General features: G+C 45.8%; 5 protein-coding genes across 12 annotated transcripts; 4 read left to right on the top strand and 1 right to left on the bottom strand.

The window, feature by feature from the left end:
* Window positions 1-19182: 19182 nt before the first annotated feature.
* On the bottom strand, window positions 19183-27160 carry TYW3 (tRNA-yW synthesizing protein 3 homolog). The gene is made up of 6 exons (XM_069738291.1): window positions 26585-27160; window positions 24821-24901; window positions 24328-24426; window positions 23711-23782; window positions 22094-22227; window positions 19183-19731 (listed from the first exon to the last, which is right to left on the bottom strand). The coding sequence occupies exons 1-6, from the start codon at window positions 26804-26806 to the stop codon at window positions 19530-19532; spliced, it is 810 nt and encodes a 269-aa protein (XP_069594392.1). The 5' UTR covers window positions 26807-27160; the 3' UTR covers window positions 19183-19529.
* A 119-nt stretch (window positions 27161-27279) lies between these two features.
* Window positions 27280-37588, top strand: LOC138648477 (quinone oxidoreductase-like). 2 transcript variants are annotated; one of them, XM_069738288.1, is made up of 9 exons: window positions 27280-27369; window positions 31808-31924; window positions 32470-32622; window positions 33022-33185; window positions 33304-33355; window positions 34711-34860; window positions 34977-35078; window positions 35492-35587; window positions 36797-37588. In XM_069738288.1, exons 2-9 carry the CDS (start codon window positions 31814-31816, stop codon window positions 36956-36958), a joined length of 990 nt encoding a protein of 329 aa, XP_069594389.1. In that variant the 5' UTR covers window positions 27280-27369; window positions 31808-31813; the 3' UTR covers window positions 36959-37588. The 2 variants fall into 2 exon arrangements, with proteins under 2 accessions (XP_069594389.1, XP_069594391.1); XM_069738290.1 differs by having other exon boundaries at window positions 27291-27369; window positions 31795-31924.
* A 2732-nt stretch (window positions 37589-40320) lies between these two features.
* LOC138648476 (quinone oxidoreductase-like) lies at window positions 40321-59417 on the top strand. Of its 2 annotated transcripts, XM_069738287.1 has the most exons (9): window positions 40322-42563; window positions 43128-43280; window positions 46190-46353; window positions 48430-48481; window positions 49769-49918; window positions 50034-50135; window positions 52415-52510; window positions 56858-56920; window positions 59100-59417. In XM_069738287.1, the coding sequence occupies exons 1-8, from the start codon at window positions 42456-42458 to the stop codon at window positions 56876-56878; spliced, it is 846 nt and encodes a 281-aa protein (XP_069594388.1). In that variant the 5' UTR covers window positions 40322-42455; the 3' UTR covers window positions 56879-56920; window positions 59100-59417. The 2 variants fall into 2 exon arrangements, with proteins under 2 accessions (XP_069594387.1, XP_069594388.1); XM_069738286.1 differs by lacking the exons at window positions 56858-56920; window positions 59100-59417 and having other exon boundaries at window positions 40321-42563; window positions 52415-52628.
* Window positions 59418-78789: 19372 nt separating this feature from the next.
* Window positions 78790-82527, top strand: LOC138648148 (nascent polypeptide-associated complex subunit alpha, muscle-specific form-like). The gene has a single exon (XM_069737653.1). It carries the CDS (start codon window positions 78790-78792, stop codon window positions 82525-82527), a length of 3738 nt encoding a protein of 1245 aa, XP_069593754.1.
* On the top strand, window positions 82520-143451 carry ERICH3 (glutamate rich 3). 6 transcript variants are annotated; one of them, XM_069738284.1, is made up of 16 exons: window positions 82520-82681; window positions 104525-104618; window positions 106256-106381; window positions 108208-108279; window positions 110683-110808; window positions 115378-115539; window positions 116649-116852; window positions 117425-117605; window positions 119331-119517; window positions 119647-119942; window positions 125306-125527; window positions 128031-128462; window positions 135988-136110; window positions 136448-137305; window positions 137456-139957; window positions 143149-143451. In XM_069738284.1, exons 1-15 carry the CDS (start codon window positions 82662-82664, stop codon window positions 139918-139920), a joined length of 5568 nt encoding a protein of 1855 aa, XP_069594385.1. In that variant the 5' UTR covers window positions 82520-82661; the 3' UTR covers window positions 139921-139957; window positions 143149-143451. The 6 variants fall into 6 exon arrangements, with proteins under 6 accessions (XP_069594385.1, XP_069594381.1, XP_069594382.1 ...); XM_069738280.1 differs by adding an exon at window positions 127100-127204 and having other exon boundaries at window positions 136448-139957; XM_069738281.1 differs by adding an exon at window positions 127100-127204 and having other exon boundaries at window positions 136448-139965; window positions 143149-143286.
* Window positions 143452-144179: the final 728 nt, after the last annotated feature.

The raw sequence follows: 144179 nt of genomic DNA, 5'->3' as shown, positions 1-144179 counted from the left end.
ACTGGACCAAGGTCCCGCAAATCGATCCACTCATCTTTAAACGCTATTTCTTTAATATCTGACCTACGAAAACATCAAATTAAGGCTTCTTTCTCACTTCAGTTGTTTGGCGTCAGTCTGCTCCGACATAGTGACGGATCCGTCACAATTGTTGAGAAAATTCTTCTAACGGATCCGTTTTTTCTAACGGATCCATTACTTGGGGGTTGTCTGGGAAAAGTATCTACTTTTTGGAGCATGCACAATTGAAAAAGCGGATTGGGGCGACGGATCCGCCAAATGACGGTCGCGACGGATCCGTCGCCCATAGGCGGCCATTCTATGGAATGGCAGACGTGACGGATCCGTCGCGAACCGCCATTTCGGCGCAGACAAAAAACGTTATAATGTCCGTCAATGTCTAGATGAAGTCCGCCAAATCTCGACAGATCCGTCACATGGCGGATGGAACGGACGACCATCCGCCACAATCCGTCGCTAATGTATGTCTATGGGAAAATAGCGGATCCGCCCCCAAAAAATGGCGGATCCGCTATTTGAGGAAAATGGCGGTTTCAGACAGACGCCAAAAGACTGAAGTGTGAAAGAGGCCTAACCCGTAAAGAAACGCAGCAAGATAAAAATAAATGAAAAGCATGAAGCATTGTTTTTTTTAATTAAAAATTAAATAAAAAGTCATCAAAATGTTATATCTACACCAAAATGGTTGTAATGAAAATACCAGGTCACTGCTCAAAACACAACCCCCCCACTGAGGTCCTTTGACGGAAAATAAATAAGTTACGGATCTCAGAAGATGGCGACAAACCCCCACCTCCCCCCCCCCTACATTTTTTAACCACTAAAATAAAAAAAACCTTATAAATTTGGTATCACCGTAATCGTACGGACCAGAAGAATCACGTGACCACATCATCCTTACCGCACAACGAACGCTGTAAAAAAACAAAACCCAAAGGACAATAGCGGAATTGTAATTATTTTTACCATTTCACCCCACTTGGAATTTTTTTTTTTTCAGTACATTAAATGGTAAAATGTCAAAGTAAAATAACTCATTCCGCACAAAAAAAAAAAAAATCAAAACACAAACCTTCAATATGTCAAAATAAAAAAAGTGACTCTTGCAAAAAGAGGAGGAGAAAAAAGTCAATATTTGAAGGAGAGAATTAATAATTCGCTCAAATTAATAATGTAAGAAATAATATATAAATGTAAGAAAATTATATATATATATATATACACACACACAGTAGATTTAATTTACATTTTAGATTTATATATATTTATATTCACACCCTATATACCACATACAGACATACATAGTTATATATTATAATCATTAGTTACATTTCAATTATTGTTATACAATGATAAAAGAATGATAAATATAATTATATATTAATGCAACTATTGAGAATACTGTATACATGATATGCATTATTATATGATGTCATATATGATTACTATTATATGAATATTGATACAATAAACACGATTAGAATTAAATTAAGCTGCGATAGTTTAGATATTTCAATCAAATTAGATATGTGACCGTATTAAGGTGATGAATTCCCTAAACGAGGTTACTATGTATCAGAGCAAACAAATGAAAAGAGCACAGACCTCCCTCCCAAAGATCGGCCGGAGCTCTGCGTGAAAGCAATTACTTAGCCGATATCTACGTTACATTCGTTAACTCATCAATATTCCGCGTGGTGAATTTTAACGTTTCATCGCTCGATAAAGAAAACAAAAGGCCGCATTTTAAAAATGTATTTAATGATGGGAGATGAAAGGTGGCAGCTGCAAAAACTAAGTAGTGGACTCTAAATCGTTAAGTAGGAGAAATAGTGAGGAAATCACTGATTGCTTGGAATACAGTAGTGAATATGTTCTTTCGACTGCAAATCAAGCCCCCCGGCTGAAAAAAAAAAGAAAAAAAGAAAAAAAAAAAAAAAAAAAAAAAGGACACAATCAAGACTATAATGGCCTCCACTTCACAATCAGACAAGTGATTCTTACTTTAAAAATCCTACCATTGAAGGCTGATTGCTAACCCCGGCCCCATTTCTAATCTGAAGGGCGAGTAATAATTTGGAGAAGGAATTATAACAACTTCCCAACAATTTAGCAAATGGTTATTATTTTATGGGGCAGAGAGAGAGATAGAGAAGCCGTTTCTGCTTGGGAGGCATTTCTCGCTTTATTCCTTTACATACTTAATACCTTCATTTTTTTAGATCATGGCATATTAATGAAAAATTCAGGTAAGTGCTAAAAAAATAAAATAAATAGGAGAAAGATCTTGACTTGACGGATACAATCCACAAATAAGTAGCGTGTAAATGTCATTTTCAGATCAGACAATATTTAGCAATTAAATAGTTTGTCTTTTTTTTTTTTAAAAAAAAAACAAAACATTGCATCTTATTTTCAAAAATGTTGTAATTTATTGTACTATTGCTTTTTTGCCTTTTTGCTTTTGTTTTTTTTCTTTAAATTTGCATTGTTCTGATTCATGTAGCTGGAAATTAAAAAAAAAAATAATAATTCCAAAATGTTAAATATTTAATTGTAGCTTTATATAAAAGGATGTTGTCTTTTGGAGGAAATGGGTCATATTAGAAGATGATTTCAGGACATGATTAATTTTTAAAATGTTACTTAAAATCAACAGAAATATATATCTATCCACTGGCTAACACGGTACCAAGATATATTTCTTTCCTGTATCAGAAATATATATTAACTTTATAGCGCTGATTAAGACCCTGATCTATGGTATCTATTTTTTTATTTTTTTTATCAGTAACGTAATCATTTTTTAATTTTTGATTTGGAGGATTTTTTTTTTAAATTGTCAATTTAGTAATTTCTAAAAAAAAATTCTTGAAAAAAAAAGTGTTAGTAAATGTACATAATAAAAATCTATATTGTGTTTATGCTCATGTAAAATTAATTGCAGAAAAAAAAAAGAAGAAAAAAGTATTTTCTTTTTTTAATTCATTTCATTTTGTGTTGTGATACGATTGCTTCAAGATTGTTTTTAGCTTTTGGCTTTCTGGGGTTAAGAAAAGGAAGCCATGGAAATTAGAGGATTATTAGGAAGCCTTGTGTGACCTTGTTCATGTGTTTCGGCCTCTGACCTTCCTCCAATCCCTCTATATATTTGTGCCAGGAGTACTTAGGTGGAACATTTAGTAAGAAAAAAAAAAAGGAAAAGTAAAGAAAACTCATATAAAATTATCAAATCGTTTAATACTTTTTAAGTGCCTTTTTTTTTCCGTTTGTCTATAGATAGAAAGCTGCATTTCGAAAATAAGGCCTGAATGGTGACTTTTTGTAAAAGTGTTAGAAAAGGGAAAAAAAAAAAGCAGCTGAAAAACGTGAAATAATAAAAACTTTAAAATAATAATAAATAGAAGTTGTTGGGAAATCGATTGAGTGTCATAGATCAGAGATCTGTCTCCTGTAACCTCTGGCGATCCTCTGTTATCAGCAGGGGCCGCCATGTCTGGCCATACACAGACAGAAATGGATGGCCGATGATGATGATGATGAACTATGGACCACTCTTGCATGCGAGGCTTCCAGTTTAGAAGCATAGAGGGGGGTTCCCAAAGGAGGCGCAAAACTTCAGAACTTAGGACCGCTGCAAACCTTGTGATCCACTACAGCCAATGATTTGCTGCGGCAGCCACGTGTCCGGACGTCATAGCAGGAGCAGGAAGAAGAGCGCGGTGGTGAACCAGGAAAAACAGTGTAGCCAAAATGGAGAGGGATCACTAAGGTGAGTTTGGCTTTTTGGGGTATTTTTAAACAACCCAAGCTGTTCTCTAAAAAAAAAAAAAACTTTAAAAAGGCCAGTATCAATAAAGGGATTTAGAAGAAGATACAAACTTTCTTTTTTTCTTCACAGTTCACCTCTGATTTTCCTGCAGATTTGCACCGGTTTTGGGAATTACACATGTTCTTCAATCATCTCAGCTCAAATCCTTGATATATGGAGGCGGCGGAGGCATTCTGGCAAAGACACATTTCTGAAACCATCCGGAGACTCCTGGGATAAAGGTAGAGCTCCTGGACTCTTGGAAAAGTCATCAAATCTTCTGTTACTAGCAAAACCTGCCCAAAACCTTCTGGAAACCAGGGATTTGGGGCGGGGGGTCTCCATTCAGGAAGGCAGGGGATGGGCGAGGAGGTGACATGACTTCAGAAAGGGCATAGATATTGCCGAAAACTAATGATAATGAAGCCTCCTCCTGGACACTTGCAAAAGTAGACAAGTAGGAGTTAAGGTGATGGTGTTAGAGAGGAGTCCCTTCTAAAAAGAACATCCCCTCGTCTGCCGAACTGGGCTCGCCCATCCATGACACAGACAGACCACTGAGTCTCATGGGAAGAGGATTTTAACCTCTTTACAACCTTGGACCTATAGGTACGTCCAATGTCATCTACTCCCCTTTGATGCGGGCTCTGACACTGAGGACACATCTTTCCCGGCACATGACAACTGATTAAATCACCTGTCATGTGTCACTAACAGCCACAGGTGGAATCATGATCCACCCGCGGCTGATAACATCTATATATATAATTGTCTAAGGGTTTTTCCGTCTGTCTGTCTTTCTGTCTGTCTGTCTGTCTGTCTTTCTGTCTGTCCTGGAAATCCCACGTCCCTGATTGGTCGATGCCGCCAGGCCTCGACCAATCAGCGACGGGCACAGCGACGATGATGTCATAAAGGACGTAGACATCCCGCGTCTCTGATTGGTCGAGGCCGCCAGGCCTCGACCAATCAGCAATGGGCACAGAGACGATGATGTCATAATGGTTGCCATGGCGACGATGATGTCATAAAGGTTGCCTCGATCAATCAGGGACGGACACAGTCTGCCGCGAATTCTGGAATCATCATTGTCCATATACTACGGGGACATGCATATTCTAGAATACCCGATGCGTTAGAATCGGGCCACAATCTAGTGTTAAATAATCACTGACAGTGGCATTTCACACAAGCGCAGTGGAAAGGCATCATAAAACCTGCCCATCGGTACCTCTGTCATGTGATGGGTTGGCATCACAGCGGTACCCCCATGACTGTCATTGCAGAGCTCATATAATGATTTTTGATACACATAGCAGGGCTGAATGCAGATCGGGGGTGGTGCACTACTGATGATTGACAGTTCAGGCCACTGACATAGTCAAGCCGCCAGCTGAATTCTGTGCCGTCCGATGCAACCAGCAGGCAGATTTGCTTCTGCAGCATCGGAGCAGTGATCCGGCCAACTTCAGAGTAGTGATGAAAAACTGGACAGCAAACATCCTGCAAGATCATGCTTCAGATTTAAAAATCCCCCCCGTTCTTGACAAATTTTAATAGGAGATAAATTGCGAAATTGTTTGTTTTTACAAGACCTTTACAATTTTGCTCATCCTTAATGACTGCCAATAAAACTTTTTACTGACATGAGTGACCATGCGCTCTGATGTGCATCGTTTTCGGGCATATATGCCTGCTGGAGGCGGACACTCAGACATAGCAGACTGGATCTGGGTGTCAATCTCCAGTAGGCGTAAATGCCCGAAAACGATGCACATCAGAGCACACGTTCACTCTGTCGCCACCATTATAGTCTATGGCAACATCGGCGCATACGCCTGAATCCCATTTTGCAGGGGGGTCCGGACCTAAGCCCCGGAGGGGCCATCGAGCACGTGACAAAATGCAATATGAAAGCTCCATAAGAAACATAAAAGTACGTTTGAAAATGAGGTCGTAGTGAAATGTTATTTGTTAACTTTTGTATCTGGGGCGACGCTCATCAGGGAACAAACATCCAAAGTTTAAAATGTGCAAATGTTTTTAATTTGGCAAATTTCCAATATTCCATAAACAAACTCGAAACATATCAACTTACATTTTACAGGAGCATAAAGTGCAATGTGTCACAAAAAATAGTCTCAGGATCAGTGAAATATGTAGAAGATTGTGTAGAGTTATTACCACATAAAGTGACAACTGCCAGATTGTAAAAATGGGGCTAGTCACTAAGGGGTTAATACGATGAGCCGACCCCCAGAATTTCAACAGCAAATCTGCATTTATTTTCCTTAGAACACCCCATAAGAAGGGCAGCTCTGCCTGTCTGCTGGTGATTTCTGTGCCTCCCAGCTATGTTCCCCCATGTGATCTCTGTGCCCCCAGCTATGTTCCCCCGTGATCTCTCTGCCCCCTGTGATCTCTGTTCCCTCCAGCTATATGCCCCCCAGCTATGTGCACCCATGTGATTTTTTGCAGAAGGGTAGTGTGTGTATGTATGTTTTACAGAGGGACTGTGTGCGTGTGTGTGTCTGTGTGTATAAGGGGGGGTATTTTGCAAGTCTTCTGTGATGTGATGTTAAATTGCCATTTTGGCATTTTCTGATAAGTGGGTTTTGGGTTGCCGTTTCGGCACTTGGCCTCTAAAATGTTCGCCATCACTGTTCTAGATCATGGAGCAGCCACACCCCAGTGTTCTAGATCATCGAGTCGTCGCTCCCCAGTGTACTAGATCATCGAGTCGTTGCTCCCCAGTGTCCTAGATCATCGAGTTGCCGCACCCCAGTGTCCTAGAACATCGAGTGTCTGCACCCGTGTTCTTAAACATAGGGTAGCCACACCCCAGTATTCTAGATCATCGAGTCGTCGCACCCCAGTGTTCTAGATCATCGAGTCGTTGCTCCCCAGTGTCCTAGATCATCGAGTCGTTGCTCCCCAGTGTCCTAGATCATCGAGTTGCCGCACCCCAGTGTCCTAGAACATCGAGTAGTCGCACCCCAGTGTTCTAGAATATCGAGTGTCTGCACCCGTGTTCTTAAACATAGAGTAGCCATACCCCAGTGTTCTAGATCATCGAGTTGCCGCACCCCAGTGTTCTAGAACAGAGTAGCCGCAACCCAGTGTCCTAGAACATCGAGTCGCCGCAGCGGCCGCACCCTAGTGTCCTAGAACTTTGAGTAGTAGCCGCACCCCAGTGTTCTAGAACATCGAGTAGACACAACCACAGTGTCCTAGAACATCGAGTCGCCGCACCCCAGTGTTCTAGAACATCGAGTAGACACAACCACAGTGTCCTAGAACATCGAGTCACCGCACCATAGTGTCCTAGAACATCGAGTAGTAGACACAACCCCAGTGTCCTAGAACATCGAGTCGCCGCACCCTAGTGTCCTAGAACATCGAGTAGTAGCCGCACCCCAGTGTTCTAGAACATCGAGTGTCTGCACCCCAATGTTCTAGAAAATCAACCACCAACATCACTTTGTGACTTAAATTTTATTTTTCCTTCTTGCTCTAGGACCTTACGTTTCGTTCCCACAGGACCACAACCTTAATGTGATACATGCAGAAATATACTTCTCTGTTCAGAACAGCTAGTGGCTCAAATGACTGATCATACACATCACTCAACATAGGCAACTTTCAGTTGATTAAAGGGGGTCGTCCGACTTTCGAAAATTCCATTTTGTCATAAAAAGTTAATATTGAGTGAAGCTTCATCTGTAACTTTTATCCATTACCCTAAGCAACAGACAGATACAAAGAGCGCCTCTCACTGGAGGACCAGAGATGTCTGCGCATTGCAATGCTTCATTTACCCTGGGGAGGCGCTGTAGGGAAACTGATCACTTGTCACTGGGTTCTCCTACAGATTACAACTGATTGCTGAGGGTCTCACCAGGATAGCCAGAAATCATCCTATTTTCTGGGGGGGCCGTTATACCCAAATTGATTGTCCCCGGCTTCCATAAAACACACGCCCACTTGATTAAATGAATGAAGGGTCTTTCTGAGCACGAGAAGAGGCAGTGTTCCCAGACCGGTCGGATGTGAATAAAAATAATCACTAACCCTAAGAAAACCTCTTAATCCTATTATTAGAGTCTCAGAAATATCTACGACCTCGAATGCCAGGATACATTGCAGACAGCCAGGTCACAGAGGACGCCAGTGCGATCCCTTATGGAGGAAACCTCCGGGACTTGGCCGCATCGGAGTAAGGAAACGACGGCAGCTTCCCCCAAAATGGATATAGAGCTTATGGGAATAAATCTTCATAATGGGAATAGGACAAGTGCCCGAAACTAAGAGCTTAAGTGTCAGAAAGAAACCGCCGCGACTATACGAAGGGTCATTAAAGGGGCGGGCGACCTCTACAGGTCGCCGCACCTGCGATCAGATGATTTGGGGTATATGGTCATCACAGAGAAGGGTCCTCTGCTCGAGAAGCCCCCCTCTATGAGCCAGAAATCGCTCTGTACAAATGGCTCCTATTCCGGAAGCCTCGATTCGCCCTCACATTACATCTGATTGGCCGCCATGTGATGCTACATTGTATACACGGAGAATGCCCCGGACGGCCACTGCTTTCTGTAGCATATTCAGCCACTTAAAAGACATGGTTTAAGGTTTATCTAGAATATTTTTTTCCCTTTCTTTTTTAAGAAAAGACTTCTATCTTGTAAACACCTAAACACGACACTTTTACATTATTTTTTTGCAACAATTTAAGGAGTCAGGTGATGATCTTGACCTCCTTATCCTATTGATTTGCCCAATTACAGGTCAAATTGGAGAAAATCTAAACATTCAGAAAGTCAGTTCCTGGGAAATTAGGATCATAATGTATTTATAATGGCCTCGCCAAAAAAAAAAACAAAAAAAAACTGAAACTACCGGAAAGTTTTAACAGATCACAATTCGGTACAAAAAAAAATATTTTATGGTTCTGAAATTAGCAAAGAAGCACAAAAAAAATATTTTTTTTTGCACAATTTTTTTTTTTTTTTGCTGATCGGAAATGTAAATTAAATTGCTGGGAGATCACAGCAAACTTCTAGGAGGAATGTTTGTTTTCTGCTCTATTATTGGGTTATCCCCCTGTGTTTTGTCATCATGTGTATTTTTTACTTTCAGCTGCAAATTGGATGAGACAAAATAGCAGCAAAGTAACCGCACTAAATGCAGGCGGCGTGCGGAGCGAGAGCGCAGACTGCCACTAATCAGACCAGACTGGAATTAAGGGCAGCAGTTAAACGCTGGTGACAAATAAATTGTGTAAACAGCGACGGCTCATCTGCTCGCACCGGAACTGACAAACGCCGCCGAGCAGTTAGCCTAAATGCCTTAAATTGCTTGTAATAACTCAATGTGCCGGCAATATGCTGGCGGAGAAGAGCCGAACAAGCCAGGAAGAAGGGTATGAATAGCAAGAAAAGATAGAAAAAAAGAAATGATAGAAAATATCTGGCAGAATAAACTGCAAGTTCAATCACGTCTGACACATGGGGCAACCTGTAGACTTCAAGCCTCGGGGAAACAGAGTGCTCAGAGTCACAGAGAGGCTGATAAAGCACGTCGTGACGTCCTACTGCAGTGCGAGACAGAGGGGGCCTACTTTTAATTTCTCTTTCTTTTTGTTCTTTTGTTGCTTTAGTGAAAACTATTTAACTTTTTTAATTATATATATATATATATATATATATATATATATATATATTTAAAAAGTTAAATGTCACCAAAGCTACAAAAAAATAAATTAATTAATTTAAAAAAAAAATTATTATATATATATATATTATCATGATTAAATTATAATATATATATAATTATGATATATACAATTATGGTTATACTTATATCATTGTATATAAAATTATACATATATATATTTTTTAACACATGATGTATATATGTGTACATAAAAAGTATAATAGTTATATATAACTATGATTATAATAATTCTGTATAATTATTTAAGTATACATTTAAAAAATATACACATATGTTGAAAAATATCAAATATATATATATATATATACACATATATCATAAAATAGGCCAATATTCAGTTATGTTTTTAATGTAGTAATAATTTGCTATGATCTATGATGTGTGCATATACACACACACACACACACACACACACAGGCATCTTATGTCAAAGTATCAATACATATGGAATAAATATAGAAAAAAAGGATGTAATATACAAGGTGCTTTTTACACACAGACACACACACATATATATATATATATATATATATATTTTTTTTTTACTGAATATCAGTCTATTTCCACTACTTTAATATTACTGGCACAGATAATATTCAATATTAAATTCTCAAATGTATCCAGAAACTGAAATAAATTGCAGGTAAAACAACAAGCAGTAAAAAAAAAAAAAAAAAAGAAAGAAAAATTAAAAAAATTCTTGCACAAAAGCATCTCACATTGAACCGGTGATTTCTGTTATTTAACGCAGGCAGAAACTAATTTGCAAATACAAGTGTTTTGCATGTGGAAGGAAAAGAAAAAAATCATCATGAATTAATTAAATTAATTTGCATAAATCACGGCGCCTTTTTAGTTTCTTGGAATTAAACATTTAAACGCCGAGCGTGGGTTTCTATAATTGAATTTTAGGATTATGTTTCTTGAGATGATAATATTTAACAATTTATAAAAAACTTTTTTGAAAAAGTCTGCAAAAAAAAAAAAAAAGTTACACCTACCTGAGGATCTATTGGGTAGATGACAGAATGGTAAAAACCGAAAAATGGTAAAATTAAGCAAAACTCTAAAATAAATAAATAAATAAATAAATAAAAAAAGTTGCAGTAAATCCAAGTGGTTAATAACGTGCGTTTGTTCTCCCTTGGGCTGTTGCGGGAGTTCAGCTCATTGTGTGGTTTTCAGTGAGATAAATACTTTTTCCCGTCGCTCGCCTTTTATACATATACCGTAGCTTTATATTTAAAATGCTTCCCAATTCAAGGACCTGCTTAAAATCCCAGCGCTCAGCTGGAGACCGGCTCACAGATAACTCAATTTCAATTTTCATATTTTTTATTTTTTTTGCATATTCCTTTTTTTTTTTTTTTTTTTTTTACTTTGACATTTTAGCAGATCTTATGGTTAACCCTTGAAAGCTCAGGAAAAAAAAAAGTATATACAATAAATCAGATTGTATAAATCCAAAAGACATTTTTTTGGGTTCATTTATTTTAGATTCAAAATATTTGTCATATAGGAGTAATTTTAAGGAGCGTCTTACCTGTGATTAACCCTGTAGGGTAAAAATGTCACCTAACACATGTAGAAGATTAACATAATGGCAGCATGGGGGTGACGGTGTAACTAAACTTACCAGGAAAGAAGGAGTCAATCGTCTATGGATCATAGACTTAAGCAATATATGAGAGGTGTTAATAATTATAATAAATATATATGTTTGTTTGGTTTTTTTTTAAATGCATATATTTGGGGTTAAAAAATATTTTTTGCAAAAAGGATTACTTAAAAATCTTGCACGGTTTGTCCTTTACAGGCTCTTTGTTTCTCTGCACAATCAACTTTGATGCGGTCTGTGAGGCGCTCAGAAAAAGACAGATAAGAGAGATACAAGTGTTCTATTAAAGATCATCAGAACAAACTCTCTGATGGTTTCTCAGTTAACTCATTCTGCAACCAGCAGTAAACTGTGCAACAAAGAAGGGAATCAATGAAAACATTTTAATGAAAAACAATTGCAAAAGTGATTTTACATGGATTTAAGTAAAAAAAAGAAATAATTGTCCCCAAAGGTGGACAGCCCCTTGGGGGGGGGGGGCAAGAGTGACATCATTTTGAAAAGAAAACAATAAGGCCTGAAAAAAATAAATAAAATAATAATGATTGAATATTTGAGCTTACATTCCCATATAAATGTATACAGTACATTTAAACTTTTTTTTTTATTTTATAACAATGCAAAAACTAAAATTACCAAAAATTTCAACTAAAAATCAGTTTTAAAAATGTCACCTTGTGACGATAATGATCCTAAAAAACCAAAACAATGCGGTGCTCAGCCTTTCGCCTGTCCCCGTGTCTTTCCTCCTTCCAGTTAGGAGGTGATATATTTTGTCTGATCGTTTATATTCTGATTTTTATTTTTAGGGAAAAATTAGGTAAATTTAGAGGCATTTTTTTAAGCTAATGGGATAATTCTTGATAATAATTTTAGGTTAAGGAATTAATAAGCGCTATAAGAGAAAAATTAAATATTAATAAGGGCGATACAATAGTAAATGCGATGTGATACATATTATTGATCAGCTTCAATTTTAACAAATGAAAAACATAAAATAATTTTTTTTTTACATTGTAGCAGGAAGAAATCTGACAAAGTCGTCAGCTACTGTTTCCTACAGAACAACCCAGGACACCTCTCCTCCCCCCGGCCCAGACCGCCACTTCTCGGCCAACGCACTTTTTGCTTGGTTTCATCTTTATGTATTATTTTTACTTAATGGCCCTTATCTAATCTTCCCGATCTTGAGTCAGGACGAAAATGTATCAAGCAAAAAAAAAGAAAAAAAAAGAAAAGTCTACGTTAACCAGGGAGCCCTTAACTAAACGGAGAAAGACGAAGCCAAATAAACAAGTGGAACAGACCACGAACGTAATCTGCAAACACTAAATAAATGTTTGTGTTCTGGGAATTTATTGTACAAAAACGGCTGCTAAACAAGAAAAATAGAAATATACACAATCTATACGGCCGGGCTTTAGTGGTTCCAGATCCCGCCGCCGAGGAGGAGGAAATCTACTGGCGCATATTTCGGGACGTCGAACGCCCGAGTATCCAAACACACATGCAACTTATTACATGGTCTTAAAGTAACCGTCGTCTTCTGTACTCCGACAGCAGATTACGGCCAACGCTAATTGAACATGTTAATCAAATGTTGAGTTATTAGATTTCATAAGTTCCACTTCAGAAGGGTCAGGACGTTCCCGCTCCCTCCGCAGACATCCACAGCGGAGCGCACGTGATCTATATTATTAGCTCCATACATACATATGGCGCTTGCATTCCTGGCCTATCATTTAGATCCTCAAAAAAAAGAAAAAAACATGCCGGCTATATTTAAGTTAAACACTTTCCCTCTGTAAGGCGACACCGCGGGCTTGTATAGGCATCCGCAATCTTTAATTTCATCAGTATACGCCATAAGACAAACAAGGCCGCCATTAAACGTTTATTACGGGCAGCAAATGAACACGATGGCAACGGTTAATTGTGCCGGAGGCTGAAAACATGTTACAGTGTGCCACCTGGTGGTGGACTACGAGACTGCGGATTAGGAACTTTTTGTACTATATCAATAGTTCCTAAAGTTTGCTTTTGGGGGGTTTGTTTGTTTTATAAGTGGGGAATTTATTTAAACGTCAGTGTATGCAACTTTCACTAGCATGCACAGTGCAAAAAAAACAAACAAAAAAAACCACTTCTATTGTGTTCTCCCCGACCGGTGGCAGCTGGTCTCCAGTGATCTCTTATCTGTCGTTTGAGTTCACTTTTGTGGTCTAACATTAAAGTTAAAAAATTAAAAATTAAATTAAAATTTAATTAAAATTAAAGGGAAAATTAAGTTGATGAAAAGTTAATGAGCACTACTGACGCATTGGTTCCATGGGTGCTGAGAGGTGCGTGGCTTATATAAAGGGATGGGGAAGATCAAGAAAAATGTGTTTTCGGTTTTAGTGACTTGTAATCTGTTTTTGTGGCACAGTGGCAGATACGGCTGGCACCGGCACCTATCCAGCCCCACTCTGCAATTTGCAACATCCGCCATTCATGCATGACATATATGCACAGCGCAGCATGGGTGCCGGCCGTGTTATACAGAAGGCACCGGAGCCCAATTGCAGCAGTGCAACCTCTGTCTATTGTAGAATTTAAGAAGTTGTTAATGGGGTCAAGTGACCCTTCCGATGACCAACGGCTCCTCGCCACAATATGATTGCAGGGTGCCAATGCCATGGTAGTTGATGGGTTACTGAAGGCCCCCGTTTCTGCCATGTTTATGCATCTATAATATAGGAGTTAGTAAAGTAATTGTAGGCTCAACTCCTCTAGGGAAAACAATTAAAAAAAAAAAAAGTACAATATTTTGAAAAATTTACAAAAAAGATCCCATAAATAGATCTAACCATAAACCTAACAATTATTTTACTTTTTTATTTTTTTTTTTTTATTTACCATGATTGCTATTTCTGCATGCATAATATCAATCTCGTTTGGTAAATGCCAAAGCAAAATCTAAATGACAGAATTGCTGTTTTTTGCTCCCTTTCCTTTCTAAAAAAAATTGGATAAAGAGAGATCAGAAAGTCATATGGACCCCAAAAGGGTAATACTAAAATCTACAGGTCATGCTATAAAAAACAAGCCCTGATACAACGTTATTGACTGAAAAGTAGAACAGTTATACTCTTGGAACCAGAGGAGGAAAATCTAAAGCGAGAAGGTGCCCACTGGGACTGTGTCGCCCAAGGACCCGTCCAACCCTGGAGCTGGCAGAGGTACTGTGTAATGACCCCGATCACCGCATGTGCAAATACTTTACACCAAAAATGGCGCACGCCTTTCACAGTCCCCCCATGGAGACCCAAGTACACTTCAGGCGGTGGCTCTGGGTGTTACCTGTGTGTCCGAGCTGTAAAATGAGGCCATATTATGGACGGGCAGCAATTACACAGCAGGCGGTGGCAGCGGATCGCGTCTCCATAGGACTCCATGTTCTCTCGGCTCTCCGTGGGCAGTAATCGCTGCGGATACCTTTTACTTTTAACTCCAGAGAACTTTTGATATATATAACACCTCACAAAGTCATTAACTCCACACGGCCCAGGTCAGCAATTTATGTTCTTTAATCCCTTCATTTATAAAACCGTAACTTTGCTGAATTTCCTTTCGATGTCGCCGTGAGAATTACTTATTTTTGGGGGATTGTATTTTTTTTTCTTTTAATCGGCAGAGTTTTGGGGTTGATATATTGTATTGTTTTTTTTTTTTTTACTGATGTTTATGTTTTAGTCATTTTACAGAATAAAAACTATTTTCTAAAATAATATATGTATATATATATATTTTTTTTTTTCCGCCGCCATAGTCCAAGACAAGGAACATTGTTTCATTTTTACAATGAAATCTCTGTGCCAGGGCTAGTTTTTTTTGTGAGAAAAGCTGTAATTTGCTGTTTGAAAACTTTTTATTCCCTTTTTAATTGGGGAAGAGAGAAGAGCAAAAAAAACAGCAATTCTGGTGGATTTAAGATTTTTCTTTTCAGCAATTCTAGCGGATTTAAGATTTTTCTTTTTATGGTGTTCACCATGGAGGATAAATATCAGGGTCATATTACGGCTTCGGTCTTTACATGTGCGGCCATACAACATTTAATAAAACACTTTGTATGGGGGGGAATGTTTTGGTTCCGATTTTTTTATTTATTTTTTTTAAGTCCTATTGGGGGAGTCGACTATGTGATCGTTTCTATAACATATTGCAGGATCAGTGTACAAGGGGCCTCACAGACTCGCCCATGCTGACTTGGGGGCTTCCCTGAGGCTGCCATGGTAAACCACACGGGCGGGCATGAAATTGGGGGACCAATATGACTAACCACAGATCCCCGTGTATTCTGGTGTGGGGCCGGAAGGGGTGAAACCATAGTTGCCACGGATTTCCCAGGACTCCTGGACCAACAGGAGGCCGTACGTATGTAAATCCCACCTAAAAGTGGGCATTATGTAAACCATGCACGAGTGGCCCTTATGTAAACCCTGCCTAAAAGTGGGCATTGCTGGGGGGCAAGTACGGGTTAACCCAAGGCCGGGCTGCTCTACCCTCCGCTCATCACTTCTTCCTTTTCCAGTTAGGTCTAGGAAGTACCTCAGGAGCGGCCATTTTGAACAGCAATGTCTTATTTGTCAGCCAGGCTTCCTAGAAATGCACAGGCCGAGGGTCTACAGAAATCTTTTACGACCAGTAGGACAATTCTTCACAGATTATCGCTGCAATTACCCAGCATTCCCTGCTCATCTAACGGCCGCGGTCAGTGTCTGACTACACGTCTGTTTCCATCAGTAACTAGAAAAATGTCGGGTTTCTGGATTAGGATGTAGTGTAAGACTGATTTACTGGGAAGCTGTTAAGCTGAAGAGGGCGAGTGTTTACACAAACGTCGCCCCATAGTCGGCGTCTCCCCTTGGTTTATGGACTGGGGCAGCGGGGCTGTAGTATTGCAGCCACATTACTGCCATCTGGATGAGGCCTTCAGCTTCTGTCTCCATGGTAACAGAGCACAGACATGGCCGCTGTCTCTGAGCCTCCATTTTTTCTCCCTTTGTCTTATTAACCTTTAAATTTTACCTCAGCAAAACATTGGAGACAGAAAGTACGGACCCGGCCGAATCCTATGAGACGGCTGCCGGCCTACAAAAACCGCGTGGAGTGGTTGTTAGGCCTCAGTATCTGCCCAAAGCTGTCGCCATAGAAACCAAGATGGCAGCTGCTTCCTCCATGTAAAGCCTCATTCAGATGTTGGTTTATGACAGACCGAGAGCTGACTCTAATTTCCGGACCTGAATTCAGCAGTCCGATAGGTACACGGGAGACTTTTGTGTTCGGTCAGTCCTAAAGTTATGGCTCGTGATATACTGAGGTCTGAATGACGCCATACACTGCAGGATTAGACTACACACAAGTACTGTTTGTAGCCTGTAACCATGGAGACGCATAGGCCTGCACAGGAGCTGCGTACACAGAACGGTAGAAGAAATTTAATGAGGACTACGAACATTTTTTTAATTTAATGAAAATATTCTGTAAGTCGGTGCTGGATCTCGAAGTGCCGCTTCAGGCTAGTAACGGCACAGATCGTGATCCTGTCCACATCCAGGCGGGAGCCGCTACAGGGTGAATGTCGCTCCTAATGGGTTCAGCTGTGGCGATACGTGATCCTCGTCTCTGTGCAATCAGTGGATGAAGGTGACCGAATCTCCCGGACACAGAGCACAGCCTGCAATTATTTATTTTGCAGAAGTGGAATTAGCTCGGCCTGAAAAAGTAAGTGACCCCCCCCTCCCCAACATTATCATCTAACCTGAATAAGAGTTACATCAGGTGCCGCAAAACAGGTGGAAATGATCAAGAAATCATCCGAGATTATAGAAAGGACGTGGACGAACATGACAAAGAGGAGTAAACTACAGTCCGCGCTTCACAATGTCACCGCCAAGATCAACAGGCGGGCGCCCACCGAAAGAAAAGGCCCAGCGATGCCCCCAGGAGGGGGCACAAGGTAATCAAACTCCCCAGTAATATAATCTACACTATATATATATATATATATTATATATTATATATATTATATATATATATATATACATACACACACATTCTGGATTATCGGACAGTATGGAACATTTGCATTTAAGGTTTCATCATTGGTTGTTTTATATTTTTTGCAGTAATAGGATCAATATACATTCCATGTAGAAAACTATGTGCTCCCTCCACAATCCCCCAGGAGTTTTGCTGACCCCCCCATCCATAGACATTAATATATCTGCAGATATAACGGCTCTCGCTCTCCTAAGAAGGATTTCTACAAGATTTTGGAGGCATATGTGGGAATGTGTGCCCCTTCATCCAGAGCATTTGTGGGGTCAGACCCTGATGATGGGGGGGTCCGGGTTCACAATCTCCATTATAGGATGGGGCTGAGGTCCATGTTCTGTGCGGCCGCTCATGTTCCCCCTCCAAGTCTGTACGGAACTTGTGCGCTGGGCTCAGTCATGGGGGGCAGATAATGGTCTTTCCCAAACCTGAAGCTACAACTATCCACAATGGCTTGTGCTGAAGATTAAGATTTCCCATCACTAGAGCCGAGGGCCCGAGGCCGCCCCCTAATAACGGCCCCTAGCATTATCCTCCTCCGCCATCTGTACAGGGGGCACAATGCAGTCGGGGGGTAACGTCCTCCTGGAATCACCAAACCCAGACTCCTCCACCAGACGCAGATAGAGAAGTGCGATCCATCATTGCACAGAACACGTCTGCTCCAGAGTCCAGCAGTGGCGGTTTTACACCACTCCGTCCGACGCTCGGCATTGTGCTTGGTGATGTTGAAGGCACTGGTATCAATGAGGTCTGCACCACCAGACGTTCTGTCACATGGTAATAAAGGCAGAAGGCATGGGTGGGGAAGAGTGGAGGTTATACACTGGGGTGGGGTGGTGTGGGGTGTAAGCAAATTTCTGCAATCAGTTCCATGAAGGCAGCGGGTTCTTCCTGCAACATGGATGTCTACAAACTCTCTACAAATTAGGCAAATGCAAATTGCAGAAATTTGAGCACCAAACTTTCCAAATGTGAATGCTGCAAGACTTTTACCAGACAGTATGTGTGAACTGCAGCCAAAGTGTGCTCACAAGAATCAAGTAGGAGGGGTGAAGTGAACGGGTGTAATGAAAATCTCTATGGTGCTGCTCCGACAGATCAGGCAAAGGCTTTAGTGTGCACAATGGCCAAAGCAGGACAGAAATTAAAGGGATTTCCAGGTAATAATGAATAATGTCAATATATGCAAATGATTTAGATAAAAACTGTAATGCCGAGGTCACTCAAGCATATGTTCTCATGCGACTTTGTGTCAAATTTATCAAGCAATCGTGCACCATTTTAATGCAATTAGTGCAAAATGTGACAGCGCACAGGGCAAGACGAGGACGGCTTAAAGGGACACTGTCACCTGAATTTGGAGGGAACAATCTTCAGCCATAGAGGCGGGGTTTTCGGGTGTTTGATTCACCCTTTCCTTACCCGCTGGCTGCATGCTGGCTGCAATATTGGATTGAAGTTCATTCTCTGTCCTCCGTAGTACACGCCTGTACAAGGTGCAATCTTGCCTTGTGCAGGCATGTACTACGGAGGACAGAGAATGAACTTCAATCCAATATTGCAGCCAGCATGCAGCCAGCGGGTAAGGAAAGGATGAATCAAAAACCCCGCCTCCATGGCTGAAGATTGTTCCCTCCAAATTCAGGTGACAGTGTCCCTTTAAAGATTGCAAATGAAGAATCAGGGATCATGAACAATACGTGGAGCAACGCCACCTAGTGGCCACAGAAAGAGCATGTCAGTAAAATCCGTGGCTGGATCTGGCCACAGACTGCAGCACGCGCCTGAAACTAAATGTGCCGACAGTTCTAAGAAGAGATGGGGATACGCGACCTCCACACACATTTAGGAGCCAGTTACCACTGAAGAAACAAAGGACTGGATAACTAAAAAAAGATTCAGTCTTGTTATAGAAATTTATATGAATAAAAACAAAACAAAAAAAAAAAAAAAGATTTAGATTTTCCTTTTTCCCTTAGAAGAGGCGACCGTCCGGCTGCTGGCCGTATCACACACACATTTCCTGACAACAGGAGATAAAGTTTAGGTTCACCAGATTTGCACCCCAATGGCGAGCTCAGCTCTGCTACATCTGTGCCCACAGCAGCAATGTCACCTGCCTTGTATTGTCCTGTGGACAGCGCCACCTGCTGGGGATGGGATGCATTACTGATAGAGCAGCCCTGCACAACGGATCCTGGATCGCTCAGTTCTTTGCTCAGTTTATGACTTGTTCCCATGTTATCACAAATCCTGCAGCGTCAGGTCATGAAATACCGAGACACTGCTCCCCTCATCATCCGCAGACTCCTCACACTGGCTGCTGGTCTTGCTTATGTCCCGTCTCCTCCGGCGATTATACACCGGCCGCTCAGACTTCTGGTCACCGTCTGTGCCCCTTACATGGTTCCTCTGGTGTAAAGCCTTCTGGAGGCAGCGGTAAAATCTGCAGAAATAGAGAACAGATCAGGGCTGTTTGTGGGATACAGCACATTGCTGATTCATTCTAACTCATCGCAACTGCGATTTGTCCTTTTTGCTCTTTTGATTTTTTTCCTCCCCTTTTTCCAAAAGCAAGAACTTTTTTCTTTTCTCGTCCGCAGCGCAACATGGAGACTTGTACTTTCTAGGACGAGTTGAAGTGTTAAATAAGACCATTCATTTTACCATATAATGTACTGATTGATGGTTTAAACAATTACAAATGCAGAAAATGCAAAAAAAAAAAAAAAAAAAAATCCTATAAAGTCTCATCCCCGCCTCTTTCATAGTGTACGAGGAAACAAATGCCCCAAAATTATCTTACCCCATGATCAGTTCCTTGCAGTGAATGGACTCCTTATTAGTGATGAGCGATTTGCTCGGGTTTTCCTGAGCACGCTCGGGTTCTCCGAGTATTTATGACTGCTCAGAGATTTAGTTTTCATCGCGGGAGCTGCATGATTTACAGCTACTAGCCAGCCTGAGTACATGTGGGGGTTGACTGGTTGCTAGGAAATCCCCACATGTATTCAAGCTGTCTAGTAGCCACAAATCATGCAGCCACGGCAAGGAAAACAAAATCTCCGAGCAGTCATAAATACTCGGAGATCACCCGAGCGTGCTCAGGAAAACCCGAGCAACGAGTACACTCACTCATCACTACTCCTTATATAATAATATCAACAAGGTCACCAGGACACGAATACTGCAGCTCCCTATGATTATCGTGCTTTGGCCCGACGCTTGAAACCAAAAATAGGATTATTTACATCTCATTTAGCAAATGCCTCGTTGTATGATCAGTGGGATCCAACATCCCAGACCCCATCAATCCTCAGAATCAGAATGAGATGGTTGCAGCTGGGCCCATTAATGAAGTTGTCCACTACTTGATCAATGTCTGATCGGCCAGGTTTTGACACCCGGCACCCCCGCCGTTACTGCCGCTGGCTGGAATTACTCCCTTACAGAGATGCTCTGTCTACTTGTAGTGGATGCCACAGAGTACTGCACATCCACCTCCTATGCATAACAATATGAGGTGGATGTGTAATACCAAGCCCCAGGCCAATACAAGTAAACAGTACAGGTCTATAAGGCTTCTTTTACACTTGCCAGGTTTTTTGCGGCCCGTTTTTTGTGGGCTGTATTGCCGTAATTTTTACGATCTGCTGCAAAAACAGGCAGCAAAAATATTGCTGATTGCCGTTTTTCTGGTTTCGAATAGTAGGAAAAAAAAAACAGGCGATCAGCAAATACGGTCATCACTGTGCACCGCATAAACAAGCTTCCATTGTTTTTGCGGCCCCATTGATTTTCAATGGGGGCTATATCCGTAAAAAATATTGAGCAGGCTCAATATTTTTTTCACGACCGTAAATATGGCCCTCCCGGCCATACGGTGTACGGCACTCCAACTAATTTTTGCCAAGTAAATAAGGCAGCACAATGCAACGCTAAAATATGCAAACATGAGACACGAAAATTGAACTGCATTACTGCACTAGAAATATGAAAAATGAGAGCGTTTAGCGCATAAAAATGGCCAATTTTATGTGTGCATGGTAGCCACTGACCGTCACATCCAAAACATCAGTTTTTTTAAATGTATTCTTTAGCCTTCTGACCGAGCACTCTGCCTCCTAGCCACAGGTGTTTTATCGCAGCAGGTCCATTACCCCTCCAAAGTAAGAGAGAAATTTAGTCTAAGAAGAGGTTTCACAGGCACCCATTCAGATGGAGACGTTTATTCTCAGCGAGGAAAGGAAAGTGTAGGACCTGGTATAAGAGAGATGCCGTAAAGAGGCTACCAGGTACACATAAAATTGGCCATTTTTATGCGCTAAACGCTCTCATTTTTCATATTTCTAGTGCAGTAATGCAGTTCAATTTCCGACTAATTTTTGCGGCCCAATAAACGGGCTGCAAAAACACGGCAAGTGTAAAAGAAGCCTAAGGGAGTACTTCCAGCCAGCGGCAGTAACAGCTGATTGGCGGCAGTGCTAGGTGTCAGACCCTGGCCGATCAGACATTGATCGCCTATCCTAAGGATAGACCATCAATGTAAAAGTAGTGGACAACCTCTTTAACTTGAGTAGAGCTGCGCTGCAGTTGACTCTGCGCAGCAGGTGGTTGAGGTACTGCTGTCCAGTGAAGACAAAGGGGGCCGAGTGCTGACCACCATGGCGACTCACACTCCATCCCAATGACCACCCCGGCGACTCACTATATCCCACTGACCACCAAGGCAACTCACACTCCATCCCATAGTCACTCAGCCCCCATATACGACGATGCATAGATCCCACATCCACATGGAGCAGCACCTGACAATCCTCTTCTTGTTCTCTTCCAACTTCTGATTTGCGGTTTGCACTAACAAGTCGATGTATTCCTCGCTCACCAGACACTTCGCCTTGTGACTTAAGGGCACCTCCAGACAATGTGTGCTCCGCACGGCCTGCAATACAGGAAGAGATCTCAGCCAAATTGGATTGAAAGGCAAAATAAAAGACTACAGCAGCGACAACAAACCTCTACACACTTGCAATGCGCAGGGTGAAAACTGGAGATTTTCTCCATCACATGTGAACCCATCTCGGCCTCACTAGATCCTGGGAGATTCAGCTGCCCTGCGGTAACTCACCCACTATAGAGAGAGGGCTCTTCCATGATGCTGCCGGGGTCCCCTTTGGTCTTTTGACTAAAGGTACCTTCACACTCAGCGACGCTGCAGCGATACCGACAACGATGTCGATCGCTGCAGCGTCGCTGTTTGGTCGCTGGAGAGCTGTCACACAGACAGCTCTCCAGCGACCAACGATCCCGAAGTCCCCTGGTAACCAGGGTAAATATCGGGTTACTAAGCGCAGGGCCGTGCTTAGTAACCCGATGTTTACCCTGGTTACCAGCGTAAACGTAAAAAAAACAAACACTACATACTTACCTTCTGCTGTCTGTCCCCGGCGCTGTGCTTTCCTGCACTGACTGTGAGCACAGCGGCCGGAAAGCACAGCGGTGACGTCACCGCTCTGCTTTCCAGCTGGCCGGCGCTCACAGCCAGTGCAGGAAAGCACAGCGCCGGGGACAGACAGCAGAAGGTAAGTATGTAGTGTTTGTTTTTTTTACGTTTACGCTGGTAACCAGGGTAAACATCGGGTTACTAAGTGCGGCCCTGCGCTTAGTAACCCGATGTTTACCCTGGTTACCAGTGAAGACATCGCTGAATTGGCGTCACACACGCCGATTCAGCGATGTCTGCAGGGAGTCCAGCGACGAAATAAAGTTCTGGACTTTCTGCAGCGACATTACAGCAGGATCCTGATCGCTGCTGCGTGTCAAACTGAACGATATCGCTAGCCAGGACGCTGCAACGTCACGGATCGCTAGCGATATCGTTCAGTGTGAAGGTACCTTTACAGTGGAGGGCGTCAGGTGATCTCTGTGACCAAACATCCAGGGCCAAAAGAAGGTTTATCTGGTCAGTCAGATCATAACCTCAGTAGTCGACACCCCCACGACCGGAAGAGGAAGCCAGGAAAACAACAGGGATCACACCAGCAGCAGTACGGTGACGAGGCGGGGGCTGGGTGGGCTTGCTTTATTAACACCGCCATGTTCCCATCTCTACAAGTTATTTTGCTAGTGGACAACCCTTTGAAAGGAAAGATCTGAGAAAAAACTGATGCTAGTGCTATGTGTTCAGCTGCTGCAACCACGTCATACAGATATCAAAAAACATACAAACCCACTGGGTTTTATGCAAGTTGCTGGTGACAAAGGGACGACATTAACCTACATCATGCTGTGATTTAGGAGGGCAGAGCCTGATGATTGGTGTTACCAAATAGCAGCCCCAGCCTAAAGGTGAGGTTTTCATTCCCCATCTGATGCTGGTTTTCTCCATTCTTGTCCAATACATTACTGCAGAGACAGATACTCACCATTATAATTTTACCTTTCTTGCCGACCGTTATTCCCGAATTCCTGAACCCCGAATCAATGGCGACCCCGTGCTGGAGGAAGTGCGAGACACAACGTTAATATCAGAAAAGATTTCTGCCATAATTTGCATTGGTTGCTGCCTGTAGTGGAGTTTCTCTACCTCTTACACAAACCCACAGGTTTATATAACGTAAATTACAGATGTAGCAGAGCTGTGCTAGTCATAGAAACACTGTCTTTTCAGTAAGTTAAAGGGATCGTCAAGGAGAAGGGCCAGTTCACATGACTGTAGTGGACATATTTTCCTGTCTAGTCTGACCATAGATCTCCTCCCCCAAACTACCAGCCAATATATGCGATTGTGTGAATTAGCTTTTAGAAAGGTACGGCTGCTTGCTTTTAGTCACAGATGCAGACCGGTCCACGGAGCTCCATTAACATGAGTAGACCTGTCCTGTAACACCACTTATAACCCGAGGACAGGTTTGTTTCTCTGCAGGGAAGAATGTTATTTTTTAAATCTTGTAAATTCAATAATAGAAACGGAGGTTACTAGATCATAACAGCGTTAAAGTGTAAACTCGGCTCTGCTACATCTGACCATGTGCACAATTACCAGTAACTGTGCATCCTGCAGCTCACGACACTGTACGTGGAGGACGAAGGGTTCAAATTTCAGCACCGCATCTCCTGTCGCCTTCTGAAGACCTGAAATCTGAGCACAAACAGGGATTAGGTTTATGAAAGTATTCCTATCTCTTTGGCCCGATTCCAGGACACCTGTCGATCAGCAGGATGCAGCTGTGATCTACCCAGGCTCAGAACCAATCCTCTAACAATCAGTGTGCGTACCAGGGGCCAATATAACAGACACTGAAGAGACCTGCAACACAGTCCCATTAATGTGAATGGAGCAGAGCTGCAGTGCCCTGCAGAGTGAGTATACGAGAGCGCTGCTCCGCAGGGAATCCCGTGATTGAGCTGTAGCACTTACATTAGGATGGTGAAGGCTATGGTAGTTGAACTCCCAGAATCCATTATCACATATTGGTAGAATGGTCACCAGGACATATACACTCCCTGCCCCGTACCCCACGGCGCACACTCACCACATCTTCTCTCATGCAGAAATCATGAGTTACAAAGAGCCACGAGCAGTTCTGCTTCTGAACTGAGGACACGTCAGGATTCTGTGGGGATTTAATAGAAAAATGTACAATCAGCAAAATGTAAAGAAAATTGAAAGACATAAACAGGAGCTCAATATATGAACCAATAAAACATGCACGTCACACAACAGCCAGTCCCGCAAGAGCAGCCGTCACACACCGGCCGGTCACACAAGAGCAGCTGTCACACGCCAGCCGGTCCCGGAAGAGCAGCCGTCACACACCGGCCGATCCCTCCAGAGCAGCCGTCACACGACAGCCGATCCCTCCAGAGCAGCCGTCACACGACAGCCGATCCCTCAAGAGCAGCCGTCACACGACAGCCGATCCCTCAAGAGCAGCCGTCACACGACAGCCGATCCCTCAAGAGCAGCCGTCACACGACAGCCGATCCCTCAAGAGCAGCCGTCACACGACAGCCAGTCCTGCAAGAGCAGCCGTCACACGACAGCCGATCCCTCAAGAGCAGCCGTCACACGACAGCCGATCCCTCAAGAGCAGCCGTCACACGACAGCCGATCCCTCAAGAGCAGCCGTCACACGACAGCCGATCCCTCAAGAGCAGCCGTCACACGACAGCCGATCCCTCAAGAGCAGCCGTCACACGACAGCCGATCCCTCAAGAGCAGCCGTCACACGACAGCCGATCCCTCAAGAGCAGCCGTCACACGACAGCCGATCCCTCAAGAGCAGCCGTCACACGACAGCCGATCCCTCAAGAGCAGCCGTCACACGACAGCCGATCCCTCAAGAGCAGCCGTCACACGACAGCCGATCCCTCAAGAGCAGCCGTCACACGACAGCCGATCCCTCAAGAGCAGCCGTCACACGACAGCCGATCCCTCAAGAGCAGCCGTCACACGACAGCCGATCCCTCAAGAGCAGCCGTCACACGACAGCCGATCCCTCAAGAGCAGCCGTCACACGACAGCCGATCCCTCAAGAGCAGCCGTCACACGACAGCCGATCCCTCAAGAGCAGCAGTCACACGCCGGCCGGTCCCTCAAGAGCAGCCGATCCCTCAAGAGCAGCCGTCACACGCCGGCCAGTTCTATCATACAGCTGCTGTCAGATTCTAGCTGCTCTATTCATTCCTTCAGGAACCACGATTATTGCCTGATGGAAACTTTCTATCTGTAGAACAGAGTGAGGGCAAATCAAACGACCATAAGAATGATCACTGGACTGCATCACTCTAGGAAACATCCAGAGATCAGAGTCATCGGAAAAGTTTACATTTAGACAAACAGATCACTGGGTGCACAAATTTTCTAGAACAGTCTATTCCGTGGGTCTGCAACCTATCAATTGCCAATAGCTGCAGTGGAGTGCGGTCTCATTACTGTGGAATAAAGTGGATTCTGTAGCACTGACTGAACCCGGGCAGCTCGCCCCCCAGCGGGCACAGGTCACTGCCCTCGAGGCCGCAGCATGTGCAGGTCGGGGCGGAAAGTGATAACACCAAGAAAATGTAGATGGAAGATGCCAGCAACAAAGTGACGGCAGCAGATGGGTAAGTGCCATCGCCCCTTCTCTGCAGGGCAGCTGCTCAGTTTCACCTCCGATGTCTGCACTGTGTATATAGTGAGGACACATCTGTAAGGAGACGGTACTCCTCCACACAGCTGACAGTACAGATAATGTGTCGGACCTTGGTCATCCTCCTCGGATGCCGCCGGGGTTATAAGATGTCGGCCCCTTCACCTCGTCTCTGAGGAGGATCCTCCCGGAGCAGGAGCTGGTGGTGAAGTAGCAGTTCTGCAGGTTGAGGTCCCGCACCATCTCCTCTATGTCCGCGTCCACACTGCCCTTCTTACTGAGGTCGGCCTTCCGCGAGGCCTGCTGCTTCCAGTGTGTGAACAGTCCCCAGGACGCTGCGGACGGAGGCTGCGGATCCTCCTGGTTACCTGTCGTCACCTCCTCCATACTGTGGGATCCCTGCAGATCAGGCGGAATCTCCACGACAGATTATTGGGGGCTGACGAGGACCCCGCGGCCGGCCCCGGTCCTGAGTGGGGTCCTATACGTCCCCCTACAGCGGTGTCTGCCACTGTCTACTGTGGTCCCTGTAAGAACCGACCAGGGTGACATGAGACGACGGTCACCGGATCCCTCACAGCAGGTCTTCATCCAGAGTCCATTGATCGGGGGCTTCTATCCCCATATAGGGGGTCGCACACGTTTATCCCCCGCTCAGCACATTTCAGGTTTCTATCTTCTTTAGAACTGCAAGATCAATCACGTGACACCCTGGGGGCCGCCATGTTGGCTACGGAAGCCTCAGGTGGGTCAAAATTTCTCCATTCCGCGTATCATTGAGGGCGTACGTGGGCCACGTGACGGCAGCACGCTGAGACTACGTTTCCCTTAAGAAATATGGAGACGCGTCTGTGCGTGCGGTCACCTGACACCAGAGGACACGCCCCCCGGGCAGAGTATAGTGACAGGACCCTGACGGGGACCAGGAGTCCGGGAGGTGACGGCTGGAGGTGAGCGGCGGAGCAGAGACTGAGGGGAAGGCTGAGCTGCTGGGACTTGTGGTGCTATACACAGCACGCATGGAGCCTTATACTGATAGGACATAGTGTGGACGTGTATGTGTAGAACTACAAGTCTCAGCAGTGATTTCGTTGCAGACTGCACATACAGGGCTATATCTCAGCTGAGGGCAAGGAGGAAACTCCTGAGATTCTTCTTCCCAGGTCCTGAGAGAAATGGCGGAGAGACGGGGCGACCGGGTGCGGAGTAAAGGTCGTGTGTGCGAGCGAGTAACTGATTAGTGGACGTAGCAGAGCCGAGCGCCCCGTGCGCCCTGGGACGTAGCAGAGCCGAGCGCCCCGTGTGCCCTGGGACGTAGCAGAGCCGAGCGCCCCGTGTGCCCTGGGACGTAGCAGAGCCGAGCGCCCCGTGCGCCCTGGGACGTAGCAGAGCCGAGCGCCCCGTGTGCCCTGGGACGTAGCAGAGCCGAGCCGAGCGCCCCGCGTGCCCTGGGACGTAGCAGAGCCGAGCCGAGCGCCCCGCGTGCCCTGGGACGTAGCAGAGCCGAGCCGAGCGCCCCGCGTGCCCTGGGACGTAGCAGAGCCGAGCGCCCCGTGTGCCCTGGGACGTAGCAGAGCCGAGCGCCCCGTGTGCCCTGGGACGTAGCAGAGCCGAGCGCCCCGTGTGCCCTGGGACGTAGCAGAGCCGAGCGCCCCGTGTGCCCTGGGACGTAGCAGAGCCGAGCGCCCCGTGTGCCCTGGGACGTAGCAGAGCCGAGCGCCCCGTGCGCCCTGGGACGTAGCAGAGCCGTGCGCCCTGGGACGTAGCAGAGCCGAGCGCCCCGTGCGCCCTGGGACGTAGCAGAGCCGAGCGCCCCGTGTGCCCTGGGACGTAGCAGAGCCGAGCGCCCCGTGTGCCCTGGGACGTAGCAGAGCCGAGCGCCCCGTGTGCCCTGGGACGTAGCAGAGCCGAGCGCCCCGCGTGCCCTGGGACGTAGCAGAGCCGAGCGCCCCGCGTGCCCTGGGACGTAGCAGAGCCGAGCGCCCCGTGCGCCCTGGGACGTAGCAGAGCCGAGCGCCCCGTGTGCCCTGGGACGTAGCAGAGCCGAGCGCCCCGCGTGCCCTGGGACGTAGCAGAGCCGAGCGCCCCGCGTGCCCTGGGACGTAGCAGAGCCGAGCGCCCCGTGTGCCCTGGGACGTAGCAGAGCCGAGCGCCCCGTGTGCCCTGGGACGTAGCAGAGCCGAGCGCCCCGTGTGCCCTGGGACGTAGCAGAGCCGAGCGCCCCGTGTGCCCTGGGACGTAGCAGAGCCGAGCGCCCCGTGTGCCCTGGGACGTAGCAGAGCCGAGCGCCCCGTGTGCCCTGGGACGTAGCAGAGCCGAGCGCCCCGTGTGCCCTGGGACGTAGCAGAGCCGAGCGCCCCGTGTGCCCTGGGACGTAGCAGAGCCGAGCGCCCCGTGCGCCCTGGGACGTAGCAGAGCCGAGCGCCCCGTGCGCCCTAGGACGTAGCAGAGCCGAGCGCCCCGTGTGCCCTGGGACGTAGCAGAGCCGAGCGCCCCGTGTGCCCTGGGACGTAGCAGAGCCGAGCGCCCCGTGTGCCCTGGGACGTAGCAGAGCCGAGCGCCCCGTGTGCCCTGGGACGTAGCAGAGCCGAGCGCCCCGTGTGCCCTGGGACGTAGCAGAGCCGAGCGCCCCGTGTGCCCTGGGACGTAGCAGAGCCGAGCGCCCCGTGTGCCCTGGGACGTAGCAGAGCCGAGCGCCCCGTGTGCCCTGGGACGTAGCAGAGCCGAGCGCCCCGTGTGCCCTGGGACGTAGCAGAGCCGAGCGCCCCGTGTGCCCTGGGACGTAGCAGAGCCGAGCGCCCCGTGTGCCCTGGGACGTAGCAGAGCCGAGCGCCCCGTGTGCCCTGGGACGTAGCAGAGCCGAGCGCCCCGTGTGCCCTGGGACGTAGCAGAGCCGAGCCGAGCGCCCCGCGTGCCCTGGGACGTAGCAGAGCCGAGCCGAGCGCCCCGCGTGCCCTGGGACGTAGCAGAGCCGAGCGCCCCGCGTGCCCTGGGACGTAGCAGAGCCGAGCGCCCCGCGTGCCCTGGGACGTAGCAGAGCCGAGCGCCCCGCGTGCCCTGGGACGTAGCAGAGCCGAGCGCCCCGCGTGCCCTGGGACGTAGCAGAGCCGAGCGCCCCGCGTGCCCTGGGACGTAGCAGAGCCGAGCGCCCCGCGTGCCCTGGGACGTAGCAGAGCCGAGCGCCCCGCGTGCCCTGGGACGTAGCAGAGCCGAGCGCCCCGTGTGCCCTGGGACGTAGCAGAGCCGAGCGCCAAGGACAGCACCCTGTGTGCCCTGGGACGTAGCAGAGCCGAGCGCCCCGTGTGCCCTGGGACGTAGCAGAGCCGAGCGCCCCGTGTGCCCTGGGACGTAGCAGAGCTGAGCGCCAAGGACAGCACCCCGTGTGCCCTGGGACGTAGCAGAGCCGAGCGCCCCGTGTGCCCTGGGACGTAGCAGAGCCGAGCGCCCCGTGTGCCCTGGGACGTAGCAGAGCCGAGCGCCCCGTGTGCCCTGGGACGTAGCAGAGCCGAGCGCCCCGTGTGCACCCCTGCTCCAAGTTAGCTTCCTCTTAGAAGGACTTGTACAGACCGGGGACTCTCTGGTTCTGGTGCGGTGACAAACAAACAGCCACATGTATGACAGAGGTGAGTGCAGGCTCAGGGGACGCTCCTGCTGGCTCTTCTGATGCTTCACTTGTTGTGGATTCTGCAGCAATAGCCTCATAAGGCTAGGTTCACATTGTGTTAGGCAGTCCGTCTAGCGCATACGCTAACGGACTGCGTTAACGCAATGGCCAAAAAGGGATCGCGTTTAGCGATCGCGCTAGCACAGACGCTCCATCTGCGCTAGCGGGAACGGACAAAAAAACGCTGCAGACAGCGTTCGAGGTCCGTCACAAAATAACGGCACATCACTAACGCATGCCAATAATGGCATGCGTTAGGGATGCGCTACATACATTGCGGTCAATGGGTGCGCTAACGGATCCGTTACATTGCGTTAGTGCCGGATTCCGTCAGCGGACAGCCACTAACGCAATGTGAACCTAAGTCATTCAGATCTGCTTGTAACAAACGTTCCCTTTCTTTAAATGAGGGGGGGGGGGGAGGGGGTTAATGCGTCTGTAGCGCAAATGTTTTTTGCAGCAGAAATCTGCCTCATGAAAAGTGACTGGATTTCAAAGCCGCTTTTAGATGAGGATTTTTCAGCCAGAAGACAAAAATAAATTATCTGTTAGATTGCAGCCGGCAGTGTTATTAGTCTTCATGTCTGTAGATCAGGGCAGTATATAGGTGGATTTTATAGTGTCGCAGATCACAGGCAGGGGGGTCTTCTCAGTTCCAACCCCCTGTTATCTTTGTCATGAACAGCCCTCTACGGCCCCCTATCGTCTGGGCAATTACACGATACACAGGAGGCCGCAGGCTGTTTCCACTAATAGGCCGGTCACCTGGAAATGAACAGTGAGTGTATGGTATACACACCTCCGATTCCCACACATGGGATATGTGTTATATACCCCCGGTACATTCACTGCTAGCGCCACAATATCGCAAGACTACTCGCTTCCTCCACCAGCCGTTTATACCAGCTGACTGGAGGCCTGCTATGTAACGTATGGCTTTCACGAGTGTGGTTTACAGAACAAAAGGAACAGAAATATTACATTTTCATTTGAATCCAGAACTATAGGCAGCATTAATAAAACATATATGAAAGAGTGTACAAAGGGGACAAAACAATACAACATATACAGTTACATGCAATAAAACAGGTTTAAGAAAAGAACTTACTACGCCGATCACAGAGATGATTCAGTTTAGCAAAGGAGAACACTTCAATTGGAGAAGTTCAGTGAACGGGACCCATGCATAGACAACGTGTATCTCTCTATAGGAACACAGGTCATAATATGCCTTGAACTTTTATCAGCACCTTTGTTTTGCCAACCCCCCCCCCCCCCCCCCCAAGATGACCTCACGTGGGTCGGGTTGTGGGATGTCCGCAGCCCTTCAAGATTTTATGAAATTCCCAACATTAGTAATAACTTCACTCCTCATGATCTCAGAAATTTGAGATCGCCGTCATATTTTTTTTATTGTGATTTTTACCTTTCCATAGATGGTAAACATGACATGGCTGACGTCCGTTATCTGGCCACTATTGATTTTGGGCTTATAGCCTGGTGCTGTGAGAAAACATGCATATTCTTCCCCTATTAGCCCTGAAGTTGAATATGTATGTGCCATCACTATCGGATCTTTAAACACTCCAATATTTCTATCCGGAACCGGGCCGGCTATTGTAGATATAACTTTTCCCCTCTGAGAGGAGGGGGGGTGAATGCCCCCCTCATTAGTGGCTCCCGAGATCTTAATATTTTCTATCACCTATAGATTTGTCTTTCAGACCAGTATGGCTTCTATGGGAAGACTCATGCGGGCGATTCGGGTCTCGGAGTTTGGGAAACCGGAGGTTCTGAAGCTCCTCACTGATGTCCCGGTGCCTTTACCAGGAGAGAAGCAGGTAAAGATGTCTTTCCTAGAGCAATGCTGAAGTGTGGAGACTTTCTTAAAGGCTATTTCTAGGACTTTGATTTATCAGATGGGTGGGGGTCCGATTCCTGACACCTCCACCGAACAGCTGATTAAAGCGCATTTTTTAGAGTCTGTCCTTGGAATTGCAGCTCCATCCTATTCACTTCAATAGGAGCTGAGCTGCAGTACCGGAGAGCGGCCACTGAATGGCGCTGTGATGTTTCAGCTCTATTTATTGTTTATATCCAGCCCCCCAATTGGAGCTTCAAACAGCTGATGTCTGGTGGGCAACGGACCCCCAGAGATCTGATATTTATCACCTCTGCTAAGAATTGGCCTTCACTATCTCCTGGATGACCCCTTTTAAGAAGTTTGGCCCCCAGAGTTGTCAGTCACCTTGTGCATGAAATGCCAAGACAGAGGAACGTGGCCCCTGATGGAGACCCTCCGATCCTGTCCTTGTCCGTTATAGCTTTGACTCTTTTTTTTTTTTTTTTTTTTTTTTTTTTCTTTCTTTCGTCATTTCCGTAAAAGGTTTTAATCCGAGTGCACGCCTGCGGAATTAACCCCGTGGAGACGTACATCAGAGCTGGCACCTACGCCCGGAAACCAAACTTGCCCTACATCCCCGGCTCTGACGTATCGGGGGTGGTGGAGGATGTCGGAAGAAACGTGACCGCATTTAAGGTAACTGATTTTCTTAAAGGGGCTTTCTGCTTTGGACGATCCCGCTCTGCTTTGACAGTCTCCCCCGATGATAAGCTGATCACTTTCCAATGCGGACGTGCGCGGTGCTGGACAACCCAACCCTTTTAAAGGGATTTTACGTGACTTTAATACTGATGTCGTGTATCAGCCCATTAATAATTGGGGGGGGTCAAAATCCAGGGACCCCCATGATGATGATCTCATCACCTCATAGCTATGTCTGTGCCTGGTCCTGCACCTCGGCCCCATTCGCTGAGGACTGAGCTGCAGCATCGGACACGACCGCCTGTATGGAGGCGCCCCCCCCCAGATGCCTCACGTAGCCCCCATAACCTCTGGGTCCCATTTTATTAATATTTCCTTTTTCATGTTGTGCAGAAAGGAGATCGCGTGTTCACCACCGGTACAATCACAGGGGGATACGCGGAGTACGCAGTCGTCTCTGAGGAGGCCGTGTACTCCCTTCCCGAGCAGCTGAGCTTCAAGCAAGGGGCCGCCATATCCGTCCCGTATTTCACTGCCTACAGGGCGCTGATCACAAAGTGAGGGTCATAGGTCAAGTATGAAGCGAGAAAAGTTCTGAAACTTTCTAAAACTTTTCTAACACCGTATTGTGCGGTCAGTCTGCAGAACTTCACAGCTTTGTCTTTTGTTTCATAGGGCACAAGGCAAACCCGGGGAGGTGGTCCTCGTACATGGTGCCAGTGGCGGGGTGAGTAATGTGACCAGTGGATGTTGGGAGTTGTCCTCTTCTACCGAGGAACTTTAATATTGTATTACCTGTTTTATCTTTCTTCATTTTCTACTCTTAAGAAGTACGAGCTGCGATCGTGGTTTCCATAGTGGGTGGGTTTGAGGGGTTAGGATTGCCATGTGGTGCTCTGTGGAAAGAGGACGGGGCTAGAGTATGTACCCAAATGTACACGAGAAAATAGGTGGGAATTCAGAGGAAGGCGTTGAATGGCCTCGTCCCTAGTGGCCTGTGGAAGGGTTTGAATGGCCCCATCCCTGGTGGCCTGTGGAAGGGTTTGAATGGCCCCATCCCTGGTGGCCTGGGGAACGGTTTGAATGGCCTCGTCCCTGGTGGCCTGGGGAAGGGTTTGAATGACCTCATCCCTAGTTGCCTGGGGAAGGGTTTGAATGGCCTTGTCCCTAGTGGCCTGGGGAAGGGTTTGCGTGGCCTGGGGTAGGGTTTGAATGGCCTCATCCCTGGTGGCTTGGGGAAGGGTTTGCGTGGCCTGGGGTAGGGTTTGAATGGCCTCATCCCTGGTGGCCTGGGGAAGGGTTTGAGTGGCCTCGTCCCTGGTGGCCTGGGGAAGGGTTTGAATGACCTCGTCCCTGGTGGCCTGGGGAAGGGTTTGAATGGCCTCGTCCCTAGTTGCCTGGGGAAGGGTTTGAATGGCCTTGTCCCTGGTGGCCTGGGGAAGGGTTTGAATGGCCTTGTCCCTAGTTGCCTGGGGAAGGGTTTGAATGGCCTTGTTCCTGGTGGCCTGGGGAAGGGTTTGAATGACCTCGTCCCTGGTGGCCTGGGGAAGGGTTTGAATGGCCTCGTCCCTAGTTGCCTGGGGAAGGGTTTGAATGGCTTTGTCCCTGGTGGCCTGGGGAAGGGTTTGAATGGCCTTGTCCCTAGTTGCCTGGGGAAGGGTTTGAATGGCCTTGTTCCTGGTGGCCTGGGGAAGGGTTTGAATGACCTCGTCCCTAGTTGCCTGGGGAAGGGTTTGAATGGCCTTGTCCCTGGTGGCCAGGGGAAGGGTTTGAATGGCCTTGTCCCTGGTGGCCAGGGGAAGGGTTTGAATGGCCTTGTCCCTGGTGGCCTGTTTGTGTTGGTCTAGTGCAATGGAATGGGTTACTACTATCCTGGTGGTCTATGGCAATGATGGGTTAATACCAGAATTGGTGGTATTGGAGTGGTCTAGAGTAGTGAAGACGTTAATGCCAGCGGCCATGATGGTGCAGGGTAGTCGGTGGGTAATGGAGACGTGGATTGTAAGACTTCAGTTCTTCTTGGTTAAGTAGATGTCAGGTGGTCCGCGCTGCTCTGCTTACCTCTCCTTCTCTCCCCTATAGGTGGGGATAGCGGCTTGTCAGATCGCCAGGGCCCATGGATTCAAGGTATTCGGGACCGCCGGCAGCCCCGAGGGGCTAAATCTGGTTTTACAAAATGGAGCCCACAAGGTGTTCAACCACAGGGAGAAGGATTACATCGAGAAGATCCGGGTCAGTGTCCGCATTGTATACTATAATAACCCCCAACCCCCCCGGTATAAGTGACGTCCGGGAACTGGATGACCCCATTTATTATGGAGAGATGCATTGTGCTTTCTAATATTTAGGAGGCTGCCGGAGAGGACGGGGTTAATGTCATCCTGGAGATGTTGTCCAATGTGAACCTGAGCAATGACCTGAAACTCCTATCATATGGCGGCCGAGTGATGGTAGGTGCCCCCAGTCCTGACATGTCCGCCCCTCACAGCTTTGAGCAAATAGGATCCGTAAGCGGCTGATTTTGGGGCGACGGACCGGATGTGTACGGAGACTCACCTCTAATATTTCATGGAGGAAAATCATGCACATGAGCTCTTCAGGGAGGAAACCTAAAGGGGTTAGTGCCTCAGGATGGAGGTAGTAGTCCTACATCATTGGGTCCATGACATTGGTACTTCTCCCTACTGGACTAGTCCTGCTCCAGCGGGGCCACATCCCCCCTGTAGGGTGAATTATGGGGGCACCGGCTGTGGGCAGCTCTGATAATTGCTCTTAAAAAGTCCAGAAAATCAGCTTTTCACTGAATGCATCTTTTATTTACCCCACAACATGGTTCTGTCTAATAACGGCTGCGTTCCTCTAGATAATCGGCTGCCGCGGTCCCATCGAGATAAACCCCAGAGACACAATGATGAAGGAGTCCAGCATCACCGGAGTCGCACTATTCAGCTCTACTAAGGTAACGGCAGGAAGCGATCGGCATCAGTGTACATAGCGTCTTCTATACACGTATGAGAGAAAAGCCAAGATCAGCCTGAAAATGATGCAAGCACAGATAGTACTGCCATCCTGTCTCTCCCTGTGAATAATGTCGGTACCGATAGTACTGCTGCCTTGTAAATGAAATAAGCACAGAGAGTACTACCTTCCCCTCTCTATGAATAACGTAGATTGTAAAAGATGTAGGCACAGGTCGTATTGCATTTGTGTCCCTCTTTGTAAATGATACACACAGATAGTACTGCTTTCCTGTTTCTCCCTCGTAAATAACATTAGTAGTACAGTATTTGCTCTAGTCGGTACAGACAGTACTACCTCCCTCTTTTTTTTTTCACCTAAAGCTGAAATGATTGTGCCCCGGTGCCTGTTGTAGGCACAGATAGTACTGCCTCCCCATTGTCCCCAGTGCCTGTTGTAGGCACAGATAGTACTGCCTCCCCGTTGTCCCCCGGTGCCTGTTGTAGGCACAGATACTACTGCCTCCCCGTTGTCCCCCTGTGCCTGTTGTAGGCACAGATACTACTGCCTCCCCGTTGTCCCCCAGTGCCTGTTGTAGGCACAGATAGTACTGCCTCCCCGTTGTCCCCCAGTGCCTGTTGTAGGCACAGATAGTACTGCCTCCCCGTTGTCCCCCGGTGCCTGTTGTAGGCACAGATAGTACTGCCTCCCCGTTGTCCCCCAATGCCTGTTGTAGGCACATATGGTACTGCCTCCCCGTTCTCCCCCGGTGCCTGTTGTAGGCACATATAGTACTGCTTTCCCGTTGTCCCCCAGTGCCTGTTGTAGGCACAGATAGTACTGCCTCCCCGTTGTCCCCCGGTGCCTGTTGTAGGCACAGATAGTACTGCTTTCCCGTTGTCCCCCAGTGCCTGTTGTAGGCACAGATAGTACTGCATCCCTTTTAAGATTACACATCACTGTAAAGGCTACATTCATATCTGCATCATGGGCTCTGCCGTGAGTCTCCGCTGGTGGGAGGAATAGTCTGTGGCAGTGGATCCGGCCTGTGGTTCTCCGGACCATAAGCTGCTGCCAGAGCAGTCTGGAGGGGGCAGAGGTGACTTTCCTCTCCCCATTGTGATCACATGTCCGTTCATGCACATGGGGCTGGCGGCCATCTGTGTCCTTGTAAAATGATCTATAATAACAAAGATGTTTTTGGTTTTAGGCGGATTGGAAGGAGGCTGGAGCCGCGCTCCTCGGGGGCATGGAGAGCGGATGGCTGAGGCCGCTGATTGGTCCTGAGTATCCGCTGGAGAAAGCAGCTCAGGCCCACGAGGACATCATCCAGAACAGCGGCGCCACCGGCAAGATGGTGCTTGTGATCTGAGCCTGTTTCTGATTGGCTGTGATTATAGAACCCTAATCACTTATGATTCTTGGGGGAAGGGGGGTTAACTGATCACTGCCTGATTCCTCATCACTGGATTTTACATGTTACAGAAAAACCTTTAAAAACAAATGCAGGAGGCTGCAGCCATCACCCCCCACCCCCACCACGATATGTCTATGGCATCTAAGGGGGGAGTTTTCTGAGACTTTGGTGGCAGAGGGGGCTGTAATATATCAGAGACGCTTTGTATCTCCCTCATCTTTGAGTTGGTACAATATCCTTTGGTTGTACCTGGGCTTGTCTGACGCTGCGCTGCCAAAAATCAGCTGAACGGTGGGGTGCTGGGAGTCGGACCACCACTTAGCTTGATACAGATTGCAGAACCAATATCAATTCTCCGGCGCCATGTTTTTCTAGCACTTTATACAAAGCCCCGCCACCCTCGGGTGCGCTCGTAGCTGCCAGCATTGGTGACGGCCTTACAACAAATAAGAATATTTTGTGTGAAATCCCTTTTGTATGTACAGGAGCCGTTCACACTGCAGGGATGACCGGGGACAGGATTATCACAGGATTACATGTCAATCATCACTATAATAAAAGCACTGGCACGGCAGCTTCCCTCCATGTTTGCACTTTACGGTGACTCTTCATTACTACTGATAAACAATTCAGGAAAAAGGAAAAACTTTCCACAACCATAATAGGAAAAAATACATTATGGCTGCTGCTAGGTGGTGCGGCCAAAGAAACATCTCTGCAAAGAGGCCGGGCAATAGTGGCCATCCTGTGCGTGGAGTCAGTCCGGGCTGCGGCGGGCCATCCTGTGCGTGGAGTCAGTCCGGGCTGCGGCGGGCCATCCTGTGCGTGGAGTCTGTCCGGGCTGCGGCGGGCCATCCTGTGCGTGGAGTCAGTCCGGGCTGCGGCAGGCCATCCTGTGCGTGGAGTCAGTCCGGGCTGCGGCGGGCCATCCTGTGCGTGGAGTCTGACCGGGCAGCTGTGCCCATCCTGCACGTGGTGCTGGTCCTAGGACACATGATTCCAGGGACAGCTGCATCTCAGGCTGACATAGATCTTCACCAAACCTCATCTTGGGGCTTTATAAAAGTAGTGAAAGAAGTTCTGGAAAAAAAAGGCTAATATTTGCAACTTTTTGACTGTAAACTGCAGCATACAAGTTTTTCATGATTCCTTTAAACGGGATCTCAATGATAAAGATAAATAATCTGCACCACATATTTACATGTTTTTACTATTTTTGCATAATAGTAACATATTTCACGGGAAAAAAATACCATAGAATGCAGGACACACAGAGCATCACAGCTATGATAGAACGGTGTCAGGAAAAGCAGAGCATCGCAGCTATGATAGAATGGTGTCAGGACACGCAGAGCATCGCAGCTATGATATAATGGTGTCAGGACACGCAGAGCATCGCAGCTATGAGAGAATTTGTCAGGACAGGCAGAGCATCGCAGCTATGATAGAACGGTGTCAGGACAAGCAGAGCATCACAGCTATGGTAGAACAGTCAGTACACGCAGAGCATCGCAGCTATGATAGAATGGTGTCAGGACACGCAGAGCATCGCAGCTATGATAGAATGGTGTCAGGACAAGCAGAGCATCACAGCTATGGTAGAACAGAGTCAGGACACGCACAGCATCACAGATATGATAGAATGTGTCGGGACACGCAGAGCATCAGAGCAATGATAGGAGTCAGAATATGCAGTGCATCGCAGCTATTATAGAATGGTGTCAGGACACGCAGAACATCACAGCTATGATAGAACGGAGTCAGGCCATGCTGAGCATTGCAGTTATGATAGAAAGGAGTCAGGATACACAGACCATCACAGCTATGGTAGAACGGTGTCAGGACACGCAGTGCATCGCAGCTATGATAGAATGGTGTCAGGACACGCAGAGCATCACAGCTATGATAGAAAGGAGATAGGACACAGAGCATCACAGCTATGATAGAAAGGGGTTAGGACACATAGAACATCACAGCTGTAGTAGAACGGTGTCAGGACATGTAGAGCATTGCAGCTATGATAGAAAGGAGTTAGGACACACAGCATCACAGCTATGATAGAAAGGTGTCAGAACACGCAGATCATCACAGCTATGATAGAAAGGGGTTAGGACACATAGAACATCACAGCTGTGGTAGAACGGTGTCAGGACATGCAGAGCATCACAGCTATGATAGAAAGGAGTTAGGACACAGAGCATCACAGCTATGATAGAAAGGTGTCCGAACACGCAGAGCATCACAGCTATGATAGAAAGGAGTCGGAACACGCAGAGCATCACAGCTATGATAGGACTATAGCCTTCACATTAGCACCTTCCGCCGGCTTTTCCCAGTCTATTTGCTGTCTGCAGCTGCATTGCCATCAGTATGTACTCATTTGAAGAACAGAAGATGATAGTGACAGGAGAAATAAATCACCAAAGTCATCTGAAGATACTACGACCTCTGGGCAGTCAGATGAGCTGGGGAAAGATAGAAGAATTTGCAGAGATACTTCATCCGCCTCCTGGAAAATCTTGGAAAGTTGCCCATTGAAGAAGTGCGCACTTCAGACTGGAGGGAAGGAGCAAGAAGAGCTGTGAGTACAGATGTCTCCTCCATGATCATCTGGAAGAGGCGGCAGGTAAGATGCAGCTTCTGCACCCAGACTTTCTGTTCCTCTTTTATGAGTAAGGCTGCTGTCACACTATCAGTATTTGGTCAGTATTTTACATCAGTATTTGTAGCCAAAACCAGGAGTGGAATAAATAGAGGAAAAGTATAATAGAAACATCTGCACCACTTCTGTATTTATCACCCACTCTTGGTTTTGGCTACAAATACTGATGTAAAATACTGACCGAATACTGCTAGTGTGACTGCAGCTTTAGACATCAGAAAAGAAATTGAGGAGAAACACCTAATCACAGGTAAATACCTCTAAACTTAAAGGGGTTCTCAACCTTTGGGGACACATTGTTTCTGCCTAAATGCATGTAATTGGGGCTAAAAATATTTTTTGCAATTGGGTTTCATTAAAAATTCTGCTCCATTTCTCTTATACAGACTCATAGTTTCTCTGCACATTTAACTTTGATGTGGTCTCTAGTCATAAATCTTAGAAAAAAAACTAAGTGCAAACTCTCCATTAGAGCATCAGAATGAGCTCACTGATGGATCCTCAGTTAACTCATTCTGCAGCCAGCAATGGCTAGTGCAGCACTGAAAATCTAGAAAGCAAATGGTGCAACATTTTTAAAGAAAAGAAAATTACTTTTTAGTACAAATTGCATTTGAGTAAAAATAAAAAAAAAACGATCTTGAATGTCTGTGCACGGTACTGTAAGTGCACCAATGGGGCAGGAGGGGACATCGGACGCTGGTGTTGAAATCCTACAGGGAGCGTGAGGCTGGATCCCACTGCTCTACCTGTAACCTGACGGCATCTTCATACAGCCGTGGAGCAGGGGGGCTCGCCGGGCCTTAATATTGCAATATAAGTGTGCACAGAGTAGGACGATGATTGTATACAGGCAGGACGGATGTAACTGCCACCTCCTACCTAAGATCTGCACTTGTTCGCAGGTCGGCAAAGAACCAGGTATACAGTACTGAGGGGCACAGGAGACGTCTTCTATCCAGAGAAGAAGGGAAAATACAGCGTCTGAGGATTCCCCATTACATTATATGTGGATTTATTTATTTTTGTATTTTGCTTAATTGATGTTAATTGTTTCCCTGCTGGTTTTCTATCAAGCAATTGAAAACAAAAATGTTAAATGGTAGCTATCCTCCAAAAATTGCTTAAATTACACATTTTTTAGACTCCTACTTCCTGTCCTTTCATGAAGACCTATCAGCAGTTTCCTTATCATCATAGGCAGGATTACAATGGCATGTAACACTTCTATACAAGACTGATAACACAGGATCCAACATTCACAATAGGTGATGCCACAGCTCACCTCCTCCTCCTCCTGTACAATGACTGATAACACCTCTATATACTGCTGATAACACAGGATCCAACATTCACAATAGGTGATGTCACAGCTCACCTCCTCCTCCTATACAGTGACTGATAACCCCTCTATATACAGTAGATAACACAGGATCCACCATTCACAATAGGTGATGTTACAGCTCACCTTCTCCTCCTGTACAATGACTGATAACACCTCTATATACAGTAGGTAACACAGAATCCACCATTCACAATAGGTGATGTCACAGCTCACTTCCTCCTGTACAATGACTGATAACACCTCTATATACAGTAGATAATACAGGATCCACCATTCACAATAGGTGATGTCACAGCTCACCTCCTCCTCCTCCTGTACAATGACTGATAACACCTCTATATACAGTAGATAACACAGGATCCACCATTCACAATAGGTGATGTCACAGCTCACCTCCTCCTGTACAATGACTGATAACATCTCTATATACAGTAGATAACACAGGATCCACCATTCACAATAGGTGATGTCACAGCTCACCTCCTCCTCCTGTACAATGACTGATAATACCTCTATATCCAGTAGATAACACAGGATCCACCATTCACAATAGGTGATGTCACAGCTCACCTGCTCCTCCTGTACAATGACTGATAACACCTCTATATACAGTAGATAACCCAGGATCCACCATTCACAATAGGTGATGTCACAGCTCACCTCCTCCTGTACAATGACTGATAATACCTCTATATCCAGTAGATAACACAGGATCCACCATTCACAATAGGTGATTTCACAGCTCACCTCCTCCTCCTGTACAATGACTGATAACACCTCTATATACAGTAGATAACACAGGATCCACCATTCACAATAGGTGATGTCACAGCTCACCTCCTCCTCCTGTACAGTGACTGATAACACCTCTATATACAGTAGGTAACACAGGATCCACCATTCACTTCAGGAGAAGCCACAGCTCACTTACCCCACCTCCCTTCACAATGACCTTTGCACACTCTCATTAGATGCTTCAATACAATAGATAGGGTCAGAATGTCAGTGCTGCTAATGAACATGTGCATTTCCTGAAACACCAGGGCATTAGTGACCGATGTGAAAACTGCAAGATTTCATTTTTCTATTTTTAATACAAAAAAATAATATTGCCAAAAATATTTAAAATATATATTTAATATAAAAATCTGATTGTATCCATTGGGCCATTTTCTGACGACCGCTTCCATTTTTTAACGATGAGTTAATCCAGGGACACGTTTAGTTATTGTGGAATGTGATTTGGATCAGATCTTGCGCCATTAACAGGCTCGCGTGGATTGGGGAGAATCTGGAGTGCAGTGTATGGGGCATTTGGTCAATAACGATAAAGTCCGGGGGCATTACAGCATACAGTCGGGGTCTGCTCTCGTGCCCTGTGCTCGTGCTGTGTGTGACGCCTGTATTATAGGGGGGATACATATATTTATGTGTTTCAGACCAGTATGGCTTCCACAAAGTACATGCGAGCAATTCGGGTCTCAGAGTTTGGGAAGCCGGAGGTTCGGAAGCTCCAAACCGACGTCCCAGTGCCTTCACCGGGAGAGAACCAGGTACACATGTTTGCAAGGAGCAAAGCTGCAGTTTAGAGCATGGTGGAGAATTGCTTAAAATGCAAGTCCACTCATGAAATAGAAATTTAGGACATTTTTTTTTTTTAAACCCACTTTTCTCTTTTTCACCTTCATTGACATATTTAGCACCAAACGGCACAAAATGGCGCACACAATTCAAAAATTTTGTGCAAAATCAAAAAATTCTCTTTTGCCCTTTAAAATGCACTGCGGCTTTAAATGTGTAGGTTCTACGAAAATGTCACAAAATTTGTGGGGAACAAAAAAATTCAGAAAATCGTTCCAGAGGAAAATGGCATGCACATAGGCGCCAAAATGTTGTGACTTCCTAAAAAGTTGCATTTGATGAATCTTCTGCAAACGTCTGGAAACCCTGAAACCCGCGAATATAAAAAAAAAAATAGGCAAAAGTAAAAGCCGTAAAAAAGTGCAAAGTAAAAGAAGAATGTGGCACGAAAACTAAAAAAAAAAAGAAGGCGAAAATGTACTAATCGATGAGACTTTTTGCTTTGTATCTTTTTTTTTTCCTGTCTTTCATTACAGGTTCTGATCCGAGTGCACGCATGCGGAATTAACCCAGTGGAGACTGATATCAGATCTGGCAGCTTTGAATGGAAGCCGAGCTTACCCTACACGCCCGGGTCTGACACCTCGGGGCTGGTGGTGGATGTTGGCACGAAGGTGACGGCATTTAAGGTAGTTGAAGTGTTTTTTATATGGTTTTTTATGCTTATTTGGCCATTTGGTGGCGCTATTTCTTATACTTTCTGTATTTCCTATTGTGGAGCAGAATAAACATCCCGCTGAGTCAGTAATGATGGTCATTTCCATCGGAGCATTCGTCATACAAGTGTCGCCATATTTAATGCTCTAAGTCCTAGCAGTGTGACTGTTCCTGTAGCGATACTGATGGCGATGATCCTTATGATGGCGGGACAACTTCCCTACGCAGGCGTTCCACAATTTTATAGTGGGCACCTCGCCAGACGATAATGTCAGCACTGAACATAAGACGCTATGCATTACCGCCATGTAGTGGTAGACACCAAAGCGTTTCCTTTCTTCTCCTTACTGACCCAGACCTCCATGACAACTTCTCCCATACTCAGTAAAAGTATCGAAAAAATTCCATCCCGTCCAGTTTTTTCACAAACACGAACCTCATAGGTTTTTCCTCTCACCGTACTTTGAGCCCCTTTGCGTGACCTTTGGTGGATGATTCTGGTGTCGTTAGATTGGTTAGAAATTAATTGGCGATTGGCTGCTGGGAGCAGAGATTTCCTTAACCCGGCTTCCAAATAGTGTGGTGGTGTCCATAGCATCCAATCAGAGCACAGCTTTCATTGAACCTCAGCAGTATAAGAAATTAAAGCTGCATTGTGATTGGTTGTTATAGGCAGCGAAGACAGATTTTTTTTGTTACAGTCACTTGAAGGAAAGCTTTGAGAATTTAGACCTTATTCTCGAGAAACTTAACTTTCCGATCACCACATATTGACCATCCTTGATCCTCATAGTTATCTCTTTACTCCTTGGGCAACAAGGAGGATACATGTAGTAGCCATGCTTATTGTGTGAATGGGACAGCCGGGATAGGGGTCATCACCGGAGCCAAAAAAGTTGGCCAACGAGAAGATCTGTGCAACCTGAACTTAAGAACATAGTTGCAGAAAGTTTAGTTGATCACACTGAAGTTCTCCTGCCACCTCTACACATTAGGCTCCGACTGATGAAGCAGTTTGTGAAATCTCTACCGAAAGAAGGAGAGACTTTTAAATTACCTGTATGCCAAGTTTCAGGTGTTGGCCGAAGCAAAACTGAAGGAAGGTATTTTTATGGGTCCGGATATTCAGAAACACATGAAGAACGACAAAACAAAAATGAAAGCTGTTGAGAAAAAGGCTTGTGATTCTTTTTAAGAAGTTGTGAAGAAATTGCTAAGTGACAACAAAGATCCATAAAGTCCATGGTGGAGAACATGCTGAAACGTTTCAGAGCCTCGGGTTGTCTAATGAGTCTGAAGTTACATTTTTTTTACATTCCCATTTGACGACTTTCCTGAAAACCTTGGACCTGTTAGCGAAGAGCAAGGAGAGAGATTTCACCAGGATATCAAGGAGATGGAACGATGACATCAAGGAGATGGAATGAAGATATCAAGGAGATGGAATGACTACATCAAGGAGATGGAACGACGACATCAAGGAGATGGAATATCGACATCAAGGAGATGGAACGATGACATCAAGGAGATGGAATGAAGATATCAAGGAGATGGAACGACTACATGAAGGAGATGGAATGAAGATATCAAGGAGATGGAAAAATGATATCAAGGAGATGGAATGACATCATCAAGGAGATGAAATGACGACATCAAGGAGATGGAACGACTACATGAAGGAGATGGAATGAAGATATCAAGGAGATGGAACGATGACATCAAGGAGATGGAATGAAGCTATCAAGGAGATGGAATGACTACATGAAGGAGATGGAATATCGACATCAAGGAGATGGAACGATGACATCAAGGAGATGGAATGAAGCTATCAAGGAGATGGAATGACTACATGAAGGAGATGGAATGAAGATATCAAGGAAATGGAACATCAAGGAGATGGAACGGCGTCATCAAGGAGATGGAACGGCGTCATCAAGGAGATGGAACGGCGTCATCAAGGAGATGGAACGACGACATCAAGGAGATGGAAAGACGACATCAAGGAGATGGAACGACGACATCAAGGAGATGGAACGACGACATCAAGGAGATGGAACGACGACATCAAGGAGATGGAACGACGACATCAAGGAGATGGAACGACGACATCAAGGAGATGGAACGGCGACATCAAGGAGATGGAACGGCGACATCAAGGAGATGGAACGGCGACATCAAGGAGATGGAACGGCGACATCAAGGAGATGGAACGGCGACATCAAGGAGATGGAACGACGACATCAAGGAGATGGAACGACGACATCAAGGAGATGGAACGACGACATCAAGGAGATGGAACGGCGACATCAAGGAGATGTAACGACAATACCACGGTAGATGGATCGTGAAGATGATGGAGGACTACTGCTAGATGCTTCACACAGGAGATCTGCAGGCCTTCTAGAAGAGAAAAGGGATCAAAAGATGAGAAAAGGAAAAGAAGCAATAATTAATTTCAAATAAAGTTGTAGAATGAATGTTAAATAACTATTTATATATGATACTGTGTACATTTTTGGCTACAATAAAGATTTTTCTTGTTCATCTTTTACGTAATTTCCCGAGTCTTTTGTGCAAAAACCATACATGATGGTTACATTTTTTTTTGTTTTTGAAATTAGGGCATAAAGAAACATAAGGATCAGTCATTGGATTTGAAACCATTTTCATAAACCCAAATCTTGCATACCTGTGTTAGTTCAGTTACATTTTGCATACGGTTGTGGCTGCGCCTGGTTCTGCAGCTTTGTGCCATTTTCTTGAATAGGACTGAGCCTCAGAACCAGGCACGGCAGGCCGTGCATTGTACAATGCTATCAGTTTTGTCCAGGATGTTCTTTTATTTTTATTATTATAATTTTTTATTTTAAACCTTGTACAGAAAGGAGATCGCGTGTTCACCACAGGAACAATCACAGGAGGATACGCGGAGTACGCAGTCGCCTCAGAAGATACAGTCTACCCACTTCCCGAGCAGCTGAACTTCAAGCAAGGAGCGGCCATTGCTATTCCATACTTCACTGCCTACAGGGCTCTATTCCAAAAGTAAGCGCCATAGGTGTCTGCATGGATCGGCCTAACTAAGGGTAACTAAGGGTAGAAAGGACTCCAATTTCTCACTCAATGGTGACCAGCAAGCAACACTCTAGACAGGCTGCAATGCACATCACAACCACTGGACGGCAGTATACAGACACATAACGTAAACATCTCCCAACATTGCTGCTTGAATAGGAATATTCTTATGTGGAGACAAGGAGGGTCGGCAGGCGCCCTGGTCCGCTAGCCAAAACCGCATGAATCAGGGGTCGTCACACCAAACGCCAGCTCTCCTTTTAATGTGGGCATAATGCTACTCAGACAACTTAGTGTGAGGGTAAAACAGTGTGGCAATACTTTTATTGAACCACAAAACAGGCAGATAACACATAGAACAGTCACAGAAAAATACCCCAAGATGGTGCACATTACAGAGTATCACCCTTCCGCTGACTCGCCGGGATAATGGCAGCTGTTACTTCAGAGCTCACAGGGCTGACTACCCCTCCTGTGGCATGAGGAGGTAACGATAAGCGTAGGAAGATGACAGTCAATTGAGATACAGGGCCAGTTGACCCGAGGGTCACAACCTGGCTTCTGCAAAAATCTTCATGGAGCCAGGCGACCGGCAGGTCCCAATCTTGGCTTTCTCCAAACGTATCCATGGTTCGGCAATGGTCAATGTTGCAGATCTGTATTCTTCTAACTGGAGCCAGGGTCCACTAGGTTGTTTCCTGTAGAATGATAAATCCGTGTCCCTCGTGATGGGGCCATGTTGAATTGGCAGCAGTCCTGTATGGTCCCCTGGATGTTTGGATGTCTTGGCAGAATCTCTGGCTGTCTCTCAGTCTCTCTATACAGATTCATGTAACCTATTTTATACAAGTGTCCTTCATTCAGTATTGACATAAAAGGTAAGAATGGAGATGAGATCAAGTAGCATTACTTGATTATTTCATCTATTTGCATAGTTTTTCCTCTTTTTGAAGTCACCAAACTATCTGGCCTACACAATGCATAATTAGCATATCAGTAAACATAACTAGTCATCAAGGATAAGAGCACAATATGTTATATGAGATGTCAATATTACAGGCTTACACAAGCAAAAGTCTGTTTTCTTGATCAACACCAAAATTCAAAGTCAACATACAGATAGCAGTCTATTCTTCTTGGTTTGCTAAAAATAGTCGTCTGGTTTTTTAAGATACAATGCTGTATCTGCACATTATTTTTTTTAATTAACCCGTTAATGACCAGTCTATTTCAGGCCCAAATGACCAAACATTTTTTTTTCTTGTCAATTCCTAAAGTCAAATTTTTTTCACCATTCTAGCCAAATGGGGCTTTTTTTTTAAATGTTCATTTTTTTGCAATTTTTTTTCTAATAGAACAATTTATTTATTTATTTTTTTTAAAAGGAGGGGTATGAAATAAAAGCAGCAGACGTGTCATTGTATTTTTGGGGTTTTCTTTTTATAGCATTCAATATTTTGGTTTAATGACATGATACATTTATTATTTATTTATTGTTTTAAATAATTTAAACTTTTGAACAATAAAAAAGTTGTGTTTGTGTCGCCTCAAGACCTGTAACTTTGAAGCTCCATAAACACGAAGTTGTTTTTTCTGGATGAGTAGTTCATTTCAAATCTTCTGTGGGATATGGATGAACAATCAGTTAGGGCAAATGTGAGATCGGTTCTTTTAGTTTTTACTTTCTGGTGTTCACTGTGATAATTAATGCAATTCTTAGAAATGTGAGTTGTTACAAATACGGTGATACCGTGACATTTTTGTTTTTCCTTCTTGTTCTTTTTTTTTAAAGCATTTTGTAACACTTTTTTTTTTTAACTTTGGACTTTTTGTCATAAGACTTGATTAAAATGTTATTTTCGACATTTATTAATCCCACAAGTAGACTTGTACATGGACCTTTGATCGCTTGCATAACGCACTGCGTTAATTCTGGCAATATAAACCTCACAGGCCTCCTATTGGGCCGAATCAGCCCTGAGCCCCGTAGATGTTGGGGTCGTTATCGATTAAGTATCTAAGAAATCTGTCTCTTTTGTTACATAGGACACACGGCAAACCCGGGGAGGTGGTCCTCGTACACGGCGCCAGTGGCGGAGTGAGTAATGTGACCTTGTAGCCTGTGATAAGAGGACGTCCTGCTGTGATAAAAGCTCATTTTAGGGACTTTAAAATGTATCCTGGCAGCGGCAGTCAGTGATCGGCTGCAGCGGTCACAGGGGACGAGCTGTCACTGCAGGAGACCGGAGGGATACAGAGACCATCAGACAAGCAGGGAAGAAACACATAAAAAAAAAAGTGAAAAAATACTTTTTTTCCCCACAGGACTTGCAGAAAAAGTGTAAGTTTGTTGCAGATTTTCAACTTTCGGCATTGAACTCAATGGGGACAAATCTGTAACAAATCCACAAGAAGAATCCATATTGCCGGACCGAACACACATTGAAAATCCATAGGTCGTGTTCCCATGTAGCAAAAACCCTGCATCTTTTATGGTGCAGAAAATTTGCCGCATGTAACAGTTTAGACCTATTTTGAACTTTGGTATTTTTTGAGGTGTTCAAGATGCGGTTCTGAAACTTGTGGTTGATTGACTTAAATGAGGATGGGTCGGTCGGCCACGGGTTTCAGAGCCGCATCTTGAATATTTTAAAGAATATTGAAGTTCAAGGTCGGTCGTTTTTGACCGAAGACAATAGCAGGGTTAAGTAAAATCGAGGTGATGAAAAGTCCGGCGCCTGGGGATTATTTTAGCGTTTTATTCCCTGTAGACATTCATGAGGAGTCTGTAAAAAAACACAAATAAAATGTCAATTTTTTTTCACAATGTTTCTAAAAGAAAATGCTTTATCTAATGTGCACCGCGGCCGTGTGTGTACAGGACGCATTTCTATTCCTGTGACAATTTTTCTTTTATTTTCCTAGTGTTTTTCAGATACGGTATTGGAGGCCAGAATTTCTTTTTTTGTACTTCAGTTTATTGTATAGTCAAGAAGGCAATCACAGGGTTACGTCTGTATGTAAAAATGTAAAAAAAAAAAAACACAAAACAGTAAAAAATATAAAACTCGACATCACCCCAGTTTCCATAAGTAAAACGGAGAAATGTATAAAATAACACAAGGTAACATATTTAGTGCCGCCACATAGGTGAGACTGTGCCCACCCCGGTGGAGGGTGATAACTGAACCGTGTACCCCCGGACTGTAACCATTAAGCTCGTGCACTACATAAAATGACTGCAACCATAAAGATGACGGCGCCTCTACAGAAGAGCGGGAAATGATCGAAAACAAGTGTCTGCGCGGTTCCGTCAGCGAACACTGCAGCCATGATGTTGGGTGGTCCGCACTGCTCCGCTTACCTCTTCTTCTCTCCCCTATAGGTGGGGATAGCGGCTTGTCAGATCGCCAGGGCCCATGGATTCAAGGTATTCGGCACCGCCGGCAGCCCCGAGGGGCTAAATCTGGTTTTACAAAATGGAGCCCACAAGGTGTTCAACCACAGGGAGAAGGATTACATCGAGAAGATCCGGGTCAGTGTCCGCATTGTATACTATAATACCCCCCAACCCCCCGGTATAAGTGACGTCCGGGAACAGGATGACCCCATTTATTATGGAGAGATGCATTCTACTTTCCAATATTTAGGAGGCTGCCGGAGAGGACGGGGTTAATGTCATCCTGGAGATGTTGTCCAATGTGAACCTGAGCAATGACCTGAAACTCCTATCATCCGGCGGCCGAGTGATGGTAGGCGCCATGTATCCTGTCTGCGCACTGGTCCCTTCTGTCACTTCTTTCCTTCCATGCCGCCTTTTCTCCTATTAAAGGTTTTCTTGGTTATCGATGGGATGTTTAGGATCCGTCGCCTATACCACATTAGTGAGGGTCCAGAACCCCCCATGATCAGCAGCTTCCAGGTCCTGTCTGCCCACAGTATACAGTGTACGCGCAGGGGTGCCAAACTGCATTCCTCGAGGGCTGCAAACGGGTCATGTTTTCAGGATTTCCTTGTACTGCACAGGTGATAATTTAATCACCTTCACAAATAATGAGTTGGTGATTAAATTATCACCTGTGCAGTACAAGGAAATCCTGAAAACATGACCTGTTTGCAGCCCTCGGGGAATGCAGTTTGACACCCCTGGTGTACGAAGCTGTACCAGCGCGGCTCGCACCCTGTAGTGGCCTGAATACATTTACTTCTATAGGAGCCAAGCTGCAGTACCGAGAACGGCCACTGGATGGTGTACGGTGCTGTTCAGGCTGTGCCCCATTATACCTGCTCAAAGCAAAAAAAGAACTAAAGGAGCAAAAGGAAACTGTAATTACAGCAGTATTTACCTGAAGACATGTATTTGAGAAAAAAAGGGTGTAACGCTGGCCCGGGGGCACAGAAGGCTCTATTCCTGGGCACTGGCAGCTCTCGCTGGGTCTCAGGTTTAACAGCTCCACTTCCAGTTTGTGACACAGGACGTCACTACCAGTGCTGTGTGTGATGGGGCTGGCGGGTCTCCAGTGCTGTGTGTGATGAGGCTGGCGGGTCTCCAGTGCTGTGTGTGATGGGGGCTGGCAGGTCTCCAGTGCTGTGTGTGATGGGGGCTGGCAGGTCTCCGGTGCTGTGTGTGATGGGGCTGGCGGGTCTCCAGTGCTGTGTGTGATGGGGCTGGCGGGTCTCCAGTGCTGTGTGTGATGGGGGCTGGCTGGTCTCCAGTGCTGTGTGTGATGGGGGCTGGCAGGTCTCCGGTGCTGTGTGTGATGGGGCTGGCGGGTCTCCAGTGCTGTGTGTGATGGGGGCTGGCGGGTCTCCAGTGCTGTGTATGATGGGGGCTGGCTGGTCTCCAGTGCTGTGTGTGATGGGGGCTGGCAGGTCTCCGGTGCTGTGTGTGATGGGGCTGGCTGGTCTCCAGTGCTGTGTGTGATGGGGGCTGGCGGGTCTCCAGTGCTGTGTGTGATGGGGGCTGGCTGGTCTCCAGTGCTGTGTGTGATGGGGGCTGGCGGGTCTCCAGTGCTGTGTGTGATGGGGGCTGGCGGGTCTCCAGTGCTGTGTGTGATGGGGGCTGGCGGGTCTCCAGTGCTGTGTGTGATGGGGGCTGGCGGGTCTCCAGTGCTGTGTGTGATGGGGCTGGCAGGTCTCCAGTGCTGTGTGTGATGGGGGCTGGCGGGTCTCCAGTGCTGTGTGTGATGGGGGCTGGCGGGTCTCCGGTGCTGTGTGTGATGGGGGCTGGCAGGTCTCCAGTGCTGTGTGTGATGGGGGCTGGCAGGTCTCCGGTGCTGTGTGTGATGGGGCTGGCGGGTCTCCAGTGCTGTGTATGATGGGGGCTGGCTGGTCTCCAGTGCTGTGTGTGATGGGGGCTGGCGGGTCTCCAGTGCTGTGTGTGATGGGGGCTGGCGGGTCTCCAGTGCTGTGTGTGATGGGGGCTGGCGGGTCTCCAGTGCTGTGTGTGATGGGGGCTGGCGGGTCTCCAGTGCTGTGTGTGATGGGGCTGGCAGGTCTCCAGTGCTGTGTGTGATGGGGGCTGGCGGGTCTCCAGTGCTGTGTGTGATGGGGGCTGGCGGGTCTCCAGTGCTGTGTGTGATGGGGCTGGCAGGTCTCCAGTGCTGTGTGTGATGGGGGCTGGCGGGTCTCCAGTGCTGTGTGTGATGGGGGCTGGCGGGTCTCCAGTGCTGTGTGTGATGGGGGCTGGCGGGTCTCCAGTGCTGTGTGTGATGGGGGCTGGCGGGTCACCAGTGCTGTGTATGATGGGGGCTGGCGGGTCTCCAGTGCTGTGTGTGATGGGGGCTGGCAGGTCACCAGTGCTGTGTATGATGGGGGCTGGCTGGTCTCCAGTGCTCTGTGTGATGGGGCTGGCTGGTTACACCAATAGCCAAGCCATATACAGAAAGGGGGCGCTCTCTATAGGCAACATGAAAGAAGCCAGGATCAGGAAACAGCAGCTAAAAACTCCAGAAAATCAGATTTTACTGACTGCAACATTCATCTTTTCCAAAGCACAGTTCTAGCCGTGCGCTGTGTTCTCTTATTCTAGATAGTTGGATCCCGAGGTCCCATCGAGATAAACCCCAGAGACACAATGATGAAGGCTTCCAGCATCACCGGAGTTGGACTTTACCTCTCCTCCAAGGTAACAAGATGGAGCGATATCAGAACGTTGTGTGAAATGCAGGGTGACATTATATACAGTCATGGCCAAAAGTATTGACACCCCTGCAATTCTGTCAGATAACACTCAGTTTCTTCCTGAAAATGATTGAAACACAAATTCTTTGGTATTATTATCTTCAGTTAATTTGTCTTAAATAAAAAAACACAAAAAGAATTGTCCTAAAGCTACATTGGATATAATTCCACACCAAACATAAAAAAGGGGGTGGACAAAAGTATTGGCACTGTTCGAAAAATCATGTGATGCTTCTCTAATTAGTGTAATTAGCAGCACCTGTAACTTACATGTGGCACCTAAGGGTATGTCTCCACGTTTAGGATTGCATCAGGATTTGGTCAGGATTTTATGCAGGTAAAATCCTGACCAAATCTGCACTTGAGGTCACTGGCAGGTCAACTGCGCTGTCCTTGCGTTTTTTTCTGCAATGTAAGGACATGCTGCGTTCTTAAGACGCGCCGCATGTCCGTTTCCGTGGGTCTGCCGCATGCGTCTTTTAATGCATAGTGGAGACGGGATTTCATGAAACCCCCTCCACTATGCTGTAACATCTGGATGCTGCGTTTTTGACGCTGTTGAAAAACGCAGCGTCAAAAACGCAGCGTTTCCTGAAAGTGGAAACATACCCTAACAGGTGTTGGCAATAACTAAATCACCCTTGCAGCCAGTTGACATGGATTAAAGTTGACTCAACCTCTGTCCTGTGTCCTTGTGTACCACATTGAGCATGGAGAAAAGAAAGAAGACCAAAGAATTGTCTGAGGACTTGAGAAACCAAATTGTGAGGAAGCATGAGCAATCTCAAGGCTACAAGTCCATCACCAAAGACCTGAATGTTCCTGTGTCTACCGTGCGCAGTGTCATCAAGAAGTGTAAAGCCCATGGCACTGTGGCTAACCTCCCTAGATGTGGACGGAAAAGAAAAATTGACAAGAGATTTCAACGCAAGATTGTGCGGATGTTGGATAAAGAACCTGGACTAACATCCAAACAAGTTCAAGCTGCCCTGCAGTCCGAGGGTACAACAGTGTCAACCCGTACTATCCGTCGGTGTCTGAATGAAAAGGGACTGTATGGTAGGAGACCCAGGAAGACCCCACTTCTTACCCCGAGACATAAAAAAGCCAGGCTGGAGTTTGCCAAAACTTACCTGAAAAAGCCTAAAACGTTTTGGAAGAATGTTCTCTGTTCGGATGAGACAAAATAATAAACAGGAAAACACCTAAAACTATGGGGCAACATGCTATAATAATGTCTCAAAGACATGTAGAAATAACCCATAGTATATAGTTGGACATGTACGGACACACTGACGTCCATAGAACACGCACCACAAGAGAAAATCAGTGTAGAAAACGTCCAAAAAGTAGTATTTAAGGTCAAAATACAAAAGTTTATTAAATACACAGAAACAGACCTACAGACAGGACAGATGATAAAAGGGTAACAGATCTTTCCCACATAAACAAAAAGGCGGAAGGGCCGAATGTGGAACCACTTGGGAGACAGCACATAATCACATATATATGTATAAGCAGGGCATCCCGCACCGTAACCATGTCCCACATAACATACCTGTAAGTACTAAAGGGTCACACACCGGCACTCCCGCCCTCCCCGACGCGCGTTTCGGAAGTATGAAACTTCCTTCCTCAGGGGGCATACATCGAGAAACTAAGCCACCATTAAATGCAGGCCAGGGCCGGAAGTGTACGCCGGCCGGCACAGCGAGCGCCGCCCACCCAGAACCGCCGACGTCAGGGCACCAGGATCCCACGTGACCATGACGTCAGGCAGTAGGCGGAGCCACTGGGCGGGGCCAGGCGGAACACAGCCGCACAGAAGCACGGCCGCGGCCATCTTGGTAAGGGGCATATGCCCACTAAGTACAGCGCTGGAACCGGACAGAGCTGTACGCATGACAGACTCCCTAGTACGCAGCCACTACAAGGGGGGTGCGCACACCCGCACATGCCGGCCTCCCCAAAGACCGCAGATGCCGGGACGCATGGGGCCCCATGCGACCACTACATCAAACGGACGGCGAAGTCCACATATACAGGGGGCAGCACCCCACAAGTGGCATACATGTAAACACTTATAACATATCCGTAACTATTTACAACAAACCAGGATGGATAGTACTATTAGCAGATATATAACACAAAGAACATATACACAATATACATAAATAATCAATAAAGTACACAAGGGTGTGATATAACAATAAATACAAATAACCACATGGCTGCAACATATCACGACCTGAACATCATATCCTGTAATATAATATATATGCATTACTAATGTAGCATAAAGAAGTAAATAATAAATTCCATATAGGCGACAGCATATGACGTCCACAGTCCAGATAGTAAATCAAAATAAATGCCATATAGATGACAGCATATGACATTCGCAGCCGAACTTAGATGACAAGTCCACATCATGGTTAGATACAGCGCGCAGAAGAATACGGATGGAAGACTAGGTAGCTCATTCTCACATGGTGCATAACGCTCATACGATGGATATAAATGACACTAAAAAACAGAAGAAGATATAATTAAAATCACATAAAATACAAGAAAATGCGGAAAAAGTCCGCACCCATCGGTACACATCACCCGGGGGACTCCAGAAATGGGGCAAACGAAAGGCACTCATTAAGGCCAGAGGGGTGGACCGTATTGAGAGTCCAGATCCACCTCGTCTCCAGCCTCGCCAAACGCCCAGATAACCCACCACCCCTAATATTGATTTTAAGAGCATCGATACCACGTACCCTCAACAGGGTACTATCACAATTATGGAAAGCTTTAAAATGCCGTGGTATCGTCTTAAGTGTGGATGCGTCCGCCTGGCGGACCGCCGCCTGGATACCCAACACGTGCTCCCTCGTGCGGACCTTAAGTTGGCGCGTTGTTAGTCCAACATAAATAAGGCCGCACGGGCACGTGGCATAATAAATTACGTATCTAGTAGTGCAAGTGATACGCTGCCTAATCTCAAATGACCTTGTGCCCTCAGAGTTACAGAAACTATTGCATCGGTCAATGTTGGGACAGGCGACGCATCCACCACACGGAACACATCCACCACTCCTTTTGAATCCATCCAAGAAGGTGGGCAACGGGCGCTCGGGATAATGGCTGGAGACGAGGTGGTCCTTTAAATTTTTGGCACGTCTGAATGACATAGACGGTCTAGATGGCACAATTTTCTTCAAAACGGGGTCCACCCTAAGAATTGGCCAGGCCTGCTCCAGAATAGCACGTACCCTACTGGACTGCGAGCTAAATGTGGTTACAAACCTAGTTTGGTCATCCGTCCTAGATCTACCACTCCCACCTCCCCCGTAGAGCAAATCATTTCTCGAAGCATATTTAGCACGATGATAGGCAGATTTAATAACCCTACGGCTATAGCCGCGTGCCACAAAGCGCTATCTTAATTCATCCACCCTTGCCTCAAAGGCCGCATCGGAGGAACAGATCCGCCGCAGCCGGAGAAACTGGCCCACCGGCACGGAACGGATCATGTGCCTAGGATGCCCAGACGAAGCAAACAACAAGGTGTTGGTGGATGTCTCCTTCCTGTAGATGTCAGGACTGCGAGTTAAGGTCATACCATCATTTCAAGTCGATGAGTCAGGATTTATTGACAAGTGGGAGGAGGCTTGTAATGCTTGCTCAATGATAGTTTTACAACTTCTGGTGGATCGTAATACTGCCAGCATTAATGAGTTAGACGGTCTGATTGATTCTACATTGGCTGATCTGAGGAGTGGGTGTCCACCTGAGAGGATTCAGCAGTTTGAGTTGGAACTGGAAAAATCGACTGATTTATTAGTTAAAAAAATCCAGGAAACCCAGATGACTAAATACTCTAGGGACCTAAAAGATTATCAACTTAAGAAGGTATATATGTGGAGGAAACGTACTAATTTGGACCAGAGTATAAGTATTTCGAATGCCTCCATTTCATCCGTTAGTGGGCAATCAGATATATCTTCGTCATCTGTTAATATAACTGGATCTAGAGAGGCTTCAAGATTCCGTGACCACTCCTACCACCCCTATAAGAGGAAATCTTTCTCGACCTCTGCCCATGACAACAAGGTGATTAATCTTACAAATTATTCTCTGACACAGACTGATTTAGGTCTGCTTGGTAAGGGCCTCTCTTTTGTCCCGACACCGAAATTTGATCTTTTTACTACTATCAAGGACCTACATATCTTTGCCAGGTCATTGTTGTTCAAAAGGTATTTTAATACTAATCATCTTGCATCAGTTTTTCCAACAGAAGAGGAACGGGAGGCCTTGAGAATACTTGAGGAGCTGGCGGTGGAGCATATCGGTGATGGAGGTAAGATACCGCCCTCTATCCGCCCTCGTTCCAGGAAGTTTCATCCACTATCTACCTGTGCTAATATTGAGTTGTTCGTCCAGGTGGTGACGGAGGAACTATATCAAGTTCCCAAATTCATTACTAATGATAATCTTACAGTGGAAGAGAGACACAGGTTGGAGTACTTGCAGGGACTGCCAGGTGTTATAGTTAAACCGGCCGATAAGGGTGGTAATGTCGTCCTGTGGCCCAGTACTATGTACGAGAAAGAGGCATTCCGCCAGCTGGGTGATGCGACATGCTATAAAAAACTAACGTACAATCCTCTTGCAGCGTACTCTTCCCAGCTGGATGATATCCTTGATAGAGCCCTCCAGGACGGCATTATCACCAAACAGTTGGCTTCGGCATTGGCAGTTCCTGAGCCTACTATTCCAACCTTGTATCTCCTTCCAAAGATACACAAGAATATCTCCTCCCCACCTGGTAGACCAATTATTTCGGGTAGAGGAAACTTCCTGGAGCATGTCAACAAATGGATTGACTTCCACCTCCAGCCCCTCGTCTCTGGCCTCCCGTCGTTTCTAAAGGATACTGGTGATTTGCTGCGGAGGGTCGACGGGTTGTGTTTGGAGGGTAATACTCTTCTGGTTTCAGCGGATGTTGAGGCCCTCTACACTAATATTAAACATCAAGACGGCATCAGTGCCGTTCGATTTTTCTTAGGTACATCTACACTATCTGTTGAGATGAGGGACCTTCTGCTGGAACTATTGGAGTTCACCCTCACCCATAACTTTTTTGTTTTTAAGGGGTCCTTCTACCTACAGCTCCGGGGGACCGCCATGGGGGCGGCCTTTGCGCCTGCCTATGCCGGTCTTTTCCTGGGGCTGTGGGAGAGGGACCTCTTCCTGTCGGATGAACAGGGGTTAATGGACCGCGTCCCCTTTTGGACGCAGTACATTGACGACATCTTCTTCATCTGGCAGGGCACACCCGTCGACCTTGGGCAGCTGATTCATACTTTGAATAACAATGACCTGAACATACATCTGACGTTTTGTCAGAGTGATGTCTCATTGGACTTCCTGGATGTAACTATTAAGCGGGATCAATCTGGGGTCCTACAAACTGACATCTACAGGAAGGAGACATCCACCAACACCTTGTTGTTTGCTTCGTCTGGGCATCCTAGGCACATGATCCGTTCCGTGCCGGTGGGCCAGTTTCTCCGGCTGCGGCGGATCTGTTCCTCCGATGCGGCCTTTGAGGCAAGGGCGGATGAATTAAGACAGCGCTTTGTGGCACGCGGTTATAGCCGTAGGGTTATTAAATCTGCCTATCATTGTGCTAAATATGCTTCGAGAAATGATTTGCTCTACGGGGGAGGTGGGAGTGGTAGATCTAGGACGGATGACCAAACTAGGTTTGTAACCACATTTAGCTCGCAGTCCAGTAGGGTACGTGCTATTCTGGAGCAGGCCTGGCCAATTCTTAGGGTGGACCCCGTTTTGAAGAAAATTGTGCCATCTAGACCGTCTATGTCATTCACACGTGCCAAAAATTTAAAGGACCACCTCGTCTCCAGCCATTATCCCGAGTGCCCGTTGCCCACCTTCTTGGATGGATTCAAAAGGAGTGGTGGATGTGTTCCGTGTGGTGGATGCGTCGCCTGTCCCAACATTGACCGGTGCAATAGTTTCTGTAACTCTGAGGGCACAAGGTCATTTGAGATTAGGCAGCGTATCACTTGCACTACTAGATACGTAATTTATTATGCCACGTGCCCGTGCGGCCTTATTTATGTTGGACTAACAACGCGCCAACTTAAGGTCCGCACGAGGGAGCACGTGTTGGGTATCCAGGCGGCGGTCCGCCAGGCGGACGCATCCACACTTAAGACGATACCACGGCATTTTAAAGCTTTCCATAATTGTGATAGTACCCTGTTGAGGGTACGTGGTATCGATGCTCTTAAAATCAATATTAGGGGTGGTGGGTTATCTGGGCGTTTGGCGAGGCTGGAGACGAGGTGGATATGGACTCTCAATACGGTCCACCCCTCTGGCCTTAATGAGTGCCTTTCGTTTGCCCCATTTCTGGAGTCCCCCGGGTGATGTGTACCGATGGGTGCGGACTTTTTCCGCATTTTCTTGTATTTTATGTGATTTTAATTATATCTTCTTCTGTTTTTTAGTGTCATTTATATCCATCGTATGAGCGTTATGCACCATGTGAGAATGAGCTACCTAGTCTTCCATCCGTATTCTTCTGCGCGCTGTATCTAACCATGATGTGGACTTGTCATCTAAGTTCGGCTGCGAATGTCATATGCTGTCATCTATATGGCATTTATTTTGATTTACTATCCGGACTGTGGACGTCATATGCTGTCGCCTATATGGAATTTATTATTTACTTCTTTATGCTACATTAGTAATGCATATATATTATATTACAGGATATGATGTTCAGGTCGTGATATGTTGCAGCCATGTGGTTATTTGTATTTATTGTTATATCACACCCTTGTGTACTGTTATTGATTATTTATGTATATTGTGTATATGTTCTTTGTGTTATATATCTGCTAATAGTACTATCCATCCTCGTTTGTTGTAAATAGTTACGGATATGTTATAAGTGTTTACATGTATGCCACTTGTGGGGTGCTGCCCCCTGTATATGTGGACTTCGCCGTCCGTTTGATGTAGTGGTCGCATGGGGCCCCATGCGTCCCGGCATCTGCGGTCTTTGGGGAGGCCGGCATGTGCGGGTGTGCGCACCCCCCTTGTAGTGGCTGCGTACTAGGGAGTCTGTCATGCGTACAGCTCTGTCCGGTTCCAGCGCTGTACTTAGTGGGCATATGCCCCTTACCAAGATGGCCGCGGCCGTGCTTCTGTGCGGCTGTGTTCCGCCTGGCCCCGCCCAGTGGCTCCGCCTACTGCCTGACGTCATGGTCACGTGGGATCCTGGTGCCCTGACGTCGGCGGTTCTGGGTGGGTGGCGCTCGCTGTGCCGGCCGGCGTACACTTCCGGCCCTGGCCTGCATTTAATGGTGGCTTAGTTTCTCGATGTATGCCCCCTGAGGAAGGAAGTTTCATACTTCCGAAACGCGCGTCGGGGAGGGCGGGAGTGCCGGTGTGTGACCCTTTAGTACTTACAGGTATGTTATGTGGGACATGGTTACGGTGCGGGATGCCCTGCTTATACATATATATGTGATTATGTGCTGTCTCCCAAGTGGTTCCACATTCGGCCCTTCCGCCTTTTTGTTTATGTGGGAAAGATCTGTTACCCTTTTATCATCTGTCCTGTCTGTAGGTCTGTTTCTGTGTATTTAATAAACTTTTGTATTTTGACCTTAAATACTAGTTTTTGGACGTTTTCTACACTGATTTTCTCTTGTGGTGCGTGTTCAGATGAGACAAAAGTAGAGCTTCTTGGGCAAAGGCATCAACATAGAGTTTACAGGAGGAAAAAAGAACACGGTCCCTACAGTCAAACATGGCGGAGGTTCCCTGATGTTTTGGGGTTGCTTTGCTGCCTCTGCCACTGGACTGCTTGACCGTGTGCATGGCATTATGAAGTCTGAAGACTACCAACACATTTTGCAGCATAATGTAGGGCCCAGTGTGAGAAAGCTGGGTCTCCCTCAGAGGTCATGGGTCTTCCAGCAGGAAAAAGGGGGACCTAAAATATAACGTTTAATAAGTACTAATTAAAAAACCATATGACACAACATATAATGAAAAAATCGTACATTGACCAACAGGTCAATCAGACAGAGAACTGATAACCAGTCCAAAGAGAAAAAATCAGTAGTCAATTTGGAACCTTTACACAGCCTTCAGGGCTTATAATCACAATATGCACCCTGTCAAGTAAAGCAGGGGAACCAACATTACAATTGTATGCTACTGTTAAAGAGATATAACTTGAGGTTCTCTATAAGGTGAAAAAAGAAAGCACCGCTATCTGTCACCAGTAAGAAACCTTCAGATACACGGGGATACACATAAAGCTATTGGAACAATCTCACCAAGTTGTGATGCTGCAGCATTTTGAGATGTGTTCCCCATGTCAAAATAAGAGTCCTTATGGATCAGGTATCGACCATCTAGAATCCGTTGGACTTCCGGACCACCTCCTGCGTTAAAGACCACCTCCCTACGCGTTTCATCTCAGGGAAGAATCCTCAGGGGACACGGCAGTCAGTACGTGGTCAGGGTTTGAAGGAGCGCTCAACCGAGACATGAAATCTCCAGGGAGCCTCTCATCAAATCACCCAAGAATGGCGTCTCTTTTATATGGTACTCCTATCAGGGGTAATGCCTATTCATCCAGAACAGCTGAAATTCAGCCAATCAGTCCTGGGCTTACATCCCACATACAGCGGTCCAACTAACCTCATTGGTGAATCAGTGTTAATGGCGGCGGCCTGAGTTCCACGTGGATTACACAACAATGGAGGTGTGTGTCAGGTACACTTCCGTCTTTCAGTGAAGGGCGCGCACCTCTGACTCATAACAATGAGTCATGGACATGCGCAGAGACCCTGGAACGCAAGCGGCGTTAATGCTGTCGGAGCGTGCGCGTCTGACTCGATGTAATGAGTCACAACCATGCGCCTGGAACGCAAATAGTGGCGAGGACATCTATGCCCAGGCGCGCACATATGACTCACCGGAGTGAGTCACAGCCACCTGAGTTACAGAGGGTGGATCATGCTATAGCCAATACGAATGCCAGGTCCACAGTTCTGACGTAAGATGTGCTCAACACCCCGACAGTAAAGCATTAACTAGAGATCAGCAGAGATTTACGCAGACAGCGCTCACACACCTATGCAGACAGTGCTCACCCACTGCTTCTAAGTTCGAGCCCACCCTGCATAACTTTATAAAATTAAAACGGCATTCACTACAAGTTCTATTCCATTACTTATAAGACACTTCATACCATTTAGTGCCCCGCACAAAAAATGGAAACATCCTATTATATGTCTTTCAAACAAAGGGGAAGAGAAGATAAAGTGCCGTAATTATTACGTGGGGGATTCACTTCATAAGGAAGACGGACTACTGAATTTAGGAAACAAGCACAAGGCTGTTGTGTCTTATCAAAGAGAGGAAAAAAAATAAAAAACTACAAATTCCTCTCTTATCCACTTAGGGCCACCAGGTCTAAAGCTAACAAAGACCCGGGGCACAAAAGTACCTGATTGTATATCAGTATAAAATAATGAGTATTTTGGCTGGCTTCACAAAATACGACACGGACAGACAAACAAAAAGACCCACCAGGGCACAAGGGCATCCGAGGGAAAAAAAAGGGGGGATGATAAGAGCGGGGAGACAGACCGGGCACCAGGTCCACAAGAAAATCCAAACTGTATAGGGTCATAATGGAAAGGGACAGAAAACGGAAAAAATTGAATGACAGATGAGGAAGGTAAGCCTATATGAGGCCCTGATGACATACTAAACTACCTCACCCTACCTAACAGCGGAGGTTGGCACCCTAAACCTGCGCAGTGGCGCCCCCACTCGACGGCGGCTATCCCTGACTGGTATACCCTATTAGTGCCCTCACCGCTTTAAAGAAAAGAGACAAAGGAAAGCTGCTCGTTCAGTCCTGCTGGATATGTGGAGCCCAATTTATATATCCACCTTGTCTCATGTTGGAGAATTATTTTGTCCCAATCACCCCCCCGAATTGGTTTGGTGACCTTCTCTATGCCCATGAATTTTACTGTGGATGTATCACCCCCATGGACCAAGTTAATATGTCTAGCCAACGGAGTCTCTCTTTTCTTTACAATATCCCTCAAATGCTCTCCAATTCTCCTTCTTAATTCTCTGATCGTTTTACCAACATAAATCAGGTCACAGTCACATATGGCTCTATATATGACGCCCTCACTTCTACAGTTTATAAAAGATCGAATCTCAAAAGTTTCACTTTTATCCGTTGATTTAAAGGTTTTTCCAACTTCGATACTTTTACAGGCTACGCAGCCACTGCATCTATGACAACCAGTCACTTTAGACGCTAACCATGTATGGGGTTGTGGTTCAGAAAAATGACTATGCACTAGTCGATCCTTAATTGATCGACCCCTTTGAAATGTAATTTGAGGGAATGGAGGTAAGGAATCCCCAATATCCTTATCCATTTTTAGGATCGACCAGTGCTTGTTAAGAATTTGTCTTAGCTCCTTTGCGCCATTATTATAAGTAGTAATGAAACGCATACCCGAAAAAGTATCATCTTTAATAGGGGCTGGTATCAGGAGTTCAGTTCTCTCCTTCCTTTTTACTTCATTGAAAGCATTTTTTAAAATACGATCCGGATAGCCCCTTTCATGGAAACGATTTCGTAAATCATGTGACTGTCTCAAAAAATTGTTGTCATCGGAACAGTTCCTGCGCATCCTCATATACTGCCCTTTCGGTATTCCTCTCTTTAGGGCCTGAGGATGCCCACTTTCCCACCGGAGGAGGGAGTTTGTAGCGGTGGACTTCCTGTGGACACTGGTGCCAAGGGTGCCATCAGCCAACCTCTCAATCATAACATCCAAAAAGGGTAGTTTGAAGGGATCCCATTCGAATGTAAAAGAGAGACCAAAATCATTGATATTTAAACTGTTGACAAAATTTGAAAAAGATTCACCGGACCCCTTCCAAACAACAAACACGTCGTCAATAAATCTGAGCCACAACATGACTCCATCACTATTTACTGAACTTCCTTCACCGAAGACCACAGTTTCCTCCCACCAGCCCAGGAGCAGATTTGCATACGACGGGGCACAGGGGCTCCCCATCGCAGTACCCCTGAGCTGGTGGAAGTACTTACCGTCAAAGGTGAAGTAGTTATGTGTCAGTAGGAATTCAAGACATTCCAGCACAAAACTATTATGTTCTTTCAATTGATTCCCTCTACTCATCAAATAGTAATGGACCGCCTCCAACCCTTTCTGATGGGGGATTGACGAATAGAGGGCTTCCACATCAATACTCCCAAGGATGGTGTCGGGATCCAAAGTCAAGTTCTGAATTTTCATCAGGAGATCGGTTGTGTCCCGGGTGTAAGAACTCAGTGCAAGGACAAAGGGGTTCAGTATCCTATCCAGATAAATCCCCAAGTTTTTAGTTAGACTGCCCACACCCGACACAATAGGTCTACCCTTCAATGGGGACAAGCCTTTGTGAATCTTGGGCAGGCAATAAAATGTAGCTGTAATCGGGAATCTAGGCAAGATGAAATCCATCTCTGTCTTGTTAATGACTTTTAAGGTTAAACCATGTGTGACAATATTCTTCAATTCAGAAAAAAATTTAACTGTGGGGTTAGAGGGTAATACTTTATAGCAATTCTTGTCACGGAGAATGCGTAAGCACATCAGTTTGTAATCTGGAGTATCCATGACCACAACGTTACCCCCCTTATCAGAAGGTTTAATCGTAACGTTGTGGTCTTTTTCCAGATTACCCAAAGCTGACATCTCAAGTCTTGTCAAATTAAATTGTGTATTGACAGAAGATTTATCTAGACTTTCAATGTCTTTAGAGACCAAGTTAAGAAAAATGTCCATCGATGTTAGGTCGGTTTGTGGTGGGGGCATTTTATTACTTTTACACCTAAGGTCTGTAAATGGTCCCTCACCCCTCATGCCAGGGTCCTCATCCGCCAAACCATACAGAAGCCTGATGTCTTCCAGCATTGAGTCGGGTACCCCCAAACTCATACTTATTTTTTTATCGACTAGTGCATAGTCATTTTTCTGAACCACAACCCCATACATGGTTAGCGTCTAAAGTGACTGGTTGTCATAGATGCAGTGGCTGCGTAGCCTGTAAAAGTATCGAAGTTGGAAAAACCTTTAAATCAACGGATAAAAGTGAAACTTTTGAGATTCGATCTTTTATAAACTGTAGAAGTGAGGGCGTCATATATAGAGCCATATGTGACTGTGACCTGATTTATGTTGGTAAAACGATCAGAGAATTAAGAAGGAGAATTGGAGAGTATTTGAGGGATATTGTAAAGAAAAGAGAGACTCCGTTGGCTAGACATATTAACTTGGTCCATGGGGGTGATACATCCACAGTAAAATTCATGGGCATAGAGAAGGTCACCAAACCAATTCGGGGGGGTGATTGGGACAAAATAATTCTCCAACATGAGACAAGGTGGATATATAAATTGGGCTCCACATATCCAGCAGGACTGAACGAGCAGCTTTCCTTTGTCTCTTTTCTTTAAAGCGGTGAGGGCACTAATAGGGTATACCAGTCAGGGATAGCCGCCGTCGAGTGGGGGCGCCACTGCGCAGGTTTAGGGTGCCAACCTCCGCTGTTAGGTAGGGTGAGGTAGTTTAGTATGTCATCAGGGCCTCATATAGGCTTACCTTCCTCATCTGTCATTCAATTTTTTCCGTTTTCTGTCCCTTTCCATTATGACCCTATACAGTTTGGATTTTCTTGTGGACCTGGTGCCCGGTCTTTCTCCCCGCTCTTATCATCCCCCCTTTTTTTTCCCTCGGATGCCCTTGTGCCCTGGTGGGTCTTTTTGTTTGTCTGTCCGTGTCGTATTTTGTGAAGCCAGCCAAAATACTCATTATTTTATACTGATATACAATCAGGTACTTTTGTGCCCCGGGTCTTTGTTAGCTTTAGACCTGGTGGCCCTAAGTCGATAAGAGAGGAATTTGTAGTTTTTTATTTTTTTTCCTCTCTTTGATAAGACACAACAGCCTTGTGCTTGTTTCCTAAATTCAGTAGTCCGTCTTCCTTATGAAGTGAATCCCCCACGTAATAATTACGGCACTTTATCTTCTCTTCCCCTTTGTTTGAAAGACATATAATAGGATGTTTCCATTTTTTGTGCGGGGCACTAAATGGTATGAAGTGTCTTATAAGTAATGGAATAGAACTTGTAGTGAATGCCGTTTTAATTTTATAAAGTTATGCAGGGTGGGCTCGAACTTAGAAGCAGTGGGTGAGCACTGTCTGCATAGGTGTGTGAGCGCTGTCTGCGTAAATCTCTGCTGATCTCTAGTTAATGCTTTACTGTCGGGGTGTTGAGCACATCTTACGTCAGAACTGTGGACCTGGCATTCGTATTGGCTATAGCATGATCCACCCTCTGTAACTCAGGTGGCTGTGACTCACTCCGGTGAGTCATATGTGCGCGCCTGGGCATAGATGTCCTCGCCACTATTTGCGTTCCAGGCGCATGGTTGTGACTCATTACATTGAGTCAGACGCGCACGCTCCGACAGCATTAACGCCGCTTGCGTTCCAGGGTCTCTGCGCATGTCCATGACTCATTGTTATGAGTCAGAGGTGCGCGCCCTTCACTGAAAGACGGAAGTGTACCTGACACACACCTCCATTGTTGTGTAATCCACGTGGAACTCAGGCCGCCGCCATTAACACTGATTCACCAATGAGGTTAGTTGGACCGCTGTATGTGGGATGTAAGCCCAGGACTGATTGGCTGAATTTCAGCTGTTCTGGATGAATAGGCATTACCCCTGATAGGAGTACCATATAAAAGAGACGCCATTCTTGGGTGATTTGATGAGAGGCTCCCTGGAGATTTCATGTCTCGGTTGAGCGCTCCTTCAAACCCTGACCACGTACTGACTGCCGTGTCCCCTGAGGATTCTTCCCTGAGATGAAACGCGTAGGGAGGTGGTCTTTAACGCAGGAGGTGGTCCGGAAGTCCAACGGATTCTAGATGGTCGATACCTGATCCATAAGGACTCTTATTTTGACATGGGGAACACATCTCAAAATGCTGCAGCATCACAACTTGGTGAGATTGTTCCAATAGCTTTATGTGTATCCCCGTGTATCTGAAGGTTTCTTACTGGTGACAGATAGCGGTGCTTTCTTTTTTCACCTTATAGAGAACCTCAAGTTATATCTCTTTAACAGTAGCATACAATTGTAATGTTGGTTCCCCTGCTTTACTTGACAGGGTGCATATTGTGATTATAAGCCCTGAAGGCTGTGTAAGGGTTCCAAATTGACTACTGATTTTTTCTCTTTGGACTGGTTATCAGTTCTCTGTCTGATTGACCTGTTGGTCAATGTACGATTTTTTCATTATATGTTGTGTCATATGGTTTTTTAATTAGTACTTATTAAACGTTATATTTTAGGTCCCCCTTTTTGCTATTTACATATAATTTTTTGGGCACCCTTTTTCAAGTTTGAGTGGTTCATTACCCTCTTTTTGCTATACTGTCTTCCAGCAGGACAATGACCCAAAACACACTTCAAAAAGCACTAGAAAATGGTTTGAGAGAAAGCACTGGAGGCTTCTAAGGTGGCCAGCAATGAGTCCAGACCTGAATCCCATAGAACACATGTGGAGAGATCTAAAAATGGCAGTTTGGAGAAGGCGCCCTTCAAATATCAGGGACCTGGAGCAGTTTGCCAAAGAAGAATGGTCTAAAATTCCAGCAGAGCATTGTAAGAAACTCATTGATGGTTACCGGAAGCTGTTGGTCACAGTTATTTTGGCTAAAGGTACTGTCACACTAGACGATATCGCTAGCGATCCGTGACGTTGCAGCGTCCTCGCTAGCGATATCGTCCAGTGTGACAGGCAGCAGCGATCAGGCCCCTGCTGGGAGATCGCTGGTCGGGGAAGAAAGTCCAGAACTTTATTTTGTCGCTGGACTCCCCGTAGACATCGCTGAATCGGCGTGTGTGACACCGATTCAGCGATGTCTTCGCTGGTAACCAGGGTAAACATCGGGTAACTAAGCGCAGGGCCGCGCTTAGTAACCCGATGTTTACCCTGGTTACCATCCTAAAAGTAAAAAAACAAACGCTACATACTTACCTACCGCTGTCTGTCCTCCAGCGCTGTGCTCTGCTCTCCTCCTGCTCTGGCTGTGAGCGTCGGTTAGCCGGAAAGCAGAGCGGTGACGTCATCGCTCTGCTTTCTGGCTGCCCGGCGCTCACAGCCAGACCAGAGAAGCAGAGCACAGCGCTGGAGGACAGACAGCGGAAGGTAAGTATGTAGCGTTTGTTTTTTTACTTTTTAGGATGGTAACCAGGGTAAACATCGGGTTACTAAGCGCGGCCCTGCGCTTAGTTACCCGATGTTTACCCTGGTTACCGGGGACCTCGGGATCGTTGGTCGCTGGAGAGCGGTCTGTGTGACAGCTCTCCAGCGACCAAACAGCGACGCTGCAGCGATCCGGATCGTTGTCGGTATCGCTGCAGCGTCGCTATGTGTGACGGTACCTTAAAAGTTGTGCAACCAAGTATTAGGCTGAGGGTGCCAATACTTTTGTCTGGCCCATTTTTGGAGTTTTGTGTGAAATGATCAATGTTTTGCTTTTTGCTTCATTCTCTTTTGTGTTTTTTCATTTAAGACAAACTAAATGAAGATGATAATACCACAGAATTTGTGATTGCAATCATTTTCAGGAAGAAACTGAGTATTATCTGACAGAATTGCAGGGGTGTCAATACTTTTGGCCATGACTGTATATATAATGTTTATATACACGTTATATAGTGTAACAAACTGAGAATGTATCCGAGATCAGGGACAGTTCACTAATCTCTTCCTGTAAATGATTTAGGTACAGATAGTGCTTCCTCTGTTATGGCTGGCAATCAGGCAACACAGCGTGCAGTAATCAGCGCACATACAGAGATCTGGCAATAACCAAAAACAATAGGACGAGCTCTGAGACGTGGAATCTCTGTAGACTGCAGTACCTGATCTATCCTCACACAACTATAAGCAGCAGTGGATAGCGCCTATCACTACCTATGCAACTCGGCACTGCCTGAGGAGCTGACTAGCCTGAAGATAGAAATACAAGCCTGACTTACCTCAGAGAAATACCCCAAAGGAATAGGCAGCCCCCCACATATAATGACTGTTAGCAAGATGAAAAGACAAACGTAGGAATGAAATAGATTCAGCAAAGTGAGGCCCGATATTCTAGACAGAGCGAGGATAGCAAAGAGAACTATGCAGTCTACAAAAAACCCTAAAACGAAAACCACGCAAAGGGGCAAAAAGACCCACCGTGCCGAACTAACAGCACGGCGGTGCACCCCTTTGCTTCTCAGAGCTTCCAGCAAAAATTAATAGCAAGCTGGACAGAAAAAACAGAAAACAAACTAGAAGCACTTATCTAGCAGAGCAGCAGGCCCAAGGAAAGATGCAGTAGCTCAGATCCAACACTGGAACATTGACAAGGAGCAAGGAAGACAGACTCAGGTGGAGCTAAATAGCAAGGCAGCCAACGAGCTCACCAAAACACCTGAGGGAGGAAGCCCAGAGACTGCCATACCACTTGTGACCACAGAAGTGAACTCAGCCACAGAATTCACAACAGTACCCCCCCCTTGAGGAGGGGTCACCGAACCCTCACCAGAACCCCCAGGCCGACCAGAATGAGCCACATGAAAGGCACAAACAAGATCTGGGGCATGGACATCAGAGGCAAAAACCCAGGAATTATCTTCCTGAGCATAACCCTTCCATTTGACCAGATACTGGAGTTTCCGTCTAGAGACAGAAGAATCCAAAATCTTCTCCACAATATACTCCAATTCCCCCTCCACCAAAACAGGGGCAGGAGGCTCCACAGATGGAACCATAGGTGCCACGTATCTCCTCAACAACGACCTATGGAATACATTATGTATGGAAAAGGAGTCTGGGAGGATCAGACGAAAAGACACCGGATTGAGAATCTCAGAAATCCTATACGGACCAATAAAACGAGGTTTAAATTTAGGAGAGGAAACCTTCATAGGAATATGACGAGAAGATAACCAAACCAGATCCCCAACACGAAGTCGGGGTCCCACACGGCGTCTGCGATTAGCGAAAAGCTGAGCCTTCTCCTGGGACAAGGTCAAATTGTCCACTACCTGAGTCCAGATCTGCTGCAACCTGTCCACCACAGAATCCACACCAGGACAGTCCGAAGACTCAACCTGTCCTGAAGAGAAACGAGGATGGAACCCAGAATTGCAGAAAAATGGAGAGACCAAGGTAGCCGAGCTGGCCCGATTATTAAGGGCGAACTCAGCCAACGGCAAAAATGACACCCAATCATCCTGGTCAGCGGAAACAAAACATCTCAGATATGTTTCCAAGGTCTGATTGGTTCGTTCGGTCTGGCCATTAGTCTGAGGATGGAAGGCCGAGGAGAAAGATAGGTCAATGCCCATCCTACCACAAAAGGCTCGCCAGAACCTCGAGACAAACTGGGAACCTCTGTCAGAAACAATATTCTCAGGAATGCCATGTAAACGAACCACATGCTGGAAGAACAAAGGCACCAAATCAGAGGAGGAAGGCAATTTAACCAAGGGCACCAGATGGACCATTTTAGAAAAGCGATCACAGACCACCCAAATGACCGACATTTTTTGAGAAACGGGAAGGTCAGAAATGAAATCCATCGAAATATGTGTCCAAGGCCTCTTTGGGACCGGCAAGGGCAAAAGCAACCCACTGGCACGTGAACAGCAGGGCTTAGCCCTAGCACAAATTCCACAGGACTGCAAAAAGCACGCACATCCCGTGACAGAGATGGCCACCAGAAGGATCTAGCAACCAACTCCCTGGTACCAAAGATTCCTGGATGACCGGCCAGCACCGAACAATGAAGTTCAGAGATAACTTTACTAGTCCACCTATCAGGGACGAACAGTTTCTCGGCCGGACAACGATCAGGTTTATTAGCCTGAAATTTCTGCAACACTCTCCGCAAATCAGGGGAGATGGCAGACACAATGACTCCTTCCTTGAGGACACTCGCCGGCTCAGATAACCCCGGAGAGTCGGGCACAAAACTCCTAGACAGAGCATCCGCCTTCACATTTTTAGAGCCCGGAAGGTATGAAATCACAAAATCAAAACGAGCAAAAAATAACGACCAACGGGCCTGTCTAGGATTCAAGCGCTTGGCAGACTCAAGATAAGTAAGGTTCTTATGATCAGTCAAAACCACCACGCGATGCTTAGCACCCTCAAGCCAATGACGCCACTCCTCGAATGCCCACTTCATGGCCAGCAACTCTCGGTTGCCCACATCATAATTACGCTCAGCAGCAGAAAATTTCCTGGAAAAGAAAGCACATGGTTTGAACACTGAGCAACCAGAACCTCTCTGTGACAAAACCGCCCCTGCACCAATCTCAGAAGCATCAACCTCGACCTGGAACGGAAGAGAAACATCAGGTTGACACAACACAGGGGCTCAGCAAAAACGACGCTTCAACTCCTGAAAAGCTTCCACGGCAGCAGAAGACCAATTAACCAAATCAGCACCCTTCTTGGTCAAATCGGTCAATGGTCTGGCAATGCTAGAAAAATTACAGATGAAGCGACGATAAAAATTAGCAAAGCCCAGGAATTTCTGCAGACTTTTCAGAGATGTCGGCTGAGTCCAATCCTGGATGGCCTGAACCTTAACCGGATCCATCTCGATAGTAGAAGGGGAAAAGATGAACCCCAAAAATGAAACTTTCTGCACACCGAAGAGACACTTTGATCCCTTCACGAACAAGGAATTAGCACGCAGTACCTGGAAAACCATTCTGACTTGCTTCACATGAGACTCCCAATCATCTGAGAAGATCAAAATGTCATCCAAGTAAACAATCAAGAATTTATCCAGATACTCACGGAAAATGTCATGCATAAAAGACTGAAAAACAGATGGAGCATTGGCAAGTCCGAACGGCATCACCAAATACTCAAAATGACCCTCGGGCGTATTAAATGCCGTTTTCCATTCATCTCCCTGCCTGATTCTCACCAGATTATACGCACCACGAAGATCAATCTTAGTAAACCAACTAGCCCCCTTAATCCGAGCAAACAAGTCAGAAATCAATGGCAAGGGATACTGAAACTTAACAGTGATCTTATTAAGAAGGCGGTAATCAATACACGGTCTTAGCGAACCATCCTTCTTGGCTACAAAAAAGAACCCTGCTCCCAATGGTGACGACGATGGGCGAATATGTCCCTTCTCCAGGGACTCCTTCACATAACTGCGCATAGCGGTGTGTTCAGGTACGGACAAATTAAATAAACGACCCTTAGGGAATTTACTACCAGGAATCAAATCGATAGCACAATCACAATTCCTATGCGGAGGTAGGGCATCAGACTTGGACTCTTCAAATACATCCTGAAAGTCCGACAAGAACTCTGGGATGTCAGAAGGAATGGATGACGAAATAGACAAAAATGGAACATCACCATGTACTCCCTGACAACCCCAGCTGGTTACCGACATAGAGTTCCAATCCAATACTGGATTATGGGTTTGTAGCCATGGCAACCCCAACACGACCACATCATGCAAATTATGCAGTACCAGAAAGCGAATAACTTCCTGATGTGCAGGAGCCATGCACATGGTCAGCTGGGCCCAGTACTGAGGCTTATTCTTGGCCAAAGGTGTAGCATCAATTCCTCTCAACGGAATAGGACACCGCAAAGGCTCCAAGAAAAACCCACAACGTTTAGCATAATCCAAATCCATCAGATTCAGGGCAGCGCCTGAATCCACAAACGCCATGACAGAATACGATGACAAAGAGCACATTAAGGTAATGGACAAAAGGAATTTGGACTGTACAGTACCAATAACGGCAGAGCTATCGAACCGCCTAGTGCGTTTAGGACAATTAGAAATAACATGAGTAGAATCACCACAATAGAAACACAGTCTGTTCAGACGTCTGTGTTCTTGCCGTTCTACTTTAGTCATAGTCCTGTCGCACTGCATAGGCTCAGGTTTACTCTCAGACAATACCGCCAGATGGTGCACAGATTTACGCTCGCGCAAGCGACGACCGATCTGAATGGCCAAGGACATAGACTCATTCAAACCAGCAGGCATAGGAAATCCCACCATTACATCCTTAAGAGCTTCAGAGAGACCCTTTCTGAACAAAGCCGCTAGTGCAGATTCATTCCACAGAGTGAGTACTGACCACTTCCTAAATTTCTGACAATATACTTCTACATCATCCTGACCCTGGCATAAAGCCAGCAGATTTTTCTCAGCCTGATCCACTGAATTAGGCTCATCGTAAAGCAATCCCAGCGCCTGGAAAAATGCATCAACATTACTCAATGCAGAATCTCCTGGTGCAAGAGAAAACGCCCAGTCCTGTGGGTCGCCGCGCAAAAAAGAAATAATAATCAAAACCTGTTGAATAGGATTACCAGAAGAATGAGGTTTCAAGGCCAAAAATAGCTTACAATTATTTCTGAAGCTCAGGAACTTAGTTCTGTCACCAAAAAACAAATCAGGAATCGGAATTCTTGGTTCTAGCATCGATTTCTGATCAATAGTATCTTGAATCTTTTGTACATTTACAACGAGATTATCCATTGAGGAGCACAGCGCCTGAATATCCATGCCCACAGCTGTGTCCTGAAGCACTCTAATGTCTAGGGGAAAAAAAAGACTGAAGACAGAGCTAAGAAAAAAAAAATGATGTCAGGATTTCTTTTTTCCCTCTATTGGGAATCATTGGTGACGGCTCCTTGTACTGTTATGGCTGGCAATCAGGCAACACAGCGTGCAGTAATCAGCGCACATACAGAGATCTGGCAATAACCAAAAACAATAGGACGAGCTCTGAGACGTGGAATCTCTGTAGACTGCAGTACCTGATCTATCCTCACACAACTATAAGCAGCAGTGGATTGCGCCTATCACTACCTATGCAACTCGGCACTGCCTGAGGAGCTGACTAGCCTGAAGATAGAAATACAAGCCTGACTTACCTCAGAGAAATACCCCAAAGGAATAGGCAGCCCCCCACATATAATGACTGTTAGCAAGATGAAAAGACAAACGTAGGAATGAAATAGATTCAGCAAAGTGAGGCCCGATATTCTAGACAGAGCGAGGATAGCAAAGAGAACTATGCAGTCTACAAAAAACCCTAAAACGAAAACCACGCAAAGGGGCAAAAAGACCCACCGTGCCGAACTAACAGCACGGCGGTGCACCCCTTTGCTTCTCAGAGCTTCCAGCAAAAATTAATAGCAAGCTGGACAGAAAAAACAGAAAACAAACTAGAAGCACTTATCTAGCAGAGCAGCAGGCCCAAGGAAAGATGCAGTAGCTCAGATCCAACACTGGAACATTGACAAGGAGCAAGGAAGACAGACTCAGGTGGAGCTAAATAGCAAGGCAGCCAACGAGCTCACCAAAACACCTGAGGGAGGAAGCCCAGAGACTGCAATACCACTTGTGACCACAGAAGTGAACTCAGCCACAGAATTCACAACATTCCTCCCTGTCTCTCCCTGTAAATGATGTCAGTTCAGATAGTGCTGCCTCCCTGTCTCTCCCTGTAAATGATGTCAGTTCAGATAGTGCTGCCTCCCTGTCTCTCCCTGTAAATAATGTCAGTTCAGATAGTGCTGCCTCCCTGTCTCTACCTGTAAATAATGTCAGTTCAGATAGTGCTGCCTCCCTGTCTCTACCTGTAAATGATGTCAGTTCAGATAGTGCTGCCTCCCTGTCTCTCCCTGTAAATGATGTCAGTTCAGATAGTGCTGCCTCCCTCTCTCTCCCTATTGGTTCATATATTGCTGCCTCCCTGCTGTTTTAGATAGTGCTGGTTCCCTATCTGTCTCCGTAAATTACATTGGTTCAGATAGTGCTACTTCACTATTTCTCATGTAAATGATGTTGGTTCACAAAGTGCTGCCGCCTCCCTATTGCTCCCTGTAAATGATGTAGGTTCAGATAGTGCTGCTTTCCTGTTTCTCCTTGTAAATGATGTAGGTTCAGATAGTTCTGCCTCCCTTTCGCTTGCTCTCCGTTCAGATTGTGCTGCCTCTCTGTAAATTTAATTGCCTCAGATAGTGCTGCCTCCCTGTCCAGATAGTACTGCCTGTCTGTCTCTCCCTGTTCGTTCAGATAGTGCTGCCTCCCTCTCTCCCTGTAAATTACATTGGTTCAGATAGTACTGCTTCACAGTCCATTCAGATAGTACTGCCTCCCTGTTTCTGGTGTTCTTCGGTCAATGTTCTCCTGTTTGTTGCCTATAGAGTTGTGACCTCAGTTATACAATTATTACTGTGGCTTTTCTAGAATTGACAGTCCTCTTCTTAGCCCCAGTGACCAGCCTGAAAATTGTGAGATTTCTTTTTTAATTTTTGATACAGATTGTGACAGGGAAGTAATTTTTTGTTGTTAACTTAAACTTACAAAAAATAAATTTAACACAAAACCTGATTTAAAGGGAACCTGTCACCCCCAAAATGTAAGTTGAGCTTAGCCCACCAGCATCAGGGGCCTATCTACAGCATTCTGTAATGCTGTAGATAAGCCCCCGATGTCTCCAGCACGGCCCCCTCATCATCAGGCCGGTCTAGATGAGTCGGACCCTCAGAGTATTAACAATAAAGACCTTGTTTGGTTTTAGGATGAATGGAAGGAGGCCGGAGCTGCGCTGGATGATGCAGAGGTCCGGGCTCTGTGCGACTCTGCAGTTATGGGGTCTGCAGAGCTGCGGTGACTTTTCTGCCCTTGTTCCCCCGCTTTGTAACGTTACGGGGTCTACACTTTGTGGCTGAGCTGCTGCGGTTCCTTCCACTTCTCAGTATTATCAGTCACAGGTGATGGGGGAAGATTCAGGAGGAAGAAATGTCCTGGACGGACTTGTGACCCCGGTGGCTCCTATTACAGGACGCGGATGTATCTGTGAGCCCTGCACCACCAGCCGCTCTGTCACATGGTAGTAATGGCGGATGGCATGACGAGGGGCCAGAAGTAATACACCGGGGCAATGGAGGGGCCGGATGTTATACACCAGGGGCAGTGGAGGGGCCGGATGTTATACACCAGGGGCAATGAGGGGGGGATGTTATATACTGGGGGCAATGGAGGGGCCAGAAGTAATACACCGGGGCAATGGAAGGGCCGGATGTTATACACCAGGGGCAATGAGGGGGGGATGTTATATACTGGGGGCAATGGAGGGGCCAGAAGTAATACACCGGGGCAATAGAGGGGCCGGATGTTATACACCAGGGGCAATGGAGGGGCCAGAAGTAATACACCGGGGGCAGTGGAGGGGCCGGATGTTATACACCAGGGGCAGTGGATGGGCCGGATGTTATACACCAGGGGCAGTGGAGGGGCCAGAAGTAATACACCAGGGCAATGGAGGGGCCGGATGTTATACACCAGGGGCAATGGAGGGGCCAGAAGTAATACACCAGGGCAATGGAAGGGCTGGATGTTATACACCAGGGGCAATGAGGGGGGGATGTTATATACTGGGGGCAATGGTGGGGCCGGATGTTATACACCAGGGGCAATGGAGGGGCCAGAAGTAATACAGCGGGGCAATGGAAGGGCCGGATGTTATACACCAGGGGCAATGGAGGGGCCAGAAGTAATACACCGGGGCAATGGAGGGGCTGGATGTTATACACCAGGGGCAATGAGGGGGGGATGTTATATACTGGGGGCAATGGTGGGGCCGGATGTTATACACCAGGGGCAATGGAGGGGCCAGAAGTAATACACCGGGGCAATGGAGGGGCCGGATGTTATACACCGGGGGCAATGGAGAGGCCAGATGTTATACACCAGGGGCAATGGAGGGGCCAGAAGTAATACACCAGGGACAGTGGAGGGGCCGGATGTTATACACCAGGGGCAAAGGAAGGGCCGGATATTATACACCAGGGACAGTGGAGGGGCCGGATGTTATACACCAGGGGCAGTGGAGGGGCCGGATGTTATACACCAGGGGCAGTGGAGGGGCCGGATGTTATACACCAGGGGCAGAGGAGGGGCTGGATGTTATACACCAGGGGCAATGGAGGGGCAGGAAGTAATACACCAGGGGCAGTGGAGGGGCCGATTGTTATGCACCGGGGGCAGTGGAGGGGCCGGATGTTATACACTGGAGGCAATGAGGGGGGGGGATGTTATATACTGGGGGCAATTGAGGGGCCGGATGTTATACACTAGGGGCAGTGGAGGGGCCGGATGTTATACACCGGGGGCAATGGAGGGGCTGGATGTTATACACTAGGGGCAGTGGAGTGTTGTGAATTCTGTTGTCGAACTCCCTCCTGTGGTCGTGAGTGGTACTTCGGCGAGTTCTGTCTATGGGCTCCCTCTGGTGGCTATGAGTGAAGCTGCTGCTTCTGAGGTTCCTTACACAGGTGACGTGGTTTATTCTTTGGTTGGCTGCTCTATTTAACTCCTCTCAGATCGTTACTCCATGCCAGCTGTCAATGTTTATGCATTGGTTCAGTTCGCTCCTGGATCTCTCTGGTGACCTGCCTTCTCCTGCAGAAGCTAAGTTCCTGATAGTCATTATTTGTTCACTGTTTTCTTGTCCAGCTGGTTATCATGATTTTGTCTTGCTAGCTGGAATCTCTGGGATGCAGAGTGGCCCCTCCGCACCGTGAGTCGGGGCGGAGGTCTTTTTTGCACACTCTGCGTGGTCTTTTGTAGGTTTTTGTGCTGATCGCAAAGTTACCTTTCCTATCCTCTGTCTATTTAGTTAGTCTGGCCTCCCTTTGCTGAAACCTGTTTCATCTCTGCGTTTGTGACTTTCATCTTTACTCACAGTCATTATATGTGGGGGGCTGCCTATTCCTTTGGGGAATTTCTCTGAGGCAAGGTAGGCTTTATTTTCCATCTCTAGGGCTAGATAGTTCTTAGGCTGTGACGAGGCGCCTAGGGAGCGTCCGGAGCGCTCCACGGCTATTTCTAGTGTGTGTGATAGGATTAGGGCTTGCGGTCAGCAGAGCTCCCACATCCCAGAGCTCGTCCTGTATGAGGTTTAACTATCAGGTCATTCTGGGTGCTCCTAACCACCAGGTCATAACAGTGGAGGGGCCGATTGTTATACACCGGGGGCAGTGGAGGGGCCAGAAGTAATACACCAGTGGCAATGGAGGGGCCGGATGTTATACACCAGGGGCAGTGGAGGGGCCGGATGTTATACACCAGGGGCAGAGGAGGGGCTGGATGTTATATACCTGGGGCAATGGAGGGGCCGGAAGTAATACACCGGGGGCAGTGGAGGGGCCGGATGTTATACACTGGAGGCAATACACTGGGGGCAATGGAGGGGCCGGATGTTATACACTGGAGGCAATGAGGGGGGGGATGTTATACACTGGGGGCAATGAGGGGGGGGATGTTATACACTGGGGGCAATGGAGGGGCCGGATGTTATACACCAGGGGCAATGGAGGGGCCGGATGTTATACACCAGGGGCAATGGAGGGGCCGGATGTTATACACCAGGGGCAATGGAGGGGCCGGATGTTATACACTGGAGGCAATGAGGGGGGGGGGATGTTATATACTGGGGGCAATGGAGGGGCCGGATGTTATATAACTTGGGCAATAGAGGGGCCGGATGTTATTCACCAGGGACAATGGAGGAGCCGGATATTATATACCAGGGGCAATGGAGGGGCCGGATGTTATACACCAGGGGCAATGGAGGGGCCGGAAGCTGTAAACTAAGAAATCAGAGTTCAGTGATCAGGACGTGCGGCTCCGGATGTTTCTCCATATTCTGCAGTGTGTTTTGTTTTCCCTGTTGGATTAAATAAAGGAATTAATAAGAATGGAAAACGTTCTAGGATGTTGTGTGAAAATGAGAAGACTTAACACAACTGTGTATTAATTATTTCTCTAAGAATGTGCAGATAATCACCAGATAGCCGCAACTGAATATTACAAGCTCCTATAGAGTCGGGACGGGGTGAGGGCGGAGGGCGGAGCCGCTAATGCTGGACGGTGGACGCCGGCACGTTTCGGGGCAGTTTTTTTAATGGAAGTGAGAAGATCCAGAAAGAAAAGTATGACGGAAAGTCGGACGTTTCTCCTTTTGGGGGGATTTCCGTCCTCCCCGTGTGTCGGCTGCTCGTCCCCGGTGGCCCCGTCCTCCCCGTGTATCCCCGTCCTCCCCGGTGGCCCCGTCCTCCCCGTGTATCCCCGTCCTCCCCGGTGGCCCCGTCCTCCCCGTGTATCTCCGTCCTCCCCGGTGGCCCCGTCCTCCCCGTGTATCCCCGTCCTCCCCGTGTGTCTCCGTCCTCCCCGGAGGCCCCGTCCTCCCCGTGTATCTCCGTCCTCCCCGGTGGCCCCGTGTGTCTCCGTCCTTCCCGGTGGCCCCGTCCTCCCCGTGTATCTCCGTCCTCCCCGGTGGCCCCGTCCTCCCCGTGTATCTCCGTCCTCCCCGGTGGCCCCGTGTGTCTCCGTCCTTCCCGGTGGCCCGGTCCTCCCCGGTGGCCCCGTCCTCCCCGTGTATCTCCGTCCTCCCCGGTGGCCCAGTGTGTCTCCGTCCTTCCCGGTGGCCCGGTCCTCCCCGTGTATCTCCGTCCTCCCCGGTGGCCCCGTCCTCCCCGTGTATCCCCATCCTCCCCGTGTATCTCCGTCCTCCCCGGTGGCCCCGTCCTCCCCGTGTATCTCCGTCCTCCCCGGTGGCCCCGTGTGTCTCCGTCCTTCCCGGTGGCCCGGTCCTCCCCGTGTATCTCCGTCCTCCCCGGTGGCCCCGTCCTCCCCGTGTATCTCCGTCCTCCCCGTGTATCTCCGTCCTCCCCGGTGGCCCCGTGTGTCTCCGTCCTTCCCGGTGGCCCCGTCCTCCCCGTGTATCCCCGTCCTCCCCGTGTATCTCCGTCCTCCCCGGTGGCCCGGTCCTCCCCGTGTATCTCCGTCCTCCCCGGTGGCCCCGTCCTCCCCGTGTATCTCCGTCCTCCCCGGTGGCCCCGTGTGTCTCCGTCCTTCCCGGTGGCCCGGTCCTCCCCGTGTATCTCCGTCCTCCCCGGTGGCCCCGTCCTCCCCGTGTATCTCCGTCCTCCCTGGTGGCCCCGTCCTCCCCGTGTATCTCCGTCCTCCCCGGTGGCCCCGTGTGTCTCCGTCCTTCCCGGTGGCCCCGTCCTCCCCGTGTATCTCCGTCCTCCCCGGTGGCCCCGTCCTCCCCGTGTATCTCCGTCCTCCCCGGTGGCCCTGTCCTCCCCGTGTGTCTCCGTCCTCCCCGGTGGCCCCGTCCTCCCCGTGTTTCTCCGTCCTCCCCGGTGGCCCCATCCTCCCCGTGTTTCCCCGTCCTCCCCGTGTTTCTCCGTCCTCCCCGGTGTCCCCGTCCTCCCCGTGTTTCTCCGTCCTCCCCGGTGGCCCCGTCCTCCCCGTGTGTCTCCGTCCTCCCCGGTGGCCCCGTCCTCCCCGTGTTTCCCCGTCCTCCCCGGTGGCCCCGTCCTCCCCGGTGGCCCTGTCCTCCCCGTGTTTCCCCGTCCTCCCCGTGTGTCTCCGTCCTCCCCGGTGGCCCCGTCCTCCCCGTGTATCTCCGTCCTCCCCGTGTGTCTCCGTCCTTCCCGGTGGCCCCGTCCTCCCCGTGTTTCTCCGTCCTCCCCGGTGGCCCCGTCCTCCCCGTGTGTCTCCGTCCTCCCCGGTGGCCCCGTCCTCCCCGTGTTTCCCCGTCCTCCCCGGTGGCCCTGTCCTCCCCGTGTTTCCCCGTCCTCCCCGTGTGTCTCCGTCCTCCCCGGTGGCCCCGTCCTCCCCGTGTATCTCCGTCCTCCCCGTGTGTCTCCGTCCTTCCCGGTGGCCCCGTCCTCCCCGTGTATCTCCGTCCTCCCCGTGTATCGCCGTCCTCCCCGTGTATCTCCGTCCTCCCCGTGTATCGCCGTCCTCCCCGTGTATCTCCGTCCTCCCCGGTGGCCCCGTCCTCCCCGTGTGTCTCCGTCCTCCCCGTGTTTCTCCGTCCTCCCCGTGTTTCTCCGTCCTCCCCGTGTATCTCCGTCCTCCCCGGTGGCCCCGTCCTCCCCGTGTTTCCCCGTGTTTCCCCGTCCTCCCCGTGTTTCCCCGTCCTCCCCGTGTTTCCCCGTCCTCCCCGGTGGCCCCGTCCTCCCCGTGTATCTCCGTCCTCCCCGGTGGCCCCGTCCTCCCCGTGTATCTCCGTCCTCCCCGGTGGCCCCGTGTGTCTCCGTCCTTCCCGGTGGCCCCGTCCTCCCCGTGTATCTCCGTCCTCCCCGGTGGCCCCGTCCTCCCCGTGTATCTCCGTCCTCCCCGGTGGCCCTGTCCTCCCCGTGTGTCTCCGTCCTCCCCGGTGGCCCCGTCCTCCCCGTGTTTCTCCGTCCTCCCCGGTGGCCCCATCCTCCCCGTGTTTCCCCGTCCTCCCCGTGTTTCTCCGTCCTCCCCGGTGTCCCCGTCCTCCCCGTGTTTCTCCGTCCTCCCCGGTGGCCCCGTCCTCCCCGTGTGTCTCCGTCCTCCCCGGTGGCCCCGTCCTCCCCGTGTTTCCCCGTCCTCCCCGGTGGCCCCGTCCTCCCCGGTGGCCCCGTCCTCCCCGTGTTTCCCCGTCCTCCCCGTGTGTCTCCGTCCTCCCCGGTGGCCCCGTCCTCCCCGTGTATCTCCGTCCTCCCCGTGTGTCTCCGTCCTTCCCGGTGGCCCCGTCCTCCCCGTGTTTCTCCGTCCTCCCCGGTGGCCCCGTCCTCCCCGTGTGTCTCCGTCCTCCCCGGTGGCCCCGTCCTCCCCGTGTTTCCCCGTCCTCCCCGGTGGCCCTGTCCTCCCCGTGTTTCCCCGTCCTCCCCGTGTGTCTCCGTCCTCCCCGGTGGCCCCGTCCTCCCCGTGTATCTCCGTCCTCCCCGTGTGTCTCCGTCCTTCCCGGTGGCCCCGTCCTCCCCGTGTATCTCCGTCCTCCCCGTGTATCTCCGTCCTCCCCGTGTATCGCCGTCCTCCCCGTGTATCTCCGTCCTCCCCGGTGGCCCCGTCCTCCCCGTGTGTCTCCGTCCTCCCCGTGTTTCTCCGTCCTCCCCGTGTTTCTCCGTCCTCCCCGTGTTTCTCCGTCCTCCCCGTGTATCTCCGTCCTCCCCGGTGGCCCCGTCCTCCCCGTGTTTCCCCGTCCTCCCCGTGTTTCCCCGTCCTCCCCGTGTTTCCCCGTCCTCCCCGTGTTTCTCCGTCCTCCCCGTGTTTCCCCGTCCTCCCCGGTGGCCCCGTCCTCCCCGGTGGCCCCGTCCTCCCCGTGTTTCCCCGTCCTCCCCGTGTATCTCCGTCCTCCCCGGTGGCCCCGTCCTCCCCGTGTTTCCCCGTCCTCCCCGTGTTTCCCCGTCCTCCCCGTGTTTCCCCGTCCTCCCCGTGTATCTCCGTCCTCCCCGGTGGCCCCGTCCTCCCCGTGTTTCCCCGTCCTCCCCGTGTTTCCCCGTCCTCCCCGTGTTTCCCCGTCCTCCCCGTGTATCTCCGTCCTCCCCGTGTTTCCCCGTCCTCCCCGTGTTTCCCCGTCCTCCCCGTGTTTCCCCGTCCTCCCCGTGTGTCTCCGTCCTCCCCGGTGGCCCCGTCCTCCCCGTGTTTCCCCGTCCTCCCCGTGTGTCTCCGTCCTCCCCGGTGGCCCCGTCCTCCCCGTGTTTCCCCGTCCTCCCCGTGTTTCCCCGTCTTCCCCGTGTGTCTCCGTCCTCCCCGTGTTTCCCCGTCCTCCCCGTGTTTCCCCGTCCTCCCCGGTGTCCGGCATCTTGTTGCAGGGTGCGATCAGCCCGTGGTTGTTGTGACTACCGGCTCCCGGGGAACAGCTCGTGCCGGCGGGAGGCTCCGCCCAGAGGCGGCACACCGCTGCTGATTGGACGCCGCCGCCGTGAGTGCGGGAGGGGCCGGGTACCCGGCATTGGTCGGGCGATCTCCTCAGGTGTCTGCGCCTAGTAACCGGGGCGCCGTCCGTGCAGACTCGCGCAGGAGCCGGACACAGCGCGCAGCATGAGCCGCCCGTACCCCGGGTAAGTGAGGAGCCCGGACACCGCCCGCACTGTGCGGAACACGGGGTTCTCCTCCTGCAGACTCAGCAGCGCCTTATTCCAAGGTCACCAATGATCTAGTGCGCAGCTCAGAGGGACTACAACACCCAGCATGTCGTACAGTGGAGGCAGCACCTGCGCTGATGAATAGGACTGTGATGGCCGTGATCTGGGGCTGCGGTTAAAGTGACAGCGCCCATCTCTACATGTGGAGAGAGAGCCCATTGGAGCCTGTACCTTTAACTGCGTTCATCCCTTTAAATAGCGCCTTTTTTGGTCACTATTGGTGCAGTGCTGGGTAGCTTGGGCCGGTTTCACATTTGCAGTTGTGTCCGCAGCGTTTCTGATGCGTCTTGATTTCCTATCTTATTGTGGACGCAGGTCGATGCGTTTCCATGCGTTCGCCCGCGTTTGGTTACACGTGTGTCGTTTTGCGGTGCGCGGCTGACGCACCATGTTGGAATTTTTGAGGCGGCAAATTTCCGTCAAATATGCACAGGCATGTGGATGAGTACATTAAAAATGCATTACTGTCTATGGGAACGCATGCGTACTTATGTCTTTGCCGGCGCATGTGTTCAATGCGCATGCGTGCTCCGGACTACGCACGTCCAAGGGCTGATTTAGACACGCCCTCCTGGAAATATCGAACGCATGCGCATAAAAAGCAAACGCATGCAAAACCGCAGCGTTTTTTTGCCGCCATGCGTAAGCTGATGCGGATACAGCGCTGCCGTGCATTTTCCCATGCATTTTGCTGTGCATTTTGCTGTGCATTTTCCCGTGCATTTTCCCGTGCATTTTCCCGTGCATTTTCCCGTGCATTTTCCCGTGCATTTTGCCATGCATTTTGCCATACATTTTGCCGTGCATTTGCAGTTGCGGACAAGAAGCTGCGGACTCCACCACAAGCGGGAAGCTAGCCTACATCTCTTACTGTTACTTGTACGATTTTGCTCTACGTTTTTTTTGCTAACCCCCCCAATTTTTAGGGACTATATTGGACAGGTGCGAAGGCAGAAGCTGACAGGCGGCTCTGTGCGATCACTGAGGAATCAGGTTATAAAGTTGAATGTTCCCTTTAAGGCGACGTTCCCATGATGAGGTTTTGACGCTGCGGATTTTTGAAAAAAATGCAATTATTCTATTTTACTTAATTTGTGCAGAAAATCTACAACGTCAAAAACTCCACAAAAGCCTCATCGTGTGAAAGGAGCCCGAGATCCACTGCAGAATGTGTCAGGAAACTGCTTAAATACCAATTCCCTGACCTAATGAAATGGGAGAAATCGGCTAATCCTGACAGTGTAGCCCTGGTCGTTTCTTTGTCTTCGTTTTAGGCTGACGTCACAAGTTGCATCTTTGGCCTCGGTGCAGTTTATCCCCCGCTAAGTACTGAGATTTGGGAAGATCTCATCTCTACATTACAGATATTTTCTGCTTGGACGTTGAGCAGCGTTGTTGCTGATTATTAAATCTTCAGCATTTTGATTATTTGTGCGGAAAGAAAGGTTGAAATGTGCACCAAATCCGCTGCAAAATCAGCTCCGTGTGCAGAAAAGCTGTAGATTCACCGTGGATAAATCCGCCCCAGATTCACAGATTGTGATGCTCAGCCGCGTGAAGCGCATCATGGCGCTCTGTGATACCAGCAGCGCGTCTCAATAACTGCGCCTGGCACGGACTGGCTATGTTTCCATGTGGCGTACCGGCAGTGCTTTGGACGCAGCGGATCCCCGATCCACCCAAAGCGCTGCCGGCTTTTGAACGCAGATGATTCCGTAGTTGTTGACTGAACCGTGCGGAATCACCGCATCCTATACATTGGACTGTCATTTTTATCTTGTGGAGACGGAGCGTCTCAGCAAGATAAATAGACATGCTGCGGTCTGGAAAGACGCGCCACATGTCCGGTTATGCTGTAACATCTGGATGCTGCAGATTGGACGCTGAGGCTGTACGCAATGCCCAATCCGCAGCAAATACTGAAGGAATAAGTCCCGTGGAAACCTAGCCTAAATGTAAGCCCTGCTTGTGTCCTGGGTCTTGTTCACACTGGTGTGGTAATGGACAAGGTGCAGTTCTTCTCACTGGTGGTGGCCATGCCCAGGATCTCGCACAATCGACTACAGTGGGAATGAGTTATGTGGGGGCTGAGACTGCTGTTCCCCTGGCGGTGTTTGATGGGGTGAACCCTGAGCAGGGGGTCCCGGGGTACAGCCTGATTTCCATGGTGGAGCGAGGTGTTGTCGGCTCCCTACTTCACCATCCTGCCTGTGCATCCGAGTCTCTACCCAGCGGGTGCGATGGCATCACACGCAGCACAGTCCGGGCAGATCATTGTGGGCACACTGCTGGGAATGTGGTTTTTGTAGCTTTTTTTTTTTATTAGCCAGTGTGGTATTCTGAGGGGGAAGAGGAAGGAACATCATACTATACAGGGGGGTACAATGGGGACGTAACTGAGCATAGAGGGCACTTAGATGGGCAACATACTGTGTGTGGGGAATAGTGAGGGCATTACACTGTGTGGGGGCATCATACTGTGTGTGGGGTTTACACTAGGCGGGGGCACAGGCCCTGTGGAAGCATTATATTGTGTAGGGGGCATTACACTGTGAGAGGGGGCATTGCGGAGCACTGTACTGTGTTGAGGCATTACTCTTTGGGGGACACTGTGTGGTCATCATGCTGTATGTGTAGAGTGCATTTTGGGGGCATTACACTGTGAGGGCACTGTGGGGACATATTATGTGTAACGGCACTGTGTGGGTGTGATACTGCGTGGGGGCACTCTGGAGCATTACAGTGTGTGTGTGGGGGGACTGTGGGGACATCATACTGTGTTGAGGAACTGTGTAGGTGTGATACTGTGTGGGGGACACTGTGGAGGCATTACATTGTGTGGGACACTGTGCGGGTCACTGTAAGCCATTACAGTGTGTGTGGGGACTGCTGGGACATCATACTGTGTGGAGGCACAGTGAGGACTTATTATGTGTAGGGGGCACTGTGTGGGTGTGATACGATGTGGGGGACACTGTGGAGGCATTACATATTTTGTGTCGGACTCTATGTGCTGATCACTGTAGGCCATTACAGTGTGTGTGTGTGTGTGTGGGGGGACTGCAGGGGTATCATACTGTGTAGGGGGTATTGTGGGTGCATTTCACTTTGTGGGGCACTGCGTCGGCGTCATACTCTGAGGTGACACTGAAGCATTAGACAGTTTGGGGGACATTATGGGGGGCATCATACTGTGTGGAGGCACTGTGGGTGCATTACACTTTGTGAAGCACTGTGTGGGCATCATACTATGTGTGGACAGTGAAGCATTACACAGTGGGAGGCATCATACTGTGTGGGGTCCCACAATACATGTCCTTGTTACCTGTCATTATAGACTGGGAAGTTTGCGGATGGGTTCGCCTTTAAAAAAAAAAAAAAAAAATACCATAGTGACCTGAGCTCCCCCTAGTGGTGCCTGCAGGTAGGCAGAATGAGAGACTTTTTTTGCCTATGCAGAGGATTTGGAGCTCTGACATTTCCACAGATATATTGAGTCACCTATTTTCAAAGAATTTTGGATCTACAGATGACAAGATGATTAAAAAAGCGCTCCTGTTCAGCTTTTATAACCTGGGAGAGACCATTACCCCATCGCCAGAGCCGCAGAGCCTGTAGGGAACTGCTGTGGAGTCTTTCTTCCTGTGCGCTCCTTTCTCCTATCAGTCTGGAGCCGGAGGATCGATATGTTGTAGGTACATGTGTCGGGTGACACCTCCCTATGTTCCGTGCACTGATATTCCGAGGATCCGTTACCGGTGTACCCACAGACGGCGCAGGTCACCGTACACATTACATCACTTCTGGCGTTTGTTCGAGTTTTCTGCTCTGTGTATAACTGATGATTAGATCGTCTCCTGTTACCAAAGGAGATAAGCGGCGTCACAACTTCATGATCGCCGCTTATCCTCTTCGCTTTATTGCAGCTTATCAGTTCTAAAGCTGCAGACGCCAGAGCGCCACAGAACCGGACCGTCCTACTCGAAGAAGTCCATCAAAGTCTGGAAAAAGAAGAAAAATGGCTCCTTTTAGTTCCACTAAGGAACTTCTCCACTTTATGTAGAACAGGCAGATCACGGGGTAACTGGGACCCTCAGTGATCAGCTGTGATCAGCAGGTGTTCAGTTCCCCCACAGCGCCTCCGCAGGGAGCAGAAGGAATTACAAGGTGGCTATAGAAAGCAATGGGCTTCTGTGTAACGAGCAATCAGGTCGGTCCTCCAGCGTAAGAGAAGCTGCTTGCAGCCCCTCTTATTTTTTTATTTTTTTATAAACCGTCTTTATTGAACTATAAACAAACAAAGAGTACACAAGTTGTACAAAAACATTAGAAAAGATCTGACCCGCAATACCACACACAACCTGAAGACAGGTGGGGGTGCTGTTTTCAGAATAAAGTAGCCATGTTTTTCTAATCCTGGATTTCAGCCTGCCGTGATGTAGGAGCTTCCAATTTTGGTGGCACGAATGTGTGACTGTTCAAGTTCCTGCAGAGCCCTATGGGGGTTAGTGGTGCGGTGCCGGAGCTTCCAGCCTCCGCTCTGATACTTCTCTATATCAGTGTGTACTGTATACCCGTGATCTCGGTGTTTGCTTTGAGTCATCAGCTTTATGCCGTTGTTACAGCAGCGCCATGTTATACAATGGGGCAGCTCAGGATATAAACATGTAGCCGGGTTACATAAAGCTCCGCAGAACGTACCGGATACCGGAGTACGACGAGGACCGGAATCAAGATTATCGCCTTCACCTCTATTATAGAATTTGCGGAAATGTTTTTTTTTGCCCCCCCTCGCCCCACTTCGTTATTTTTTTTATTTTTACTTTTAGATATGTCTAGATGAGGATATGTAGGCTCCTCGCCTGTAACATCTAATATATAAAGCTGAATGTGTGTGTGTATGTCCGGGATTGGCATCTGCACCGTCGCAGCTACAGCCACAAAATTTTGCACAGTCACACGTCTGGACCCTGAGAGCGTCATAGGCTATATTGTGAGGTGAAATTTTAACCCCGCGCTTTCCAATTCACCAAACAATTTTGCCCCTATCTACATAATGGGGAAAAAAGTGAAAGGAAAAGTGTTAGAGGCAAATTGACAGCTGCCAGATGTGAACAAGGGGGACTTAAAGAATGAGAGCGATGGCGCCAAAGAGTATATACCGTACAGCTGCTAAGGTGGGGCCCCGACATGGGATACTCACCACACACGGGCATATGAACACACACAAAATGCGCCACACACTACCACGTGCTTGAACACATATTACCCTCAGCACACATTTCACCACACATACACCAACCTCGCCACATAAAAGTCCAAACACAAAAGTCGCCGCTCAAAACTCGCCAAGCGCAACACTCACCTCATGGGAAAACTCGCCTCACGCAAAACTTGCACCCGCGGAAAAATTGCCACATGCACAAAAGTTGCAACACATGCAAAAGTTGCCTCACACAAAACTTGCACATACTCAAAAGGCACCACACATAAAACTCGCCACGCGCAAAACGCGCCATGCGCAAAACTTGCTGCACACAACTTGCTACACTAACCTGTCGCATGCAACTCGACACAAAAAGTTGCTACACGCATGTCGCCACACAAAACTCATCTCACAAAAGTCGCTACATGCATGTCGCCACATGCAACTCAACACACACAACTTGACAAACGAAACTCGCCCTAAAACACACACAAGTCTGGTATTATCCTTCAAAAATAAAAATCTGATTAATAAGCAGACAACCTACAAGAGCAACAAATATACCATATAGGAAATACGGCAGCTGTCAGTCACATGACCTGTCTATTATGTGTATGTGTGAGCTAATATATACTGCCAGGGGGAGGGCTCCCTGTTGGCTGGGGATTTATCAGGCTGCCAATTTAGCTTACAAATACTGAGGTAAAAATACTGAGCAAATAACGTATGAACGAGGTCTAATACAGGAGGAGATGACACACAGGTATATACTATATACAGGGGAGATGACACACAGGTATATACTATATAGAGGAGATGACATACAGGTACATACTATATACAGGAGGAGATGACATACAAGTATATACTATATACAGGAGGAGATGACACACAGGTATATACTATATACAGGAGGAGATGACACACAAGTATATACTATATACAGGAGGAGATGACCCACAGGTATATACTATATACAGGAGCAGATGACCCACAGGTATATACTATATACAGGAGGAGATGACATACAGGTATATGCTATATACAGGGGAGATGACACACAGGTATATACTATATACAGGAGGAGATGACATACAGGTATATACTATATATAGAAGATGACATGCAGGTATATACTATATACAGGAGGAGATGACTTACAGGTATATATTATATACAGGAGGAGATGACATACAGGTATATACTATATATAGGAGGAGATGACATACAGGTATATACTATATACAGGGGAGATGGCACACAACAGGTATATACTATATACAGGGGAGATGACATACAGGTATATACTATATACAGGAGATGACATACAGGTATATACTATATATAGGAGGAGATGACATACAGGTATACTATATACAGGGGAGATGGCACACAACAGGTATATACTATATACAGGAGATGACATACAGGTGTATACTATATATAAGGGAGATGACAAACATGTATATACTGAGGTGAAAATGAGAGGTGTGAGTGCAAAATGAGAGGAGTGAGGGAAAATAGTGGAGTGATCGGAAAATGACAGATGTGAGGTCAAAATGACAAGTGTTAGAGGGGAATGAGAGGAGTGATGGGGAAAATGAGAGAAGTGAGGTGCTATAACTAACCACAGATATTTACTATGCCCAGGCAACGCCGGCCTCTTCAGCTAGTAAATATATAAATCCGGCTACTATACTGTATCAATATGGGTTGGAGAATCTTTGTTTTCTATTCGCCACGACAGCACCCACTAGAGAGAGGGGATCCGCCCCTAGGAACAGGAAACCTACAGAGAGATAAAAGGGGCGGCCCCCCCTCGCTCCTCAGTTGGTTTCCTGTTCCTAGAAGGGAACCCACAGAGAAAAACTCTATGGCTAAGAAGAGGAAGACCTGCCTGGGCTACCGCCTGTATCGACTCTGCTGAGCGACAGGGGTCCCAGAGCAGGTAGACAGTGTCGGGGGAATGTTCCTGCGGGCTCCCCCCTCATCTGGTGCGGCTGACAGGGAAGCCTGAAGGTACCAACGGTCTCCCTGCTGGGACACCGTTGGGTAAGTGCTAATGAAAGGCACGGCGCAGTGTGGATACCTGTGGTAATGCCCTCCTGAGTGGAGCTGAGCAGCGGTGCGGTGTCCCTGGGCGGAATCTTCCCTCCGTTCCCTCCAGAGGTAAGAGGCGACATGGTGGGAAGCAGCGCTGAGAGCGCTTCCGGTATGCAGAGACGCGGGCGCATGCGCAGTAGCGTCGGCGTCCCATGGAAGGAAGCTTGAACTTCCGGGGTCGCGGTGTCAGAGTACCATTTCCGGGGGAACCGCCATATTGGATTCCCCCATGCGATCCCAGTGTCTGGATGCCGGACTTGTGAGTAAAAAAAAAAAAAAAAAACAGGATGGGGATGTATGCAGGAGTGGCTACACTATAAAAGTCAGGATGAGAAGTGCAGTCAGTGTGCATTATGTCATCCCAAGAGGAGGTCCGTGTGCACTCCATGGAAGAGCCACTAGTACCTAGTAGCGAAACCAGGAAAAACAGCAGTGGACACTTTAAGTTAAGTGACTCCACTGATAAATCGGGAAGAAAATCATCCCGTTCCACATCCCAAACTAAGACAACCCCGCAGCCGGTAAAATTAATACGCTGGGTGAGTGTACGCATACTTCACTGAAGTATATATTGATTCCTTTGCTTGTATTATTTTAGGCAAAAAGGACGGGAAAGAGTAAGCACAAACAATGTGCTATATGTACCGAACCCCTGCCTGACTCCTATACTAAGAGTCTATGTCAGGCATGTATAGATAACACCTTACGGCAGGAGGAATCGGTGAAAATGAACGAGATACGGCTCATAATTCGGGAAGAACTTCAGTCGTTAGGAGGCGGTTCTTCCTCGATTAATACCGAGAAAAAGAAAAGAAGAGTATCCTCACCTAGAGCTGACACGTCAGCAGAGAGTGGGGAGGTCGACTCTGAGGTCTCTCAACTGTCTGATTCTTCAGGGGAAGAAGACTTTGTTTGCTTTCCAACTGAAGGCATAAACAACTTGGTTAAATCGGTGAGAAATACGATGGGGGTATCGGAGTCAAAAGAACCCCAAACACCACAGGAAATCATGTTTGCTGGTCTTTCCCAACGGAAAGGCCACGTGTTTCCAATAAACCAGGCCATAAAGGACCTCGTTAAGAAGGAATGGGGTAAAGGTCAAAAAGGTTTTGTACCAATACCCTGTAAGAGACGCTACCCATTTGATGACGAAGATTTAAGTACATGGACCAAAATACCAAAGGTCGATGCTGCAGTTGCATCTACATCTCGCCGGTTCTCCTTGCCCGTGGAAGATGCAGGTTCCTTAACAGATCCCATGGACCGAAAATCAGATGCGCTCCTTAAAAAATCGTGGGAGGCCTGTGTCACGGCATTCAAACCGGCAATTGCAGCCACATGTACTGGCAGGTCAATGTTAGTCTGGCTGGATCAGCTGGAGCAAAATATTAAAAATGGTGTATCCAGGGAGAAGTTACGAGCGTCTATCCCTTTGATCAAGGGTGCGGCTGCCTTTATATCAGATGCCTCTATTGACTCCCTACGACTGGCGGCCAGAACAGCTAATATCTCCAACACGGCTAGGCGGGCTTTATGGCTAAAAAACTGGAAAGGAGATGCCCAATCTAGATCCAAATTATGTGCCATACCCTGTCAGGGTGAGTACCTGTTTGGAACAGTCCTTGACGATATACTCAAGAAGGCAGGTGAAAGGAAAAAAGGATTCCCTAATCCCTTTGTTCCATCTTACAGAAGGGCCTTCAGGAAGCCACCATTCGGAAGAAAGGGAGGCTTCAGAGACAGATGGAACAATAAGGATTTTAAACAAAAAGGAAACCTGTTTAATAAACGTCCATTCAAGCCAGCCGACAAATTCCAGTAATTATATTCCTCCAGTGGGTGGAAGATTAAAACAGTTTAGGCAACAATGGGAAGAGATAACAATAAATACTTGGGCCATTAAATTAATATCTTCAGGCCTCACATTAGACTTTATTAGAACTCCACCGGACTCCTTCCTCCTTACCACCTTAAGATCCAGGCCTCAGCAAGAGGCACTTGAAACAGAGGTTAAAACCCTCCTACGCAAACAAGTCCTAGTGGAAGTCCCATCTTCCCAGAGGGGGAGGGGATTTTATTCTCCCTTGTTTCTGATTAATAAGCCGGATGGCTCTTTCAGAACCATAATTAATTTAAGAAAGCTGAACTCCTTTATAAGGCCTAAAACATTCAAAATGGAATCCATTCGTTCAGCCATAAAGAATCTATTTCCAAACTGTTACATGGTAGTATTGGATCTTAAGGATGCTTACTATCATATTCCTATACATCATTTATTCCAGCAGTTCCTTCGGGTAGCAGTCTGTATAGAGGGACAAATTCGTCATCTACAATATAAGGCGATGCCCTTCGGATTATCCATGGCCCCAAGGGTTTTCACAAAATTGCTATTGGAAGTTATGTCTTTCCTAAGAGTAAAAGATACTTTAGTCATTCCATATCTAGATGACCTATTGATTGTGGGTAAAGACCCCCTACAGTGTGAGCAGAGGTTACGGGAAGTAGTGGTTTCCTTACAATCCCTGGGGTGGCTAGTTAATTGGGAAAAATCTAGACTTCAGCCGGTTAAGTGTCAGAAATTCCTAGGGCTCCTTCTAGATTCAGCTGACCAGATTTGTAAGCTGCCTGAGGATAAGAAAATCTCCATAGTTGATAAGGTATCTTTAGCAATAGAAAATCGTAGTATGTCACTCAGACAGAGCATGTCATTACTAGGTTCTCTGACATCGTGTATTCCTGCGGTCCAGTGGGCACAGGCTCATACTAGGCCTCTACAAAAATTTATATTAGAGGAGGACATTAAGAATAGAGGCTGTCTGGATAGAACAGTTTATCTAACAACGGAAGTATTACACTCCCTTAGGTGGTGGTTAAATCAGAAAAACCTTTCAAAAGGGGTTCTCTGGATAATTTCCCCCTCTAGTATAGTGACCACAGATGCTGGTCCTAAAGGCTGGGGGGCACATTTTAAGGATCAGTGGGTTCAGGATCTTTGGTCTAGTTCGGAACTGGATAGTTCTTCAAATGTCAAAGAGTTGAGGGCGATATATTATTCCCTACTTCACTTTCTTCCTCAGCTCAGCGGCTCTCACACAAGAGTGTTCTCCGACAACACCACGGCAGTAGCTTACTTAAACCATCAAGGAGGTACGCGGTCGGACAGACTCACGCAGCTGGCATCAGACATCATGGAATTAGCCGAAGGTCATCTGCTATCACTATCAGCAGTTCACATCAGGGGCACAGACAACTTTCGTGCCGATTTTCTGAGCCGTCACACCCTTCATCAAGGGGAATGGATGCTAAACAGAAAAATTTTCAAAATGATAACAGCGCAATGGGGTATTCCTCAAATAGACTTGTTTGCCACAAGAGCCAACCGACAGGTCAGGATGTTTGCCTCTCTAAACAGAGAGGACAAGCCGGACATACTCGATGCCCTCCAAGTGCCCTGGACTTTCGACCTGGCATATGCTTTTCCTCCATGGAATCTACTACCTTTGGTAATAAGAAAAATAAGAGAAGAAGGAGCAAGAATTCTATTAATAGCCCCATTCTGGCCCAAAAGGCCATGGTTCTCATGGCTGAGGGCGATGTCAGTGTCGGACCCGTGGATTCTGCCTCAATCCAAGGACCTGCTCTCTCAGGGTCCGTTCCTTCATCCTCAGGCAAAGGGCATGAATTTAACTGCATGGAGTATGAAAGGCAGTTACTAAATCTCAGGGGGTTTTCTAGTGGGTTAATAGATACTCTGATGAAAAGTAGAAAACCCTCAACTACCAGGATTTATGTCAGAATTTGGAGGAAATTCCTTCAATTCCATACTACACAACTTTCCGCTGATATTCCTATATTTCCAATATTGGAATTTCTACAAAAAGGTCTGGAATTAGGACTCTCTGTAAGCACTCTGAAAGTACAGGTGTCAGCCTTAGGAGCTCTTTTTAATTTTGATGTAGCAGGAAATAAATGGATATCCCGGTTTATATCAGCCTGTGAGAGATCGAGACCAATTAGCATACCTCGGGTTCCTCAGTGGGATCTATCAATAGTCCTAAATGCATTGACTCAATCACCTTTTGAGCCTCTCCATGCAGCCTCACTAAAAAATATTTCTTTAAAAACGGTATTATTAGTGGCATTAGTTTCTGCCAGAAGAGTAAGTGATCTTCATGCTTTATCTATAGATCCTCCCTTTTTTGTGGTAACATCAGATAGGATACTTTTAAAAACAGATCCTTGTTATCTCCCTAAGGTGGCTTCTACCTTTCATAGATCCCAGGAGATCCAGTTACCTACCTTTTATGAGAACCACTCAACTCCAGAAGAAGAAAGACTTCACACCCTAGATGTAAAAAGGACTGTCTTAGCCTATTTAGAGAGAACTAGGGACTGGAGGAAGAGTAGGGCTCTCTTTGTGTCTTTTCAGGGTAAAACCAAGGGTGCCGGAGTCACAAAGAACACATTATCTCGCTGGATCAGAGAGGCAATAATCTTGGCGTATAAGGCTGGAGGGAAAGATCCTCCAATACATGTGGGAGCACACTCTACAAGAGCCTTGTCGACTTCCTGGGCAGAAAGGGCGAATGTGCCAATAGACCTTATATGTAAGGCTGCAACTTGGTCTTCACCTAATACCTTCTATAAACATTATAGATTAGATCTATCCTCTACTTCTGATCTCACCTTTGGTGTATCGGTCCTTGACTCAGTAAACCCACCCAGTCTATAGTCTCTGCAATTCTCTCTAGTGGGTGCTGTCGTGGCGAATAGAAAATACCGGATTACGTACCGGTAATGCTCTTTTATAGAGCCCACGACAGCACCCGTTCACATCCCTCCCTTTTCTGTATATAGTTGCACATGGTGCTTGTTTGGTGAGGTGTAAATATTAGAAAATATAGTATGAGGTTGTAAATATGTATATATATGGATATACCCGAACCTGTTAACTAAAACCTGGCGGCGGTTCCTCCTATTCTCTGTAAAACAACTGAGGAGCGAGGGGGGGCCGCCCCTTTTATCTCTCTGTAGGTTTCCTGTTCCTAGGGGCGGATCCCCTCTCTCTAGTGGGTGCTGTCGTGGGCTCTATAAAAGAGCATTACCGGTACGTAATCCGGTATATTTGGATATTGTTGGATAATGCTCGTCAGTACAAGCAATTTTGCAATTTACTGCTTATTAAAATTGTCAGGCGTTTTTGAGATATTTATCATTTTTCTTTTGTTTACAGCTCGTTGCCTTGGAGACCGGCCACCGTTGCTACCCAGCAGAACATGCGCAGCGCTTACAAGCTCATTTCTATTGGGACTGTAAACACTGTTTGGAACATGGCGCTGTCACCTCCTAATCCTGACCATTCGGTGTAATGCTTCTAACAAGCTAGATGGTGGCAGCGGTGGTCGGTCTCCTAGGCAACGCACTGTAGACAAAAGAAAAATATTATCTAAAAAATGGCTGCAAATTTCAATAAGCAGTGATGCATAAGTGCTTGTATTTACAAGCTCTATCCAACAACATCCCTCTATGAAGATGGAGGATAACCCTTTTAAGAACTGTCATTTTTTTTGTTTTTTTACGCTTTTGTTTTTGTAGTTATTTTGTGGGACTGGTTGTAATTTTAGTTTTATTTTTTATTCATGTAATATACTGAAAAAATTCCCAGTGCGGTGCAATGCTGCTGTGGCTTTATTATTACAAAGTTCACTTTACGGTAAAAGAATTCTAAGATACATTGTTGCAGGATGTAAGAGTGAGTCCGGTTCTGCCATTATTGCTGGGTTAGGGGATGAAACACTTGGCTCCGGGTGCTGACAATCCACATATCACACAGTCTCCACCTCCATTGCATGTTTTCTATGGAACAGAAATCTCTAGGCGCCAAGATCCAGAGAGAAAGAGGTGGTGCAGGTATATGGAGGTTATCTGCGCAGATTGAGTCGCAGTATAAAGCATGGAGGAGAGACAGAAGCCTCTGTTGTGGCAGGAGTGGTTGGCGGTGATTTACACATGACATTTACGGCTCTTTTATATTAATACATCAGGGCTCCTCTCCATGAAACACGACAGGGGACACCACTACCTGGAAAGCCGCTCTCCGGTGTCACTCGATCGGCCATTAATCAGTAAGGCGATGCCGGTGACATCAGGATGGTAATTATACGTTCTTTTCCCGCACGGCTCTTGTACCTCTTCCAATAGGTTCATTAAACTTGTAGCAAAGGAAGTTCCGGCAAATATAAATATATAATGGACACGTTCATTCTAACGAACCATGGAGACTATATTTAACGACGGCTTTGATGTTTGTTTGTTCTTTTATTATTTGTAAACACTTGTAGACACATTATCGTCTGTAGGCAGCAAATATAAAGTCCAGCATTTTCTTAATATATTTTTATTGCCTTTTCTGCTGTTTTAAATACAAAAGAAAACTATTATTGTTACCTGGAAACAGTCAACAAGGAGCTGATGACGGAGCTGGAAGTTTTGCTTTTCCTACTGCTTAATATGTAGTGGTGTCCTGGTATGAACGTCTGATAGGCGCTATAGTGTCCGAAATATATGGAGCCCGTCCCTGGAATACAGCGGGTTGTGCCTGTGCGGGGGCAGGATCGGCCGTCAATTCTGGCTGCAACAAGTCGGCAAATTGGTCTTATCACACAACTTGACGATAGATTTTTCACGTTACTTTTATCCTAAAAATACGTCTCTTCAACAGATTATATCCGCCTTTCAAACAGCGCTTGTTAGACCAGTTTTGTGACGGTATTTAACAATTAAAGGGGTTGTCCACCTTGGATGATCCCCTTGAACTAGAATAAACCGCCAACATGGTTTTTCTGCCGTTAGGACTCTAATAATCGGTGGGAGAATATAACAGTATGTGTTACATTTCTCTGTAGTGCGTCTGCAGGAGAATTACAGAATTCTCATTCAAAGGGTCCTCAATAGAAAGCTGCTGATAGGCGAAGCTTCTGAAAGGGAGAACGCTCTCTATCAGCTCAAATACTAGCAAGGAGGATTACAGATGTGAGACTTAGAATTTATCCAATTTTAATTCGCAAACTTTCTCTATAATAAAGGGTGGTGCCTTTAAATTTGTCATACCTGGCACTAGATGTGTTGTCACAGTACAAAGGGTCCCACCTCTCATTTTATGTGTATATACAGTACAGACCAAAAGTTTGGACACACCTTCTCATTTAAAGATTTTTCTGTATTTTCATGACTATGAAAATTGTACATTCACACTGAAGGCATCAAAACTATGAATTAACACATGTGGAATTATATACTTAACAAAAAAGTGTGAAACAACTGAAAATATGTCTTATTCTAGGTTCTTCAAAGTAGCCACCTTTTGCTTTGATGACTGCTTTGCACGCTCTTGGCATTCTCTTGATGAGCTTAAAGAGGTAATCACCGGGAATGGTCTTCCAACAATCTTGAAGGAGTTCCCAGAGATGCTTAGCACTTGTTGGCCCTTTTGCCTTCACTCTGCGGTCCAGCTCACCACAAACCATCTCGATTGGGTTCAGGTCTGGTGACTGTGGAGGCCAGGTCATCTGGCGTAGCACCCCATCACTCTCCTTCTTGGTCAAATAGCCCTTACACAGCCTGGAGGTGTGTTTGGGGTCATTGTCCTGTTGAAAAATAAATGATGATCCAACTAAACGCAAACCGGATGGAATAGCATGCCGCTGCAAGATGCTGTGGTAGCCATGCTGGTTCAGTATGCCTTCAGTTTTGAATAAATCCCCAACAGTGTCACCAGCAAAGCCCCCCCCACACCGTCACACCTCCTCCTCCATGCTTCACGGTGGGAACCAGGCATGTAGAGTCCATCCGTTCACCTTTTCTGCATCACACAAAGACACGGTGGTTGGAACCAAAGATCTCAAATTTGGACTCATCAGACATAAGCACAGATTTCCACTGGTCTAATGTCCATTCCTTGTGTTCTTTAGGCCAAACAAGTCTCTTCTGCTTGTTGCCTGTCCTTAGCAGTGGTTTCCTAGCAGCTATTTTACCATGAAGGCCGGCTGCACAAAGTCTCCTCTTAACAGTTGTTGTAGAGATGTGTCTGCTGCTAGACCTCTGTGTGGCATTGACCTGGTCTCTAATCTGAGCTGCTGTTAACCTGCGATTTGAGGCTGGTGACTCGGATAAACTTATCCTCAGAAGCAGAGGTGACTCTTGGTCTTCCTTTCCTGGGGCAGTCCTCATGTGAGCCAGTTTCTTTGTAGCGCTTGATGGTTTTTTCCACTGCACTTGGGGACACTTTCAAAGTTTTCCCAATTTTTTGGACTGACTGACCTTCATTTCTTAAAGTAATGATGGCCACTCGTTTTTCTTTACCTAGCTGCTTTTTTCTTGCCATAATACAAATTCTAACAGTCTATTCAGTAGGACTATCAGCTGTGTATCCACCAGACTTCTGCTCAACACAACTGATGGTCCCAACCCCATTTATAAGGCAAGAAATCCCACTTATTAAACCTGACAGGGTGCACCTGTGAAGTGAAAACCATTCCTGGTGACTACATCTTGATGCTCCTCAAGAGAATGCCAAGAGTGTGCAAAGCAGTCATCAAAGCAAAAGGTGGCTACTTTGAAGAACCTAGAATATAAGACATAATTTCAGTTGTTTCACACTTTTTTGTTAAGTATATAATTCCACATGTGTTAATTCATAGTTTTGATGCCTTCAGTGTGAATGTACAATTTTCATAGTCCTGAAAATACAGAAAAATCTTTAAATGAGAAGGTGTGTCCAAACATTTGGTCTGTACTGTACATATTAGTGATTACACATGTGCATGAATGAGACCGGGATCTCTGCTGTATATCTCGCTGTGATTGGACCTCCGCCATGGATACTATACAACGGTGGCTCCATCCTGAACACACAAAACATTCATTACTTTTTGTTCTGCACGCAACTCTGCAGCAGGAAAGAAGTTTAATTATCTGTAATTATTCTTACTAATTGTTGCTCAAAGCTTTCCATCCATTGTGTTAGCTAATCCTTCTATGATAAACAATAAACTCAAAACCTGTACAAAGAGTACTTTTTACCATATATGAAAAAATAAAACTGCTTATTTATAATAGTATAATACTATAATACTTCTCATGTACAAGAATATACGGTAACTACTATAATACTGCTCCCTATGTACAAGAATATAACTACTATAATACTGCTCCCAATGTACAAGAATATAACTACTATAATACTGCCCCTATATACAAGAATATCACTACTATAATACTGCCCCTATGTACAAGAATATAACTACTATAATACTGCTCCTATGTACGAGAATATAACTACTATAATACTGCCCCTATGTACACGAATATAACTGCTATAATACTGCTCCTGTGTACAAGAATATAGCTACCATAATACTGCCCCTATGTGCAAGAATATAACTGCTATAATACTGCTCCTATGTACAATAATATAACTACTATAATACTGCTCCCTATGTACAATAATATAACTACTATAATACTGCCCCTATGTACAATAATATAACTACTATAATACTGCTCCCTATGTACAAGAATATAACTACTATAATACTGCCCCTGTGTACAAGAATATAACTACTATAATACTGCCCCTATGTACAAGAATATAACTACTATTAATACTGCTCAGGTGTACAATAATATAACTGCTATAATACTGCTCCTATGTACAAGAATATAACTGCTATAATACTGCTCCTATGTACAAGAATATAACTACTATTATTATTATTATTATTTATTATTATAGCGCCATTTATTCCATGGCGCTTTACATGTGAGGAGGGGTATACATAATAAAACAAGTACAATAATCTTGAACAATACAAGTCACAACTGGTACAGGAGGAGAGAGGACCCTGCCCGCGAGGGCTCACAATCTACAAGGGATGGGTGAGGATACAGTAGGTGAGGGTAGAGCTGGCCGTGCAGCGGTTTGGTCAATCGGTGGTTACTGCAGGTTGTAGGCTTGTCGGAAGAGGTGGGTCTTCAGGTTCTTTTTGTAGGTTTCGATGGTAGGCGAGAGTCTGATATGTTGTGGTAGAGCATTCCAGAGTAGGGGGGATGCACGAGAGAAATCTTGTATGCGATTGTGGGAAGAGGAGATAATAGGGGAGTAGAGAAGGAGATCTTGTGAGGATCGGAGGTTGCGTGCAGGAAAGTACCGGGAGACGAGGTCACAGATGTATGGAGGAGACAGGTTGTGGATGGCTTTATATGTCATGGTTAGGCTTTTGTACTGGAGTCTCTGGGTGATGGGGAGCCAGTGCAGGGATTGACAGAGGGGAGAGGCCGGGGAATAGCGGGGGGACAGGTGGATTAGTCGGGCAGCAGAGTTTAGAATAGATTGGAGGGGTGCAAGAGTGTTAGAGGGGAGGCCACAGAGCAGGAGGTTACAGTAGTCAAGGCGGGAGATGATGAGGGCATGGACTAGGGTTTTTGCAGATTCTTGGTTTAGGAATGTGCGGATCCGTGAAATATTTTTGAGTTGGAGGCGGCAGGAAGTGGAAAGGGCTTGGATATGTGGTTTAAAGGAGAGATCAGTGTCAAGGATTACCCCAAGACAGCGGGCTTGTGGGACTGGGGAGAGTGGGCAGCCGTTTACTGCTCAGGTGTACAAGAATATAACTGCTATAATACTGCTCCTATGTACAAGAATATAACTGCTATAATACTGCCCCCTATGTATAAGAATATAACTACTATAATACTGCTCTCTATGTACAAGAATATAACTACTATAATACTGCCCCTATGTACAAGAATATAACTACTATAATACTGCTCCCTATGGACAAGAATATAACTACTATAATACTGCTCCTATGTACAAGAATATAACTGCTATAATACTGCTCCTATGTACAAGAATATAACTACTATAATACTACCTCTATGTACAAGAATATAACTACTATAATACTGCTCCTGTGTACAAGAATATAACTACTATAATACTGCTCCTATGTACAAGAATATAACTACTATAATACTGCTCCTATGTACGAGAATATAACTACTATAATACTACCTCTATGTAGAAGAATATAACTACTATAATACTGCCTACTATGTACAAGAATATAACTACTATAATACTGCTCCTGTGTACAAGAATATAACTACTATAATACTGCTCCTATGTACGAGAATATAACTACTATAATACTACCTCTATGTAGAAGAATATAACTACTATAATACTGCCCCCTATGTACAAGAATATAACTACTATAATACTGCTCCTATGTACAAGAATATAACTACTATAATACTGCTCCTATGTACAAGAATATAACTACTATAATACTGCCCCTATGTACAAGAATATAACTACTATAATACTGCTCCTATGTACAAGAATATAACTACTATAATACTGCCCCTATGTACAAGAATATAACTACTATAATACTGCCCCTATGTACAAGAATATAACTACTATAATACTGCCCCCTATGTACAAGAATATAACTACTATAATACTGCCCCTATGTACAAGAATATAACCTGGACCCGTTGAAGCGCATTTGCGCGAAACGATCGTCGTCCACCTCTCCTCCTCCCAGCACCATCTCCCGATCCCAGCCGCCTCTCCAAAAGTGTTCTGTTTTATCGCATCATGAATAAAGGACTTTAATTCAGCAGCTTTTCTGGGTGAGTGCCACGTATTCTTCTTTTTTACTACAAGAATATAACTGCTATAATACTGCCTACTATGTATAGTAATATTCCTACTTTAACACTGCTTCCTATTTCCTTGTTTATAATTTCTATAATACTGCAGATAGAAGCAAGGATTGGATGCAATATTCTTGGCCTTTGTTTGCACGGTATATTTATCCCCGGACTGCAGAGATTGGGTTCTCGGCTGTATGAAATGTTATTAGCACACGGTGTCATGTGCTGACAATGATGGGATGAGCCCTGCAGTCCTGTATGGAGAATTACTGCCCTGCATTTCTAGAATTGTGCTTTGTTTCATTAGATACATTGTAAACAGATTGGTAAATTCCCAGCAACCTGCATCAGGCACCAAGGAAACTCTATCCTGTTGCTATAGTGTATGAGCGATCCATACACAATGCAGAGCAAACATTGTGTATTATTAAAGGAGAGGATAAGGTCACAGACACGCAGGACTCCTGCCTCCATCCATGATACGCCCCATCCAGCCAGGTCACTGTCACAGTAGAAGGAAACCATCTCAGGGGGATGTCATATTCACACTCCATGGTTATTGGAGCAGATCTTTAGTGCAACAGTAATTTGCCCCTTCACGACACGCGCCGTACTAGTACTGCGCATGTCGTGTGTCTGTCCCTTTAATATTCGCTCCGGTGCTGAACTGTTTTGAACAGCTGACATGTGCCCACAACAGCGGCGGGTGGAATCGCAATCCACCCGCAGCTTTTAACCCTTTAAATGCCGCTGTCAAACTCTGACAGCGGCATTTAACACGCACTTCCGGCATTCGCACCGGAAATCCGCCCATCAGTGACCCCCGTCACATGATGGCGGGTCACCGATGGGTTGGTATGACAACCAGAGGTCTCCTGCAGACCTCTATGGTTATCAATGCCGGATTGCTATGAGCGCCACCCGGTGGTCAGCGCTCATAGCAAGTGAGTCATTCTGCTACATACAGGCAATTTAATCATCGCCTGTATGTAGCAGAGCCGATCGGGTTATGGCAGTTTCTAGTCTCCCATGAAGAGTAATCAAGCATGCTACTTCTTAAAAAAAAGCAAAAAACCTTTATTGATCCACCTCCTTACCACTCCTGTTACATCACATCATACAAAGTTTGAGTTAGACGTTTACCTCCATTTTTTGAATGTAAAAATCCTACAAGCCAATGTGGAGTGATGCTAATAGACAGGAGAATCCAGATACAGGCAAATGTATCTGAGAAATGTTACATAATGTTTCCTGTCAAGCTGGACTTAGAAAATATCATGTCCTCTAGCTTTCTAGAAATCGTGACTGCCTAAAATAACCTTCATTGCGTCAATGATAACGAGGCAGATTATATCCCACCTCCACATTCCTGGCTCACGATTCTCTGATGGAACTGATGACTCCTGTTCTCGTAGGAAACATCAGACTGTACAAAAAGGAGAATTCTGCATGTGCCAGTCTAACGTATCATACGTATGCTATAATACTGCCCCATGTACAAGAATATAACTACTATAATACTGCCCCATGTACAAGAATATAACTACTATAATACTGCCCCTATGTACAAGAATGTAACTACTATAATACTGCCCCTATGTACAAGAATGTAACTACTATAATACTGCTCCCTATGTACAAGAATGTAACTACTATAATACTGCTCCTATGTACAAGAATGTAACTACTATAATACTGCCCCTATGTACAAGAAAATAACTACTGTAATACTGCTCCTATGTACAAGAATGTAACTACTATAATACTGCCCCTATATACAAGAATATAACTACTATAATACTGCTCCTATGTACAAGAATATAACTACTATAATACTGCACCTATGTACAAGAATTTAACTACTATAATACTGCCCCTATGTACAAGAAAATAACTACTATAATACTGCTCCTATGTACAAGAATATAACTACTATAATACTGCCCCTATGTACAAGAAAATAACTACTATAATACTGCTCCTATGTACAAGAATTTAACTACTATAATACTGCCCCTATATACAAGAATATAACTACTATAATACTGCTCCTATGTACAAGAATATAACTACTATAATACTGCACCTATGTACAAGAATATAACTACTATAATACTGCACCTATGTACAAGAATATAACTACTATAATACTGTCCCTATGTACAAGAATATAACTACTATAATACTGCTCCTATGTACAAGAATATAACTACTATAATACTGCTCCTATGTACAAGAATATAACTACTATAATACTGCCCCTATGTACAAGAATATAACTACTATAATACTGCCCCTATGTACAAGAATATAACTACTATAATACTGCTCCCTATGTACAAGAATATAACTACTATAATACTGCTCCTATATACAAGAATATAACTACTATAATACTGCCCCTATGTACAAGAATATAACTACTATAATACTGCTCCTATGTACAAGAATATAACTACTATAATACTGCTCCCTATGTACAAGAATATAACTACTATAATACTGCTCCTATATACAAGAATATAACTACTATAATACTGCCCCTATGTACAAGAATATAACTACTATAATACTGCCCCTATGTACAAGAATATAACTACTATAATACTGCTTCCTATATACAAGAATATAACTACTATTATACTGCTCCTATAATTTAGTGATTTGTGGTTTTCTGCTCTTTACGATTTCTATCTTGTGCTCTTTACGATTTCTATCTATTACAGACCTTTGTCCGGTTATAACAGCCTTACAGATAAACATCTAACAGGATATTTTAACAATACCAGGATAAGGAAACAGCTTCAGAGAGCTGGACTGGTAAGAGACTTTTATGTACTAAAATTTAACAATTAATACAAAAAAATGATGTCTAATCATTGATGACCTGTCGATAATCTGTAGAAGAATGTTATAAGATACATAACAGTAATTCTAATGTTATCCTGAGAAAATACTCAATTTGATACAATTCATAAGTTATCAGAGAAAATCTCTTGATGTTTGTGCTGAGCCCGTAGTGATCCATCCTGACATCTGCTAACAGGCGCACACGTGAGATCGCTGGTGCTGCAGAAATTGGTGGATTTGACAAGTTCTACAGATTTCTGTAAAATGTTTTAATAGTACAATATCAGTATAGGTAGTGCCCTGCTGGGATCTCCTTCCCTAATTAGATTACTTTAGGTAGTGCCCTGCTGGGATCTCCTTCCCTAATTAGATTACTTTAGGTAGTGCCCTGCTGGGATCTTCGTCCCTAATTAGATTACTTTGGGTAGTGCCCTGCTGGGATCTTCTTCCCTAATTAGATTACTTTAGGTAGTGCCCTGCTGGGATCTTCTTCCCTAATTAGATTACTTTGGGTAGTGCCGTGCTGGGATCTTCTTCCCTAATTAGATTACTTTAGGTAGTGCCCTGCTGGGATCTTCTTCCCTAATTCGATTACTTTAGGTAGTGCCCTGCTGGGATCTTCTTCCCTAATTCGATTACTTTAGGTAGTGCCCTGCTGGGATCTTCTTCCCTAATTCGATTACTTTAGGTAGTGCCCTGCTGGGATCTTCTTCCCTAATTAGATTACTTTGGGTAGTGCCCTGCTGGGATCTTCTTCCCTAATTAGATTACTTTGGGTAGTGCCCTGCTGGGATCTTCTTCCCTAATTAGATTACTTTAGGTAGTGCCCTGCTGGGATCTTCTTCCCTAATTCGATTACTTTAGGTAGTGCCCTGCTGGGATCTTCTTCCCTAATTCGATTACTTTAGGTAGTGCCCTGCTGGGATCTTCTTCCCTAATTAGATTACTTTAGGTAGTGCCCTGCTGGGATCTTCTTCCCTAATTCGATTACTTTAGGTAGTGCCCTGCTGGGATCTTCTTCCCTAATTAGATTACTTTGGGTAGTGCCGTGCTGGGATCTTCTTCCCTTATTAGATTACTTTAGGTAGTGCCCTGCTGGGATCTTCTTCCCTAATTAGATTACTTTAGGTAGTGCCCTGCTGGGATCTTCTTCCCTAATTAGATTACTTTAGGTAGTGCCCTGCTGGGATCTTCTTCCCTAATTCGATTACTTTAGGTAGTGCCCTGCTGGGATCTTCTTCCCTAATTCGATTACTTTAGGTAGTGCCCTGCTGGGATCTTCTTCCCTAATTAGATTACTTTGGGTAGTGCCGTGCTGGGATCTTCTTCCCTTATTAGATTACTTTAGGTAGTGCCCTGCTGGGATCTTCTTCCCTAATTAGATTACTTTAGGTAGTGCCCTGCTGGGATCTTCTTCCCTAATTAGATTACTTTAGGTAGTGCCCTGCTGGGATCTTCCTCACAAATTTGGTTATTATAGCACATTATTTTCTCTTTTCTTTGTGTGGGGATCTGGTCATTCCTGCATTTTATGGACTTTGCCGCATGCCCCCTAATAACAAGAATCACTTCTGTAATTGTTGCTTTACCCTGATTTTATATTCCAGATCACAAGAAGCGGGAGAATCCTGACGGAAAAGGAATACCGGATCAATGCGATGAGACGAGACCATCAGAAATACATCCGGGAATGTCTGGCCCAGGCGATATTCCACAAGGTCCTCGATCTGGAGGTGAGCACTTCCTCGGGGGCGGTCCAGTAGCGGCCATGTGTCCGGCCCATTGATGTGCTTGTTTCCAGCACCAGATGCAGCTCCTCGTCCGACTCCTCCATACAGAGGCCCTTCCACGGCGACCGGTCTCACCGGGACGGCGTCTCTGCTGGATTACAGTCCTCAGTGTAGATTAGGACGTCTTTAGTAGCAGCGCTCAGACAGGTCACACATGAGCGCTGGCGGCCAAACCTCCAAGGAACCTCCACCATCAACATAAAAGCTTGGTGGGAAAAACGTTCTAACTTTTTTGTAATTTAAAAGTGATTATGTCTGTACTGTGCTTGGCAATATGGTGGCGCCATATCGGTACAATAAATAAATGTCACGGTGGTTACAGGCACAGGGATGTCATTTTACTAGTAGGAGCCGAGCTTCGCCGCACACACGGATATTGTCATCTGCAGCCGGTACCGTCCTCTCCTCGGACACTTTGCAGCTTGTGATGTGAGACAGGAATGAAGCGTAACTTTACTCCGCAGTCAGCGAGCGCTCGCAGAAGCCTCATTATCCCGTCCGTCACTGAGCGATTGTTCTTCCTCTAAACAGGATCTATTATTGGACCCTAGTGAATAATACATTGGTGGAAACCATCGCTCCACATCTATCTCACTGCACCTGATTTACATCTCATGATTCGATACTCGGAACTTAGGTCAAATTATTCGTAAGGGAACTCAAAGGAGTTGCAGCGATTGTATTCCACATTACCCGACTTTGTAGCGCTGAAGATGCTGGTTACAACAATAGGTTAATGGCGTCTGGGAGGGGCCGCACTGTGACGATGGCGCACTGTGACGATGGTGCATTGTGAAGATGGCGCATTGTGAAGATGGCGCGTTGTGACGATGGCGCGTTGTGACTGGCCCGTTGTGAGGATGGCGCGTTGTGACGATGGCGCGTTGTGACTGGCGCGTTGTGAGGATGGCGCGTTGTGAAGATGGCGCACTGTGAGGATGGCGCACTGTGAGGATGGCGCACTGTGAGGATGGCGCACTGTGAGGATGGCGCATTGTGAAGATGGCGCATTGTGAAGATGGCGCACTGAGGATGGTGCACTGTGAGGATGGCGCACTGTGAGGATGGCGCGTTGTGACGATGGCGCATTGTGAAGATGGCGCACTGTGAAGATGGCGCACTGTGGTGATGGCGCACTGTGAGGATGGCGCACTGTGAGGATGGCGCGTTGTGAAGATGGCGCACTGTGAAGATGGCGCACTGTGAAGATGGCGCACTGTGAGGATGGCGCGTTGTGAGGATGGCGCACTGTGAGGATGGCGCACTGTGAGGATGGCGCGTTGTGAGGATGGCGCACTGTGGTGATGGCGCACTGTGGTGATGGCGCACTGTGAGGATGGCGCGTTGTGAGGATGGCGCACTGTGAGGATGGCGCGTTGTGAGGATGGCGCACTGTGGTGATGGCGCACTGTGAGGATGGCGCGTTGTGAGGATGGCGCACTGTGAGGATGGCGCACTGTGAGGATGGCGCGTTGTGAGGATGGCGCACTGTGGTGATGGCGCACTGTGAGGATGGCGCACTGTGGTGATGGCACACTGTGACGATGGCGCATTTCACAGTGTTCGGTCTCGATATCAGATCAGTGCTGCATCCTTGTCTCTTACTGCCACTGGTGGTAGAAAGCGGTATTGCATGTAATTTGAAAAATGATTTCCATGCAGCAGTCACAAAATTTCACCGATGTAAAGTTTTTTTGTTTTTTTTTTGTTTGTTTGTTTTTGCTACACACGTTAAACTGACATTATTTTATATCTTTTTGTCTTCCAAGCGACGTCACCAAATTGACGTAAAGAGAAAACTGGAAACGTTCGCCAGGAAAGAACGAGTGCAAAGACTGAAGGTAATAATCTGTTATATCCCCTGAGCTGCGGAACCTTCCAAGATGATGGGATTAACCTGCAGGATCTCTTGTGCTCCCACGTATTAAGTGCTATACCCAACAATAATTGCTATTGAAACAACGCACAGCCCAGAAAGTCACACATCGCTGGAATCAGGCTTTAAGCCCCTACGCAATGATTTCCAACTTTTGGCCAGCATGGCGCAGAAATGGGAAATGTGCAACTTTTTTTGCTAGATTTATTGCAACAAATGACTTGTGTGGCTTAGTTTACACCAAAAGCTGAAGTAAGCAGCAAAAGATCTGGAAAACAGTGAAGACGCTGGCGGGTGGGTTTATAACCAGGGGCTTAAATCTACAGCCCCCCCCCCCCTGCTGGAATGGTGCTTTAACCAATTATAAGTTGCAGTATAGGGATGCAAGCTCAAATTTTCATTTTTTGACCTTTAAAAAAAAAAAAATCCTGAGATCTTTGCTGCTTCCAAGTCTCCTTTTACTTACATTTTTTACATAGCAAAATATTAAGTTGATGTTGCAGTTGTAGCAATGCCTTGGGTGTTGAAGTCTCCGTCCTTAGATCGGTCCCTAACGTTGCAGTGATTGATTATTACTCTTGTTTCCCTTCCACAGACCCATAGTGACTATCTGAGCCGCCTCTATAACATTTAGTAAAGAAAGGCACAATTTTATGATCTGATTATGAACCAGTGGCATCAATCTGTAGAATGGAAGGAAATGTCTTCAGACCCATAAAACCTGACAATAAACAGTTTTCATCTAAAATGACTTGTTCTCCTCCCTGTCTGCAGAATGTGGTTATATAACTGGTAATCCCACATACGTCCACTAGGGGGCGCTCTTGCCACGCATAAACCAAAAGTTGCAATTTTTCACTGTTTCAGAGTCCTCAGTGGTTGATACATTTTAATGGCTACCTGAAAAATGGTAGCAAATCCCAGCTTTGGAGACTCCTCAGGTCTCTTCATCAGGCGGAGAATAACACAAAATCTGAAGAGTCACATATTTATATACAGTAGGGAATATAAATAATGCCATAATAAAGCTGAACTATGTCTCTGCCAGGATTGATCTCTTTTTACACCTAAGGAATCTGCTCCTCAGACTATTTGGGGGCATCACAATCCTTGACCAGACCTCAATCACAGGACAGTAAAATGTTCACACTCCTTATCCATGAACTGTTCCAATATTTATGGCCACAACTGTTCATCCCTCTCCCATGATGATAGTCCTGCTTCAGGTCACCTGTCTTATCTATTGCATTGTTCCTGTGCCCTGTTGTGCATAAAATGTGACTCTTCAGATTTTGTATTAGTCTATGTCTGATGAAGAGACCGGAGTAGTCTTGAAAGTTGCAAATTGTTACCAAATTGTCACTTAGCCATTAAAAGGGATCAACCACTGTGGACTCTCAAATTGTAATATTTTTCTATCTACTGGCGAACATGGTACAATGATATAGATTTTTCCTGTATCAGTTTTCACTGACAACTTTTTCTGAGCAGATAACACAGTTAATGCTGAAAATGTTGCATTTCTGTTGCATTTCTATTACACTTCTGATGCACTTCTGTTATACTCCTGTTGAACTCCTGTTGCACTCCTGTTGCACTTCTGTTACACTTCTGTTACACTTCTGTTACACTTCTGTTGCATTCCTGTTGCACTTCTTTTACACTCCTGTTACACTCCTGTTACACTTCTGTTGCACTCCTGTTGCACTTCTGTTGCACTCCTGTTACACTTCTGTTACACTCCTGTTACGCTACTGTTGCACTCCTGTTGCACTTCTGTTGCACTCCTGTTACACTCCTGTTGCACTCCTGTTGCACTTCTTTTACACTCCTGTTGCACTCCTGTTACACTTCTGTTGCACTCCTGTTGCACTCCTGTTACACTTCTGTTGCACTCCTGTTGCACTCCTGTTGCACTTCTGTTGCACTCCTGTTGCACTTCTTTTACACTTCTGTTGCACTCCTGTTGCACTCCTGTTGCACTTCTGTTGCACTCCTGTTGCACTTCTTTTACACTTCTGTTGCACTCCTGTTACACTTCTGTTTCACTCCTGTTGCACTCCTGTTGCACTTCTTTTACACTCCTGTTGCACTTCTGTTGCACTCCTGTTACACTCCTGTTGCACTTCTGTTGCACTCCTGTTACACTTCTTTTACACTTCTGTTACACTCCTGTTGCACTTCTGTTGCACTCCTGTTGCACTTCTGTTGCACTCCTGTTGCACTTCTGTTGCACTCCTGTTGCACTTCTGTTGCACTCCTGTTGCACTTCTGTTGCACTCCTGTTGCACTTCTGTTGCACTCCTGTTGCACTTCTGTTGCACTCCTGTTGCATTCCTGTTGCACTCCTGTTGCATTGGTGTTACAGGTGGATCATTCCAAAGGGCCTGAAGGAGACTCCTTCCCAGCCTTCTCCCCTCGCCCTCCTACAGGACCCAAGAGTGGCACCAACAGACGTCTGGGGAATCATGAACGTTCTGATACCTCTGAATCTGTAAGTGAAAACCTGAGTATAAGCAGTTTTCATTGGTGCAGTATCAGCACGTCCCAGATCTTCCCCCGGGTCTGTGAGTGCTCAGCATTTGGGATGTGTTCATTATATGTGATGCATGTGCCCAGCATGTGAATGGTCAGTATTCAGGATGGTGGTGCTTATGTGGCATATATCCACTATGTTAATGGTGCCTGTGCGGCATGTATGACATGCGTGACAAGTATATGTGCAGCATACGCTGAGCATGAGAACAATGCATGTGTCCAGTATATGAGAAGTGTGAACGTGGTACCTGCCCAGTATGAGTCTAGTGGAAGTAGTGTTCATCCGGCATGTGACTTGTGTGTAGTATGTGCCTCGCATTAGATGAGTGACATGTATCCTGTGTTGCATGCGTGCTGTATATCTCGTGTGTGAACAGTATCTAATGTGTATGTGTCCATCATGTGACTGATGTGCATGTGTCCAGTATGAGTAGTGCATGTGTCCATCATGTGACTGATGTGCATGTGTCCATCATGTGACTGATGTGCATGTGTCCATCATGTGGCAGAGGTATAGCGCGGTATAATAAGCCCCCCTGCACCGCGGCGGCGCCCTATGACGGTATTGTGTTGTACCACTGCATGCCTGACCTCAGTGTTGACTTCAATCTTTCTTCTGAAGTCTCCATGTGATTTGTGACCAGATTCATTGCTTGCCGTGCCAGACTATTGCAATTCTCCGTCCCGTGCTCTAGTTATGGGGCAGCGGAGGTTGGAGACAGTTGGCGCCAGTTTATTATTGTTTTTGATTACTCCCATCAGAGCGCGACGATAAAAAGCTTCACAAACAGCAACAATCTCCACGTCCCGGCCTCTTCCCTGACACATTCTAATTCCCCTGACCTCGGCCTGTTCACATTCACAACAATACCCAAATATTTACTGCTCTCCTGGAATGGAACGAACCGCGACGAGTCCGCAACATAATAGTAATAATTGCACAATGTCAACACAGCGATTATTCCAATAAACAGCATTATACAATAAGACCGCTGACAAGTATTCACATCCCCAACCTACCGCCATAATGTGCCGGGAAGATTTCCATGCCGTCAGATACTATAGAGCAATATCACTAAGTTTGTACACCCCTGGTCAAAATGATTGTTATTGTGAACAGTTAGGCAAGTTGAAGATGAAATGATCTAAAAGGTCTAAAGTTACAGGTGACACATTTCCTTTGTACTTTAGGAAAAAAAAATCTTTTACATTTTTAAGAATACAAAAAGGAAAATGTGTCGATGCAAAAGTTTGTGCACCCTGCATGGTTAGTACCTAGTAGCGCCCTCTGAAAGTATCAGCTTGTAAACGCTTTTTGTAGCCAGACAAGAGGGATTTTCCTCCAATCTTCAATGGAGAGAGAATTCCTCCAGTTCTGTGAGATTCCTGGGGCGTCTTGCCTTCTCTGATATTTTGAGGTCTAGCCACAGATTTTCAATGATGTTCAGATCAGGGGACCGTGAGGGCCATTGTAAAACCTTCATCTTGCACCGTTTGAGGTCGTCTATTGTGGATTGTGACGTGTGTTTAGGATTATTAATTTGTAGAAGTCATCCTCTTCAGCTTTTCACCTTCAGCTTTTTTACAGATGATGTTATGTTTGCATCTAGAATATGCTGAAATTTCATTGAATCTATTCTTCCCTCTACCCGTGAAATGTTCCCCCAGCCATTGGCTTCAACACAACCCCAAAGCATGATGTATCCACCCCTATGCTTAATGGTCGGCAAGATGTTCTTTTCCTGAAATTCTGTGCTCTTATTTTCTCCATATATATCTTTGATTGTTGTGTACAAAGAGTTCTCTTTCAATGTCATTGGTCCACAGGACTTGTTCCCAAAATTAATCAGGCTTGATTAGATGTTCTTTTGCATACTTCTAATGCTGAATTTTATCTTGAGGACACAGGAGAGGTTTTCTTCTGATGACTCTTCCATGAAAGCCATATTTGTGCAGGTGTCTCTGAACAGTAGAACAATGTACCACAACTCCAGAGTCTGCTGAATCTTTCTGAAGGTCTTTTGCAGTCAAGTTGGGGTTCTGATTTGCTTCTCTAGCACTCCTACACTCAGCTCTCACTGACATTTTGCTTGGTCTTCCACACCTTATCTTGACCTCCACTGTTCATGATAACTGCCATTTCTTAATTACATTTTGAACTGAGAAAAAGGCAACTTGAAAACACTTTGCTATCTTCTTCTAGCTTCTCCTTGTTTGTGGCCTCCATCATTTTCAGAGTGCTGTGCAGCTGCTTAGAAGAACCCATGGCTGCTGTTCTTTAGCACAAGGTTATAGGAGGTTGGGATTTTATAAAGCTGGAAAATTTGCATCATCTGACCTTTCCTAACGATGATAGTGAAGAAGCCATAACCCTAACAGGATAATTAGGATCTGAAAACCTTGGTCAAAGTTGTTGAGCACACAAATCTCCAAGGGTGCCCAAACTTCTGCATTGTCCCATTTTCCTTTGTGTAAGTTCTAAAATGTAAAAGATGAAGAAAAAAAAAAAAAAAAAAAAAAAAAAAAATATATATATATATATATATATATATATATATATATATATATATATATATATATATATATATACACACACACACAGTGGGGCAAAAAAGTATTTAGTCAGTCAGCAATAGTGCAAGTTCCACCACTTAAAAAGATGAGAGGCGTCTGTAATTTACATCATAGGTAGACCTCAACTATGGGAGACAAACTGAGAAAAAAAAATCCAGAAAATCACATTGTCTGTTTTTTTATCATTTTATTTGCATATTATGGTGGAAAATAAGTATTTGGTCAGAAACAAACAATCAAGATTTCTGGCTCTCACAGACCTGTAACTTCTTCTTTAAGAGTCTCCTCTTTCCTCCACTCATTACCTGTAGTAATGGCACCTGTTTAAACTTGTTATCAGTATAAAAAGACACCTGTGCACACCCTCAAACAGTCTGACTCCAAACTCCACTATGGTGAAGACCAAAGAGCTGTCAAAGGACACCAGAAACAAAATTGTAGCCCTGCACCAGGCTGGGAAGACTGAATCTGCAATAGCCAACCAGCTTGGAGTGAAGAAATCAACAGTGGGAGCAATAATTAGAAAATGGAAGACATACAAGACCACTGATAATCTCCCTTGATCTGGGGCTCCACGCAAAATCCCACCCCGTGGGGTCAGAATGATCACAAGAATGGTGAGCAAAAATCCCAAAACCACGCGGGGGGACCTAGTGAATGAACTGCAGAGAGCTGGGACCAATGTAACAAGGCCTACCATAAGTAACACACTACGCCACCATGGACTCAGATCCTGCAGTGCCAGACGTGTCCCACTGCTTAAGCCAGTACATGTCCGGGCCCGTCTGAAGTTTGCTAGAGAGCATTTGGATGATCCAGAGGAGTTTTGGGAGAATGTCCTATGGTCTGATGAAACCAAACTGGAACTGTTTGGTAGAAACACAACTTGTCGTGCTTGGAGGAAAAAGAATACTGAGTTGCATCCATCAAACACCATACCTACTGTAAAGCATGGTGGTGGAAACATCATGCTTTGGGGCTGTTTCTCTGCAAAGGGGCCAGGACGACTGATCCGGGTACATGAAAGAATGAATGGGGCCATGTATCGTGAGATTTTGAGTGCAAACCTCCTTCCATCAGCAAGGGCATTGAAGATGAAACGTGGCTGGGTCTTTCAACATGACAATGATCCAAAGCACACCGCCAGGGCAACAAAGGAATGGCTTCGTAAGAAGCATTTCAAGGTCCTGGAGTGGCCTAGCCAGTCTCCAGATCTCAACCCTATAGAAAACCTTTGGAGGGAGTTGAAAGTCCGTGTTGCCAAGTGAAAAGCCAAAAACATCACTGCTCTAGAGGAGATCTGCATGGAGGAATGGGCCAACATACCAACAACAGTGTGTGGCAACCTTGTGAAGACTTACAGAAAACGTTTGACCTCTGTCATTGCCAACAAAGGATATATTACAAAGTATTGAGATGAAATTTTGTTTCTGACCAAATACTTATTTTCCACCATAATATGCAAATAAAATGATCAGAAAATCACATTGACTGTTTTTTTGATTTTTTTTTCTCAGTTTGTCTCCCATAGTTGAGGTCTACCTATGATGTAAATTACAGACGCCTCTCATCTTTTTAAGTGGTGGAACTTGCACTATTGCTGACTGACTAAATACTTTTTTGCCCCACTGTATATATATATCTATATATATATATATATATATATATATATATATATATATATATATATATATATATATATATATATATATATATTTTTTTTTATTTTTTTATTTTTTTGCCAAAAATACAAAGGAAACGTGTCATCTTTAACTCTAGGCCTTTTAGAGATCATTTCATCTTCAACTTGCTTAGCTGCTAACAGTAATTTTGGCCAGGGGCGCCCAAACTTTTACATGCCACTGTATGTGTGAAAACAAATTCTCCATTGAGTATTAATGCTGAATGTGTGTAAATAACAATAATTCATTCTTTCTTTACAACTATAAAGTCTTCATCTCTTCGTCCAAACACCGCCCCCGGTAATATGCAGCGTCCCGTCCGTCTCCAGCCGCTGCCAGTCAACTCCTCTTCTGGTAATGTACCCAAAATGTCCACAGCTCCCCGGCAGAAACACTCGGCTGATGAGGACGATCAACGCTGCGCCCGTCCGGTGAGATGAAAATGAGAAAGCATCTATCCACTCATCTAATATCTATCGGGGGCTCACCAGTAATGGCGATCTGGGGGGCCCACTCTTCAGCCACATACAAATATTATTGGCCGTGGATGGAGGATACGATGCGATTTGCTCCTTTTTTGTTATTTCAGCCCATGGTTCCGTAAAATAATGAAATGTCCAGTTTGTTAAATAAATGACGTTGTCTGCATATAGTGCCCGAAGTGTACTGTACCAGGCTCTGCTTATCTAGGGGGCTCTGCTTATCTAGGGGGCTCTGCTTATCTAGGGGGCTCTGCTTATCTAGGGGGCTCTGCTTATCTAGGGGGCTCTGCTTATTGGGGGGGCTCTGCTTATCTGGGGGCCCTGCTTATCTGGGGGCCCTGCTTATCTGGGGGCTCTGCTTATCTGGGGGGCTCTGCTTATCTGGGGGGCTCTGCTTATTTTGGAGGCTCTGCTTATCTGGGAGGCTCTGCTTGTCTGGGGGGGCTCTGCTTATCTGGGAGGCTCTGCTTATCTGGGGGGCTCTGCTTGTCTGGGGGGGGGCTCTGCTTGTCTGGGAGGCTCTGCTTATCTGGGGGGCTCTGCTTGTCTGGGGGGGGCTCTGCTTGTCTGGGGGGCTCTGCTTATCTGAGAGGCTCTGCTTATTTTGGAGGCTCTGCTTATCTGGGAGGCTCTGCTTATCTGGGGGGCTCTGCTTATCTGGGAGGCTCTGCTTATCTGGGGGGCTCTGCTTATCTGGGAGGCTCTGCTTATCTGGGGGGCTCTGCTTGTCTGGGAGGCTCTGCTTGTCTGGGGGGCTCTGCTTGTCTGGGGGGCTCTGCTTGTCTGGGGGGCTCTGCTTATCTGAGAGGCTCTGCTTATTTTGGAGGCTCTGCTTATCTGGGGGGCTCTGCTTATCTGGAGGCTCTGCTTGTCCGGGGATTCGCCTGTTTCCCCCTAGGCCAGTCCGAGCCTGCAGTACCGAATAGATTGAAGTAAGACATAGATGGCTTTATATTAGATATATTGTATCCAGCTAACAATAAGCAGATCCACCAACAGCAACTTGCTGATGGTTTCTGAACATTTCTTAGCTTTTTTTTTCCCTTACCTTTATCCAGACAGACAAGGAGATCCTGAGAATGCTGCACAGCACCGAGCACACCTCAGGGATATCGCCTTATCGACTTCCTATCATTAACAATTTCGTGACGCCGGTTCCACCACCGCCCCAAAAGCACCCGAAACTGACCATGAGCTCAACCTCCAGAGGGAGGCGATACCGGCCCACCACCACCCCAGATGGGCCTGACGCCCCTGCCAAGGTGAGAAGAAAATGAGATATCTCCTCTGGTATCTATGTAGAGGAAATGCAGCACTTACCCTATAACGATATGTCAGCCCCTCCATGTACAGCACGTTTTGGGGGGCGAAGTATGTAGCGGCCTGATGAGCGCCGATCAATCGCTGCAGCTTAACCCTTTAGATGCTTTGGTCAATTGTGACTTAAGTGGTCACACAGAGGAGGACCACATCTCTATTTTTCTTAAAATGAAACCCGAACAAAAATGGTGGAATTTTTTTTTTTTTTCACCATTTAATGCTTAGTGCTATTCTTTTATACGTTTGATATTTACCACTGAAATACCGCCACTTCTTTTTCTCCAGTTCAGATGTTTTTCGAGAGCCCCCCTTTCAAAAGAAAAAAAAATCTTTAAAAAAAAAAATAAATCAAGAGAATTGTATGACAAGAGCTGAACAAGATTATTAAAGTTCCCCGGAGGCGGTTATCAGGGACAGACCCCGGCGTGTGACATGTTATGGTGTTATACGGCGGTGTCAGATACCGCGGTGATTTACCGGAGGAATCATCTGATTTATTTCCCGTTCTCTCCAGGACGCCGTAAAATTTCATAAAACGTCCTTGCACAGTAACGTGAAGATTACCATGGTTTACCGGGGAAAAAACGTGCATTTATCACACGAGGTTGACGACTACAAGGACGAGATAAAAGTCTTCCAGCAACACTGCGGGGGCGAGAACCTCTGCGTCTTTAAAGGAAAACTCCTGGAAGAAGGTGAGGGAAAGCAGAGACCTAAAACACGGGCGCCTTTGGGACCTGACACCCCCCCCCCCCCCCTGCATATACACATCACACACATACCGTATATAAAATGGCATCAATACATTTTTTTTTATTTTTATTTTTTTTTTACAAAACAACAAAAAAAATTAAAACCATTATGTATGACCAGGTGTTAAAGTCCTTTGCAAATACGAAAATAATCGGGCAATTTTCATTTATGCTATTTACAGATTACCATAAATGAAGTGTTCACTGTATTGCACGGGTTGTTACAACTGATATGTCCACGTTCTTTACTGGTTTGTGACAGTAACTTAAACACATTTTTTAAAAATACAGTTTTTTATCGTAATTGTTTTGTTGCACCATTATTTTTATTTTTTATTTTTCAAACTATATACCGTATATATAATGTATTGGCGTATAGAGATCTATCTGTATATTGTAGCAGATTAAGAAAATGAAGATTTTTAGGCAGAGAAAATCCTCTCCTGCACAACGGTGAAGCCTTAAGCTCACTGTTTGAGTTTCTGCCTTTTATACTACAGTTCCCGAGCTTGAATCCCAGTAGGGGCCACTAGGGTTCACCTACGACCGCTAAAATACTTTGTTTTGCAGTTTTAGGTAGCCTAAAGTTCTGATTGACTGCTGCGTACAAGCACGAGCCCACCACAATCTCAGTAGTCAGTGTAAGGAGATCCGATTTCCTTTCGTTGACATAATTCCTGTGCTGCTAGTGGTTTCGCAGAGATTCTTATCGCTGTGCAAAATTCATGTAGCATCACATTAGTGATAACAATAGTTGTCCGGGAAATCTCGTAACTGTGCTAACGGCGTTATAACTGAAGACGACTAATGCAAAATTCATTATTTACCATGTTAAGCCGATAGGTTTCAATATTCTCATGTTTCCTGCTATATAAGTAGGAGCGACCGAAAACAATCTCGTGAAAGAGAGATGGGAGTCGTCTGTACACCAGTCGGAAGTTAGTGTGACCAAATAGGTTTGAGGCAGTACAGAAAATCAAGTAGTTAAAAAAAAAAAAAAAAAAAAAAAGAAAAGTCTGATTTCTTAGTAAAGAGTCTTTTATTAGATGTACCTCTAAGTAACCTCACAGCTAAAGGGTGCTGTTCTGGTGATAACATTAATGGAAATGTATTAAAGTACATGCAGTGTACAATAATTTATAATCCCGTTCTAATATATTAGACAATTATCATTCCAGCGATTTCTAGGATGTGCCTCTGTCCTAGATGTCACATTCTGTAGATGGATAAGTGGAAGGGACCTAAAACAAGCTAGTGAGTGGGTGATGGAGTCTCCTGTACAGCCAGAAGTTCCTGTGGCTACATGAGTTCATATTCTCACGAGGTGGTGCTAATACAAACAGAAAGTCAAGTGGTTTCTTGGAAATCTGAAGTAAGCAGTCCTTAGAGTATTGTTATAGGTCTGCAAGTCATCCAAGTACCTTCATAGCTAAAGGGTGAAATTCTGAAAATTACATTGGAGAAGATTCAAATGACAACCAATGAAATATCACTGAAAGACCTGCCCCAATATATTAGGCAATTATTATTCTAGAACATGCCTGTATCCTATATATCTTTTAATGATTAGTGTTTGAAACTGTGGAAATGTGTAAACTGTATAAATCATCTCCTAGTAGATCTGCTGTTACTGTTTTTTGTTTTGTTTTTTTGCTTGGTTTGTTGCAGACAGCTTCAGTTTGGTCTCTAGACGACACCGCGGTTTTCCGTTCAGCCTCACGTTTTACATTAATGGGATCCAGGTGGACCGGCTTAGCTCTTGCTGCGAATATAAACATCGCAAGGGAGCGCGGCTCGGGGGCAAAAATGGATATTTTGGATTCATCAATATTGAGGGAGCTTCTCCTTGTTACAGGTATGATCCGTAGAGCTCCCGACATCCAAACTCCGCAAATACCAATGTGGGGCAGATTTGGGCAATTAGGCCACAATTCTGCTGCATCTGGTTTTGTAAATCTGTTATCTTAATGATTTCCCTTCCTAGGTGCATCATTTCAATGGGCCTGGATAAAAAGCCATCTCCTCCACCGAAGAGTAAGACCAAGGAAAAAGACAAAAAGGACAGTGACGAGGACGATGGTGATGAAGAGCATAGCGACAAAAAAGAACAAGAAGAGGACAGCAAGGAGAACGAAAAGAGGAGCTCAGTATGTGAGGAAGATGGTGACGAGGACGACCAGAAAACTGAGGAAAAGTCAATCATGGACTATGAGGAGGAAGGAGAAGAGAATAAGGACTACAAGACGGATGACTATGAAGCTGATGATGAAGACAAGGATGGTAAATTGTGCAGGAGATGAAATCTTCATGTCATATCTTTACAAGTCTACATATACATGTTTTATTTCACAGTATACATATGTTATTGCCACACAGGTGTCAAAACAGCTTCTTCACCCTTCTGCAACTTTATATAATTTTCAAAAAAAGTTTACTCACTGTGTAAACTCCAGAGCTACACTCACTATTCTGCTGGTGCAGTCACTGTGTACATACATTACATTACTGATCCTGAGTTACATCCTGTATTATACTCCAGAGCTGCACTCACTATTCTGCTGGTGCAGTCACTGTGTACATACATTACATTACTGATCCTGAGTTACATCCTGTATTCTACCCCAGAGCTACACTCACTATTCTGCTGGTGCAGTCACTGTACATACATTACATTACTGTTCCTGAGTTACATCCTGTATTATACTCCAGAGCTGCACTCACTATTATGCTGGTGCAGTCACTGTGTACGTACATTACATTACTGATCCTGAGTTACATCCTGTATTATACTCCAGAGCTGCACTCACTATTCTGCTGGTGCAGTCACTGTGTACGTACATTACATTACTGATCCTGAGTTACCTCCTGTATTATACCCCAGAGCTGCACTCACTATTCTGCTGGTGCAGTCACTGTGTACATACATTACATTACTGATCCTGAGTTACATCCTGTATTATACTCCAGAGCTGCACTCACTGTTCTGCTGGTGCAGTCACTGTGTACATACATTACATTACTGATCCTGAGTTACATCCTGTATTATACCCCAGAGCTGCACTCACTATTCTGCTGGTGCAGTCACTGTGTGCATACATTACATTACTGATCCTGAGTTACATCCTGAATTATACTCCAGAGCTGCGCTCACTATTCTGCTGGTGCAGTCACTGTATACATACATTACATTACTGATCCTGAGTTACATCCTGAATTATACTCCAGAGCTGCACTCACTATTCTGCTGGTGCAGTCACTGTGTACATACATTACATTACTGATCCTGAGTTACATCCTGAATTATACTCCAGAGCTGCGCTCACTATTCTGCTGGTGCAGTCACTGTGTACATACATTACATTACTGATCCTGCACTGATCCTGATTTACATGATGGCAATGTTATTCACTGTTTTCAGTGCTATGTAGAATAATTATGAATTCTGCTCTGGAGTATAATACATGTACAATAAAACGGTGCACAAAGGTGGATCTATTCCTTAAGGCGGATCTTCAGGGCTTTTAATTTCGATAGTCTCATATTCAGGACTTAAGGATAGAAAATTCGACACCTGACAAACTCATCTGTTTTAGCAGCCTAATATAAACAATAAGTGGCGCCAGAACAGCACGTAGTGATATATCGCATCCTGGCCGATGTCAGGTGCTGCAGCTCATCATTTATTTATTTAAAAAAAGTCATATTCTGCAAGACTTCCCCGTATAATCTGTAAGACTTCCCCGTATAATCTGTAAGACTTCCCCGTATAATCTGCAAGACTTCCCTGTATAATCTGTAAGACTTCCCCGTATAATCTGCAAGACTTCCCTGTATAATCTGTAAGACTTCCCCGTATAATCTGTAAGACTTCCCCGTATAATCTGCAAGACTTCCCCGTATAATCTGTAAGACTTCCCCGTATAATCTGCAAGACTTCCCCGTATAATCTGCAAGACTTCCCCGTATAATCTGTAAGACTTCCCCGTATAATCTGTAAGACTTCCCCGTATAATCTGCAAGACTTCCCCGTATAATCTGCAAGACTTCCCCGTATAATCTGTAAGACTTCCGCGTATAATCTCCAAGACTTCCCCGTATAATCTGTAAGACTTCCCCGTATAATCTGCAAGACTTCCCTGTATAATCTGTAAGACTTCCGCGTATAATCTTTAAGACTTCCCCGTATATTTTGCACAGTGCCACATTGGGACATTTGTTGATAGTAGAGGGCGCGGTGGCGAATAATGTTCCTGTATAGCTGTAGGGGCGCGGAGGTAGTGGTCAGACATACTGTGATACCGATGGCGTATAGTAGAAGGGGCGCTATTACCAAGTTTGCATTGGGGCCCAGGAGCTTAGAGGGGAATTTAAGAAGAACCTTGATAAGAGGTTCGTACCCACCCATCAAAGTGATCGTACCCACCACAGATCTACATGATTGCTTTGCGGATGAGGCCATGGAAGGCCGAGGCTCCAGCACAGTTTGGGGCTATCACTTAAGGTACCTTCACACTCAGCGACGCTGCAGCGATACCGACAACGATGTCGATCGCTGCAGCGTCGCTGTGTGGTCGCTGGAGAGCTGTCACAGACAGCTCTCCAGCGACCAACGATCCCGAGGTCCCTGGGTAACCAGGGTAAACATCGGGTTACTAAGCGCAGGGCCGCGCTTAGTAACCCGATGTTTACCATGGTTACCAGCATAAACGTTAAAAAAAACAAACACTACATACTTACCTTCAGCTGTCTGTCCTCCGGCGCTCTGCTTTCCTCTGCACTGTCAGCGCCGGTCAGCCGGAAAGCAGAGCGGTGACGTCACCACTGTGCTTTCCGGCTGACCGGCGCTGACACAGGATGAAGGAGGAGTGCAGAGACGCAGAGCGCCGGGGACAGACAGCTGAAGGTAAGTATGTAATGTTTGTTTTTTTAACGTTTACACAGGTAACCAGGGTAAACATCGGGTTACTAAGTGCGGCCCTGCGCTTAGTAACCCAATGTTTACCCTGGTTACCAGTGAAGACATCGCTGGATCGGTGTCACACACGCCGATCCAGCGATGTCCACGGGAGATCCAGCGACGAAATAAAGTTCTGGACTTTGTTCAGCGACCAACGATCTCCCAGCAGGGGCCTGATCGTTGGTCGCTGTCACACATAACGATTTCCTTAACGATATCGTTGCTACATCACAAAAAGCAACAATATCGTTAACGATATCGTTATGTGTGACGGTACCTTTATTTGAAAGGACGTCAAAAACAGGAGCTGAGATCGTCTATACACTGGCCGTACAATAACTGAATTCATTTACTAGAATTATTTCCAAACAAATGGTAAAAAAACAACATTTTCTCACCATTTTGCTTGTTGTTTTACACAGTTTTTAAAGGTGAATGACATTGGGGTCTATTTATGAAGACTGTCTTAACTGTCCCTAGTAACCATTCAGAGCTCAGCTTTCATTTTTTAAGCTGCTGTGGTAGATTGAAAGCCGCTCTACGATTGGTTGTTATGGACAAGAAAGCGACAGGCTTTATAAATTTACCCTGCTAGGCCTCATTTATCAAGGCTTCAGCCCAGAGAAACCAATCACAGCGCAGCTTTCATTTTACCACAGCAGTTTAAGAAATGAAAGCTGAGCTCTGATTGGTTGCTATGGGCAACTGAGACACTTCATCTGTTTAGACAATACTGATAATTTCGGCCCATTTATTTCGCGTTTTACCTGTAAAATGACAATCTCGAAACCACAGAAATTAATGGAAAAACTGTGTAAAGGTATCTGATGCGGTTATCGTTCATGCAGCCAAAATATTTTATGGAAATAGATGCTGTTGCAAAAAAGCATTGACATTATGCGGTGGGTTTTCATCACTTCGAAGTGTTATCATTTAATTTTGGGGATATCGGACCCCCTCAGGTCCTTTAGAAGGCTAGTTAGCTGGTCTTTTTCTGCACTCCATGCCACCATAACCAGGTAACCAGGAGGGCCTCACTCGCACTGGTAGGGACCCCAAGTGATCAGAGGATTATGGCATAATGTAATGGTCTACCATAGCATTCTATAACCGTAATTAGTAGCGTGATGGCACCAGCAGGTTGCCCTGTTATAATCCTTGCTATGGGGCCCCCTTCCTCTATATACACTTTCCGCCATTGATGTTACTGATATTCAGCATTAAAGCCTTTAGGGTATGTGCACACGATGCAGATTTAGTGCAGAACTGCAGCAGATTTTTCTGCAGCAGAAACGCTGCAGAACTGCACTGTGATCACAGTACAATGTAAATCAATGTGAAAAAAAAAAGAAGCTGTGCACATGGTGCAGAAAAATCTGCGCAGAAACGCTGCAGATTTCAAAGAAGTGCATGTCACTTCTTTTGTGCAGTTCTGCAGCGTTTCTGCACCCCTCCATTATAGAAATTCATTGGTAAAATCTGCACAAAAAAGGGATAAAAAACGCACAAAAAACGCATCTGCGGATTCTGCCAGGAGATGCAGATTTTATGCAGAAAATTCTGCACCAAATCTGCTTCGTGTGCACACAGCCTAAGGCTATGTGCACACGTTGCGGTTTTTACCACGGAACTGCGGCGATTTTGATGCTGCGAGTCCGCAGCAGTTTCCATTGCGTTTACAGTAACCTGTAAACCCTATGGAAACCACAAACCGCTGTGCACATGCTGCGGGAAAAACCGCGCAGAAACGCAGCGGTTTATAACCCGCAGCATGTCACTTCTTTGTGGAGAATCGCAGCGATTCTGCACCCATAGAAATGCATTGATCCGCTTACTTCCCGCATGGGGCTGTGCACACCATGCGGGAAGTAAGCGGATAATGTGCGGGTTATACCCGGGGTGGAGGAGAGGAGACTCCAGGCCCCGGGAACCATATTTGTGGTAAAAAAAAAAAGAATTAAAATAAAAAATAATGTTATACTCACCCCTGAAGTCTCAGCGCTGCACGTGGCCGTCCGGTCTGGGTTGCTGTGCGAACAGGGCCTGCGGTGACGTCGCGGTCACATGACCGTGACGTCACGAAGGTCCTTCTCGCACAGCATCTTTGGAACCGGACCGCCGCCTGCAGCATTGAGGAGATCGGGACGTCAGAGGGTGAGTATATCATGATTTTATTATTTTTAACATTATTATTGATGCTGCATATTGCTGAATATGCAGCATCAATAGTAGGAAATCCCGCAGCGGAACCCGCAGGACAAACCGCGATAAATCTGCAGGGATAACCGCAGCGGGTTTGTCCTGCAGATTTATCAAATCCGCTGCGGGAAAACCCGCAGGGACCCGACACAACGTGTGAACATGGCCTAAAGGTGCTAATCTAAAATCTCCTTTGCGATCCTACAGTACATCCTAGCAATAGCTCAGCCTGAAGATCAGGAGCAAGTGACCTGGCACTAGATAACGATCTTATTAATACGTGAGAGCTGTATATCGGGGTATGGTATATATTGTGTTCTATTGCGAATATGACAAGAATACTTTTAATAATTTCAGTGACTACATATATTAGTCCTTTATTACGGTCCTACACGAGAGGCAGGTACAGCGCCTTCTGCTGTGAACTCAAATGAGCCTCAAAACATGTAAAATATACGATTTTTTTTTCTGCTTGCTTTTCCTGTAGACTATGATGAAGATTTTGAACTCGAGGAAAACAAATCTGTTGAGAAATATAACAAAGACGGAAGGTTAGATGATGAAGAGCAGGAAATGTCCAAGTCCCCCTCGGATGGTGAGAAAGACGATGTAAACCAGGAATGGAGAAGCAGCGTGGCATCAAACGCCGCCCAAGAAGCTTCTGACAGAGCGGTGGATGAAAGGGACAGCGACTACGAGGATGAACAAGGTTCGTTACTATCTTACTATTTATTCTGTCGCTTGCTCCTCATGATTAATCGTCTCCTAAAGTTAGTTTGGGGGGTAATGGAGATACCTGTAATGGAGTTATTAAGACTTTTTTTAATGTAGGGAACCTCTTTCCTCAAAAGAAGCATAGCTGTAGTCCAAAATCTGTGGCAATGATTTTTTATATAATATGCAAATTAGACATTTGGTGCATTGTAGGCGGTCCAGAGCACAATCCCTCAATCTGGCCACTTGGCTCTTCCCTCTGCTTCATTGATTGACACACGGATGTCCCACTTAATCTAGCTCTATAGAAAAATGAATCCTTAAGGAGCTGGCTTCATTTTCACCTGTGCTGTCATTGGACTGAGAAATAGTGTTATGGACCGCCCACAATACACCAAGAGCCTAATTTGCATATAACTTCTTTTTTTTTTTAACAATCTTGGAACTACAGCTGTGCGTCTCAGGAAAAGCTTCCCTACATGAAGGTGTGCTTACTATATAGGGCATAATCAACCCCCGAAAGACTCCTTGTAACCGCCTCCTGGTATAGGACGTACCCATGCAATAAATCGTGTAAAGAAATTAAAAATCAAAACATCAGAATTGCCATGTTTTATGGTCACTCCCACCAAAAATGTAATAAATATCTATCAAAAAGTTGTATGTACCCCAAAATGGTACCAATAGAAAGTCATCTAGCTGCACAAAAAACAAGTCCCCACGCCGCTCCATGGACGGAAAAATTTAAAAAAAAATACGGGTATCAGCAAATGGAGACACACAAACTTTTTTTTTTTTTTTTTTACAAAGTTTAGAATTTGCTTTTACCTCTATCAAATATAAAAATATCTATACAATTTTGGTATCACAATAATCCACTGACGCATTTTGACCACATATTGAACGCCATAAAAAATAAAACCCCAAAATAATGGCAGAATTGTGTTTTTATTTTTTTTCCATTTCTCTCTATCTGTTATTCAATATACTATATAGTAAAGTGAATGACATCATTCCAAACGGCAACTTCTCCCACAAAAAAACAAGCCCTCGTACCACGATATGGCTGGTAAAACAAAATGGGTTGATACTTGGGAAGATAATAATAGGAAAAAACTAAAAAATGAAATATAAATTGTCTGCAAGGGGGTAAATAATGACAAAGGTTGATCCGAAGAGTCCTGGGGTGCTAGAAGAAGAATGAATGATGTCGTCATGACAGTGATGTCAGTGAAAGGGGTTTTCTGCGTAATTCCATCCCTTTATGCAGTACCATGGTATATTGATGTGATGCAGGAGGCTCGCTCCTTTAGAGCCTGTATACCAGTCTGTGCGCTGCTACACTGAGCAGCTCTTATTTTGGAGGATGCAGTGTCTCAAAGCATCAGTTATCTGTATTCTCATCTTTATTTCCATATTTATTGCAATCCTTAAGGTTCAGTATTGACGCATCGAATAATGAAGGCTTCACAGTCCACCCATTTTTCTTTCATTACCTCCTTACGGAAATTCTCTTTTCCTTTGAACTCGGCGGCTCCTTTGATATTCTATTTTCCATATTGAATAGGGAAACATAGCGCAGATGACGAGGAAATGAACTCGGCTGCGAGAAAAATCCAGAATCTTTATAGAGAACATAGAGTACTGCGACAGAACGGTCGGACGGAGAAAGGTTTGGAATCAGAAATCAAGAGGCAGAATCCGCCTTTGATTGCATTAACTAATTGACTTGGAGTTTGGGGGCCAATCTTTTAATTTTCCTAAATTTCTGATCTAAGATGACTAAATCTGCATGTTCTACAATCAGTATTTCTATGTGATCAATATTTCCTTACTTTAATTATTCAGTTAATTAAATGCCCCGTCATAGCTGGAAATGGCACTGAGAATTAGTACTGGTGTAATTTATGCTTCTAATGCATTTACTATACCTCGACATCCTTTCTTTGACTGTTTAAGGTAAGTGACAGTAAAAAATTATGGTGTGAAGCCGATATATACTGTGATAAGCCTAAAAAAGAACCTCATGGGCGGAGCAAAACAGAGCAACACAGCCATGCCCCGCCCTCGCAGAGCTTACGCTTGGGAAAAGACAGTGCGCCAGTTCTGCCTTCATTGTTTTTTATTTGTTTAATTTTTATATTTTGATGCACTGGTGATGATGTTTATCTAGTGCACCAATCATATGTTTGGGATGGTCAGGTTGGCTACCTCTTTCATTCCAGAGTGGAGTGGTGGTTGAGCATACTCACCCAGATTTTGAGATCAGTTGTTGTTTCAGCAATAAGAACTTAGAGGGTCATTTATCGCGTATCTTATGGATAGATGATGAATCCATTTAGTGGGAAGACCCCTTAAAGATGACACTCAAGCTGGACCCAAATCAGACATGATTATATATAATGTGGCCAAGATATTCCATGTTACAGATCTTTGACACATTTTGGTGCATTGGTTGAGCGCACGTTAAGATTTGACATTTTTTCTTCCTGTTGTAGATAGGGAACGCAAAGAGTCAATCTCCTCTAGCAGTTCAGTAGATCGTTCAAGTGAAGATGACTCCGACCATGACGACAGTCAAGAAACAAATGGAGACCATGAGGCAGAAATGGACCAGGAGAAGGAAATGAACAAAACTAATCCAGACTCCGGCAACCATGACTTAGACAAGGACCTTGAGCTGAAAGAACCAGAAGAGGAAGACAAGGGCATGCTGGGAACACTTAGTGAGGAACATGAGAATATTGAAGGTCAAGATGATGTAGATGAACCACTGTCAGATAGACCAGAAGGTGATAGAAAATCAGACTGTGTGAGTCCTGACAACGAGCAGGTAAATGATGGTGGAACATTAGGTCATGTGGAGGAGGAGGACAAGTCTGAGGCAGAAGATGACTTGGAGAGTAAGCTCACGAGTGATGAGGAGGGTGGTGAGTATAGGAAGAGATCTGCAGTGTGCACCTGACCTGCATGCCACCTGTTCTGTGATACCAGTGTGTCTACCCAGCCAAGCATGCCGAATATCATTCTTTCTCTACTCTTATTTGTAATAAATATAAAATAATTATTGTACTATGGAAAAACAGATGTTCAAAGATTTAGAAAACCCATTTTCAAATATCCTATGAATTGAGTTAACAAGTGAGGGACCTGAATAATAATAATAATCATCTTTATTTTTATATAGCGATACCATATTCCATACCGCTTTATGGACATTATCGTCGCTGTCACCAATGGGGCTCACAATCTAGATTCCCTATCAGTATGTCTTTGGAATGTGGGAGGAAACCGGATTACCCGGAGGAAACCCACGCAAACACGGTGACAACATACAAACTCTTTGCAGATGTTGTCCTTGGTTGGATTTGAACCCAGGACTCCAGCGCTGCAAGGCTGCTGTGCTAACCACTGCGCCACCGTGCTGCCCCAGTGGAATAGGTAGACCACCCTTATTAGCCAAAGCAGAGTGACTACAAAAAAATGCATAACCTTGCGTCACAGACAATCCACCGACATTAGTGAGAATTGTGTGATACTTCATTTCACCTGGGGTGGCGCTGCAGGTAAACTGAACACTTGTTATTAGATCCACCATAGAGCGGATCTCTGAAGGCTCCGGTAGGATAACTCTTTCCCATGGTCAAACCTGCAACCGTGCAAAAATCTAACCGTACTCGGATGATGTCTGAGCGCTGTCTGATCTTCACGGACCGTCAGAATGGAGGTGGTGGAGAAACTTTCTTTTAATTTCTCTACATAATAGAAAAAGAGATAACACTCCGAGCACACTCTGATCCAAGTCTAATCAGGATATTCCGCCTGGTTTTCAGACGTTTGAATGGAGCCTATGGTTGTGCTTGAAAGGGGTTGGATACAGTCATAGGAGTGTTATTTCATAGGAGTGTTTTTCAGGGCAATTGGAGGCTTTGGAGTAATTAGTTTTTTAATGTTTTTTCACTGAATTGAAGCTGCTGGCAAAATTTGGAAAATTCAAAATTCTAAACATTCACTCATCCTTAGACATTAAAGAGAGTTTTTACAATTGAAAAAATAAGTGAAAACAACAAAAATGTAATAAAAGTAAAGTAGAAAATTCTTAGAATGGATCTAATGTTAATTCACAGTACGCTTTCCCTTTACTACAGAGTAGGCAAATATGGTTTATATTTACTGTAGATTGTAAGCTCTTTGGAAAAAATATTCTTTAAGAATGTTTTAATTTTTTTTTTTTTCTCTCAAATAATAAATCTTCCAATTAGGATTCGTCACTTGTTCGCACATTCACCGTTTCTGAATTGCTGTGCAGACGTCATGTAATCAGCAGCTTTGTGTTGTTGTTGCTACTTTGTATTGCTTCTCCCTTTCTTTGCTCTTTTGTGTCTTATTGTTCTTGTCTGAATTAGTATAGCATGTACAGAATAAATTATTGAGTGTCGTGCCATTCTCTTGCCATCAGTTTTTCAAGCCTTTAGAAATACCCTGGTTTAGGGAAAGAGGGGGGAAAAAGAGACAAAGTGCGGCGCTTCCTCTGAGCGTAATACGTTTTTACGTAGTTTTTCTTTTTTTGTTTTGAGAAAATAAATGAACTTTTATTAACATTTTTTTTTCACTGGAAGTGGATGCATTCAAAAAAATCCTAAGGTGCTTAGCGCCACATTTGCTTGGAGTTTATTTTCCCTTTGACATCAGTTTTTCAAGTAACACATTCAATGTTCTATAAAAAAATAAATAAAAAAAAAGTAAAAATGTTAAAGATTTCCCCAAAATAGTATTCTAGAATTATCACATTATGCCAATAATAATGTATCCATATGGGATTATATATTTGAGTATAAAATAAATCATTAGCTACAGTGATTCTTTCCAGTCATCCCCTCTCTTGTTAACTCATTAAACCTGAAGTCTGATCTCTGATTCCTTAAAGGGTTATTCCTAGATTAGGAATAGGTGATAACCACTAAATCGGTGAGGGGCCGACCAATAAAAAAGAAATAAGAATGTACAAAGGGCAATGCCTAAAGCATGACAGGCAAAATCCGAAACGTGGGAGAAAAAAAAAGCATACCAAAAGAAAGTGATCATCTTAAAAATACACTATTAAAACATTTCCAGGCAAAAGGCAGATCACGTACAAAATTGAAAGCAATGAAAACAGCCAAAGGGCTACAGGTGCAAATCGCGACATGCTCGTAATGAAGCAAATGTCTAACCTCTAATGCCTGCCAAAGTCTGATGCCCTGGACATAAGATAATATACTAGCGCCACAATAGCGAAGATCGCACATCAGCAAACTTGTAAAGCTAAGAATTGAGCATGAAATAGAAAACACAAAGTCTGAGCATAGAGGCAAAAATATAGAGGAGGGAAAACCTGATGTGTTTCGCCACTAGTGTTGTGGCTTCCTCAGGGGTTACATGAGTTTAAAACTCATCAGAAACAAAAAGGAAACCGGTTGAATAGAAAGAAATTATGTCCAGAGATAGAACTGTGACACAGGAACATGGGGAAGGATTAGCTGGGGTCAATCCGGACATTGTAGGCGTCCAGCTGTGCTTCCAGTTCTTCTGCCAATAACTGTTCCTTTGTGTTTCTGCCAGGGAATCTCTGAGGAAGCCAAAACGTGTAGAATTCTACCGATCTCTTCTACACATAGTTGAAAATTTATGTGCTGAAATCTTCAGCATGTGAATAGAAAGGGGTTAATCTGAGGCGAGTCTGCAACAAAACCTGCAAAAAAATCTGCAAGTAACAAGCGCAAATTTTAAAGCACTGGAAAAATCCTCATCAAAACTGCAACATTGGCGTTTACCGTAACGGATGCAGCAACTCTGAAATGGTAATTAATATGAATTCACTAATTACAATGAAGTTGGTTATTGTTGCAAGGATTTGCACTTTGCTAAATTGTCAAAAAGGAAAGAATTTTTTTTTTAAATTAATTTTACTGAAACCATTTTGCTGTTACCCACAGAATAAGCCTAAATATCAATTACCTAATACAGTGTTCCCCAACTCCGGTCCTCAAGAGCCACCAACAGGTCACGTTTTCTGGATTTCCTTAGTATTGCACAGGTGATTGAATTCTTGCCTGTCCAGGTGATGCAATTATCACCTGTGCAATACTAAGGAAATCCTGAAAACATGACCTGTTGGTGGCTCTTGAGGACCGGAGTTGGGGAACACTGATAATATATTGTTATCAGAATTAGCACCCGTGGCTGCTCCATTAATAATATGCTGCCTTTTGGCATTTTAGTATATAAAAAGGATGCAACTTTGCAAAAAAAATAACAAATTAATGGAACTCTCTCCTATTGTTTTGTGTATACAGCTCTTATGCAGATCATTTTATCTCTGTAGTCACCTTGTGTGTAGTCGGATCCTGCATTTCTCCCTCATTCTTCTACCCTCTGTATAAGGGCAGCACGAGAATAACCCAGATGTTCAAGATCTGACTACACTCCGGATGTATTTGTAGTCTGTAACCATAGTGACACATAGATCAGACAAAACATTAGGAGATTTATATGACTTCATTTTTAGTAAATTCATAGACTCATGAGACACACAACCCATTGGTGTTAATAGAAACAGTGTAATGCCTCATTTCTCCTGTGGGGGAGCTGCAGGGAAACTGAACACTTACTGGCAGGTTCCTCCACAGATCACAGCTGATCGCTGGGTATTTGGTGAATTACAGTTAACCCTTTCAAACAAGCTTCCTACTGCACACTGGATGTATTTATTACATGCGAATGTAGCAGTTTCTTTTCCTCATCCGGAATGGAACACGCTGACCAACGTGAAATCTTGAGACATTTGTAAGGCATTTCTATTAGGGAACAACCCTTAACTACCAGAATTCTCACACATTTGGTTTACCTTCTTTGTGATTCTGAGCTGTTTGCTTGTAGGCCGGCAGTCCTATGTAAAGTTTCATTTTTCCAGGTTGAATTAACATCTATGTGGATACGTCCTACTAGCACTTGAGCAAAATGGATTTCATTCTGTGTAGTACTTAAACTGCCCCATATTCATAGGGAGACTAACATCTGCTGGCCGCTTATCTCCTACAGCTTTGCTATGTAATGTGAACACCTGAACATGTGAATGATCACAATATAATGACTTGTCATTCAACACTGCTCCGTCCATATACTGCTATATACTGTATAATATATATATATGATCTGTGCAGATCTGAGGTGTAATAATCGCCTAGACAGGTTAACTATGCAACTATTTTTTATTCCTTACGTCCATAGTTTTACAACAACTCCGGGTATATGGCCACAATCCATTGCCTCCAGTCCACAAGATCCCCTCCCTGGGACCAGTAATTCCACTGCACCCGTACCAGGCGATACTATCTCCCACTTTTGGTTGGCCCACAGATGTTGTATCTCCCGCCAGTATAGTCTGTAGTCGCAGTCCACGCTCCTCCAGACGCCAGATAACACGACCGTAGCACATGAATCCAACATCAACAGTCCTTATGATAGTTCCTTAAATCCAGACGACAGATCCCAAGACCGTAGCGCGTGTGTCCAGCTCCGCCGGCAACCGATCTCCATAGGCCATCCATATAGAGGCGCCAGAACCTCATAGATCCTCGCTGGCCGACGTCAGTAGACATGTGGCTTATTGTTCTCCATCCCTGAGATCAGCCCTCAGAATGGGCAGAAGTGTCCACACCCTCCCGCCCCTATGCATTGGTGGAGGCATTTTTCTCAACCCATCACCTGGGACTGCATGTGAGACCCCCTTGTGGTGACTGCTCCGCCGGGTCTACTATCCCACCCAAACAATGGGACTAGTGGCTGGGAGAACAATAGCTTGAGGCCCCTGAGACAGTAACGAGAGTAATGGAATGATTGCTTTCCTTGATTACCAATCTTGGGTCTGACCTTAGGGTACCGTCACACAGTGCAATTTTCATCGCTACGACGGTACGATCCGTGACGCTCCAGCGTCGTAACAATATCGCTCCAGCGTCGTAGACTGCTGTCACACTTTGCAATCTACGACGCTGGAGCGATAATTTCATGACGTATGTGCGATGTAGAAGCCGTTGGTTACTATGCGCACATCGTATACGATATATGTTACACCATGCAATCATACCGCCACAGCGGGACACTAGACGACGAAAGAAAGTTTCAAACGATCTGCTACGACGTACGATTCTCAGCGGGGTCCCTGATCGCAGGAGCGTGTCAGACACTGCGATCTCGTAACTATATCGCTCGAACGTCACGAATCGTGCCGTCGTAGCGATCAAAATTGCACTGTGTGACGGTATGCATAAGATCCAGCCTGCCTGTCTTCCTCTGCTTACTGTCACTGAATGGAAACCTTGATTCCCGACGCTGAACAGACGAGCAAGCAAATCTCGAATTGAACACAACAATTAAGATCGGCGTAACCGGTGCCCAAGCTGCAAAAAGTCTGCATCCCTTAGAGCCGTGGATTCTGCTCTACGTCCATTTGTTCAATAGTCTTAGAACCAGGCCAGCTCCTCACACTATCTATGGGCTTACATAGGACTGCAGGTATCTGACGACAGTCGTTAATCCTTCATAGAGATGTCTGTAAACTAGGACTTATAGAACCGGCAATTATATGCTTGGAGAAAAGGCTTCTGGCGAGGACGTGGATTTTTGGAGAAGGATAATCGATAAAACTGGAGCGTCCGTTTTGTAACCGTCGGCTCTGACCCTGATTTGCTAAAAAGTCAATTAAAGCATCTAAGTGCACGAGCGTTGTGTGTGATATCGAGGCACTGCGATATCATTTACCGGACGCTTCTTACAGTAAGTTTCTAAATTATTAAATTATATGGGTTAATAAATTAAAGGGGATGAAAACCTTTAGATCTTATCTTTTATATTGATCCAATGCATCGAAACTTTATAAAAAGTGATTTTTTTTTGTCATTATTAAAAATCTTTTTCCATTTTGCGTATACAGCACCTGTGCGGACCTATGAGTTTCCATGGTTACAGGCTGTATCCCTGCATGTAGTCTGACTCCTCAGTCCTGTTTTACTCTTATGTTTTTGAAGTTTACCAACAAGTGAAGGCAGAGTGACGGTAACGAGTCGCTGCAGGATCAGACTACACAAGGTTTGTTTGTCGTCTGGAACCACTGAAACGCATAGCTCTGCGTAGGAGCTGTGTACACAAAAGGGTAGGAGATGTTTAGCTAAATGTGGCTTCACTTTTTTTGGTAGTTCATCGATTCTGTAGAGGAATTGGCATGTTTATGGATTAGCAGGGGTGGGGAACCTCAAGCCCACGGGCCGTTTACGTTCCCCGATGACCTTTTATCCGGCAGATTCCCGGGGACTGCGGTGCTTGGGCTGGCAGCTGTATTTTGCCGGCCGCTGGACTATTAATTTCTTAATTCTCTGAGCACGCATCATTCACTATTGAACACAGGAGCGTGCAGTGATAGAATCTGTCCTGGCACCTCTGCCAGCTTCAGGACGCACTTTTTGGGTGGAGAAAGGCTATGTTCACATTTGCGTTGTTGGGAGTTGCGTCGATGACGCAACGCAAAACGCATGCAAAAACGCATTGTTTTGTGACGCGTGCGTCCATTTTTGGCTTTATTTTGGACGCAAAAAAAATGCAACATGCAGCGTCCTCTGCGCCCTGACGCTTGCGCCAAAAATGACGCATGCGTCACAAAACGCAAGACAACGCATGTCCATGCGCCCCCATGTTAAATATAGGGGCGCATGACGCATGCGTCGAAATGCGTCGCCGAACCTGCGCCCGACGCAACGCAAATGTGAACATAGCCTTAGCACACAATTTGTATCACCCCCAAAGAATGATAAAAATATCCAAATAACCCTTGGCAGAAAAAGATTCTCTACCCCTGCATTACAGGAACAGATCACTGATTTTACTAGAACAGTGTAATTCCTCATTTCTCCTCTGGGGGAGCTGCAGGGAAACTGAACACTTACCTGCAGTTTCTTCCACAGATCCTAGCTGATCGCTGGGGATCTAAAGGGTCCGACACTCTGGAATCAGCGTATTTTAGGGAAACCTTCTTACACGTTGTGGACAACCCGTTTTGAGTTACTTATTTGTTACCTACGTTATTAAATTGGCTTTCTCTTCACAGTTCTCTCTATGTGCCCACTGATAACCCTATAGGAGGAGCAGATTCCCGGATCTCCTTTATAAACCAAATCTTGTTACAATTATAAAAAAAATACTCAATCCTATGAATCAGTAGGCTGTCCCGGGGGAAAGGCGATGATCCTGGAGATTCCCGCGCATGGCTTGTGCATGAATTTGCTTTTGCTTCCTCCCCTGCATGGGTGCACGTCCCCCGCAGGGCTGCGTCTATGCTTCTGGCTGCGCGCATTACGTGCATTTACTCTTCACCACTTCTTATCCTTTTGCCTCCTGAGAATTTGCTGTTTTTTCTTAAAGACTGCAAATCAGTCCAGGAAAAGATAGCAGAGGCCATTGACCATAAACCCAGTCTGGATTCTGAGCCCGAACCCAGTGACTCCAGTACAGATGAAGAGGACCATTGTAAAGGCAAATTGACAAGTAAGATCCAGTGTTTTTACATTAAGTCTTGGTGTTCTGCATCCATATAGCAATGTCATACAGATCCATTATAAGCCCACTTATAACTGCTATCCAGTACCCCTAAAATACTGCCATTCAATGCCTGAAAAGTGGTGGTGGTCTTTGGTAGTTAATGGTAAAGCCAATGAAGGTTCAGGCCAGTGAGAGCCTACATAGTCTAGTGTGGCTTCTAAGGATGCGGTCTTTGGATCTACCCCAGTATGGCGCTATTGTTATCCCACATTATGCTGGTGTGGAGTTGGCTGGAATCTTCCTCATTGATATGTAAAGTAATGATGTGATCTATATTTTGCAGACTTGCTACATGATTCGCCTGGTGGAGCTCTTCATCATGAACCAGAGCAACTGGGACATGACACAGAACAGATGATCATGTTGGATTCCTCAACAGACGTAGAGATACTGACTGAAAGTAGATCCAAGGAAGTGGAGGGCGAAAACCCTAAAAATGAACCTGATGAAAGAAATGCGTGTGAAGAGGAATCATATGTTGGCACTGTTGAGGAGATATGTGAACCTGAAAGTGTAACTGCTGAGAAAGAAGATGCACCTGGTGATGGGACTGCTGAGAAAGAAGATGCACCTGGTGATGGGACTGCTGAGAAAGAAGATGCACCTAGTGATGGGACTGCCGAGAAAGAAGATGCACCTGATGATGGGACTGCTGAGAAAGAAGATGCACCTAGTGATGGGACTGCCGAGAAAGAAGATGCACCTGATGATGGGACTGCCGAGAAAGAAGATGCACCTGATGATGGGACTGCTGAGAAAGAAGATGCACCTAGTGATGGGACTGCCGAGAAAGAAGATGCACCTGATGATGGGACTGCCGAGAAAGAAGATGCACCTGATGATGGGACTGCTGAGAAAGAAGATGCACCTAGTGATGGGACTGCCGAGAAAGAAGATGCACCTAGCGATGGGACTGCTGAGAAAGAAGATGCACCTGGTGAAGGGACCGCTGAGAAAGAAGATGCACCTGATGATGGGACTGCTGAGAAAGAAGATGGGACCGCCGAGAAAGAAGATGCACCTAATGGGACTGCCGAGAAAGAAGATGCACCTGATGATGGGACCGCCGAGAAAGAAGATGCACCTGGTGATGGGACTGCTGAGAAAGAAGATGGAACTGCTGAGAAAAAAGATGCACCTGGTGATGGGACCGCCGAGAAAGAAGATGCACCTGATGGGACTGCCGAGAAAGAAGATGCACCTAGCGATGGGACTGCTGAGAAAGAAGATGCACCTGGTGAAGGGACCGCTGAGAAAGAAGATGCACCTGATGATGGGACTGCTGAGAAAGAAGATGGGACCGCCGAGAAAGAAGATGCACCTGATGGGACTGCCGAGAAAGAAGATGCACCTGATGATGGGACCGCCGAGAAAGAAGATGCACCTGGTGATGGGACTGCTGAGAAAGAAGATGGAACTGCTGAGAAAAAAGATGCACCTGGTGATGGGACTGCTGAGAAAGAAGATGCACCTGCTGATGGGACTGCTGAGAAAGAAGATGCACCCGGTGATGGGACTGCTGAGAAAGAAGATGCACCCGATGATGAGACTGCTGAGAAAGAAGATGCACCTGGTGATGAGACTGCTGAGAAAGAAGGTGCACCCGATGATGGAACTGCTGAGAAAGAAGATGCAACTGTTGATGAGACTGCTGGGAAGGAAGATGCACCCAATGATGGGACTGCTGAGAAAGAAGATGGACCTTGTGATGGGACTGCTGAGAAAGAAGATGGACCTTGTGATGGGACTGTTGAGAAAGAAGATGCACCCTTTGATGGGATTGCTGTGGAAGAAGATGCACCCATTGATGGGACCTCTGAGAAAGGTGCACCCATTGATGAGACTGATGAAAAAGAAGATGCACCTGGTGATGGGACTGCTGGGAAGGAAGATGCACCTGACAATGTGACTGCAGAGAAAGAAGATGCACCTGGTGATGGGACTGCTGAGAAAGAAGATGCACCTGGTGATGGGACTGCAGAGAAAGAAGATGCACCTGACAATGTGACTGCAGAGAAAGAAGATGCACCTAGTGATGGGACTGCTGAGAAAGAAGATGCACCTGGTGATGGGACTGCTGAGAAAGATGCACCCATAGATGGGATCGCTGTGGAAGAAGATGCACCCATTGATGGGACCACTGAGAAAGAAGATGTGCCTGGTGATGGGACTGCTGAAAAAGAAGATGCACCTGCTGATGGGACTGCTGAGAAGCATGATGCACCTGGTGATGGGACTGCTGAGAACGAAGATGCACCTGGTGATGGGACTGCTGAGAAAGAAGATGCACCTGGTGATGGGACTGCTGGGAAGGAAGATGCACCTGGTGATGGGACTGCTGGGAAGGAAGATGCACCTGACAATGTGACTGCAGAGAAAGAAGATGCACCTGTTGATGGGACTGCTGAGAAAGAAGATGCACCTGGTGATGGGACTGCTGAAAAAGATGCATCTGGTGATGGGACTGCTGAGAAACATGATGCACCTGGTAATTTAGCTGTTGAGAATGGAGTTTCACTTGACAATGCCACTGCCAAGGATGAAGATGCACCTAGTGATGTACCTGCTGAGAATCAAGTTGCATCTGGTAATGTACCTGCAGAGAATGAAGATGCAGCAAATGATGTCATAACTGAGGATGCAGAAGCACGTAATGAGACTGCTGAAAATGAAGATGGACCTAGTGATGTACCTGCTGAGAATACACATGGTGATGGAACTATTGAACAAGACATTGTAAATAGTGATGGGACAGCTGAGACAGAAGATGCAACAATTGATGAGACTGCTGATAATGTAAAAACATCTAGTGATGTACCTGCAAAGAATGAAGATGCAGCAAATGATATTTCTCCTGAAAATCCTGAAGCGCCTAGTGAAGAGACTGCTGAAAATGACGCTGCATCTGGTGATATACCTGCTGAGAATAAAGATGCGCCATGTTATGTGTCTGTTGAGAATGACGGTGCATCTAGTGATATTGCTGCTGAGAATGAAGAGACTCCTAGTAATGGGACTGTTATCCATGCAACTAGTGATGAGACTGCTGATAATGAAAAAGCACTTGGTGATGTCCCAACTGAAAATGATGATTTGCCTGTTGGTATCAATGTGGATGATGAAGATGTTTCTGGAGCATTAAACCTTGAAAATTCTCCAAGTTCTTCAGCTGTAGAGAAAGTAGGTCCAACTGGTGCTGAAAATGAGGACACACTAGACGTAGTAAGTCTGGTTGGAGAAGATGCCTCGGGGGGTAATCCAAGTCCTCCAGGTGATGTGAACACCAAGAGCGATAATGAAGTGCAGACTGAACAAGATGATATTACGCCTTGTGATGATGGTGGAAACATGGATCATGTTGGCGTGGAGCACACGGTCACCTTAGTGGAATCTATAAGTAATGAAGATGACGATGCCCAACCAACCAGTAGACCTGCTGAAATGAAAGATGAAGAGGGAGCTCCGGAATCTACAAGAATAGAAGATAATAGTACTAAAGAGCTCGATGAAGGTCTTGATTTGACAGCGTCAAGCGAAGAACTTAAAGATAATAAGCCACAAGATCTATCTCAAAAGGAGATGATAGATGAAGTTGAGGAGTTCTCGTCACTATCCCTGAAGGAACCGGAGGAGACCTTGCCCAATGAAACGGACATTAGTAAGCACGATGTGGTGGAAGAATCTGGTACTGAAATTCTTCCTGTCCTGGCCGGATCTGGAGAAGAAATGACCAAGGTGGAACAAATCGGAGGATGATCAAAAAAAAAAAAGAAGACGGTAAGGTGTGAAGAAAGTGAGTATGTAGGTATCTACAATCAGCGATGCTGTAGGGTTGTCTCATTTACTGTAGAAGACCCATCCATTATCACATTCTCGGTTAGAGATGTTCCTCTAGGGCAGTGGTCCCCAACTCCGGTCCTCAAGAGCCACCAACAGGTCATGTTTTCAGGATTTCTTTAGTATTGCACAGGTGATTGAATGCTTGCCTGTCCAGTTGATGCAATTATCACCTGTGCAATACTAAGGAAATCCTGAAAACATGACCTGTTGGTGGCTCTTGAAGACCAAAGTTGGGGAACACTGCTCAAGGGTCTATTACAACTCTCTTACACTTGATTCTCTCAATCGAAGTTAATAGAAGTTATGGAAAAACTTGAGCAAGTAGCACTCGGCTCTTTCTACAATTCCCCTAGACTTCAATGGCCTTTCTATTGAACTCATTGGATCATGCAAAGGACAAGAATTCCCAAGGGTTTTTCAGTGCCCTGAGAAAGGAGAGGAGGACTTGAGGGATGGTGAACACCTATGACCAATGCTGAAGATGGGAATAACCCTTTACAGTAGATCTGTCGCCGGGTTAGTATCTGTCATCGGCACAGTATGAGGACAGGTCCCCTTTCCCATTAGTCAAACACGTAGTGCCATTTGGCTAAATGATGAAGCAATCATAGAATAAGTATACGCATATTTTGTAGTCCAATGTATTCATTAGGGAACCGCTCCTACTGACACTCGCTAATTATCATTTTTAAACCATAACCTACATGCTATTAATATTGGAGCTTCATCAAATAGTTGGAGCTCCGCAAATTGATGTAAAATATATAGATTGCTCACAACCTGCAGATAACGTTGTACTATTGTCAAACTTTTGATAGAAAAACCTTGAGGCGAGACATGGTAATGCCATGAGTTTACCATTACTTACAGATGATCAAATGTTGTCTTAAAGCCCAAGCCTAACTCATACTCCTTCATTAAGGTATATAGCAGTATTGTCTTACTAATGATCTATTCCTATATAGTGAACAGGATCTGAGTTGCAGTACCTGGGAACGACCACTGTGCTGTCCCAGCTCCGTACACTGTTTACAACTGGCCAACACCACAGATAATAACAGCTGATAGTGAGGGACGTCGGACCCATAGCTATCTGATATTGATAACCAGGTCATAAATATAAATGAAGTGGATAACCCCTTTAAATAATTAATATCCCCCCCCCCCCCCAATAAAAAACTAGTAAATTCAATCAATCTTCAGCCACCTCTAGTGGGAGCACGGTGCTTTCTCTATCCATTCAGCTCTATAATGTAACTGTATGCAGTAAGCTCCCTCTAGTGGTGGGAGAAGACTGCCAGAATTTCATCCTTCATCTTCTGTTCATGTATATAATTACTAGATGGCGGCCCGATTCTAACGCATCGGGTATTCTACAATATGTATGTAGTTTAAGTTTTCAGAAGAATGCAATTTATACACAGGATTCGGCCGGCCGGGCGCGACCAATTAGCAAAGCGTGGTTCAAATTCTGTGCCAATTCGTGGCCGGACTGCGCCTGACGCTGATTGTTCGTGGCCGGCCGGGCGTGACTAATCAGTGAAGCCAGGGCCGGCTCCAGGTTTTTGAGGGCCCCGGGCGAAAGAGTCTCAGTGGGTCCTCCTCTTTAACACATACCACGATTCATGATGCACAGAAACAGCAGAGAAATATACCACAGCCCACGCAGCATATAGCACAGCCACGTAGTATATAACAGCCACGTAGCATATAGCACAGCCACGTAGTATATAACAGCCCACGTAGCCTATAGCACAGCCCGCGTAGCATATAGCACAGCCCGCGTAGCATATAGCACAGCCCGCGTAGCATATAGCACAGCCCGCGTAGCATATAGCACAGCCCGCGTAGCATATAGCACAGCCCACGTAGAATATAGCACAGCCAAGTAGTATATAACACAGCCACGTAGTATATAGCACAGCTCGCGCAGTATATAACACAGCCACGTAGTATATTGCCCAGCCGCGTAATATATTGCACAGCTGTGTAGTATATAGCACAGCTCACGTAGTATATAGCACAGCTCATGCAGTGTATAACACAGCTTACGTAGTATATAGCATAGCCCACGCACTGTATAACACAGCCCACGTAGTATATAACACAGCCCACGTAGTATATAGCACAGCCAAGTAGTATATAACACAGCCACGTAGTATATAGCACAGCCAAGTAGTATATAACACAGCCACGTAGTATATAGCACAGCTCGCGCAGTATATAACAGCCACGTAGTATATTGCCCAGCCGCGTAATATATTGCACAGCTCACGTAGTATATAGCACAGCTCACGTAGTACAGAGCACAGCCCACGTATATAGCACAACGATGTAGTATATAGCACAGCCCATGTAGTATATAGCACAGAGACGTAGTATATAACATAGCCCACGTAGTATATAACATAGCCCACGTAGTATATAGCAATGTGGGCACCATATCCCTGTTAAAAAAAAAAAGAATTAACATAAAAAATAGTTATATAGTCGCCTTCCGTTGGCCCCGGATCCAGGCGAGGCGTTAGGCGAGGCATTTAGCGATGCTCCTCGCAACGCTCCGGTCTCAAGAATGCATTGCGGTCTCGCGAGATAATGACGTAGCAGTCTCGCGAGGCCGCAATGCATGGCCCGGAGCGTCGCGAAGAGCGGGAAAGGCGCCGGAAGGTGAGAATATAATGATTTTTTATTTTTAACATTAGATCTTTTTACTATTGATGCTGCATAGGCATCATCAATAGTAAAAAGTTGGTCACACAGGGTTAAGAGCTGCGTAACCGGGGTGCATTACACTGCGGCATAACGCAGCCATTAACCCTGTGTGAGCGCTAACAGGAGGGGAGTACGGAGCGGGCACTGACTGAGAGTAGGAAGGGGCGAATTCGCGGCTGGACTCTGCCAGTCGCTGATTGGTCGCAGCCTCCAGCCGCGACCAATCAGCGACGCGGGATTTTCGTGACAGACAGACAGAAAGACCATCAGACGGAAGTGCGCCTTAGACGATTATATTTATATGGATATTTGTATAACTAACACCAATTATTTTAATTAGGGAAAAGGCCTTTTATTTATTATGTTTTCTATATTTTGCTGCCTTATTGTACTTTAAAAATGTGTCTAAAAATATTATTAATTTATTTGCAGTTACAAGAGCAAAACCATCAGAATTAAGATACAGAAGAACGACGAATCTTCACTTGGTGTTTTTTGTAAACTCCGCTTATACTATGCAGATGGTAAAAGTACAACCAGGAAAATGTCTATTTTTACTACGTCTTTATAGATGGCTCCATTTACAGGGAATCCAAGAAATTCTATATTTAAATTCAGCTTTCTTTGTATGGAACCTTGGCCTCAAAGCAACGCACTTTCTATATGTTTACAAATCCTCATGTGTTTTTCTATAATGAATCTATATCTGGGTCAAATAAAAAAAACATAAAAGAATACATGCATTATTTTTTAATGAACGGATATTATAGTCTCTATAATCAGAATAATATTTCCTTGTATTTTAAACGGATAATCCCAAAAGTCAGATAAAGCCGTATGTTTCCGGCAAATATCTGAAATTTTACAAAAATCAGAACAAGCAATTCTATAGGAAATGGCTCTAATTAAAAGTTGATATTACACTAGTAGATTTGGTGTACACATTTTATTTTGCGCTTTCGTCCTGAAGGATTCATTCCACTCTTAACTGTGGCCATACTACCAATATTAAAAGCTGAACATATTTGAAAATAATCTCATTACTTCAACACTTCACCTTGTGGATCATAACTATAATAATACTGCCCCCTATGTGCAAAAATAAAACTACTATAATACTGCCCCTATGTACAAGAATATATCTACTATAATACTGCTCCTATGTACAAGAATATAACTACTATAATACTGCTCCTATGTACAAGAATATAACTACTATAATACTGCTCCTATGTACAAGAATATAACTACTATAATACTGCCCCTATGTACAAGAATATATCTACTATAATACTGCCCCTATGTACAAGAATATAACTACTATAATACTGCTCCTATGTACAAGAATATAACTACTATAATACTGCTCCTATGTACAAGAATATAACTACTATAATACTGCTCCTATGTACAAGAATATAACTACTATAATACTGCCCCTATGTACAAGAATATAACTACTA

Source organism: Ranitomeya imitator, chromosome 8 (genome assembly GCF_032444005.1).
Source record: "Ranitomeya imitator isolate aRanImi1 chromosome 8, aRanImi1.pri, whole genome shotgun sequence".
NCBI lineage: Eukaryota > Metazoa > Chordata > Amphibia > Anura > Dendrobatidae > Ranitomeya > Ranitomeya imitator.
The sequence above is the reverse complement of the archived record's forward strand: the minus strand, read 5'-3'. Positions and strand labels throughout refer to the sequence as shown.

What these genes read in the sequence shown, in the direction of transcription:
- TYW3 (XM_069738291.1), bottom strand. Translation starts at nt 26,806, where the DNA reads ATGGAGGAGGTGACGACAGGTAACCAGGAGGATCCGCAGCCTCCGTCC. An exon ending in TGCAGGATGCACAGTTACTG is followed by an intron (nt 23,783 to 24,327) that starts GTAATTGTGCAC and finishes CACTTCCTCCAG; the next exon opens with CACGGGGTCGCCATTGATTC. An exon ending in AGAAAGGTAAAATTATAATG is followed by an intron (nt 22,228 to 23,710) that starts GTGAGTATCTGT and finishes CCTGTATTGCAG; the next exon opens with GCCGTGCGGAGCACACATTG.
- LOC138648148 (XM_069737653.1), top strand. Translation starts at nt 78,790, where the DNA reads ATGACGGAAAGTCGGACGTTTCTCCTTTTGGGGGGATTTCCGTCCTCC.
- LOC138648477 (XM_069738288.1), top strand. Translation starts at nt 31,814, where the DNA reads ATGGCTTCTATGGGAAGACTCATGCGGGCGATTCGGGTCTCGGAGTTT. An exon ending in TACAGGGCGCTGATCACAAA is followed by an intron (nt 33,186 to 33,303) that starts GTGAGGGTCATA and finishes TTTGTTTCATAG; the next exon opens with GGCACAAGGCAAACCCGGGG. An exon ending in TACATGGTGCCAGTGGCGGG is followed by an intron (nt 33,356 to 34,710) that starts GTGAGTAATGTG and finishes TCTCCCCTATAG; the next exon opens with GTGGGGATAGCGGCTTGTCA.
- LOC138648476 (XM_069738286.1), top strand. Translation starts at nt 42,456, where the DNA reads ATGGCTTCCACAAAGTACATGCGAGCAATTCGGGTCTCAGAGTTTGGG. An exon ending in CTTCACCGGGAGAGAACCAG is followed by an intron (nt 42,564 to 43,127) that starts GTACACATGTTT and finishes CTTTCATTACAG; the next exon opens with GTTCTGATCCGAGTGCACGC. An exon ending in TACACGGCGCCAGTGGCGGA is followed by an intron (nt 48,482 to 49,768) that starts GTGAGTAATGTG and finishes TCTCCCCTATAG; the next exon opens with GTGGGGATAGCGGCTTGTCA.
- ERICH3 (XM_069738280.1), top strand. Translation starts at nt 82,662, where the DNA reads ATGAGCCGCCCGTACCCCGG. An exon ending in GGAGCTTCTCCTTGTTACAG is followed by an intron (nt 119,518 to 119,646) that starts GTATGATCCGTA and finishes TTCCCTTCCTAG; the next exon opens with GTGCATCATTTCAATGGGCC. An exon ending in TGATGATGAAGACAAGGATG is followed by an intron (nt 119,943 to 125,305) that starts GTAAATTGTGCA and finishes CTTTTCCTGTAG; the next exon opens with ACTATGATGAAGATTTTGAA.